At 52.6% G+C, this 121,866-nt stretch overlaps 3 protein-coding genes, 1 non-coding gene and 1 pseudogene across 5 annotated transcripts; all 5 read right to left on the bottom strand.

Annotated features, from left to right (window-relative positions):
* Positions 1 to 34,557: 34,557 nt before the first annotated feature.
* On the bottom strand, positions 34,558 to 38,443 carry LOC136137938 (keratin, type I cytoskeletal 14). Its single transcript, XM_065896342.1, has 8 exons — positions 38,273 to 38,443; positions 36,926 to 37,008; positions 36,173 to 36,329; positions 35,857 to 36,018; positions 35,648 to 35,773; positions 35,327 to 35,547; positions 35,188 to 35,234; positions 34,558 to 34,655 (listed from the first exon to the last, which is right to left on the bottom strand). The coding sequence occupies exons 1-8, from the start codon at positions 38,441 to 38,443 to the stop codon at positions 34,558 to 34,560; spliced, it is 1,065 nt and encodes a 354-aa protein (XP_065752414.1).
* Positions 38,444 to 66,520: 28,077 nt separating this feature from the next.
* LOC136138258 (keratin, type I cytoskeletal 16-like) lies at positions 66,521 to 69,057 on the bottom strand (annotated as a pseudogene).
* A 6,874-nt stretch (positions 69,058 to 75,931) lies between these two features.
* On the bottom strand, positions 75,932 to 80,977 carry LOC136137936 (keratin, type I cytoskeletal 17-like). Of its 2 annotated transcripts, XM_065896341.1 has the most exons (9): positions 80,811 to 80,977; positions 80,498 to 80,723; positions 79,357 to 79,439; positions 78,820 to 78,976; positions 78,041 to 78,202; positions 77,288 to 77,413; positions 76,965 to 77,185; positions 76,849 to 76,874; positions 75,932 to 76,026 (listed from the first exon to the last, which is right to left on the bottom strand). In XM_065896341.1, the coding sequence occupies exons 1-9, from the start codon at positions 80,975 to 80,977 to the stop codon at positions 75,932 to 75,934; spliced, it is 1,263 nt and encodes a 420-aa protein (XP_065752413.1). The 2 variants fall into 2 exon arrangements, with proteins under 2 accessions (XP_065752413.1, XP_065752412.1); XM_065896340.1 differs by having other exon boundaries at positions 80,498 to 80,977.
* Positions 80,978 to 83,123: 2,146 nt separating this feature from the next.
* Positions 83,124 to 90,376, bottom strand: LOC136138359 (keratin, type I cytoskeletal 42-like). The gene is given in 11 exon segments (XM_065897005.1): positions 83,124 to 83,221; positions 83,345 to 83,394; positions 84,435 to 84,637; positions 84,843 to 84,968; positions 85,529 to 85,690; positions 86,838 to 86,890; positions 86,893 to 86,993; positions 87,117 to 87,199; positions 89,990 to 90,099; positions 90,102 to 90,179; positions 90,182 to 90,376. Coding segments are annotated over 11 exon segments (1,248 nt in total). The 5' UTR covers positions 90,366 to 90,376.
* A 9,223-nt stretch (positions 90,377 to 99,599) lies between these two features.
* Positions 99,600 to 99,701, bottom strand: LOC136139557 (U6 spliceosomal RNA). The gene has a single exon (XR_010657080.1). It is a non-coding gene; the product is annotated as a U6 spliceosomal RNA (small nuclear RNA).
* Between the last annotated feature and the right edge of the window lie 22,165 nt (positions 99,702 to 121,866).

The raw sequence follows: 121,866 nt of genomic DNA, 5'->3' as shown, positions 1-121,866 counted from the left end.
CAGTGGGTCATACAAACAAGATTCAAAGTTCAGCCTTGAAGAGGAGATGGGCTCATGTACGTAAACAGAAGTCATAAGCTGGAGGACAGAAAGGAAAAGGATGCAAGGCTTCATGAACTTGCCTGTCATGTAAATTGGTAACCCTTCCCTAAGCAACATCCCCTTCCTAAGGACCATCAACACAAGGTGCTCAGCTATCAACACGTTCTCACTCGCTCCTCCATTCAGCAAAAGTGTATCCAGTCCTATCCCCTATTTGCCAGGCAAGATGCTAGATGCTGGGATACAGAAGTAAATACAAGCCTTTCCTGCCTCTAAGAAGCTGACAGTCTGGCAGGGGATTATAGAGACATTTCGTTTTGATTAAATGTGGTAGATCGAATACCCACATTCATTTTTGCACCTTCCTAAAACCCTGTTAAGCTGACAGTAAAGGACTATTTTAAAAGAATAAAAGAAGAGACAACAGAAGATGATAAATGGCCACAAAAAATTTTAAAGCTCGAAAATGGTAACTAAAAGCAGACAAGAGGAAGCTGAGACCTAGGGCTCGGGAGCATAGGGAAGGGACAGAGGAGGGGAGGGCAGGAAATTCACAGAAGCAAGAAGATTCTCAACACAAAACCCAGAAGCTCGGGAATTGGGGTACCAGGGACCCTGAAAGGAGAAGTAGAAGATGGGACTGTGAAAAGGGCTAGCTAGAAGTTTCTATAAACAGCACCAAGTTAACTGGAAAGAATAGATGTACACGGATATGTATAACTGAATCACTCTGCTGTACACCTGAAACTAACACAACATTGTTAATCAACTATACTCCAATATAAAATTAAAATTAAAAAATAAAGTAGGAGTTGGGAAATTATGACCCATGGGCAAAAAAAAAAAAACCCCAAAACCCAGCACCAATTTCCCCTCCCAGCCCAACCAAGGGCAACAAGGAGAAGATGGGAGATTCACTCTTCCCCATTAGACTGGAAAATTACAAAGTTTGATAACGTCAAGTGCTGGGGAAGATGTGGGCAAATGAACTCCCACAGACACATTAGTGGGAGGCAGGTTGCAGCCACCACTTTGAAGGGCGATTTGTCTGTGTCTTTCTTTAAAAAATCCCACACACCTTGCAAGCCCCAGTTCCACTCTTCTGCATTTACTCCAAAGAACCCTTGTTCATATATTCAGGGAGGCATATAAAAAGATACTCTCTGAAGCATCGTTTGTAATAAAGGAAAGACGGAAACAACAACAGGTAGGGAGACAGTTGAGTAAACTATGTAACATTCACATGGCGGGAGAAGAATTAAACAGAATGAGTCGTGTACAATATTTAGTCACGTGAAGAATCTTAAAGAACCAGCTGCTGGGTAAAATAAAAGCAGCGGGAGAGCAATACATATAATTAATGCTGACATACACTTAAAAGATGATATTTCTACAAGTATATATGAATATGCACGTAAGCACATAAATAAGGAAGGAAACACACCAGACTGACAACAGAGATTTCCCTGGAGAGAAGCTGATTGAAGGATAGTAGTCAGGGGAACCCAGGCTTGTCTCTGCTATTCTAATTTTTTTTTTTTTTTTTTTTTTTTTTTTTTTTGCGGTACGCGGGCCCCTCACTGTTGTGGCCTCTGCCGTTGCGGAGCACAGGCTCCGGACGCACAGGCTCAGCGGCCATGGCTCACGGGCCCAGCCGCTCCGCGACATGTGGGATCTTCCCGGACCAGGGCACGAACCCATGTCCCCTGCACCGGCTGGCGGACTCTCAACCACTGCGCCACCAGAGAAGTCCTGCTATTCTAATTTTTACAACAAGAATGTATTTACGTATTACTAGTTAATTAAAAATGATGAATTGCTAATTAAAAATAATTTCTTAGGAAACACTATATGATGGACATTTAGAACTGGCCATATTTAATCCAGTAAATCCCTCTTCCCCTCCCTGTACCCACAACACAGACCTCTCTGTCCCCACTCATACACTCTGACATTCTAATCTTGGGTTAGGAAAGGAGAGAGGAAGTTTTGGAAAGAGGAGCAGTAGATGTGGGGAGAAAAGAGCCCCCTGCAAAAGGTTTCTAGGCTCCTGCCCCTACCCCTGGGTCCTTTGCTCTGATTTCCCTCTTTATGAAGCAAGAAGGTGAGAAGGGAAAAGAAGAAAAGGCGACGGAACTTTTCTTTCCTTTTTTCTTTTTTCTTTTTGGCCACACCACGTGGCATGCAGCATCTTAGTTCCCCGACCAGGGATCGAACCCACGCCCCCTGCAGTGGAAGCACGGGAAGTCCCATGACAGAACATTTCAAGAGGGACTTGGAAAGAGTCTGGGTGCAGGAGGGCTCCTTCAGCTCGGATGACTTGGACCCGGGGGTGGGGGGGGGCGAGGTCCCTTCTGTTCTGGTTCCCCAAGGATTGGAAGCCTTAGGAATACCCGGTGTCATCCTCTGGCAGGGACCTGGGGGTTCTCACAACGGGCAGCCAGCCTCCCCACGTAGTGCACGTGGACAGGTGGGCTGGAGCTGGAGTGACCCCGGCCTGAACCTGCAACCAGCAGCCACCTTGAGAGCACATGGGAGACATTTGTGAGGGGGTTTCTAGGGGTGCTGGAGGGAGTAGCCACTCTATGGGCCACCATTCTGAAGCTGTTGAGTCAGGCTTCCCTGGTGGCACAGTGCTTAAGAATCGGCCTGCCAATGCAGGGGAGACGGGTTCGAGCCCTGGTCTGGGAAGATCCCACATGCTGCGGAGCAACTAAGCCCGTGCGCCACAGCTACTGAGCCTGCGCTCTAGAGCCCGCGAGCCACAACTACTAAGCCCACGTGCCGCATCTACTGAAGCCCATGTGCCCTAGAGCCCATGCTCTGCAACAAAAGAAGCCACTGCCATGAGAAGCCCATGCACTGCAACAAAGAGTAGCCCTTGCTCGCCGCAACTAGAGAAAGCCCGCACTCAGCAATGAAGACCAAACACAGCAAAAAAAATCATAAACAAAAAATAAAAATAAATTTATTTTAAAAAAAATATATATATATAACTATTGAACCAGTAGGCATGTGGACCTCATACAAATCAGTATAATTGGGTGTGTGGGTGCTGGGAATTCCCACGCAGCAGCGGGCAGGCGGGGAGGGGGGCAAAGGGAGGGAGCCCTCATTTCTGCCTGGGAGCTAGATGTTTCACAGAGGCACCACCCTTGAGCAAGAGGCTGAAGGACCTGTTGGTGTTTATCAGGCAGAAGGTCCTGGGAGAGTGGGATCGCTGGGGCCAACTCGGGAGCCATTGGACATTCAGTTCAGTTGGGGGCATGTGGGGGAGGGGCGAAGCCAGGGGAGAAATCACAGGGGCTGTAACTCTCAGCCAAAGGGTTGATTTATCCTGAAGACAGTGGAAAGTCATTTCAACCAGGGATGTGATGTGGTCAATTTCATAGTTTAGAAATTGCCGTGGGTTCCACGTGTTGAATGGGTTGGTAGGATGAGCGAGGCATGGCCAGGGGTGGGGAGACCAGGTTAGGTCTGTTGAGATAGAACCCGTTGGGGTTAAAGAGGGCCTGGACTTAGTCCCAGGATTGATGATGTAAAGGATGGAGACAAGAAATGGCTGGTCGTGCTGTGGATCAGCTTGCTCAGGCCAGGTGGGTGGTGTCACGGGGACCGAGGCTCTGTGGCAGCTCAAGTGACCCAGTGCGGCTGTCACTTCCCACAAGTGGGAACCCAGGGAAGGTGGAACACAGCAGGCTGACCCAGGATGACCCCAGGTGTTCCTCTTAGAGTCCCCAGGGGAGGAAAAACCAGCCTGACAGGAAAGGGACCAAGCATGGGGGAGGGGAGGGAGCGCTGAGTCCTGGGGAACTGCCCCAGGTCCAGACCAGTGGGGGAGGGAGAGGGTCAGCCTCCCCCAAAGTGCCACATTCCACGCCCCAGGGAGACAGGACTGGCCTCTCCCTGCCCCGCCCCTCCCACAGGGCTGAGTGTACGTGACCAGCTCCTCTCCATACAGGCAGGGCCCTGGCCGGCCACTTAGTCAGGGGTACCTCTCTGCCTCTGCACTGATTCTGGGCTACTTGGGCCCCATTCAGAGTCCTGCGCCAAACCTTGGCCCGTACCACGTGAGCTGGGGCATGGGGAGGGCCAGACACAGGACAGAGAGAAAGAAAAATGTCCCGTGTCTGCCCTGATTTCCTAGAGCCCACCGTGGTCCCCTGAGTGGACTTCTGCTAACTTCCCTCCCACCAGCATCCTCAAGGGAACCGGCGCTTCCTCCCTCAGGGGCAGAGGCTCTAGCATGTGGGATCCTTTCCATTTCAAAACTGATCTGATCCTGTGAGCCCTACAGGGCCCTTGTTGACCTCCCCACAGCAGGGTTCCTGTCCGGGAACTGAAACTGTCTTCCTCAAAATCAGGTGTGGCTCCTGGACTCAAGCTATCTCAGCATTTTCACCAAACACCTGTTGTGCACCAGAGGCGGACCCTAGGCCGTGAGGGCCACATCCCTGCCCTCCAGGAGGGAAGCAGGCCCTTCCTCTGACCTGGAGCATCCTCCCTTCTCACCTGCCTCCTTTACTTGGATGCCAGTAACTCAAGTCCCTCTTTCAGCGCTCAGCTTGGGCATCACCTCCTCTGGGACGTCCGCCTGATCCACTCAGGCTGGGCCAGTGTTTCCCAGCCTCCCCGGCCACAGCCCCCGGATTCGCCCCCTCAAACGCCCTGACTCTGTCTCCCCAGCTAGACAGAGCTTCCCCTCTGCATCTAGCCCCAGGCCAACACCTGCACTAGTAAATGCTTAATAATTATTTGCTGGAAAAGATGAAAAAAATGGGAGAAGACCTTTTTCGTTTTCATTTGACCAATAATTACAGATCACCCTCTACGTGCCACTCACTTTCTAGACTCTGGGCTTCTAGAACAAAACAGTCAAAATCTCCCTGCCCTCCTGAGCTTTCATGCTGGGCTTCTGCCAGCTTTCACACTGGCAGACAGTGTGATTCTAGGAGTGAGGGGCACACGGGGAGAAGCAAAGAAGGGAAGGAGTGAAGGGCGTTGGGGGGCATGGAAGAGAGGCCCCTGAGGAGGTAGCACATGGACAGAGACCTGAGAGAGGCAAAGGAGCCTCCAGATCCCTGGGGACCGGGCTGAGGGCACAGCAGAGGCAGACTCCCTGAGGAAGAATGCCCGGAGCTGAGAGGCATGTACCAGGGGCGGGTGTGCAGGAGGGGAGACTGGGAGGAGGCCAGGCACACAGGTCAGCAGTCTTACTAGGGAGCTGGGCTTTATTCTGAGAGTAAAGGGACCTTGATCCGAGGAGCCCTGGGATCCCTGTGGCCGCTCTCCAGATCACAGACCAGGAGCTAAGGGAGGAAGCTGGAGATCTGATAAGAGACTCTGACAAAAGTCCAGGCAGGAGAAGCTGGGGGCTGGATTCAAGGAGATGTGAGAGGTTGGTGAGAAGTGTCCTGACGCGGGGTGCATCCTGACGTAGAGCCTACGGGTGGAGCTGATGGAGTCACGAGGAGCGCGAGGGAAGGAGAGGAACCTAGGATGGCTCCTAGCTTGGGGCCGGAGCCTGGCATCTGCACTGCAGTCAGAGGACTGGTCTGGACCCATGGCTTACCCGATTCCGCCCCCCACCCTGAGAAGGTCAGTGGTCCCACCCCCCCAGGGTCATCCCTGGATCTGCTATGGATGAAGTCCAGAACTAGGTTCTAATTGGGTTCTACTCACTAAGCACGCCCTGTGCCCACGTCTGCCAGCGCTGATGCCCACTGAGGGAGGGGGAAAGACAAAGGCTGTGTCCACATAGGCCCTGCCCACACGGAGCCCACAGTCAGGGCCAGGAGTAGGGAGGTGACTTCTGACCAGAAGCTGCGGTTTTCAAAATCTCAACAGAGCAACAGTGAACATGTATCACCTCTATAATCTGGGATGGAAGGTGTTTACATATTTTCAATTCTGACTTGCCCTAGGCGTCAGTGGCCTCAGTCTGGCAAGTGCACCCCAGCAGACTGGAAGAGGGGTGATCAGGTTGGCCAAGCTCCGGGGGAAAAAGAGCTACTTCCCCAGGGAGGAGGGCAGATGGAAGGGTGTGTGTTGGGGGGCGGGGGCGGGCGGGTACATTCTTGAGGGCAGCTGGAATTCAGAGCCCTCTGGAGACAGAATGCTGAATCTTGACCCTCCTGGCCCTTCCTGGCTCCTCTCAGCTCTTCCTGGCCTCTCCTGGCTCCAGCTGGCTGCAGGATAAACATTCATTAAGTAGAAACCGCAAAGAATCCCAGAACAAGGCGGGCTACCGGAAGCTGGGAACAAAGGAGGGCCCCAGGTCTGGGGTGTGCTGGGGGAGAAGCCCTTTGCCCAGAGAAGGAACGACTGAAGCCCCATCTTCTGCCAGGGGCCTTGAAGCCAACGGGCATTTTGGTCAGCCAACAGTCGATTGGGAAGGAAAATGAGCCCCGCCCCAGACAAACACACACACCATTAATGGAGGACAAAACCTCATTGGCTCCCTTGGGTACTTCACTGCTATTCCAGACAGGACCTATGGGATGCCAGCCCCAGCTCTCACCGGTGCCTGGGGCACCCAAGCACCAGGCCTGAGGCCTTCCAGGCGCCACCAGGGAAGCTCGGGGAATCAGCTCTGGAGCCACAGGGCCAGGAATCCCTCCAGCCACCCCGGCCTGAACCCCAGCCCTGTCCAGTGGAATGTGCTGGGGTTGAGGTGGGGGGCGGGGACTTCCTTTGCAGGCCTGGTCTGGGATTAGGGCAGCGGCCTGAGGAGACCAGAACATGCAGCGAAGACATCAATCCTAGCTCAGTAAACACACAGAGAGGTCCCCGGCAGGCGGAAACCCAACCAGCACCTTCAGGCAGAGATCCGTATCCGGGCTTTCAGAAGGAAGGGTTTGAGCCAGGGAGGGGGAGGGGAGGCTCCGGGAACCCGGAATTTGCCATTCCTGCCAGGCCCACTTTACCTTGTCCTCACCGGCATCTTGACCACTAAGAAATACAGTAAACCCCAACTACCATATGACCCAGCAATCCCACTACTGGGCATATACCCTGAGAAAACCATAATTCAAAAAGAGTCATGAACCAAAATGTTCATTGCAGCACTATTTACAATAGCCAGGACATGGAAACAACCTAAGTGTCCATCATCGGATGAATGGATAAAGAAGATGTGGCACATATATACAATGGAATATTACTCAGCCATAAAAAGAAACGAAATTGAGCTATTTGTAATGAGGTGGATGGACCTAGAGTCTGTCATACAGAGTGAAGTAAGTCAGAAAGAGAAAGAAAAATACCGTATGCTAACATATATATATGGAATTTAAGGGAAAAAAATGTCATGAAGAAACTAGGGGTAAGACAGGAATAAAGACACAGACTTACTAGAGAATGGACTTGAGGATATGGGGAGCGGGAAGGGTAAGCTGTGACAAAGTGAGAGAGTGGCATGGACATATATACACTACAAAACGTAAGGTAGATAGCTAGTGGGAAGCAGCCACATAGCACAGGGAGATCAGCTCGGTGCTTTGTGACCGCCTGGAGGGGTGGCATAGGGAGGGTGGGAGGGAGGGAGACGCAAGAGGGAAGAGATATGGGAACATATGTGTATGTATAACTGATTCACTTTGTTATGAAGCAGAAACTGACACACCATTGTAAAGCAATTCTACTCCAATAAAGATGTAAAAAAAAAGAAAAGAAAAGAAATACGGTAAACCGCTGCACGCCAAGCAAGAGGACTCAGATGAAACTCCTACACCTGTAGGACAGGAGGGCAGAGACCTCCTCACCCTGAGGTGTTCAAGTCTGGCCTGACCACACACTCACACACACACACACTCACACTCATACACACTCACTCACTCTCACACAGGTGTGCACACACTCACACACCTGTACGTATGCACACGCTCGCACACTCTCCACACTCAACTGTGTGCTCACACACTCACACACTTACACTCACATGCTCACTGTCACATACATACACGCTCATTCACTCACACACGTGCACACACCCTCCACACTCATATAGTCACGCACTCACATGCTCACACACACACACACTTACACACCCACATTCCTCCATCCAAAGCAGCTCTGCTCTCACTGGTGTCGCACAGCCAGCTTCCTGTAAGGTTGTGCTTGAGCAGGGGATGGTCCCTCTTCTAAAGCTCAACGACTGGCACTTTCAACCAACTCCATCAGTTTGTAGGTCAGGAGACAGAGACAGGAGAGAGACTTGGCCTCCCTGAGGTCACACAGCTGGTTTCCCGCAGCCAAACTGAGACCAGCAGGCGGGTGCCCTGGGACCAAGCTGTCTGCCCCCAGGGGAAGAGCTGAGCTCACAGAGGAGAAAGGAGTAAACACTGCAGGCTCCTGACAAGAGCAGGTGACAGGCCAGGGGCAGAGGAGGGACACGTACAGAGGACTGCGGGAGCTCAGGGAAGGAGAGCTGCCCTGTGAGGCCTGGGGTGAGCAGGGAGGCACCCCTGGAGGAGGCAGAGTGAGCAGAGCCCAGGATGAGCAGAGTGAGGACACCAAGGTGGCAGATGGGTAGAAAGTTCCAGAAAGGGTGCTGTAAAAACAGCCCAAACGACACGGGTTCAAGCCCTAGTCTGGGAGGATCCCACGTGCCGCGGGGCAACTAGGCCCGTGAGCCACAACTACTGAGCCTGTGCGTCTGGAGCCTGTGCTCCGCAACAGGAGAGGCCACGATAGTGAGAGGCCCGCGCACCTCAATGAAGAGTGGCCCCCGCTTGCCATAGCTAGAGAAAGCCCTCGCACAGAAACGAAGACCCAACACAGCAAAAATAAATAAATAAATAAACTCCTACCCCCAACATCTTAAAAAAAAAAACGGCCCAAATGTATTGAGTCCTTACTACATGCCTGGCTCTGTTCAAGTATGTAGCAAACACTGACTTGTTTAAATCATAAAAGCTCCCCTGTGCTGTAGATACTGTTGCAAACAGCAATATCCCCATTTTACCAACTAGGAAACTGAGGGCCCATGCAGGGATGGTGGACATGTCACATCCAATCCTCCTATTGGTGTTACAAGCTATCAGCTATTGAAGGCTCTCCCTGTGCCAGGCACTGTTCGTTACGTATGATTTTTATTTATCTCACACAAACCCTCTCAGGTTGGTGCTGTTAGCCCCATTTCAGAGATGAGGAAACTGAGGTTCTGAGCCGTTAAGTAACTGGCCTTGGATGACACGGCCTTAAAATAAATAGTGGATCCATGAATCAAACCCAAGCCACATTTTATAGGGGAGGAAACTGAAGCTCAGGGCGGTGAAGCAATTGGACCAGGCTAATGAGTAGACTTTCACTACAGAATTTGTGGGAACAACCAAGGGGAAACATTGGCAAGCTATATTGTGAACCCACGGCCAATAGCCTTAAGACATTTAGAGTTCCTACAAATAACCAAGTAAGAGATCAACAACCCAGGAGGGAAAAAGAGCCAAGCATGTGAGCAAAGAGTTTCCAGAATACAAATACATATATAATATATCTCAGGATATACAAATTGCATTTAGATATATGAAAATGTTCAACCTCACTCACAATAAGATAAATGCAAATTTAGACTATCATGATTTCTCATTTTTTACATGTCAGATTGGTAAAGATGAAAAGGTAACTTACTATTTGTTGGGCATATGGGGAACTGAAAAATCCACTCATTGTTGATAGCAGGAAAATCAGTATAAAATCTATGAACGGTGATTTCCAACTTCCATCAAAACTTTAAATATTGATTTAAAATTTTGACCCATCAACTTCTCTTACAGGTATTTATCTTTTGGGTGTATTTTTGCAAACATGCAAAATGACATGATGTACTAGGATGTTCATTGCAGTGTTATTTATAATAGCAAAAGGTGGAAACATCTAAATATCCATTATATGATACCTCTATACAATACAGTACCGTGTAACCATCAAAAAGAATGAGGCAGCTGTATATGGGATGATAGGAAAGATTTTCCAAATACTTAGATGAAAAATAAGATTGCAGAGCAAAGAATATCATTTGCTACCCTTTGTATGTGTGCTCCAGGGAAGAACTTGAACACACATATATTTGCATATGCACCAGGATAGCTCTAGAAAAATACACAAGGAAGTGATGGCAAGGAATGCTTTCTGGGAGGGGAGCTAGGAGATTGGATTCAAAGGATGCAGGAAGACTAACATTTTGTTGTCTATCCTTCGTACTTTTTTTTTTTTTTTTTGCGGTACACTGGCATCTCACTGTTGTGGCCTCTCCCGTTGCGGAGCACAGGCTCCGGACGCGCAGGCTCAGTGGCCACGGCTCACGGACTCAGCCGCTCCACGGCATGTGGGATCTTCCCAGACCGGGACACGAACCCGTGTCCCTGCATCGGCAGGCGGACTCTCAACCACTGCGCCACCAGGGAAGCCCTATCCTTCCTACTTTTAAATTTTGTACTATATTGTGCATGTAGTACCTCTTCCAAAAACTGCATATAAAATACATTTGTGGAAAAAAACCAAACTTGGGCTTTCAGACCTGCCAAGAAATTTGGATGGCCTGGGACCCCAAGCCTGGGCCCAGTAGGGCCTCAAGACTTCAGCCCCTCTGGATCTCGGTGGCTGCAGGTGGCCTCCCTGACCTGTGTCCAGAGCCATGCCCAGAAAGCATCATTCACTGCCTCACTCACTTGTCTGCCACGCGTGTGCTCTGAGCCAGGCCCTGCACCAGGTGCAGGATACAGTGAGAGATGAAAGAGACCCAGGCCCAGCCCCTGGCCAGCTCCCTGTATAGCGGGCAAGGCGGAGGCGGAGCAAAGGAAGATACGTACAAATAACTACGGGGCAGAGGCCAAGCACTTTAGTGCAGCTGTTAAGATTAATGAGTGACTGTGTAGTAGGCCAGTAGGCCAGACAAGCTGGCCTTTGAAACGAGCCACACCTCAGTTTATGAACTGGTCCAGTTGTTTCACAGCCCCGAACTTCCGTTTCCTCCCCTATAAAATGTGGCCTGGGTTTGATTCATGGATCCACTGTTTATTTTAAGGCCGTGTCATCCAAGGCCAGTTACTTAACATCTCACAACCCCAGTTTCCTCATCTCTGAAATGGGGTTAACAGCACCAACCTCAGAGGGTTTGTGTGAGATAAATAAAAATCATACATAACGAACAGTGCCTGGCATAGGGAGAGCCTTCAACAGCCGATAGCTTGTAACACCAATAGGAGGATAGGATGTGACATGTCCACCATCCCTGCGTGGACGGCCGCTCAGCAGGTGCTGATTTTTGTCAGTGAATGCAGGGCATTCAGCAGCTGGGAGCAGTTCAGTGTGGCTGCGGAGTAAAGTTGGAGGCGTGGAGGCTGGGGAAGGCCACGGAGGGGAGCAAAGTCCAGACCCACACTTCCGCGGGGGAGAGAGTGGTACTGATTCTAAAGCCGTCAGCTGCGGGGGTCACATGGGTGGGAGGGGAGCAGGCTAAATGGAGAACAGTCACTGAGGGACAATCACAAAGGCCAAACTGGCCATGACTGGTACCTCAATAAAGCAGGGGAATGAAAGCTAAACAGCGATGCTAACCGGTACCCACAGGGCCCGCCCCAGCCCCACCATCCCTCTGGGGCAATGTTTGCCTCCTCTTCTCAGAGGCCACCTATTTGGATTCGGAAATGGAGCAGGCACTGGCCTTTCAGCTTTTCCAGGCCTATCCCCCCAAACCACACCTTCCTGCAACCAGACATCAGGTGCCGGCAGGAGCTGCTTATGTCCTCACGCTCCTGCCTCTGCTCCACTATCCCCTCCACCTGCAGTGTCCTTGCCCTCAGCCATCAGAGCTCAAACCCTACCCCTTCTCCAGTGCCCGATGTGATAGGCAGATAGTGACCCTCCAGAGATGTACAAATCCTAATCTCTGGGACCCGTGACTATGTATCTCACATGGCAAAAAGGGAGTCTACGAATGTGATTAAGTTAAAGACCCTGAGATGGAGACATTATCCTGGATCATCTAAATGGGCTCAGTGCAATCACAAGGGTTCTTATAAGAGGGAAGCAAGATGGTTAAAATCAGAGACAGGAGATGTGACCACAGAAACAGAGGTTGGAGCAACGCACATTGAAGAAGGAAGGGGCCACAAGCCGAGGAACACAGGTGGCCTCTAAAAGCTGGAAAAGGCAAGGAAACAGATTCTCCCCTAAAACCTCCAGAAGGAACACGGTTCTGCTGACACCTTGATTTTAGCCCATAAGACCCATTTCAGACTTCGGACCGTTAGAACTATAAGATACTAAGATTGTGTTGTTTTAAGACACTAAGTTTGAGGTAACTTTTTTGAGCAGAAATGGGAAACCAATACACCACTTCCTCCTTCAAGCCTCTGCGACCCTGGCACCCTGTCCACCCCAACTCCTTCCCTCCTCTAGCCCATCTGGTGCTTTATCTGACCCTCTCCTTCGGCTATCCTCTCCCCACCTGGTGAGAGTTAGTTGGCTCTTATCTCCTCTACTAGACGGTGAGCTCCTTGAGGGCAAGGTCTGGCTATTTAGGTTTGTGTCCCCACCACCCTGATAATTCTTCTGCATCCTTCCAGATGTATTCTCCACCCTTCTCGGCCCTACTCCGTGCGCTGACAGCTAATCTCTGGCTGCCCCGTTGGATCAGCCAATGGGGGGCAGCTGCAGGAGATGGACAGGAGGGAAGAAAGACGCTGGGCCTATACTCCCGCCCCCCCTCCCCAGGGCAGCTGCTTCTGCAGAGCAGCCCTCCTGGCCTCAGCCCCCACCAGCTCCCATCAGCTCCCATCACACTGCTCCCTCCTCCACTGTCCCTTCAGTTCCCATGCTCCCCACCCCCGCCCCGCCCCAGTTGCTACCCCATCCCTGCTCCTGTCCAGACCTCCAAAAATAGTTCTTTCTCTAAAGTCCTTTCAGCTGACCCCGAGAGTCATTGTATCCTGCGGGCACCCTGACACATGCAGGTGTGGCAGTCAGCTGCAATGGGCCTGCTGCCCATGTAGACACCGCCTCTGTCTGTTCTGTCTTAGATGGTGACTCCACCAGGGCTGGGAGAGGCCCACGGAGCATTCTTCTCCACCCCCAGCCATGCAGGCAGGAAGAAAAGCCTTAGCAAGGGGGGAGAGCAGGAGGGAGTGGGCAGCAGGTGGGGCAAAGCAGCCTGGCCCTCACCCCCATCAGGTTCTCTGGACCCCACTGCCCACACCTTGACGGATCCCAGCCACATCCCTGCTCCTGGGGCACGTGGGCAGGGCAGGAGCTGGTGGGGTAGGGCTGGCGCGGTGCCACGCCATCGCCTCCTTCTGCAGGGCTGCCTTGGTGCCTGGTGCCACCAGGCCTGGCCAGCTGCCGTACTCCTTCCCCTTCACTCCCCAGGGTCTGGGCTGCTAAGTGACTCACCCCAAATCCCTCACACCCTGCCCTGTCCCTGACCCCTCTAGCCCTGGCCCCTGTCAGCCCCATCTCCACACTGGTTCCAACAGCCTGAGCAATGCTGCCCCACGCTCTGCACCCCCAGAATCCAGGGAAGCTCGCCCCTGCCTCACAGAGAAACAGCAGGCCTCGGACGTCCCAGCCCAGACCCGGCGCCCCCCCCCCCCATTTCCAACACTAGCTACCCTAGACCAGGCACCCGGACGTTAACGCATTACATCCATTCTGTACAACTTTCCAAGGGAGATCACCACCACCCGTTTTACAGATGACACTGAGGCACAGAGAGGTAAGTGACTTGCTGAAAGCCACAGGGGCAAGTGGCAGTGGAGCGGACTCCAAAGCCCTCTGCCTCCAGCCACGGCAGCTTTCCCGTTTACCCTGAGCCAAACTCAGGGAAGTCAACAGTATGGAGGAAAGGGCGCTGGATGTCGAGTCCAAAGCACTGGATGGAGTCTGGGCTCTGAGAGAAGAGGGAATTGCAAGGCGGATCAGAGGCTGGCATCTGGGCCACGGAAGGAGGCGGTGGTGTCCGCCCGCGAGCCAGCCACGGCTTCAGAAAGAGCAGGACGCGGGCCACCGGGCTGGCTTTACAAGCTCCCCGGCCGCGTGCTTCTGCAGAGCAGCCCTTTTGTCCTCAGCGTGCTGAGCTCATTACGCCTGTGCAGCGGGCGCCCAGGACCAGGCCAACTCGGTGCAACAGCGCCCCCTGGAGGCCTCATGGGGACTCGCCTCCCCTTTCTGCATCTCTGTGCTCAATTCTGACAAGAGAGAAAGGGTCAGAGAGGTCTGTCTGGGCAAGGGCAGGCAGGCCCTACACGCTAGTCTACTCCCTGGCCTCTCTATGGAGAGCAAACGGGCCCTGAGCTGAGAGTGGTACAAAAGAAAGAGCCCCAGAAGGGCTGGAAGTCCAAAGGCCCAGATTCTAGCTGTGGGACCCTGGGCATGTGTCTTTCCCTCTCTGGGCAACAGAGGAGTGGAGGAGGCCGTCTAAGGAAACGTACCTCCCCTCCCAATTCTAAATTTGTAGTTTGTCTGACATTTAGTTGCCTCCAGCGCAAAATGGCCACAAGGGGCCGCTGCAGCCACAGCTGTGAAAGAAGCTGGAGCTCATAGAAACTGGCCACACCTTCCCAGCTGAACTACCTGGCCGCGCCACGCCCCGCCACGACCTCGAGGGCAGTCAGCCCAGCCTCCCTCCTCCCAGTACCATCCCTGCTGGAATCATAATGTAACCCAAATGTTTACAACCTTCCCAGAATAGGACAGTCCCCTCAATTCATAGTTCTATTGGGGGTGGAGCTTAGTGGGACCATTAGGAGATGCAGCTACAGAAAGCTGGGCAAGCTAGGAGCATATATCCAGTGAGACCTAGAAACACCCCTAAATCCCTTGCAAGGGGCTAAGACAAGATGCCAAAAGGAAATCCAGTCATCCATGGAATCCCGTGTACGTGGGCTCAAATCCAGGAGGGTAGGGAGTCCCCAACTAGTTGGTGGTCCTTAGTCAAGTCAATGACCCTCTCTGAACTTTGATTTCTTCCCAAAACCACCTGGTAGGAGGAAACCCTCTGGAGGTGGGGTCAGTATTTGAACTGAGGGACCCACCCCCAAGTTCCCCCCATCCCCATCAGTTGCCCTGCACAGATAGGAAATGTGGCCATGGGCAAGGGGCTCGTAGCAGCCTCAGAGCAACCCTTGAGACCACTCTAGAGATGTGACATTAGAAGATTCCTCAGCCTAACCCTCCTACACTGCTGTAGGGAATGTAAATTGGCGCAGCCACTAGGTAGAACTGTATGGAAATTCCTCAAAAAACTAAAACTAGAGTTGCCGTGTGATCCAGCAATTCCACTCCTGGGCGTATATCCAGACAAAACTCTAATTTGAAAAGATACACACATCCCTATGTTCATAACAGCACTGTCACACTGCCGCTGTTCTTTCCTCAGTTACACTTCAACACGTGTCCAACAAGCATAGACCTCAGCCCCTCCACAGAGGAGAAGGGGTTGGTTTAGAAGTCAGCGCAGCTTGGGTTCTCACCTATCTGAACCCCTGTCGTCGGAGAATTGATGGGAAGTCTTCTCTGCCACTTTGGAGCCATGCCAAACCTGGTCACTTATATGTTAAGTGACCTTGGACGAGTTGGTGAACCTCTGAGACTCAGGATCTAGAGACAGCAAGACCTTCCTCAAATCGTGGTTGTGAGAATTCATGAAACAGCGTATCTAACCTGCCTGGGACAGTGCTGGGACCTAGCTGAAACTCGACCAATGGGCGTCATTTACTTTGTGTTTTTTTATTAGTAGTGGTAGTTGTAATATGGTTCTTGTAGCACACGTTGCAAGAGAGAAGGTCCCCAGCTCAGGGGCTTAATGTACGTGATGGTGAAAACAACGCGTGACGAACTGACACAGACATCCGTTGGGACAAGGACAAGGCTCTGCCTTGATAGTTGCTGGGAGGAGAGATATGCTGGGAGGCGGTGGTGGAGGCAAGGAATCCTTCTACCATTCCCCACGCTCCGCTTCTACACACTGAGGTAGAGCCACAACTCTGTTTTCCCTTGTCCCATGTGCCCTGGAGCTGGAGTTTCTCAGAAACTCTGAGATGACCTGTGTCCATCTTCAGTGGGGGCCCCTTCTAGAAATTCTCTGACCAGCTGAGGAAGGTGGGTTGGGGGACCCCACTCACCCCATCAGCATCCTTCAGAGAGCACCAGCTCTTCAGCAAATTGTTGAGGGAATTCTGGGTACTGTTACTTCCTCTTGGAAACACACAAAGCACTTTAAGAAAACAAAGTCTTTAAAAAGTCCTGCAAATACAGAAAACTGTTTGACTTGTTTACTTCCATGTTTCCCACTGGATTTGATCTCAAGAGTTTTGGTTGGGGGGTTGTGTTTTATATTTATTGGCACCCCTGGGAAAATACATTGGAAAATTGAGAGCCTCAAAGAATCTAGGAAGGGGCTTCTGTTAGGAACTATTAAAAAGAGGATGGTTTGAGCAAGCCCACCCCAACACACATACATACTTTTTGCACCTCAAACAATACTATTTGCAGTGGATTTTGAATTTTGTTTCCTTTGTATTTATCTGAGGTATCTGCCAGGGCTGACAGAAGTTCCCTTGGAAAATCCCAGCATGTCATGTTGAAGAGAACAGAGAGAAGGGACTTGGTTTTGTTCATGTTTGGGCCTGAGAGAAAGAAGATGGTGTGGCCCTGAGGTTGAGGGGGTAGCAACAAGACAGATGGATATAAGACCTCAGGGGCAGAGAAAATTCAGAGGGATTATGAGTGATGGATTTCCCTGGCTCAGGAAGTCCGTGGAGACCACCCACCCCAGTGCCCTCATCCCTTCAGTGTCAATCCATTTGTTCCACACACTGAAGATCTCTAGTGGGGAAACTGAGGTCCAGAGACAAGAAATAGCTGAGACAGGGACTCATTATTCATTTGTGGCTACTTGCTTCCTAAGAAGAGAATTTCCAAAGCTTTTCTGCTCGTGAGAGGTGTTCATCTCTGTACTCAGGTGCCCAGGGATTATTTTAGATGGCATGAGATGATGAGGGTGGGCTTGAGAGCCAGACCAACCCAGATCCTTAGTCAGCCGAGTTATGTCAACTGTCTGAGCCTCAGTTTCCCATCTGTGAAGTTGGGTGGTTGTGGGCGATCAAGCAGATGACTTACGTAAAGGCCTGCCACGGGGCCAGCATAAAAGAGGTACAACTGCAATCATGATGAGGACATGCAGATGGGGTGGAGGCGGAGGACAAAAACGACAAGGAGACTTATAGTTACCAATGGAGCAAAACTGTGGAGAGAGGAAGGGACCCAACTCAAGCACAGTTGTAAGCTGGGGGGCAGGGTCCTCACCAGTGGTAAGTGTCATGGGCGCACACAGGGAGCTATTGAAGCCAAAGCTGTGGATACAACTCAGCCGTGGTGTTTACTCAGAGAAAGCAGGTGCTGGGAGTTTGATAAATGATGCTTCCCAACTCTAGTGCAGCTTCCGACCAGATTGGAGACCATGTGTCTTCTTGCCAGACTCATTCTCTACTAGGAGGATTGCATCCGGACCAAAGATGGTGGCACTTCTTGGCCAATAGGGCTTTGTCCCCCACACAGGGCTGGGAAAAGGTGAGTGTAGAGAGGGCGCGGGCTTACCTGGGGCCCTCGGGATCCAGTTCAGTCTCCTCCCCTTCACCGAACAAGCCCTCCCCTTGTCCCACCCCCGGCCCCCACCAACGCACCCTGCCCTCTCACCAGCCCCAGGAAGCGGGTTCCAGTTCCTCCATTAGGCCACACTCAGTGTCACCTCCAGGCCTTGACAGTTGCCCCTGCCCAGAACACTGGCCTCCCTGCAATACACACACGCACATAAACACCACACCCGCATCAATTTTCACCAGGATGAATCCAACCAGTCCTTCAGGTCTCGGCCCAGCCCTGGCTCCATGGAATGTTCCCTGATTCCCAAGACTGGGTTAGGACTCCTGCTGTGTGCCCCAGAGCCCCCGGGCTTCCCAGAGTGGAGCTCAGCACCCTAGGTTGTGCCGCTGTTACTCGTTGGTCTCCCCCCGTAAGACTCCGGGGCAGAGCCCGTGTCTGCCGGGTCCCTGTCGTAGCCCCGGTAACCAGCAGCGTGCACAGAGCAGGCCCCGGATAAGTGCGTGTTGTGAATGAAGGCGTCAATGACTTGGTAAAGGTAGACAGGGGCTCCACTGGGGACGCCCCAAAAGCAGGAGGCTCGGAGAAGCCAGCTTTCTCCCCACCCCTACCCCACCTTTGGATCTCAAACTTGACTCTTTCTTACAGGTTTTGTATTTTCTTGACTCACTTTCCTGAGGTTTCCCTCTCCCTTGACGAAAGTACTTCTGATAATGGCCCACGTGTCTCAGTCATGCTGAAGGGAGCAGATGAGAGGGATCACAGTTGGCTGGGCCGGGCCTGAGTTAAGGTGAGAATGGCGAGTCCCTGGGACTGAGGGTGCTGGTGGCAGCAAAGCTGGATCGAGAGTCTCCAGGACTAGAGACTCCCCAAAGTTCAGGAAGATCAAAGCCACCTGAAGATGTATGAATGTCAGAACCAGACAGTGTTGGGGCAGAGGAGTTCTTAGGGACCATCTGGTCCAAATCCCTCATCCTTCCTCAGTGTCATTCATTCATTCATTCCTTCAACAAGCTCAGACAAAGTGCCTTCATGGGGGAAACTGAGGCCAGACATCGCAGAGCTTGCCTAATTATTTGCACAATTGTCTCAAAACAGCTCTTCTCTGCTCTTCAGAAGCCCATCTCTGACCTTAGAAAGTGCTAGAATAAACCATAATGGAAAAGAATATGAAAAAGAATATATATATGTGTCACTGCATCACTTTGCTCTACAGCAGAAATTAACATTATATATCAACTATACTTCAATAAAATACATTTTTTTTAAAAGTGCTAGAAATTGTTAGAGACCACATAGGCAGTACTAGGATGGCAGTATCGAGCCAGGACAACCTTGGTGTGTGTGACTTGGGCAACTTACTTCCTTCTCCGAGCCCTGGTTTCCTCATCTATAAATGGAAACAACAATAGCTAACTCTCACAGGTGTTGTGAGAAATAATGACATGTTACAGAACATCCCTGTCCCACACCTGTCATAGGGAGCGTCCCCTGCCGCCATGGCCAGGTCAGGGGGCCTGTGTGCTTTCCCAGCCCCCGTTCCCTCCCATCGCTGACTGCACACACAGCACATCGTCTGGCAATGACCAGGCTGCTTATCTGCCTCCAGCACTAGACTGCAAGCCCCATGGGGAAACAGACCTCATCTGTTTTGTTCACAGTTTTATTGATTTCCACCCCCTGACCCAGAAAAGGCACCAATAAGTATTCATCGAATGAATCAACAGATGAATGAATGATCTGAAGAAGCGATTAAAATAGAGACTCCAGCTAGAGATGTTCATAGAAGCACAGTCCCCACACCCACCTTTCCTCACCATCTTTTAACCCCACACCGTACTGACGCTGCTGGGTTTTACTTGTTGCTGATGCTGGTGGCTTGTCCCCTTGAACTTTATTTTCGGTTTCACAGGAACCCGCTCCGATAGTCCCAGTGGTTCTCAGTCTAGTGAGAGTTACAGAGAAGGGAACTGATTATCTTCCTGTTTGGGCCTGAGACAGAGAGAGAGCCTCAGGGCCCCGAGGCCAAGAGGGCCAGCAGCAGCCTCGACATGTAGCAGAGACTCGAAGGGGAGGGAAACGCAGGGAGATCAAGGCACTCGGGGCTTATGAGTGTTGGAGTAACAGATGCTGGAGCCAAGAGGATTCTTGGAGACCATCCAGCTGTTGCCCTCATTCCTCCACTCTCGGCTCAGTTACCCGTACCTCTCATTGGCCAGCACTGAGCCAGGGCCTTAGGCGGGGAATCTGAGGTCTTGGGAAAGAATCCGCGTGTGGGAAGTCACCCATCTTCTTCCTTTTTTTTTTAAATAAATTTATTTATTTATTTTTGGCTGAGATGGGTCTTTGTTGCTGTGTGTGGACGTTCTCTAGTTGCAGAGAGCGGGGGACTTCTCCAAGTCGCCAAACCACAGCATCAGTTGAAATCATAATCTTGCCAAGTCTTTTATGTAAAATTTAGACCATCGACCAGGCAAGGGGGGCACCCACAGACCTGGGAGAGAAATATATGAGTCAATTTAATTGACTTATAGTACCCCCAAGCTCCAAATTATCCTCACACTCCCCCCTACCATCCTTTATGGTCTCCAGAATTATAAATCAGACCCCCAAGGGAAGAGGTCCATTATAAAGCGAAAGCTGAGAGAAAAAGGCTTACTCGCCAAGAGAATTTCAAGATGTTACTAATCTGTATCAGCAGAAATGTGAATACCGGGTTTGGGAATGGACCCTAATTTTTGATCAGGCTAAGTTCATCAATATAGAGGCATTAACCAGAGATTCACAATTCAGCTACTAGTTGGACTGTCTAGGAGTGGGTCTAAAATGTTCGTTCAGTTGGGTGGCAGAAACTGAACTCGGCAGTGGCCTATACAAAATAAACTTGAGTTTCCATAAAATCCTTGTTGCAAAGAAGGAAGGAATAATAATAAAGGAAGAGGAATAAAGAAGAAGAAATGCAACCAGCCAGGGAAACAGAAATGTTGGGGTGGAGTTATCATGTAGAACCCATTCAACCAATTCCCAAACTATGAGAGCCCAGAAGACACTGTCTAGACTCTGGCAATTAAGAAATACCTAGACAAGAGGGAACACAGTGTAGCAGTTGTTTGGGAAGTGATCAGAGTCATCAACCCTGAATTTTTTCTGCTACCAGAAAAACATGGTAGCCGTTGTTCTTTGGGGTTGTGGATGGGAGATGCTACATTTGAGTTAGCCTCCCTGATTTCTATAGAAATGGGGTCCCAGGTGGCAGAGGACAAGTAGGGACCCTTCAATGCTGGAGGGCTGGAATAGTAAGCAGAATGATAAGACCTGTAGGTATCTATATGATGATTAGTTCATCATGGATCTCTATGACCAAAAGACGAGGGCAGACCACCAAAATCCTGCTTCAGTGAACATTCAGTTTAAAGTAACAGAAACAATCTCACTTTCTTAACAGAAAGGAATTTAATACAGAGCATTGGCTGCTTACAAAATCATTAGAAGGCTGGAGGAGCAGACTCTAGATTGAGCCTCTAGGAAGGGCTCCCAGATTAACACCACAGAACCACCCCCCAAAGGAACTCCTGGTCTGCCACAATAAGTGGCCCTAGGACCATACAGTAACTGGTAGATCTATTCCAACAAAAAACACTTCCTTCTTCCAGATCTCTTTCCGCTCAACTCACGTCCCACAGAAGTGCATCTGATTGGAAAAACCCAAATTACACCTAGATCTGTAACTGTAAGGGAGTTTAGAAAAAGTAGGGTTAAAGATTATCTGCCTCTAGAGAATAGGAAAGTCCACTAGAAGGATGTGGGAGCTGATATGAGCAAGTCAGTCTGTCATATCTGCCATAGTTTCCTGCCCCACCCCCCAAAAAGAAAACTTGAGGCCAGGAAGAGGCCTGTCTTAAGCCTTGTGATAGAGAATGACAGACTCTTATCCAGTTCCAAGACCAGAATCAGCTCCTAGACCCGGAGGACTTTGAATAAAGGGAAGTCCAGGTACCCCTGAGGAAGGGCCCTGCAATAACATCACAAGCAAGTACTGTACATCTACCTCCTAACCTTCCACATAGGAGCCTGTGGGCATTTACAAGAGTAGCTGTGTACTGGGGGAAGGAAACTCTCCAGACCTTTGGGGATTATCGGACTCTGGCTCCAAACTAACTGTAATCTCTGAACGTGCAGAACAACACTGTGGTTCACCAGTCAGACTGAAACCTTATGTGGGGGTAGGTTATATCTGTCATTTCGATCACTCTTCTTTCCCAGGTAAATCCAAAAACTACATTTCCCAGCTTCCTTTGTCACTAAGATAAGCCAGGTGATTTAGGTTCTACCAATCAGGTGCACCGTGTGAGACTTAGAAGGGAGGTATGTGAAGTATGGGCTCCACTTGGGGCATCTAGTTTGCTGGCATGGATGGCAGAGACAGTATTGTCCTGAAGCCCAAGCTGTTGATTCAGAAGGCTGCATCCTGACTTGAAGACTTCCTAGTCTTGGCAGAGGCAGCAGCCCCCTTGGCAGACCCATTCTGCTGTGTCATTTTGGGCGATGTTAGAAATTCAGCCTAGGTCCTATTTCTCTAACCCTCCTAATGATTCTTCGATTTATCTAGAGCAGCTATAAATCCCTTACTTGTTAACATAGCCAGAGTAGCTTCTGTTGGTTGCGGCTGAGAATCTGACCATTATTACAGAGGATCATATGGCAAATGGAGTTTTGACCTAAGTCTGCCTCTCCTGAGCCCAATAGTACCCTGGACCCAGCCTGTGTTTTTTTTTCCCAGTCTCTGAAATGGAATAGAAGAAGACAGTAAATGGCTCCCTGATCCACAGAGTAAGGATTATTGTGGTGAGAAGCATCAACAACGCTACATCTCTGAGGGGATGAGAGAGATTAGTGCCATACGAAAGGTCTGATAAACTGAGGGTTGATGACTCTGATCACTTCCCAATTAACTTGTCGTTTTGTCTGTGCAGAATATGGGCAGATGTTAGGGAAGGATTACTGTACAACTTATTACATGTCTATTCTAGTAGCAATCATTGATCCACATTGGATCACAATAATCCTAGGCACCTGATATGGAAACCTCTTTTTTCTCTATCCCAATAAGCAAAGAATACCAGAATATGTTTGCTTTCACCTACAGAGAAAGCAGTACATCTTTTCCAGCATTTGCAGAGGATCAGACTTGGGGGTTATGCAAACAGAAGCCATTGCCCAAATCACACTAAATGATTGCTCCAGGAAGACACCACTGCTGGCCACAGACATTGCAGCTCGAACCATTGATGTTGGGCACTGCATATCCCTGGCAGAACCACCGCCACTGTAGCCTTAATAAACTCCCTGTCTCTGCCCCAGCCCTGTTCCTGCCATATTAGATTCCACTCAATGCTTCCTTCACGTACAAATCGAAGTCTTGTGTAGGAGCACCTGATTGGCAGAGCTGTGCCACGTGGCCATGCCCTAGCAGCAAGGGAAGTTGGGCAAACCGGTTCTTGGGGAGTCTCAGACTCAAGATGGAGCCTTCCCCGAACAGAGATAGAGAGAAGATAGGAGAGGAAGAGAGCTGGTAGCAGGAAGAGAACCAGAGAAGACTGTCACCAGTTGCACACTAAGGGCAAAGCGCTAGAGAAAGGATCACAAACTCTCGCGCTCAGGCATCTTGCTAGAGCCATCTTGGACCCAGAGACACCATACAGCTTCCATCTCCATAAATCCCAGGATCTTGGGTTTTCCTGAGCTTCCGTGTTTGCTTAATGTCCTAAGTTTACCCTTACATAATCCCTCCCCCAATGATTCAGAGAGTCTGTGGCAAATTATATTTTCCAAAGATAAATATATCTCATTCCACATCCTGTCCTTCAATGTGACATTGCCACTCCTCCATCTTGAGATGGGGTCTCTGTTTTCTATTTCTGCCAAGCAAATTACTGCAAATGTAGCAGCCTCAAAGAGGACCCGTTTATTAGCTCGCAGTTCTGCAAGTGTGACCGGATTCTCTTTGCAGGGTATCACAAGGCTGAAACCAAGGTGTTGGCCAGGTCGAGTTCTCATCTGGAGACTCTGGGAGAAAATCTACTTCCAAACTCTTTCTCGTCCTTGGAAAAACTCAGTTCTTTGCAGCTGAAGGGCTGAGGTCCCCATTTCCTTGGTGGCTCTCAGCCCTTAGAGGCCAGCCACATTCCTTGCCTTATGCCCCCTTCCATCTTCAAGCCGGCAATGGAATACTGAAATCTTTTCATGCTTCAAATCTCTGACTTCCTCTTCTGTAACCAACCAGAGAAAGCTATCTGCTTTTAAAGAGCTTACGTGATTACGTCAGGCCCACCGGATAACCTCCCTATCTTAAGGCCAACACAGTAGAGACCTTAATTAATTCTCCAAAATCCCTTCACGGCAACACCTAAGCTGTCTTTGATTGGATAACTGGGATTATCTTAGAACTCTGCCTACTGCAAGGTCTATGCTTCCTCGCCTTGAACCTAGGCAAGCCTGTGAGTACAGCAGAAGTGACACTACCTGACTTCCAAATCTAGGCAATGAAGAAAAACAGCTTCTTCCTGGTTCTTTCTTGCTTAGAACATATGTCTTGGGAGCCCTGAGCCAGCATCTAAGAAGTCTGGCTACCCTGAGGCTGCCCTGCTGGAGGGATCACACTGAGAGTCTTCATACAGAGATGCCAAGGAGCCCCTGCAGGGCCAGCCCCCAGGTTTGAGTGTTTCCAGCCCAGGGGCCAAACATGTGAGCAAACAAGGCTTCAGGTGACTCCAGCCCCCAGCCTGTGAGCCACGGTGACACCAAGCAGGGCGGAAGTGGGCTGTTCCCACCAAGCCCCCAAATCAACATTGTTCTTTTAAGCCTCTAAGCTTTGGGGAGTTTTGATACACAACTGTAGCATCTGGAACACAGGCTGAGGGCTCTGTCTGAATCTGTCTCTAGTCAGAATCCTTGGAGAACATTGTCAGGTGCTGTCTTGTGAGAACGTTCCTCGCTTTGCCTTGGAGCACTTTATTTGTGCCTATATGTTTCACCATCTGTGAAATCTTCCAAAGCAAAGCCCACATCATTTTTGTCTTGTTTCCCTCTGTAGGTAAGAGACCTTACACACTTCTGTTCATTATCCAGACTTGCACTGAGCCAGCTGGCCGGAGGATGAGAGTCATGTGATCCTTTCACCCCTAACCAGTATGCAGCCAAGCCCCTGATGTAGAGCTATACAGCTGACTCGGAGCTGACCACAGATGCTTAAAGGAAAACAGAACTGCCCAGTCCAAACTGTCAACTGGAAAAGCACAAGGTAAATAAATGGTTGTGATTTTAAGCCACTAAATTGTGGGTTGCTTTGTTACAAACAAAAGTTAACTGATAGAAAAGCTAACCAACACTCTTAGAGTGGATTCGCTTGATTTTCCCTTCACCTCCTTTCTGCCCCACCTCAATCCCAAAGAACAAATGGGTCAAAGTCCAAGTTTGATTTGCAGTAAGAAAGCTTCATTGGGAAGTCGAGATAAGACAGGGAGTGGGTCACCCCCAGACCAGACAGAGGGAGAGAGGTCTCCCCAACCCTCTCAGAGGAGGGAGCCAATGGGCAGCCAGAAGAAAGACATGCCCAGTGAGCCCAGTTCCAAATGGGCCTGGAGGCTTGTTGCTAGCTATTCCCAATGTCACAATGCAATGAGCAGGCTGTGTCCGGGGTCTGCCTGTCTGGGGGATGCTCAGCTGAGGCGGGGCTGGGAAAGTTTACAGGGGCTCTAGTATCGCAGCTGGTAGCCTGTGGAGAGACAGAAGGGAGGTGAGAGTGAAAAGAGAGGACTTAGAGCAAGAGACAGAAAGACTCGGAGGAAGATGGGCAACTGGGAACAAGGAGGCTAGAGCTCAAAGAGCTGGAGAATCCTGAGATGGGAGGACCCTTGGGTCCTAGTGGCCCCCATCCAATTCCTGAAGATCTCCTGCAGCAGCTGGCAGGTGCTCTCCCATATCTGAGGATGGAGGCTCATGAGACAGCCCCCTCCTCCATGGAACAGTCTTTGTTAGTAAATCGCTTGCATGTTGAGGCAAAGATGGCCTCAGCCTCTGCCCATGGATGCACATCCGTGGCCCTGCAGTGCCACCCGACACACAAAACCACACCAGACTCTCTAGAGAAGAGCAGCTCCCAGGCACCTCAAGGCTTCTCTGAGCCAAACATTCCCAATCATGTTACCCAGCCTTTCGCTACAACTTCATAGTAAATTTTTATTTTGCAAGATTCAACATGCAAAAGGGAAACTTTCTCTGACCTAGAGACCACTTCACCTGTGTGACTCTTTCTTGCATTTAGACTTTATTTTTAATATATGCTCCTTTTGGCAGTTTTATCATATAACTGGCTTGTCCAAGCCAACCACTGACTACAACCCCTGAGCCTCTTTTCTACCTGAACCGTGGCTGACCCAGGTGCCCCCATCCTCATGACGATTAAAAGTACTGGCTATGGGGACTTCCCTGGTGGCGCAGTGGTTAAGAATCCGCCTGCCAACGTAGGGAACATAGGTTCGATCCCTGGTCCTGGAAGATCCCACATGCCACGGAGCAACTAAGCCCGTGTGCCACAACTACTGCAGCCCGCGCACCTACAGCCCATGCTCTGCAACAAGAGAAGCCACCATAAAGAGAAGCCCGCGCACCGCAACAAAGAGCAGCCCCTGCTCGCCACAACTAGAGAAAGCCCGCACACAGCAATGAAGACCCAATGCAGCCAAAAACTAATAAATACAATAAATAAAAATTAAAACAAACAAAAAAAAAGTACTGGCTATGGAGCTGATCTCTCATTTATGAGTTGTATGACCTCAAGTAAGTTACTTATCTTCTCTGAACCTCTTTTTCCTTATCTCTTAAATGGGGATAATAACAATACCCACCTCGTAGGGTGTGGGGAGAAATAGACTAGATAATACACCATTTCCAACTCATCTCCTATGCTTTTGAGACTTAAGCCATATGTGTCCTAGCCTTACCTAAGGCTCTGTCAAAAATAATGATCGGGCTTCCCTGGTGGTGCAGTGGTTGAGAGTCCGCCTGCCGATGCAGGGGACATGGGTTCGTGGCCCGGTCCGGGAAGATCCCACATGCCACCGAGCGGCTGGGCCCGTGAGCCATGGCCGCTGAGCCTGCACATCCAGAGCCTGGGCTGTGCAACCGGAGAGACCACAACAGTGAGAGGCCCGTGTACTGCAAAAAAAAAAAAAAAAAAAAGGATAGGAGAATAGGCCCAGACAGGGCATCGGGCTTCCCAACATCACATAGTGAATTGGTGTCAGACTCAGGACCGGGTTGCCCCATTGCTATGCTCCCTCCACGCTGCCTCTGCATTCCCCACCTAGGCCAGGCCAAGAGTTGTTTCTGATAAAAGTTAAAGTTTCCATGGAATCTAAAATATAACACAAATGAACCTATCTATGAAACAGAAACAGACGTGGAAAACAGACTCGTGGTCGCCAAGGGGGAGGGGGTTGGGGGAGGGATGGACTGGGAGGTTGGGGTGAGCAGATGTCAGCTGTTATATAGAGAATGGATAAACAACAGGTCCTATTGTATAGCACAGAGAACTATATATCCTATGATAAACCATAATGGAAAAGAATATTTTTAAAAAGGAATGTACTGGGCTTCCCTGGTGGCGCAGTGGTTGAGAGTCCGCCTGCCGATGCAGGGGACACGGGTTCGTGCCCCAGTCCGGGAAGATCCCACATGCCGCGGGATGGCTGGGCCCGTGAGCCATGGCCGCTGAGCCTGTGCGTCCGGAGCCTGTGCTCCGCAACGGGAGAGGCCACAGCAGTGAGAGGCCTGCGTACCGCAAAAAATTAAATAAATAAAAAGAATGTACATATGTATGTATAACTAAATCACTTTGCTTTATGGCAGTAATTAACACAACGCTGTAAAGAGGTATACTTCAATTTAAAAAAATAAAATTTTTAAGTTAAAGTTTCCAAGGGATGGATTCTCCAGCTACTGTCTAAGCTTAGAGTCCAGCATCTTGCCTTCTGGAGGGAGATAAAGCATGTGAGTGAGTGTGTGAGCGTGTGTGTACACGTGTGAGAGAGAGAGAGAGATGGGGAGACAGAGATCCGAGTTTCCCGGGCTTACCTGGTTCTTGAGATCCCAGATGGGGTCATAATAACAAGAGTAATCCTTTTGGACGGGCCCCTGCCTGTTGTACCAGTCCCAGATCTTACTCTAAAGGTCGGCATTGGCCTCCTCTAGTGTCTGCACCTTATCCAAGTAGGGGGCCAGCCGGCTATTAGGTTCCTGCGTGGCGGTCTTCTCATCAGCGAGCAAGAGGCCCCCATCTCCGCTTTCAGCACCACCGCCAAAGCCACTCTCCACAGCCCCTGGAACCTCCACCAAAGCCTCCACCAAAACTCCCAACACTGAAACCACGCCCAGATCCTCTGCCATAACTGGAGCCAGAACTGCTGTCACCTCCCCTTCCACAGGCCCCGGAGCTCCCCACACCATAGCTACTGGTAGAGCTGAATCGGCCCCCTCCTCCACCAGCCCCAGAGGAGCTGAAGCGGCTAAAGGAGGACCTCGTGCCTCCCCGACCCGGCTCCAGCAGGACGATGAGAACTTTCTGCAACCCACGGCACTGCCCGCAGCTTGTGGATGAAAGCAGTTGTAGGAGTGCCGCCAGCTCTGGAGCCAGGATGCAGAGCAGTCCCCGAAGCTGCTTACTTATACCCTCCGTGATGGTGGCACGCCTGGGTGTGCCCACTATCTGCTCCATTCTCCTCCAGACAGACTCCAAAGGAGGTCTGAGATCCAGGAGGTGGCCGGACTGCCCCAAGCCGCCCCAGGCTCAGCATCGTTTGCTAACTGCCCGGAGGCGGCCCAGCCTCTCTCCGTTGGGTGGGGTAATGTGACGATATTAGGCTGTCAGGGGCACCATAAATCAGCTCCGCCACCAAGAGGGTGACCTAGATCCTAGAGTTTGGTCTCTGCTGGCCCGACGGCAGATCTGAGACTTAGCCCCTCTGGGATAGAAACTCCCAGGAACAGAGTCACCGCCCCCATTGAGGATCAATACGGTCCACACCCCTCCCCGCTCCCACTTGGTGCCCATTGTGAGTGAGCTGGGACCAGGCTACCACGGAGTTGTTACAGAGGACGGGGGAGCTGCCTGTGTGGGTAGAAAGCCCGGCCCCTGGCCTCATGGAGCCCCAATCTGATGGGGAGCCCAGTCCTTGCTCTCAGAGTCTCCAGTCTGATGGAAGAGACGAGTGACATGGCAGAAAGGCTGAGACAGTTACAAAGCAGCGTGCCCCCCAATACTTGAAAACAGCAAGCAGAGTTCACACGAAGGAATTGGGAGAGAGTAGACTGAATAAAAGCACTGCTAACGCTAGCTGACCTTGCAGCAGGAAGGCAAGTGGCTCAGCAGGGCCCAGCAATGGGTACGGAACTGACCTTTCCCATACTGAGCCCTGGGAAAGATACTGAGATGTGTGACTTATCCTGCCCTCCTGGAATTTACAAGCCACTGTCCCTGGCAGAAAGTCAGAGCATATTCCGGTGGACAAGGCAGGAAGAGAGCGGGCTCTGACGCCAGGCTACCTGAGCTCAGTCCCAGCTCAAAGCTCACTAGCTGTTTGACTTTGGTAAGTTACTTGACTACTCTGTGCTTTTGCTCCCTCTGCTATAAAAGGATGATATTAGTAGTCAGCCCATCTCCTAGTAAGAGACGCATGAGAAGCCCCCGAAAAATGTTAGACTGGCTTCTGCTCATTCAGCCTCCCGAGTCCCTCTCCACTCTGCCCTCACCCAGACCTTTGCCACCAGCTCCTGGCTGTTCTCCCTGCTTCTTTCAGGCCTTCTAACTCCTTCTCCACGCAAGAAGCGGAGTAGACTTTCCTATCTGACCGTCACTGACTTCCCTTCACCCCCGAGACAGGGTCCACATTCCTGGCATTCAAGGCCCATCCCGATCTTTCATTCCAGCCCCATCTCCCACAATTCTCCAGACCCCCTAACTAAACCATACAATGCTCCCACACACCCTGTGTACCTCAGAGAACGTGCACACCTGCAGCTCCCTCCAGTTCCTCTTGGGACTCCCCTGGTGGCGCAGTGGTTGGGAACCTGCCTGCCAATGCAAGGGACACGGGTTCGACCCCTGGTCCGGGAAGATCCCGCATGCCGCGGAGCAAGCCCGTGAGCCACAGCTACTGAAGCCCGCGTGCCTAGAGCCCGTGCTCCGCAACAAGGGCAGTGCTGTCCGTAGGAGAATGGGATACACATAATGAGGGTGTGGCCCGGTCAGGAAGATCAGAGAGTGTCGCCATGAGAAAGAGACCCTTGAGTGAAGGGTGAGTACGAGTGAGCCAGTAGAAGAGCATCCTGGGCCGTGCAGCGGGTGGGGGGGCGGTGAGACAGAGCATGTGCAAATGTCCTGAGGTGAGGAGAAGCAATACGGCCACAGAACAGAAGGCCAATATGGCCAAAGGGCAGTGAGTTGTCAAGCAAAGGATTCTGGTGGTGAAAAACTGTTCTGACCTCACCAGGTTGCTGTGATGCTCAAAAGAGCTAATATTGTAAATCTGTGGGTGTGGGTTTGGTACACAGCAAGTCGTTTTCCTGACTGTCAATGGCAGTGTCTGCCCCCAACTTCCCCTTGGACTATGTGGACAACTTCAGCTCTCAGCCCTCTCGTTAATAAGTCCATCCTCCTAGTCTGTTGAGCTCCCATTCACCTGTGCTGAGCGGCGCTGAGGAGAAAGGCACACAAAGGTTGGAGGATCATGGTTTCTTCCGTCAAAGACCCTCCAGGCCTCCAGGTAAGACTCCTGTTGCTTTGCCTGTCCTGTCGTATTTAATCTTCAGAGTCATGTTATGAGGTAGCTACTAATTTTGCAATCGTTTTACAAGTGAGCAAACTGAGGCTCAGAGAGGGTAAGTATCTTGGCCACAGTCACAGAGCTAAACAAGGAAGTGGAGCAGGTTTGCCCTGCAGCGAGTGGGAGCTAAGATGGGCACAAGGCCCGGGGCTCCCTCTCTCCACCACCAGCCTCCTCACTTTGTCTCTTTCCTTGCTCAGTCTGTCTCAATCCATCCTTAGGTTTCTCCACACCTAGAAGAATGAAATTCAATAAATACATATGAATGAATGAATGAGCCTCACTACCTTTTCCTAGCCCAAAGCCTTCACTCTTGTGTTTCTCTGATTCTGTTTCTGTCTCTTTTTCTCTGACTCCCCTCTCTCTCTTTCTCTCTCTCTGTCTATATGCATGTCTATTTCTTTCCATCTCTCTGTGTCTCTTTTCACCCTCTCTCCCATGCCGTCATCCCAAAGTTCATCAGAAAAAGGAAGAAAACTTTCTTTCCCAGGCATTCCCTACAGCTGCTAGTACTGCACTGGGAACCCCATCAGGAAAGTGCTGGCCTGGCAAAGGGCAGCCCTCGGAGCTGGTGCCTGTCTTGTGTCTGCCTGAGTCCAGGCATTGCCCTGGAAGTCCCTAGCGCCCCCTTGTCCCCTTTATGGCAGCATCCGATCTCAGTGAGGATCCCATCAGGACGTCGGGACCGCCATCCTCCTGGGCTTCAGGCCTCCTTGGGGCTGCCTCGTCCAACACCAGCCCATGGGACTAGCTGGCTACATTACCCAAACCAGATCACCTGCTGCTGTGAGGACGTGCCCTTCACCTGATCAGATAACCATATAGGGAGATAGACCACCTGTTGCCTGTACCGGCCCCTGGACATGTTTGAGGTCTTTTCACGATAAAAAGGAGCTCCCCCCGCAAACTAAAGGAGACCCAGAATATCAAAATGCGCACTGTCCCATGAAACAAAAACCTTGGAGTCAGCTAGGAGAAATTCATCTTGGTCCTGTTGTGCTCCCAGCTTCATCCCGAGAGACTACAGAACAGGAATGAGCACTAGGCCTGACCAGGAAGCGGGGCTGGGTTTAGCCACTCTCCGTCTGTGTGACCTGGAGCCGGCTCCAAAGAGGAGAAGGTTGGAGGAGCGATCTCTGCAGCCTTTCAGCACTGCCCTTCTGTGCTGTGTTCTGAGGGCGGAGAGAGGGTCATCCTTCCTAATTGCTTTGGGGGAAGTGGAGCCAGAGGGGCCCCGTGACCGGCCCCAGGACTCTGAGGGGAAGTGGAGCCAGAGGGGCCCCGTGACCGGCCCCAGGACTCTGAGGGACAGCTCCTGCTGCCTGCAGTAGACTGAGCTATGAAGTCACTCTCCTAGTTTCCTATCATCTAGATCTAGGGTGACGAGGGGGTAGGCGGCCTTGCCTTCGTCAGAGGGAATGGCCCAGGTCTTTAGCTGGGTGGGTACTTGTGGAGCCAGGGCCTGTGGACGAGAGCGCTGGTCAGCAGCTGGACGTAAAGTGTTGGCTTCACTCTCCCTAGCGGGGTATGGTGGTGAGCCAGTGGGCTCTGTGTGGGACTCTGAGACACTTGCCTGTCTGCTCCTTCCCTCTAGGGCCCAGCATACAGGGTGGGACCACCTCAAAGCCCACTGCTTGACTTCCTTCCCTCCCACTTCCGAGCCTGCCTCCTGCCAGGCGGCCCCCAGCTACACCTTCACCATCAAGCAGCTACCCACAAGGAGAGGAAGCTCAGCCCACCACAGTCAGGCCTAAGAAATCTCACATTTCTATATTCTCTAAAGCAGAGCTCCTTTGGGGGTGGAAACTTTAATCTGGCACCACCTCCAAGGCAGAGTCATGTCTGGGGATTCTTAATGCAGTCCTCATCGGTGACTAAGGATATGTTTTGCTCTCTCTATGCGGCCTCCCAAATGTGGACCACTCCCCAGACTCCATGCCACTTGAGCTCATTGCCCAGCTGAGAACGCTGGTCCCCAGGGTCCAGCATCCCTAGGGATATCACGCAGCCCCTCCCCACCAGGGTCCTATCACTTTTAGGGCCATAAAACCATCCCTTCCCAGTCTCCGAGGAAGGTCTTTCAAACCTCCCGCCTCCCCGAACTGTCCCCTCATTCCTCCAAAACTCTGTCACTCACCTCCAGAATGGCTCACCCTCACCCAGAGATCACCCCAGATAAACCCTTTTTAGAGCCAAAACTCAGGTAAAGAGACATCCCAGATATGACTTCATTCCTTTTCCTAATAACTCACACTCTTACACTTCCATTTATGGAGCACGAGCTGTGTGCCAACTACAATGCTAGACCCATTCCTACATGAGATCATTTAATCCTCCATGGCCTCGTGCAGGGAGGGTTGTCGTTGCCTGTTTTGCAAAAAAGGATCTTGCGCAGATCCTTCCTGGCTAGTCAGGGTAGGAGCCGTGACTCCAACTCAGGATGTCTGATTCCAGCCCAGACTTTTGGTCCCCTTGCCTTCAAAGACTAAGTCTTTTCTTTAACCCTAGTCCCACCCTTGACTCCCCCTCAAAGCTTCATTCACGTGGCCAAATGAATGAGCTGTAGAAAGTGACACAATTACTAGTCAACTCTTTCCTAGCTTGGGGCGGTGAGCCCTCCCCACCTCACTCAGGTGGATGTCCTCCCCTTCCTTCTCTTTTTCCAACCCCCGAAAGAGAGGAAAAGACACTCCCCACCAGAGGAGCCTCGTACAGCCCTGGCTCTAGATGTGCATTCACTCCCTGGATTCCCATATAACTCCGAGAAGCAGAGTTCACCATGCTTCCTGAATAAATGGGGAAACAGAGACTCTCCAAGGTCATGGAGCTGATTCAGAACAGAGCCAGGCAGGGCAGGAAAAAAGACACAGTCAGCTCGATGTTTTGTGATGACCTAGAGGGGTGGGATAGGAAGTGTGGGAGGGAGGCTCAAGAGGGAGGGGATATGGGGATATATGTATACGTATAGCTGATTCACTTTGTTGTACAGCAGAAACTAACACAACCTTGTAAAGCAATTATACTCCAATAAAGATATTTTTAAAATGTAAAAGAAGAACAAAGCCAGGGTTGGAAACCAGTCAGTCTGTTCCCAAGCCTCTAAGAAAAGCTCTCATTATGGACGAGAGCCACCATGGACAAGAGGTAGCTCACACAGTATCACTCACACAGCCGTGCCCTGAGCCCGCACTGTCCCAGGCACCGTGGTAGAGGCCTGACATGCAAATCCTCACAAAAAGCTCCCGGGGTAGGTACTGTCATTGTGCCCACCTTACAGATGTGGAAACTGAGGCTTGGCAATGCTGATCAACTTACTCTATGTCAACTAAGAGCAGGCAGGATTCAGACCCAGCTGTGAAGGCGAGGGCAGGTGGAATGGAGGGAGACAAAACTCTCAGTAAAACATGAGTTCTGACTGGGTTCATGGACCTCAACTGATGAGCTCTAGGGAACCCGTGAATCTCATGAATTATATGCAAATGTGTGTATGCTTATTGGGCATGGGATGAGATCTACAGTTTTCAATATATACTCAAAGGAATCCCTAAAGACCAAAGTGTTAAGAAATCCCTCACCTAGCACAGCGCCTGGCTTACAAAAGTCACTCAATAATACCTGTTGAATGAATAAGTAAATGTATCAGTGAGTAGATGAATGCATGTTCCTCCATGCCCCAGGAGACACCACAAATGACCTGGTACACACATGTATCTTCTGCGATGGCGAAAGCAATCTTGGGACCCGAGCCTGATCTGCCCCCAGGTCCTTTCTCCCAGTCCTGGGTGCCATAGCCAGGTGCTATGAGAGCTCCAAAGAGATGCTTCCTCCGCTTTCTCCCCACCACCCCTCCTGACAATGACCAGGCAGAGGCAAGATTTGTGCAACTCAGATAATGAAGCTTTATTGATTGCTGGGAGGAGCAAGGGTGAAACAGGGCTCAGGTGTGAAGTGCTTGCGGGGACAGGACAGGGGATTCACCCAGTGAAATCTGTGTCCACATGGGGAGCTTTCTAGGCCTGAACAGCGCAGAGCAGCTTTAGTTCTTGGTGCGAACGGTCTGCTCGTGGGAGGACACCACCTTGCCATCGTGCACATCCAAGACTTTGGTGCGAATCTGACGACTGGAGGAGGTCACTGGGGAAGAGGGGAGAGAGGGCGTTATCAGCGGCGGATAGGCAATGGAGAAATCAGGAGCGCGAGGGCACTTAAACAAACTGTCTCCCTGCTGCCCTCTCCCCTGATTACCGCTTCACCCGCTGCTCTCGCCCCGGCACGGATATCATCAGCACATTTCTTTCAGACTAGAGCTCCCTGAGGTCAGGGGCAGAGTCTGTGTCTTCAGACTGGAGCTTCCTAATAACTCAGCCCAAAATGGTTCCATCCAGATCTGCCCAAATGGACTGGTCTTGGTGGGAAGACCCATGTGGGGCTCTGTCCCTGATGCTGACCGCCAGAACTATGGGATCTGCCACAAATAGGGGGCCACCAACTCCTCGCCATAAGGAGGGTTTAGAAAATGGCTTCTTCTACCCACAGAGGTGCATAAGGGATACTGGGTGAGAAAACCCTAGCTCAACCCCTCCAGAAGCCCCCATCTAACATCCTAGACATGCTGGGAGACAGGGGGTGGTCTTGAGTCCAGGCTTGATGAGGAGGAAATTCTTACCATCTCTGGATGACTGAGAGCCAGAGGAGAACTGGGAGGAGGAGAAGCTGTGAAGACAGAAAAGGGGCAAAATAATCAGACACACAGGGGGCAGTGAGTGAACAGGGCGGGGCGGGACTGGGAGGGGGCCCCTACTCACTGGGCATCCTCGCCCTCCAGCAGGCGGCGATAGGTGGCGATCTCCTGCTCCAGCCGCGTCTTCACGTCCAGCAGCATCCTGTACTCCTGGCTCTGCTGTTCCATCTCGCAGCGCAGCTGGGCCAGCTGCTCCTCCACGTTGCAGATCAGCCCCTGGATCTGGGACAGCTGCAGGCAGTAGCGGTTTTTGGTTTCCTCCAGGGTGTTCTCCAGGGATGATTTCTGTGAGGGAAGGAGAGAAGATCAGGAATCCATGAGGGCGGTCATTCTCTCCCTCCAGTGCCCTGGGCACGCCGCCCCCCAGGCCTGGCAGCGCCCCTACCATGCTGAGATGGGACTGCAGCTCGATCTCCAGGTTCTGCATGGTGCGCCGGAGCTCTGAGATCTCGCTCTTGCTGCTCTGCACCATCTCGCTGCTGCTGGCCACCTCGCGGTTCAGTTCCTCTGTCTGCAGAAAAGAAAACATCGTTGGCACTGGAAGTTCCACGGAGGCAGGCGTCCTGGGTCCCTTCCACTCCGAATGCCACCCACCTTGCTGAAGAACCAGTCTTCGGCATCCTTGCGGTTCTTCTCCGCCATCTTCTCGTACTGTTCGCGCATCTCGTTCAGGATGCGGCTCAGGTCCACGCCGGGGACGGCATCCATCTCCACGTTGATATCCCCGCCCACCTGGCCTCGCAGGATAGTCATTTCCTGCACAAGCAAAGAACGGTCCACAGTCAGGGGCCTCACTATGGCAACCGATTAGGGCTCCCTAGTCAGAGGTGTTCCAGGTCTGAACATTCCTCTCCACCATCTCTTCCCTCCCAGCTAACCCTCTAAGCTGGCTTTTCCATTTGGTTCTCACCTCCTCGTGGTTCTTCCGGAGGTAGGCCAGCTCCTCCTTCAGGCTCTCGATCTGCATCTCCAGGTCGGCTCTGGCCAGGGTCAGCTCGTCCAGCACCCTGCGGAGGCCGTTGATGTCGGCCTCCACGCTCAAGCGCAAGTTCAGCTCCGTCTCGTACCTGGAATGACCCAGGGAAAAAGGAATGAGACACCCTCCCTGGTCACACTGAAGGCTCTGTTCTCTTCCCCCTGCAGCTTCTGCCCATAGTCGGCATCCTGTGGGCGGTTTAGTGAGCCAGTCTTGAAGATGGCATGGATGGACACAGAGCCCATTATTCCTCAGATCTGAGATTCTGGGGAGGGGGACAGTGCCAAGAATAAGACGGTTGATCGTGCTATAGAATTCACGGAGGGGCGATGCTTCTGGCTTCAGCCAGGCAGTAGCACACAAGGCCTCCAGATATGACTACCTCCTGCACTTCAGGGGCAGGTGGGGAAGTGGGGACTGCCCCTCCCTAAAGCAGTGGCCCCCTAATCTGGCTGTGGGTCAGGATCACCCAGGTAGCCTATTAAAGATAACTGAATGAAAAAATAATAATAATAACTGAATCCAAACCCCAAAGGTGGGGCCCAAGAGTCTTGTATTTTTACAAACACCCCAAGGGGTTTTCAACACAGCCATTGTGGCACATTCCAGCTCTGTTCAGGGAACACTTCTCCAAAAATGCCCAACCCAGGGGAGACTGGATGCTCTGAAACACCGCTGCAAACTCACTTGGTGCGGAAGTCGTCAGCGGCCAGGCGGGCGTTGTCAATCTGCAGTACGATGTTAGCATTGTCCACAGTGGCCGCAAGGATCTGCAGGTGGAAAGGGCACAGGTCATTGGTCCAGTGGACAGCACTAGCCAGACCTCACTGCAGCCTGCATCAGGACTTTGCTTTCATGCTTCTGCCTGAGTCCCTGCCACTCCCCACAAGCCTTTGCCACGGCAGCCTAAAGGATAACTCACAGTGGTCCAGATTTGACCCAGGACTTGGCTACTCGTGGTCAGCAGAATGGGTAGAAAGAGCCCCGACCTTAGATAAAAAGCCCTTCAGTTCTGATCCTGTATCTACCACGGAGTTGCTGCAAAGCCTGAGATGAGTCTCAGGCCCTCGAGTGCCCTACCCACAGAGGAGGGCAGTGACCGGACTCTCCAGACCCCCTTCCGGATTTGAATTCTGCTCTCACTGCACAAGTCAGCCCTGCCAGTCCTCTGTAGGCGCGTACACTCCTTTTCAAGTCTTCAGAGCACAGGACCTCAAAGTGGGGCTTTCCCAAAAGTTGAGATCCAGCTGGCACAGGGGATTCGAAAAGAAGAAGCAAAAGGAAAGCAAAAAAAGGTAGAACCCTGGAGTGGCTAGAGTTCCCTCCCTCATCATCTGATTTCCCTAATCCACTCAAAGCATCAGAGCCAGACACCAAGGGAAGCAGGGTCAGCAGATTCCTGGGGTGACATGGGAGCAAGGAACGGGGGCTGGAGTCAGATAACACAAGCCCCCCAGGCCCTCTCCTACGCAGGGCACGTAAAGTGGGCCACCAGCGATTGTCTCTGTGGGTTTTCCATGCCCTCCTGGCTGTGGGGAGGGGCCGCCCCTCCCCGTGCCAGGGCGCATGGGCAGCAGCCGCCACAGCCCAGACTAATGAGCTAATGAGTGACTTGGATGTTTAGCCTGGAGCAGTTAGAGCCTCGCTCCTCCGCTGTGCTGGAGAATGGGTTGCTGCCTCCTGTACTGGCAGGTGGGGCACTAGGGCTTTAGCCTTGGCTCGACTATTAATTTGCTGTGTGACCTTGGGCAGACAGCCCAAAGCTTCAGCTTCTTCCTCTGTAAAATGTAAGGGTAGGAATCCCTGGTCTCTTGTGGTCTGAGAATCTGGAGCTCAGAGAGGCACGAACGAGATAGGGGAAGGGAGACCATCTCCTCATAGACCAGCTCTGTTGGAGGCATCTAGAGCCAAAAGAAGGGATCTGGAGCTGGAAGCTCTTCTGCTTAAGGATCCCAAGCAACCAGTGGCCTGAGCCAGCCGTTGCTCCTAAATGAGCTGGCTGGAACGGTACCTCCCGCTGCCTGGTCCACGCACCTTGTTCCTCAGGTCCTCGATGGTCCTGAAGTAGGCGCTGTAGTCCCTGATCTCAGTGGGCCGTTGCTTCTGGTACCAGTCGCGGATCTTCACCTCCAGGTCAGTGTTGGCCTCCTCCAGGGCACGTACCTTTTCCAGGTAGGAGGCCAGGCGGTCGTTGAGGTTCTGCATGGTCACCTTCTCACTGGCCACCAGGAGCCCATCACCACCGCCAAAGCCGCCACCCAAGCCACCACCTGAGCCACCACCGAAGCCACCACCGTAGCCGGCACCAGCGCCAGTGCCGTATCCTCCACCAAAGCAACTACCCATGGCCCCACCGAAGCTGCTGCTGCTGCTGTAGTTGCCTCCATAGCCGGCCCCCAGCCCGCAGGCACCCCCGGAGGAGTAGCGGGTGGAGGACAGGCCCCCGTAGTTGCTGGGGGCCCGGAAGGAGCCTCCGGCCCTGACGGAAGACCCGCAGCTGGAGCCACCGCCGATGACATAGGAGCTCTTCATGGAGCTGGAAGAGGTGCCCTGGCGACTAGTCATGGTGTCAAGGAGGGAAGTGAGCGAGCGAGTGAGTCGGCAGAGAGAAGAGAAAGGTGCTTGGGTGAGCTAGGAAAGGATGCAAGGCTTTATACTCCTGGGTGAGGGCGGGCCTGGCATTTTCCATTCCCCTTGGCTTTCATCACCCAGGGGACAGTGCCAACTCCCAGTCAGATCCCTCCTCTCCTCCGCCCCATCATGTCTGTCATATTTTACTGGAAACTCATTGTTCGGGGTGTTTCGGGTTTCTTGTCCCACCAGGTGTGAGTCACAGGAGGAGGTATGGGCCTACAGGCTACACTTTCCCTTTGGGCCCTGGGAACACAGCCCTCTGCATGCTGGGCTCAGCCAGGTGGTGGGAGAGGGTCTCTGCACCATAAACCTAGTGACTTGTTAGTCCCCATTAACTAGGTGGGTCTCTGACATCCACCTAGAGGAAGCCCAGCACTCCATGTTCCAGGAGGAACACCAGCATGGCAAGGTCACACGGGGCACAGAGACGCCCCCTCAGCATTACCACCCATAAAAGAAACAAGGTTTTGGGGCCCTCCCAACTCTGACCTGCTGGACTGTACCACGGGGCCTGTCACATCCCCGATGCCCAGCCGGTAGTCAGGTGGCTCAGGCTTCTATCCCGACACCCCCAGTGAAGGAAAATCCAGGCAGCTCTCCCCAGCCCTAGGCACAGACCCTAAGATCCTCCACACATCTGTGGATGGGCCCGTGGCATTGGCTGCTCAGTCCGGCCAAGGGCAGGTGGTGTCACAGGAGACGCTGGGAAAGGGCATGGAGTCAGACTGAGCCCTGACTCTGCTCTTTACTCCTGTGTGACCCAGGCCCTGACCCTCCTTGGAGTCTCAGTTCGCTCATCTGTGAAGTGGGAGTACTGCAGAGTCAGCACTGAGAATTCAACGTGGCAATGGATGTGAAAGGGTTTTGTAAGCTGAGCGTGGCACAAAGTCTGGGTAGCACTGTTGTAGCCCAGTCTGGGCCCCAGAGCGGGGTGAAGCAACACTACTGGAACGGGACTGGAGGGGGCCTTTTTGCTTCCAGCCCCAGGTGTTTTCTCAGGCCCCCAGGGCAGCCCCTCATGGGAGGGTCTGGCTCAGGCACACTCGTTTGAGCCCCTCGTGGAGCCGACTCAAAGGATGTTTGGGGTTTGTTTGTTTGTCTTTGGTGACGGGAGGAGTGCAGGCACCTGAAAGTGAACTCAAGGGTCCCGGACTACTGAGGCCCCGAGGGTCAGGGGACACGTCCAGGGGTCCATCAAGTTCTGCCTCGGAGGTTTGTATATGGGGACCTCAGCTATGCCGAGTCTCCCAGACAACCTCCAAAGGCACCCCCTTCGGCCTCACCCCGCCCTCCTGCCGCCCCTCAGCCCCACGGACCCCGGCAGGCATGTTGGGAGGAATGTGGTCGTGTCTGGGGCTGCCTGACGCGTCCCATCTCCCCAGACAGGTCCTAACAGCTCCTGCTGGAGGTTCCAACACTCCTCCTAGGATCAATGGCTCCCTGAAGGGAAGCGGTGCCTCCCTCTCCCCCCACCCTAACCCAAAGCAGAGGTCAGGGAGCTGCCCTCCCCGCCCCCTGCCACTAGGGCTCAGAAGACAATGCTGAGACAGACACTCGAGGCTGTGGGCTCCACAAAACTGCCATGCTGAGGACGCTCAAGTACGTGAGTATGTGAGTAAGCGAGTGACCACGCCTGACAGGGACCCGTAATCTCCTTCCAGAGGAGATTCCCGCATCCCCGGCCCAGCCCTACATCTTCCTCAGTGAGAGGCAGCAGGGATTTGGGCTGAAGGAGGAAGCCTTTGTTAGGAGATGTTGCAGTCAGCTGTGGGGTAGAGCACGGGTGGGGTGCTCTCCAGAGAAGAATGCAGCATCCAGAGGGAGCCGGGGGGACACCAGTGGGTGCAGAGCCCAACACCCACTTCCTCTGTGCCACCTACCACCCTCTCTCCACCACAGGGAACCACGGATAGAATCCCTGGAGCACGGGACAGAGGAAAAGCTCTTCTTCCCTCTCACTTGATTCAGTGGAACCCAAAAGAGCCTCCCTCCTTGCCCCTCTCCAAGGGGAATCCAAAAGACAAACAGGGTAGGGAACCCATGACATATAAATTCACACACACCATCTAGGAAGAGACCTTTGCCCCCTCCCTACCTCCATGGACCCTGGAATCCCAGCATGGGAATCAAGTCTGATCTCCTCCCTCACCCAGGACTAGACCCTGAAGAGAGGCAGCTTTCGGGGGGCAGCTGTGGTTAATGTGATGGAAGGTTGTCTGTTGGAGCTGGAGTACCCACCCCACCTCCCACCTCTGGAGTCCCAGGCAGACTTTGTGTGGCATGTCAGGAGCCTGGGGCAGTGCGTCAGGTTGGTGAGTCTCCCAGCACCAGCCTGTGGTAGGGCGGACCAGTGCCAATCCAAACTGGTAAAGGGGCAGGGCGAGGCAGCCCCCACAGAGCTCACACTGTGTGCTGAGGGCCACACAGGGGATGGGATCCTAAGGAAGGAGGGGACCTAGGGACAGCCCAGTCTGAGGAGGGAGGCACAGGCCCTACTCTCAGAGCCCGGTCTAACGGAGGAGACTGTCTCTTTGGAAGCCCCCAGCCTGAAAGGAAAGAGAGGCTACACATCAGAATTACTGAAGATATGAACAAACATAAGGAAAGTGCAATTCGTGTGTATTCATTTCCTGGGGCTGCAGAAGTAAATTGTCACAAACCTGGTGGTTAAAAACAACTGAAAATCGTCTCTCACCGTCCTGGAGGTGTGAAGTCTAAAATTAAGGTGCCATACTCCCTATGGATGTGCTGGGAGAGAATCCTTCCTTGCCTCTGCCAACTTCTGGCGGCTCCACGCATTCCTTGGTTTGTGGCAACAAAACTCCAATCTCTGCCTCTGTCTTCACGTGGACAGCACGTGTGTCTCTGTGTCTCCATGTGTCCTTCTCTATCTAAGGACACTCATTGGATTTAGCGCCCACCCTAATCCAGTATGATCTTCTCTCAATTCTTACATCTGCAAAGCCCCTATTTCCAAATCGGTTCACCTTCTGAGGTTCCAGGTGCACATGAATTTGAGCGGGACACTATTCAACCCACTACACCATGTAACAGACCCGGAACCATCCGTGTTGCAGAGGCAGTGGTGAAAATTTGTCGGAAGGATGGTTGTGATGAGATGTTGGCAGGGCCAGTCCAGAAGGCTTCTGGGAGCAGCTCTAACTCAACATGTAAGGGGGCCAGGGAGGGAGCAGCAGGGAAGCACAGAATTCTCAGGTCTCTGATCCACACTCCCCATCACCCAGTTTCTCTGACTCCTTCGCAAATAGACACCGGCTCGGGGAAAGGGCTCTTTTTTTTTTAACTTTTTATTTTGAAATCATTTTAAACTTTCAGAAAAAGTTGCAAAATTTGTACAGAGTCTGTGTGTACCCTTCACCCAGCTTCCCCTAATACGAACAGATCACATAAACGTTATACAACGATCAAAACCAACACATTAACATTGACCCAATACTGTTAATTAACGACAGACTTGAATTTCACCAGCTTTTCCACCAATGATCCTTTTCTGTTGCAGGATCCAATCCAGGATTCCACTCACTTGTTGTCGTATCTCCTGCAGTCTGTGACAGTCCCTCGTCGTCGTTCCTTGTCTTTTAAGACCTTGACACTTTTGAAGCGTACTGGTCGGTTATCTTGAAAATACCCCTCGGTTTGGGTTTTTCTGATATTTTCTCAACATCAGATTGAGGTGACGCATTTTGGCGAGAAAAACACAGAAGTGTCCTTGTGGTCTTCTCAGTGCATCATCTCAGGCATCCGTGTGTTGATGTGTCTTAGGGTTGGTGACGTTAAACTTGTTCATTGGCTAAGGTGGGGTTTACTAGGTTTCTCCACTGTGATATTATTTTTCTTGCTGAAACTACTAAATACTTTGAGGAAGATACTTTGAGACTATGCAACCTATCCTGTTTCTCTTTAAACTTGCACCCACTGGTTTTTGCATCCATCAGTGGAGGGAAGGAGCTCTTGATGCCCACTGGCTCTAGAGCCTCATTTATCCATACTTGAGGGACTGTGGCTTTTAGGAGAGATTGGGGGAGTGGTCCAGGCCCAAGAAAGAACCCTTTCTTCCTCTCTTGTCCAGCCCCAAAGACAGTCTGGGCCCCCTCAAACCATCTCTGTGCCCTAAGGTATTCCCAGGCCTCTTCTCTTAAGAGATACCAAGTGTTTCTCTAACCACTGATGTCTAGAGTCTTTTCTTAGCTCCCCACCAGCCATGGGGGAAAGGAAGGGAGAGTCAAGGTCCTCCCCATGTCACAGGTAGGAAGTCTGAGGTCCAGAAAGGTTCACAGTCAAGTAACCAGTTGGAGCCCTCCTTGCGATTCTCAGACCACCTTCCCCTCCAGGGTCTGCCCAGGGCTGGGCTTCTCATCTCCTCCTGACAGAGTTCTGTGTCCCCTGCCCTTCCTTCCTCATCTCTCCACACTCTCCCCTGCCCAGGCCCCTTCACTTTGTCCATCCCTCTCCCCAGGTCCCAGCCACCTCTGTACAGGAAGGGTTAAGTCTCCTAGAGCTGAGGGCTGTCACTTCTAAGAATGACAGTCTGGGACCTGAACTGACCTGGACCTGAGTGTCTGTCGCCAGAAATGCAGGGCTAGCATGGGGGCCAGGAGCAGGCTGGCAGGTAGGATTGCAGGCCCAGGAGGCAATCAGGAGCCTGGAACACCTGGGTGCCCTGTCCCCTAGAAAGCTCTACCACCCGCTGGTTTCCCGGGTCAGACTGCCCGTCTGGGCCAAGCATCCTGTGAGAACCTGCGCTGACCCAACAGGCTGATTCAAGTGTTTCCGTGTCCCTGGGCCCGTCTGAGCCTGCCAGCTGCTAGAGCTGGTAGAACAGAGACTGACCATCCCACGTTTTAGATGCAGAAGTTTCAGAGGTTGAGGAAATTCTCAAGTGTCCACAGCAAGGAAGCTTCTCAGCCAGGATTCAATCCCAGCTCGCCTGGGCTGTAAGCCTCACTTTTCAAAGACAGGTCCCCTCCTGCCAGAGGGTCCCCAAAAGTCTGAGCCAGAAAGGGCTTCAGGGGTCATCTAGACAAGTCTCTTAACTTTCCAGATGGGGAAACCGAGGTCCAGAGAGGGGAAAGGTCATGTTCAAAGTCACACAACAGAACCTGCTTTGAAAGTGCCAAGTGTTTAACGATTGTTAGCCAGCAATCTGAGCTAGGCAGGGTGAGAATGTATAGGGTGAAAAGAGCTGTGCCTGAACCCCAGAATCACGTTCGGTTTGTTGAGAACATCAACGGTTAGGTAACCAAAGGCCAGCAACAGATGGATTCACTAACCCTCTATTAGCTCCCTGTTCAAGAAAAATAAGACTTAAGTTCTCCAGCCAATAACCCGTGATGCCCAGCGCAAACTGAGCTCCACCCCAGCAGCCCAGTTCTCTCACTAACCCCTACATCCCCACTCATCTCCCAGCTTCTGCCTGAATTTCCTCTTCTGTCTTCTCTTTCTGCTCAACTCTCACGCTCTTTGAGGCCAAGCCTCAGTTCAACAGACAGATTTAAGATATGATTTCTGTAGACTGTGTGGCATAAAGTAGATGCTCAGTGAAAGACAGACAGAAGAGAAAGAGAGAGGGGCAAGGAAGGGAGGAAGGGAGGAAAGGGAAGATGGTAAGGAAATGTGGAAGGATGGATGGATGGATGGATGGATGGATGGATGGATTGGCAGGTGAGTGGGCAGATGGATGGATGGATGGAAGGATAATGGATGGATAAATAGAAAAATGGAAGGAGGATGGATGGTGGTTGGGTTGATGGGTGGGCTGGGGGGTGAAGGATGGATGGAACACAGAGAAAGGGAAGTCATCCCACCCATCCCAGGGTGGGCAAGCATCCTAGAGGAGTTCTTAACTTAGCTGAACCTTGATGATGAATAGATGCCAAGCAAGCTAAGGAAGTGAGGAAGGACATCCCATTTGCTCAGGGAAGCACCTGAGCAAAGACACATAGGCGTGAGACATGGGTCTGTTGGAGAATGCAAGCACTTAAGCATTGCCGGAGCACACTGCTGAAGGCTGGATCTCCCTGATGGAACTGAAAGCAGAGGCTGGGGGACAAAGGCCGTGCTAAGGAGCTCAGACTTTATCCTGACAACCCTGGGGGCACTGAAGGGTCCTAAGAAGGGCAATGACACTGTCAGGTGTGTTTACAAGCGCTACTCTGGCGTCCGTGTGGAACACACTTTGGGAGAGGGGGGAGCAAAGGAAAAAGGGGGAAGGAAGATGCCGCTTGCCCTTATCCAGATAAGGGATGGGTTTGGCGGACTTCTCTCCCAAGGAGTCAGATCACCTGGATTTCCCCTTTTTCAGCGCTCCCAGTACTTCTATGATCTGTGCACCCCCCATTATAATTTACTACAGTGCCTTCGGGGGCTAGCCACAAAGTGTCTCTCTCATGTAGTGGGTGTTCAGTGTGTTAATTTACTGTAATTACTCTGGTCTGACAGGGGAGACACAGCCCTTATGCTCGGGGGCATCCAGTCTAAAGCAAGAGGGCAAATGAGCCTAGAGCCTTCTCTGCTCCGTAGGCTGAGGGGAGCCCAGAACTGAGGAGCCGCCGGGGAGTTGGGTAGCACATGGAAGCCTTCTTGGAAAGGTTTGACTCAGGTTTGAAAGAAGGAAGATCCCTGCATGGGTGGAGTGGGAGGCAGCATTCCCAGACAGGGGCGTGGCTGTGAGAACACCAGCGCCAGCAACTTCAGCATCCGGGAATCACAAGAGCTGTGTCAGGAGCCTTGAGCAACAGGCCCTGGGAGAGGGGACGGGAGACCCCGCAAGAATGGCAAGGCTTTCCAGCCTGAAGGGTAGAAAGAAAGGAGCAGTTTCCACCAGTCAGAGGTGGGGGACCAGGTTCAAGGCCATGCAGCTCACCCCTCCCCCCAGGCTGAGACAGGGAGGAGTCACACTTGGGGCTCTAGCCTGGGCTCCCCCACTGACCAGCTGTGTGATTTTGGACAAGTCGCTGCAGCCCTCTGAGCCTGTTTCCTATCAAATGGGCAAAATAATAGTTCCTCCCTTGCAGGATTATTGAGAGGAGTAGACAATTCATGGCTAGTAGCCAGCATGGTGCTTGGCACAGAAGAAATTTTTAGCTAAAAACTTACTTTAAATGAAGCCCTAGAGGTCAAGGGCGGGCAGGGGGTGAGCACAAATGGAAAACAGGTATCACAATTCAAGCAAAGAACAAAGGGGAGTCCAGGAGAGCGCTGGGGCATCAGAGCGACAGGAGGAGGGAGGCCTCCAGAGAGCTGCTGAGGCCAGCAGGCCACGGTGATGAGCTGGTGAGTCTGCGAGGGCCTGGCCAGGGCGGAGTCTCTGGAAACTGGTAGATGCGGAAGCCCTGCCAGGGAAGAGTCAGCAGGACGGCTTGGGTGTGAGGGGAAAAGGCAGGGACCCACATTCTGAGGTTGGAGGTCCAGCACCGTCCCCCCGCACCGCCACCCCCGGGGAGTGAGGGAGGTGGGGAAGCAGCAGCTCAGGGATTCCAGTGAGGCCCCGAGACCAGGGAAGTGCCACCAGTCACTCGGCATTACCTGGTTCTCCAAGCAGCCCTGGCTGTCGATGGAACGGGGGCAACATCTGTCCTCAGACACATACACATACCCATTTCTATGTCACTCACTTCCAAAAGAGGGGACTGGGCAGCTTATGAGAAAAGACACATGTACAGCACAGCAAAAGAAACCATAAACAAAACAAAAAGACACAGGCTGGGAGAAAACATTTGCAAACGACGCAGCTGACAAGGAGTTAATTTCCCAAATATACAGATAGCTCATACAGCTCAATATCAAAAACCAGACAACCCCATCAACACATGGGCATCATCCAAAAGGCTACAAATAGCTAATGCTAGAGAGGGTGTGGAAGGGAACCCTCCTACACTGTTGGTGGGAATGAAAATTGATGCAGCCACTATGGAAAACAGTATGGAGGCTCCTTAAAAAACTAAAAATAGAGTTACCCATATGATCCAGCAATCCCACTCCTGGGCATATATCTGGAAAAAGTGAAAACTCTATTTTGAAAGGATACATGCACCCCAGTGTTCATAGCAGCAGTATTTACAATAGCCAAGACATGATAGCAACCTAAGTGTCCATCAGCAGATGAATGGATAAAGAAGATGTGGTATACATACAATTGAATATTACTCAGCCATAAAAAGAATGAAGTAAATGCCATTTGCAGCAACATAGATGGACCTAGAGATTATCATACTAAGTGAAGTAAGTCAGGCAGAGAAAGACAAATATCATATGATATCACTTATATGTGGGAATCTAAAATATGATACAAATGAACTTATGTACAAAACAGAAACAGACTCACAAACATAGAAAACAAACTTATGGTTACCAAAGGGAAAAGAGGAAGGGGAGGGATAAATTAGGAGTATGAGATTAACAGATATACACTACTATATATAAAATAGATAAGCAACAAGGATTTCCTGTACAGCACAGGGAACTATATTCAATATCTTGTAATATCCTATAATGGAAAAGAAGCTGAAAAAGAATATATGTGTATGTATATATATATATATATATATATATATATACATGTATAACTGAATCTACTTTGCTGTATACCTAAATATTGTAAATCAACTATAGTTCAATTTTAAAAAAGAAAAAAATTTATAACATAAAACTTACCTCATGTATAATAAAACTAAAAGTATCCATTAAAGTAAAACAAATCAAGAATTAGACAATAGAGTATATTGATGAACATGTTTTGGTTGCAAAAGACAGAAACCCAAATTGAATTAGTTTCAAAAAGAGGCAATTCACTGATTCATCATTCTCTCTCTCTCTCCCTTTGCAATGTGCGCGCGCGCGCACACACACACACACACACACACACACACACACACACACACAAAAGGCTGGAACCATGGCTGAAGGCAGTCCTAAACCCATCCTTCAGCCTCTTGGCTAGAGAGGATCAACTCGAATTTGAAAAAAACCCAGGGAAGGCCACCTGCATGGCCTGATGTGGCCAGTAGCCAGAATCCTATATGACCAACCCAGCAGGCATACTTGCCCCACAGCCCCAAGGCCCAACCAAGGAGTAAAGGTCTAGTATCAGAAAAAGTGAGGGGCACAGATTTGGCCCCAACCTCTATGATCTAAGCAGCCACCCCAATTTGTGTCTACTGCAAAAGGGAGGTGGGGGCTTCCCTGGTAACGCAGTGGTTGAGAGTCCGCCTGCCGATGCGGGGGACGCGGGTTCGTGACCCGGTCCGGGAAGATCCCACATGCCACTGAGCGGCTGGGCCCGTGAGTCATGGCCACTGAGCTTGCGCGTCCGGGGCCTGTGCTCCGCAACGGGAGAGGCCACAGCAGTGAGAGGCCCGCGTACCGCAAAAAAAAAAAAAAAAAAAAAGGGAGGTGGTTGTAACTATAGGGAAGAGGCTGGTAGACCTGACCTCTAGCTCTGGGTTTCCCGGCAGCCAAGACAAAAAAGGAAACATGACGAAATATAAAACTCTCACTAACTAAAAAGGAGGCACATCTGACTGTCAAGAGAGATAAATATCTTCTAAGGTCTGAGGTCTGAGAAGAATCTGTCTTCATAGACTCTGAAGGACACTTAGAGCTTTCATTTCCTGAGCCCTGGGCTAGGCACTACCACCGATATTATCACTTAATCCTAAGCCTCTTGGGGAAGGTTACAGTATCCATGTTATAGACTTAGAGAGGTAAAGGCAAGGAAGCTCCCTGGGCCTCAGTCCCCAAGTGCTGAACCCCTTCCAGCTGCCACTGAACGTGCAGCTGTCCCAAAGCTGCCAGGATGCTCCATAAAGCAAACCCCTGGCAGCGTCACAGGGGTTACCACCAAGTTCTGGTCACTTCTCCTAGGCACTTACTTTTGCCTGAGGACCTTCTCTGGCCACAAGAGCCCATTCTGCCAATGTACAGGACAGGCCAGAGTGCTGGGGGGGTTAATGCCACTCCCCCTGCCTGAGACTGATGGAATGGGAGGATAAATACCCCAGCTCCCTCGTCCTTTGGAAAGAACACTGAGGTGGGAGTTCCCTGGTGGGATTAAGCTCCAGTTGTCCACAGTGTCCACTTGCTTGATAACACAGCCCTTAGCTTCCTTTCCCTCCCTGTCTCACTTCCCCCTTCCTAACGGTGTTTCATGAGACATCACCCAAAACACTTCTTGCACTTGAAATTTTTGTCTAAGGATCTGCTTCTAAAACCCAAACTGAGGCACCTGAGCTTTTGGGTTTTAACTATATATGCCAGTGGTATGCTGGTAAATGTTCACCCACCAGATATCCAGGGAGAGGGGAAATATATACATTACACACAAATAATATATAATTTTATAATATATTGTACATATATTACATAGACTAATATATAATTTTACAATATATGTATTATATAATAATACAGAATATGTTACAAATTATAATAAATATGTAATTTAATAATGTATAACTATATATTACACATAATATATTATATAGTTATATATCATATATTCTAATGTATCATTATTTATTATTATATTAATTGCATATTATATTAATATATTCATTATATTATATAATTTTATATTATAAATATGTAATAGTCATAAATAATATATAATATAAATTTATAATTAGTATATGTATAAATGATATAATTATATTTACAATTATATTGATAACTTTTATAAATATAAATATATAATCTATAAATTTTATTAATATAAGGGATGCCTAGCAGCAATTTACAAATAATAAGGCGTACTCTTTAATTGTAGGTCCATAGAGTCAAATGATTCCCATAGGATGCTTTCACTGATTTTGCCAAACTCTTGCAATCTCTGGTTGCCGCTGATAATAAAGTGTTGTTCTGACACGAATGCTGGTTAAAGTTTGTGTTTACGTCAAGGGATAAGATAAAACTGAAACCACAAAGGCCTAGGCCCTAACTTCAGTCATTTACCAATGATGTGAGTAACTCTTTGCTAAGTCAAATATCAGATTCCAAATACTGAAAGGATATTTTTTTGTAATTTTTGCTATTCAGAGGGCAATGGCTACAGACATGACACACTTTTCAGATTAATCTGCATTTTTTTAACATTTTTCTTCTTGAAATGTTAAAGCCTAGACTTTCTGAAGTCTGGACAATCACTAAAACACAACAAATCAAGCCCCAATTTGTAGCGATGGGCCATTTCCATGGTGTTAATGCCCCACTGCCTTACCTAGAGGAAGAGGAGGGGGAGGGGAGGCAGCGGCCAAGACCGGGCTGCCCAGGGGTGCTTGGCCTGGGGGGCGGGGGAGGGGGGCGGGGGGGGGGCGGGCTGCGGAACCACGCTGCACACACCAGCGACACCTCTAGGAGAAAGACAAAGAGTGCCCTTCCCCACGTAGTAGCTCTAAATCAACACCTCCTTTAAGGCCAGGGCTGCTCCTGATTGATCACCATAGGCCCCACCCTGAGCCCAGCACACCTGGCTCAGAACAGCCTCTAAGTGGACACGGGCTGAGTCACTGGACTCCTGCAGGAACTCGCCTTCTCTGGAAACCTGAACAAGTCAAACGAGACCAGTGGTCTGCTCATCTGGAAGATCTACCCTGAAGTGGGATGGGTCGGGGGGACACCGTTCTAACACCTCACCTACCAGTCACGTGCCCTTCAGCAAGTGGCTCAGCCTCCTTGAGCCTCTATTTCCCCACCTGCAAAATGGGACGAGTGTGGTACGGGGAGATAGCAAGGAGTCCTGGCAGAGAGCGGGCAGGGAGGAGGCGTTCACTTCATCTCAGCCTGAACACGCAGGACACAGAGCCTGCCCCAGCCTTTCTGCAAGAACCAAAGGAGGCAGCAACAGGTCGGGCTGCTTTGAAAACTGTCCGAGAGAGAGGGAAGAAGCAAGCAAACATTTATTGGGGGCCTACTGTGTGCTTTGTCCACATTTTATCTCCTTTCATTCTTTCATGAACCCCTTCAGGTAGATGCCAACATCCTAAATTTACAGAAGAGGAAACTGAGACTTGGAGAGATGAAGAGATCGGCTCAAGGTCACGCTCCAAGTTCAACCCATGTGGTCCTCTTGCCTCCTTCCACTATTCCACGCTACCTTCTGCAAGGGACTACGATCTGACTTTAAGCTTGTTTTGTTTTTTTCTTTTTGGTTGTCACTTTTGATTTGTATAGCCATATTATTATCTAAATACAAAGTGAATTTTAAAATCTATTATATGGTGTCACATGCCACAACATGGATGAACCTGGAGGACATCACACTAAGCGAAATAAGCCAGACACAGGACGGAAAAATACTGTGTGATTCCACTCCTAGGAAGTACCTATAGTAGCCAGAATCATAGAAACAGAAAGTAGAAAGCTGGCTACCAAGGGCTGGGAAGAGGGAGGAGAGAATTAGTGTAAGGGTGGGTATAGAGTTTCAATGTTGCAAGACGAAGTTCTAGAGATCCCTTGCACAACAATGTGAATATATTTCACACTACTGAACTCTACACTTAAACTTTAAGATGGTTTTAATAATCTATCATACAGCTACATGCACCCCTATGTTCATAGCAGCACTATTCACAATAACACAGACTTGGAAACAACCTAAACCTCCATCGACAGGTGAATGGATAAAGAATATGTGGTACGTATACACGATGGAATACAACCCAGCCATAAAAAAGAATGAAATAATGCCATTTGCAGCAACATGGATGGACCTAGAGATTATCATACTAAGTGAAGTAATTCAGAAAGAGAAAGACAAATACCATATGATATCACTTGTGTGTGGAATCTAAAATATGACACGAATGAACCTATCTATGAAACAGACTCACAAATATAGAGAACAGACTTGCTGTTGCCAAGGTGGAGGGGGTGAGGGAGAGGGATGGATTGGGAGTTTGGGATTAACAGAGGCAAACTGTTATATATAGAATGGATAAACAACAAGGTCCTACTATATAGCACAGGGAAATATATCCAATATCCTGTGATAAACCATAATGGGAAAGAATATGAAAAAGAATGCTTATATATGTGTATAAATGAATCACTTTGCTGTACAGCAGAAATCAACCTAAAATTGTAAATCGACTATACTTCAATAAAGTAACAAAAAAACTCTCATATAGCAATATAAAATTGACAGTCCAACAGGGAGGGGGAAGGGTAAGCTGGGACGAAGTGAGAGAGTGGCATGGACATATATACACTACCAAATGTAAAATAGCTAGCTAGTGGGAAGCAGATGCATAGCACAGGGAGGTCAGCTCGGTGCTTTGCGACCACCTAGAGGGGTGGGATAGGGAGGGTGGGAGGGAGACGCAAGAGGGAGGAGATATGGGAACATATGTATAGGTATAGCTGATTCACTTTGTTATAAAGCAGAAACTAACACAGCATTATAAAGCAATTATACTCCAATAAAGATGTCAAAAAAAATACACAATGATTTAAACCTTAAAAAAAAAAATGACAGTCCAGGATATTAGTGTGTGCAATCTGTTTTTAACTAGGAATTTGACGTGGTATTCAACAAATTAAATAAACTGATTCTTTGGTTTTTATTTTTTTTTGTTTATTTTCTTTGTTCATAGACATACATACACAATTTTATGTATATATATAAAAGTGTGTGCACTTTTTTTCCTTTCCTGTTTTCTTATATCTCCTCTTCTCTTCTACTCTCCCCCTCCACCACATCAGTCTCCCACCCTACCACCAAGGTAATCCATGCTAATCACAGCATATGTTCCCATTTATATTTTTGGCGCTCATAACTGTACACACACACACATGCATTTACATAAATGGGAGACTGGCTTTTATTTATTCACACAAGTGAGATCAACATCCTACAAGTGCTTTTCTACATTTAAGGAATCTCTCTTGCCATCTGACACAGCTCCAACTTACTGATCATGACAGCTGCTGAATATTCCATAGTATGCGTGGAGTACTGTTACTGAACCAAACTTGGGTCCACTTGCCTGCACACAGTAAAGCCAATCTACTGACACCGGGTTCTGGTGAAGGAAAGTACAGCGTCTATTACAGGGCACCAAACAAGGAGTCTGGGACAGCTAATGCTCAAAAAGCCTGAACTCCTCGATGGGTTTCAGCAAAACATTTTTTTTAATTTTTATTTTATATGGGTGTATAGTTGATTAACAATGTTGTGTTAGTTACAGGTGTACAGCAAAGTGATTCAGTTATACATATCCTTGTATCTATTCTTTTTCAAGTTCTTTTCCTATTTAGGTTATTACAGAATATTGAGCAGAGTTCCCTGCGCTATACAGTAGGTTCTTGCTGGTTATCTATATTAAATATAGTAATGTGTGTATGTCAGTCCCAAACTCCCAATTTATCCCTCCCACACCTTTCCCCTTTGGTAACCATAAGTTTGTTTCCTAAGTCTGTGAGTCTGTTTCTGTTTTGTAAATAAGTTCATTTGTATCATTTTTTTTAGATTCCACATACAAGCAGAATATCATATGATATTTGTCTTTCTCTGTCTGACTTACTCTACCTAGTATGATAATCTCCAGGTCTATCCATGTTGCTACAAATTGCTTCCATGTCTTGGCTATTGTAAATAGTATGCAACGAACATTGGGGTACGTGTATCCTTTCAAACCATGGTTTTCTCTGGATATATGTCCAGGAGTGGGATTGCTGGATTATATGGTAGCTCTATTTTTACTTTTTTAAAGAACCTCCATACTTTTCTCCATAGTGACTGTACCCATTTACTTTCCCACCGAAAGTGTAGGAGGGTTCCCTTTTCTCCACACCCTCTCCAACATCTATTGTTTGTAGACTTTTTGATGATGGCCATCAAAAAGACTACAAACAATAAATGTTGGCTGTCATCAGCCAAACATTTTTAAAGGCCAGGTGAGGGAAGGGAGTCCCAGCCTATGATCAGCTCGTGCACAATTCTCTGATTGGTTGATGGTGAGGTAACAGAGTGGTATTACTCTGTTAAAATTATTCAGTCCTTAAGCTCCAGTAGGTCTGGGGGCAACATGCTCATGGTCATCAAGTAGTTAAATTATTCCATTTAGTGGGGGTTTTAGCATCTGTAAAACAACTCAGGAAATGTACATCAGATACTATTATCTAGGTACTTCAGAGAGGAGCTAAAGCAGAGGATATGGGGGAAGGGTCTGTCCCAGGAAGGCCCCATAGGGTCCTGCTTGGTTATGGCACTATCCCCTTTACTATACACTACCAACGGTTGTCACTTGGTTTTCCATTTTCAGCCACTATAAATAATGCAGCAATAAATATCTTTGTACATATGTCCTTTTATACTGGTCTTTTCTTTCTTTTTTTTTTTTTTTTTTTTTTTTTTGCGGTACGCGGGCCTCTCACTGTTGTGGCCTCTCCCGTTGCGGAGCACAGGCTCCGGATGCGCAGGCTCAGCGGCCATGGCTCACCGACCCAGCCACTCCGCGGCATGTGGGATCTTCCCAGATCGGGGCACGAACCCGTGTCCCCTGCATCGGCAGGCAGACTCTCAACCACTGCGCCACCAGAGAAGCCCTGGTCTTTTATTTCTATTAACTTATTCATTTAATAATGAAGCCCCTTAAATATTTGAAAGTCACCTTTGCCATGTACTCACATATAAGGAGGCCAGAAAAGAGCCTAGGAGAATAAAAATCTTGGGGACAGAACAATGGATGAATGTTTTGTTTTTTTATACTTCCATTTATGTTGTCACACTATTCATATGGCAGATAAAAACTGTGTTACTGTATGCAAGTTCACGTGCCCTATGCACAGCGGGGCCAAACAAACCAAGACATCGGATTTTGGAGCAGAGAAATATTTTTGCAGGGTCATACAAGGAGAACGGGTGGCTCGTGCCCAAAAAAATCCCCAAACTCTCTGAAGGGTTTCAGCAAAGCATTTTTAAAGAAAAACTCAGGAAGTATGCATGAGATACTATTATCTGGGTACTTCAGAGAGGAGCTACATTACCACAGAGGATATGGAGGAGGGGTCTGTCCCGGGAAGACTCCACAGGGTCCTGCTTGGTTACAATTGGAAGGAACAAAACATATCTGTTTTAGGTGTAATAATCTTATAATTGTAGGAAAGAAACATTTGGACCCCATCAGTGGGTTAACAGGGAACCGAGTCAGAAATGGACTCTCCTTCCAAATAGCCTTTTATGCTTTAACACCCCTTAATCTGCTCAAAGCCCTTCTGGCGTCCTGGACAGATGGGGAAGCAGGGACACAGAGCTATGTCTGCCCATGGCAGTGACCACACAGCACATCAGAGGAAGGGGCAGCACATCCGAGGGAGGCCTGATAAAGAGCTGCACTTGCTCAGTGCCTCAGCTCTCACAGCCCCGACTACACCCCTCCATAGCTCAAAAAGATACTTGCTTTCTCTTCTGCGGCAACCTTGGAGCAATGTGATGAAAGGCACATGGAATCTAGAGAAGCCTGTCCCCAAGAATCTTCTTTCTGAGAACGTTCCATGGAGACCAGACAGAGCAGAGTCTTCTACACCAAACCCATGGCTCTAATCCACAAATCTTGAGTGTCCCTTACATGCCAGGTGCTGTCTAAGTTTGTTGGGGACAGGCAAAACCAAAAGCTTCATGTGTGTTATGTTTCCGGAAGCCATCAGAAGATTTTAAACTACAAGCTACAGCAATGGGAAGGCAAACGGAAGAAATCACTTATCTCAGATATCAGGAGTGACACAGTGCTTTTAATAGCTCTCAGAAACAATGATCCCAAAGAACGCAAAACCTTTAGGAGCTTACCACTAAGTCACCGACTTCAGCAGATACACTTTATGGGCTATCATTAATTCTCACTTCAGCCATTGTTTAGCACTTTATGCGATTATCTAAAACAATATTTTACCAACTTTGACACATAACTCGAGCATGAAGAATCTGAGGGTGTGTTCAAAATAGACAAGTTACAAGGAACATTCAAGAGCACTCAACCTCCTCATCTCAGGTGCCAGGATCTTAGGAAGCAGGAAAGACCAGCCAAGAGCAGAATGCAGTCTGATCTGACATAGAGCACAGACCTGTGGTTGCCAAGGGGGAGGGGACATGGGGGAGGGATAGATTGGGAGTTTGGGATCAGCGGAAGCAAACTAGTATATATCGGATGGATAAACAATAAGGACTATATAGCACAGGGAACTATGTTCAGTATCCTGTGATAAACCATAATGGAAAAGCAGACAAAAAAGAATATATATATGCATAACTGAATTTCTTTGCTGTACAGCAGAAATTAACACAACATTGTAAATCAACTATACTTCAATAAAATTTTTAAAAATTAAAAATGCAGTCTGATTTGGACTTGAATCTTAGCTTGAGAAATCCAAGCATTTCCAGATGGAAAACCTGCTTCCTTTACTGAAGGCGAAATTTACATTTCTGCTTCGATAATGTCTTTCTTTAAAGGAGGCTCATGGTGAATATAACAAAACAGAAATAGACTCTGAGACATAGGGCACGAACTAGTGGTTACCAGCGTGGAGAGGGAAGGGAGGAGGGGCAAGATAGGGATAGAGGATTAATAGCTATGAACTACTATGTATAAAATAAATAGGCTACAAGGACATATTGTACAGCACAAGGAATATAGCCAATATTTTATAATAACTTTATTTTTATTTATTTTTTTTTTTTGCGGTATGCGGGCCTCTCACTGTTGTGGCCTCTCCCGTTGCGGAGCACAGGCCCCGGACGCGCAGGTTCAGCGGCCATGGCTCACGGGCCCAGCCGCTCCGCGGCATGTGGGATCTTTCCAGACCGGGGCACGAACCTGCGTCCCCTGCATCGGCAGGTGGACTCTCAACCACTGTGCCACCAGGGAAGCCCTATAATAACTTTAAATGGAGTATAAGCTATAAAAATATTTAGCCACCATGTTGTACACCTGAAACTAATATAATGTTGAAAATCCACTATACCTCAATAAAATAATAATATTAATAAAAAATAAAAGGGGCTCAGGTTTTGTTTACACTGGACACAGCAATGAACAGGAGACACATGGTTCCTGCTCTTAGGCCATTTTTCTAACTAGCTGAGAGACCCAAAGAAATTTTTTTTTCCTTGATTAGTTGAAATCTCAGTTTCCCCATCTGTCAAATGGAGGACTTTCTCATGGAGCTTCCCGAGGGCCCACCGATGGCTGGTATTCATTCTGAAGACACAAGCACAAACAGTTTTGTTAAAATCGCTCCCCACACCCAGGTAAAGTGTGTTCTGCACACTCTGTTCTGACATCTCATTACTCAACAACTCATGAGCATGTGCTCACGAGTTTTTAACAACCCAGGCCAGGACTATATGTCTGTGTCAGAGTTCTTCCATAACATCATCTTTAAAAGTGATGAATCAATTCACAAAAGATATTTTTTAAAGATAATACTCAAAGTTGCTGAGCATGTTTTGAAATAGGCACTCCCATTCCCTGATGGAAAAATATGTAAATTGGTACAACTTCTCTTTAAATCAATTTGGCAATACAAATTAAGACCCTTAAAATATTCATTATCTTCTCACCTAGTAATTATACTTCTGGGAATCTAGCCTAAAGAAACACTGCAAAAAATATATGAAAATAAATTGTTATGCAGAAAGATGTTCCATTGTTGCATTACTTTAAATGGTAACCAAAAAAAGTGGAAACAGCATTAAATTGTATTTGGTGAGATTGTAGTTATGTTTGTATATGTATATATATATGAAAGAAACTCACCAAAATGTTATCAGTGAAGAACATGAGTTCCTACATTGAAAGATTCTGCTAAGTGCCTAATCCAACAGATGAAGACACAGCCACAACAAGGCAGAATATGTGATATTTCAGCCACTGGAGAGAAAGAGAAGAACCTAAATCCTGCTGGGGGAAGGGTGGGAATGGGATAGTATGAAGGATCTAGAATCAAAATAGAATTAGACTTCTCAAGTATAATACCGGAAGCCAGGAAACAGTGAAGAAACAATACCTTCAAAATGCTGAGGAAAAATTACTTCCAACCTAGAATTCCATACCCAGCCAAACTATCAGTCAAGAGACTAACAATATTTTCAGAAATGAAAGTTCAAAAACTTTAACCTCTATAAAACTTTTCATAAGAGTATGTGTTTCACTCAAATAAAGGGAGGGAGAGGGAGGAAAAAGAAGACATGGGATCCAGAAAACAAGGGGTGCAATAGAGAAAGAAGAGATGCCCAAGACAATGGTGAAGGGAGATGCCTGGGTAACAGCAGGCCCAGAGAGCACCCAGAACAGACTGGAGCAGGAGGACAGAGGGCTCCAGGAAGGACATCTTCAAGAACATGAAATTGATGGAATAGGCAGTGTTTAACACATTAAGAGGAGATGTATACTTCTGGCAGTGAATTAGTGATAGGTACAAAGAAAACTTATACAAACTGAAAAACAGATATTTATTCTGAGGAAATTTAATATAGTGTAAAACATGATTTGGTTGTGAATAATATTTAAATAGTCATAAAAATGTAAACATTAAACATTTACTAATGAAAAGTTATTGAGAGGGTAGGAAAAAGTGGATAGGGAAAATGCACATAGAGAGCTAAATTCTCTTCCTATACAGCAGTGATTAAAAACTAAACCTGAAAAATGGCTATTCTACCCAAAGCAATCTACAGATTAAATGTGACCCCTATCAAGTTACCAAAGAGAAAAATAACCAAAGTTATTTTTCACATAACTGGAGGAAATAATCCTAAAATTTATATGGAGGCATAAGGGACCCAGAATTTCCAAAGCAATCCTGAGGAAAAAGAACAAAACTGGAGGCATAACCCTCCCAGACTTCAGACAATACTACAAAGCTACAGTAATCAAAACAGCATGCTACTGACACAAAAACAGACATATGGATCAATGGAACAGAATAGAGAGTCCAGAAATAAATCTGCACACCTACAGTCAATTAATCTTCAGCAAAGGAGGGAAGAATATACAATTGGAAAAAGACAGTCTCTTCAGCAACTGGTGTTAGGAAAGTTGGACAGCTGCATTTTAAATCAATGACGTTAGAACACTCCCTCACACCATACACAAAAATAAACTCAAAAAGACTTAAAGACAGGACTTCCCTGGTTGTCCAGTGGTTAAGAATCCACCTTCCAATGCAGGGGACGTGGGCTCAATCCCTGGTCAAGAAACTAAGATCCCACATGCCGCAGGGCAACTAAGCCTGCGCATTGCAACTACTGAGTCCACAGGCCACAACTAGAGAGCCCACATGCCGCAAGTACAGAGTCCACATGCTCTAGAGCCTGTGCACCACAACTACAGAGCCCATGCACTCTGGAGCCCCCACACCACAACTAGAGAGAAGCCCCTGCGCCAAAACAAAGAGCCCGCACATCAAGTGAAAGATCCCGCATGCCGCAACTAACACAGGATGTGGCCAAAAATAAATAAATAATTTTTAAAAAAAGATTTAAATATAAGACGTGACACCATAAAACTCCTAGAAGAGAACATAGGCAAAACATTCTCTGACATAAATCGTAGCAATGTTTTCTTAGGTCACTCTCCCAAGGCAATAGAAATAAAAGCAAAAATAAACAAATGGGACCTAATCAAACTTATAAGATTTTGCACATCAAAGGAAACTATAAACAGAACGAAAAGACAACCTATGGAATGGGAGAAAATATTTGCAAATGATTCGACATACAAGGGTTTAATTTCCAAAATATACATACAGCTCATACAACTCAATAATAAAAAAAAATCAAAAAATTGGCAGGAAACCTACACAGACGTTTCTCCAAAGAAGACATACAGATGGCCAATAGGCACATGAAAAGATGCTCAACATCACTAATTACTAGAGAAATGCAAATCAAAACTACAGTGAAGTATCACCTCACACAGTCAGAATGGCCATCATCAAAAAGTCTACAAATAATAAATGCTGGAGAAGGTGTGGGAAAAAGGGAATCCTGCTACAACGTTGGTGGGAATGTAAATTGGTGCAGCCACTATGGACAACAGTATGAAGGTTCCTTAACAGACTAAAAATAGAGTTACCACATGATCCAACAATCCCACTCCTGGGCATATAGCTAGAAATGATGAAAACTCTAATTCGAAAAGATACATGCACTTCAATGTTCATAGCAGCACTACTTATAATAGTCAAGACATGGAAACAACCAAAGTGTCCATCAACAGACGAATGGATAAAGAACATGTGATATATACATATATATACAATGGAATACTACTCAGCCATTAAAAAAGAATGAAATAATGCCATTTGCAGCAAGATGAACAGACCTCAAAATTATGATACTAAGTGAAGTAGTCAGACAGAGAAAGACAAATATCATATGCTACCACTTATATGTGGAATCTAAAATATGATACAAATGAACTTATTTACAAAACAGGAACAGGCTCACAGACATAGAAAACAAACTTATGGTTACCAAAGGGGAAAGGTGGGGAGGAATAAATTAGTAGTCTGGGATTAGCAGATACAAACTACTATATATAAACTACCTAAACAACCAGGTCCTACTGTATAGCACAGGGAACTATATTAAATATCCTGTAATAAAACATAATGGAAAAGAATATGAAAAAGAGTATATATATATATATATATATATATATATATATATATATATACATACATATATATCTGAATCACTTTGCTGTACACCAGAACCTAACACAACACTGTAAATCAACTATATTTCAATTTAAAAAAAAAAAAACTAAAACTGAAAAACTATCTAGAAATTATAGCATAGCCTGTTATTTAGAAATAAGGAGATCGATTGTTTCAAGATGGCAGAGTAGAAGGACGTGCTCTCACTCCCTCTTGGGAGAGCACCAGAACCACAAATAACTGCTGAACAATCATCGACAGGAAGACACTGGAACTCACCAAAAAAGATACCCCACATCCAAAGACAAAGGAGAAGCCACAGTGAGACGGTAGGAGGGGCGCAATCACAATAAAATCAAATCCCATAACTGCTGGGTGCGTGACTCACAAACTGGAGAACACTTATACCACAGAAGTCCACCCACTGGAGTGAAGGTTCTGAGCCCCACGTCAGGTTTCCCAACCTGGGGGTCAGGCAACGGGAGGAGGAATTCCTAGAGAATCACACTTTAAACTGTAGTGGGATTTGATTGCAAGACTCTGACAGGACTGGGGAAAACAGAGACTCCACTCCTGGAGGAACACACAAAGTAGTGTGCACATCGGGACCCAGCAGAAGGAGCAGTGACCCCATAGGATGCTGAACCAGATCTACCTGCTAGTGTTGGAGGGTCTCCTGCAGAGGTGGGGGCTGGCTGTGTCTCACTGTGAGGACAAGGACACAGGCAGCAGAAGTTCTGGGAAGTACTCCTTGGCATGAGTCCTCCCAGAGCCCGCCATTAGCCCCACCAAAGAGCCCTGGTAGGTTCCAGTGTTGGGTTGCCTCAGGTCAAACAACCAACAGGGAGGGAACCCAGCCCCACCCATCAGCAGACGAGCGGATTAAAGCCCCACCAGAGCAACAGCCAGCTCTACCCACCACCAGTCCCTCCCAACAGGAAACTTGCACAAACCTCTTAGACAGCTTCATCCACCAGAGGGCAGACAGCAGAAGCAAGAGGAACTACAATCCTGCAGCCTGTGGAACAAACACCACATTCGCAGAAAGATAGACAAGATGAAAAGGCAGAGGGCTATGTACCAGATGAAGGAACAAGATAAAACCCCAGAAAAAGAACTAAATGAAATGGAGATAGGCAACCTTCCAGAAAAAGAATTCAGAATAATGATAGTGAAGATGATCCAGGACCTCGGGAAAAGAATGGAGGCAAAGATCGAGAAGATGCAAGAAATGTTTAACAAAGACCTAGAAGAATTAAAGAACAAACAAACAGAGATGAACAATACAATAACTGAAAAGAAAAATACGCTAGAAGAATCAATAGCAGAATGACTGAGGCAGAAGAAAGGATAAGTGACCTGGAAGACAAAATGGTGGAATTCACTGCTGCGGGACAGAATAAAGAAAAAAGAATGAAAAGAAATGAAGACAGCCTAAGATACCTCTGGGACAACACTAAATGCACCAACATTTGCATTAAAGGGGTTCCAGAGGGAGAAGAGAGAGAGAAAGGACCCAAGAAAATATTTGAAGAGATTATAGTCGAAAACTTCCCTAACATGGGAAAGGAAATAGCCACCAAAGTCCAGGAAGCACAGAGAGTCCCAGGCAGGATAAACCCAAGGAGAAACATGCCAAGACACATAGTAATCAAACTGACAAAAATTAAAGACAAAAATTATTGAAAGCAAAAAGGGAAAAATGACAAATAACATACAAGGGAACTCCCATAAGGTTAACAGCTGATTTCTCAGCAGAAACTCTACGAGCCAGAAGGGAGTGGCATGACGTATTTAAAGTGATGAAAGGGAAGAAATTACAACCAAGATTACTCTACCTGGCAAGGATCTCATTCAGATTTGATGGAGAAATCAAAAGCTTTACAGACAAGCAAAAGCTAAGAGAATTCAGCACCACCAAACCAGCTCTACAACAAATGCTAAAGGAACTTCTCTAAGTGGGAAACACAAGAGAAGAAAAGGATGTACAAAAAAAAACCCATAACAATTAAGAAAAAGGTAATAGGAACATACATATCGATAATTACCTTAAATGGGAATGGATTAAATGCTCCAACCAAAAGACACAGGCTTGCTGAATGGATACAAACACAAGATCCATATATATGCTGTCTACGAGAGACCTACTTCAGACGTAGGGACACATACAGACTGGAAGTGAGGGGATGGAAAAAGGTATTCCGTGCAAATGGAAATCAAAAGAAAGCTGGAGTAGCAATACTCATATCAGATAAAACAGACTTTAAAATAAAGAATGTTACAAGAGACAAGGAAGGACACTACATAATGATGAAGGGACCAATCCTAGAAGAACATATAACAATTATAAATATATATGCACCCAACATAAGAGCACCTCAATACATAAGGCAACTGCTAACATCTATAAAAGAGGAAATCCACAGTAACACAGTAATAGTGGGGGACTTTAATATCTCACTTACACCGAGGGACAGATCATCCAAAGAGAAAATTAATAAGGAAACACAAGCTTTAAATGACACAATAGACCAGATAGATTTCATTGATATTTATAGGACATTCCACCCCAAAACAGCAGATTACACTTTCTTCCCAAGTGCACAAGGGACATTCTCCAGGATAGATCACATCTTGGGTCACAAATCAAGCCTCAGTAAATTTAAGAAATTTGAAATCATATCAAGCATTTTTTCTGACCACAATGCTATGAGACTAGAAATCAATTACAAGAGAAGAAACGTAAAAAACACAAACACATGGAGGCTAAACAATACGTTACTAAATAACCAAGAGATCACTGAAGAAATCAAAGAAGTCAAAAAATACCTAGAGACAAATGACAATGAAAATATGATGATCCAAAATCTATGGGATGCAGCAAAAGCAGTTTTAAGAGGGAAGTTTATAGCAATAAAAACCTACCTCAAGAAACAAGAAAAAATCTCAAATAAACAAGCTAACCTTACACCTATAGGAACTAGAGAAAGAAGAACAAACAAAACCCAGAGTTAGCAGAAGGAAAGAAATCATAAAGATCAGAGCAGAAATAAATGAAATAGAAACAAAAGAAACAATAGCAGAGATCAATAAAACTAAAAGCTGGTTCTTTGAGAAGATAAACAAAATTGATAAACCATTAGCCAGACTCATCAAGAAAAAGAGGGAGAGGACTCAAATCAATAAAATAAGAAATGAAAAAGGAGAAGTTACAACAGACACTGCAGAAGTACAAAGCATCCTAAGAGACTACTACAAGCAACTCTGTGCCAATAAAATGGACAACCTGGAAGAAATGGACAAGTTCTTGGAAAGGTATAACCTTCCAAGACTGAACCAGGAAGAAATAGAAAATGTGAACAGACAAATCACAAGTAATGAAATTGAAACTGTGATTAAAAATCTTCCAACAAACAAAAGTCCAGGACCAGATGGCTTCACAGGTGAATTGTATCAAATATTTAGAGAAGAGCTAAAACCTATCCTTCTCAAACTCTTCCAAAGAATTGCGGAGGAAGGAACACGCCCCAACTCATTCTATGAGGCCCCCATCACCCTAATGACCTAAACAGACATTTCTCCAAAGAAGACATACAGATGGCCAAGAAGCACATGAAAAGCTGCCCCACATCACTAATCATTAGAGAAATGCAAATCCAAACTACGATGAGGTATCACCTCACACCAGCTAGAATGGGCCTCATCAGAAAATCTACAAACAACAAATGCTGGAGAGGGTGTGGAGAAAAGGGAACTCTCTTGCACTGTTGGTGGGAATGTAAATGGATACAGCCACTATGGAGAACAGTATGGAAGTTCCTTAAAAAACTAAAAATAGAATTACCATATGACCCAGCAATCCCACTACTGGGCATATACCCTGAGAAAACCATAATTCAAAAAGAGACACATGCACCCCAATGTTCATTGCAGCACTATTTACAATAGCCAGGTCATGGAAGCAACCTAAATGCCCATCGACAGACGAATGGATAAAGAAGATGTGGTACATATATACAATGGAATATTACTCAGCCATAAAAAGGAACGAAATTGGTCATTTGTAGAGACGTGGATGAATCTAGAGACTGTCATACAGAGTCACGTAAGTCAGAAAGAGAAAAACAAATATCGTATATTAACGCATGTATGTGGAACCTAGAAAAATGGTACTGATGAACTGGTTTGCAGGGCAGAAATTGAGACACAGATGTAAAGAACAAACGTATGGACACCAAGGGGGGAAAGTGGTGGGGGTGAGGGATGATGAATTGGGAGATTGAGATTGACATACATACACTAATATGTATAAAATGGATAACTAACAAGAACCTGCTATATAAAAAATAAAATAAAATTCAAAAAAAAGAAAAAAGAAAGAAGGAGACAAATGATAAAAGTAAGAACTAAGACTTGAAAGTGGGAGGTAAGTATGGAGGTGTGCGACACCTGGGGATGTCAGCCTGGGAATGGCTCTTTTTCATAAAAATCTAATTATGTTCTACAGACATAACTTTGATTTTTTTGTTTTGTTTTCTTATGTTTTGTTTTGTTTTGGCCACGCTGCATGGCTTATGGGATCTTAGTTCCCCAACCAGGGATTGAACCCAGGTCCCGGCAGTGAAAGCACCGAGTCCTAACCACTGGACTGCCAGGGAATTCCCATAACTTTGATTTTTTAATCAAAATTTTAAAATATAGAAGGCATCCACCGCCAAGTGAGAAGTGCGGTACACCTCAATAGCCAAGTAGGGTGGATTCATGCGGTGCAGGGCAGTGGGTGGGGAGAAGCACCACGGTGGGTTGAGACGGGAAGGCCAAGCATCCCAGGGGAGAGGGAACAACACAGGTGGTTGAACGGAGGGGTCCTGACGGCCTCCTTATTCTTGATCTGTACCACATTCTCGTTAGAAAGGTCATTAGGTAGAAGTGAGGGTGGGGGAGATGGACAGCAAGGGACTCCAATTAGTAGGCTGGGCCCAGTTCTAGGGAGTGAAGAAACAAGTCTGATGGCGGCGGTGGTTGTGGGGATGAAGAGGAAGCAGGGGTGACAGATATTTCTAGGGGACTCGCTGGCACACGATTCACTGGCTGAGGGGAACGAGGAAGAGGAGGGAGTTGATGGGAGTGATGGGGGGGAGCAGGTTGGAAGAAGAAAGATTCAGTCCTAACCGTGGATACCACCCCCAAGGCAGCAGGCTCTCCCTCCACCATCCAACACTAAAATCACGTGTGCAAAGGTGAGGCTCCAAGGGGTAGAGTGAGGAGCTCAAGCTTGGGAGTCTTGGGTTAAAATACCTAAAAAGATAGAGCCGTATAAAAGAAAGGCATGGACTTTGCAGCTGGACAGACCTGAGCCACGGTTGTGCCACTTCGTGTCTGTGTGATATTAAGCACCAGGATAAGCCTCACCACAGCCCCCTCACAGAGTCGCCAGGTGAGTCGGAGGAAAGAGCTGCTGTAAAACGCCTCACACAGCATCTGTCAACACGAGCGAGCTCCCTCCCATCCTATGTCCCAACTCCCACTCCCCCGAGAGCATGCAGGTCTTCAGGGAAGACCCTACAAGCTCTTCTGAGCCTGGCTTTTTCCAGCATCCCTCAGGCTGTGAGGTCCCAGAAGATTCCTGGGAGGCACCTCCAATTCCCCTCCCATCAGCTCAGGAACGGAGACCACACAGGATTGTTGCATCAACCAGAAAGTCAGCTTTATTAACCCACCACCAGCAGAGAGGGAGGGGAGACAGCTGGGGCGAACAGGGGCTGGACCCAGGCCTTCAGGTGGTGAGGCCAGCGGGTGGGCAAAGGCGGCTCCAGGACCCTCAGGAGGCTTACCTTCGCAGGAAACATAGTTCTGGCCGGATGGGTGCTGGGAGGAGGGGCTGTAGGGGAGAAAAGGTAGAGCGGTTAGGTGTGTTGGGAGAGCAGGGGTGGGGCTGAAGGGTCTGTGGGGCAGGACAAGGGGGGTCCCCACTCACTGGGTGTCCTCACCCTCCAGCAGGGGGCGGTAGGTGGCGATCTCCTGCTCCAGCCGCGTCTTCACGTCCAGAAGGATCTGGTACTCGTGCTTCTGCTGTTCCATCTCGCAGCGCAGGGGGGCCAGCTGCTCCTCCACGCTGCAGATGAGCCCCTGGATCTGGGACAGCTGCAGGCAGTAGCGGTTTTTGGTCTCCTCCAGGCTCTTCTCCAGGGATGCTTTCTGTGAATGGGAGAGAGCAAAAGAGAGAGTCAACGGAGGGGGGGTCACTGCTGTCCCCCCAGGTCTCTGGGCATGTTTCCTGAGAGGTGCATGGATTTTTGACCCCAGCTGGGCTACTTATGGGCTAGACAACATGGAGAAAATTTATTCCGCCATTTGTTCTGGGCCTTCATCTCTCCATCTATATAATGGGTACACTGACCCATCCAACCCACTCCTGGGAAGAGAGATGGAACCGTACCGCGGCGATGCTCCATTACAGGGGGTGGTGCCATTACTGGCGACTTGGAGGCTCCGGCTGGGCCTGATCCTTCTTACCCTGCAGAGCTGGGACTGCAGTTTGACTTCCAGGCCCTGGAGCACCCTTTGGAGCTCATTCAATTCATCATGGCTGTTCTGCATCAGCTCGCTGTTAGAGGCCACTTCTTTGTTCAGCTCCTCTTTCTTTTTTTTTTGCGGTACGCAGGCCTCTCACCACTGTGGCCTCTCCCGCTGCGGAGCACAGGCTCCAGACGCGCAGGCCCAGCAGCCATGGCTCATGGGCCCAGCCACTCCGCGGCACGTGAGATCTTCCCGGACCGGGGCACGAACCCGTGTCCCCCGCATCAGCACTGCGCCACCAGGGAAGCCCCTCAGCTCCTCTTTCTGAGATAGGAAAGAACAGAAGGTGTGGGGCACCCCAGAGGCACCCAGGCTGGGAAGTCCTGCAGCAGGACCGAGGACCCATATCACCTTGCTCAGGAACCAGGCCTCGGCATCTCTGCGGTTCTTGTCTGCTCTCTATTCATACTGGTCGCACATGTCATTCAGGATGTGGTTCAGGTCCACACTGGGGGCAGCATCCACCTCCACACTGACGTCCCCGCTGGTCTGACTCCACAGGGTAAACATCTCCTAGGAAGAGATGGGGGGAGGTGGTCAGCTCAGCTGCCCCCTTCCCTGGCCCCAGGTGCATCTGCAAGCCCACTGGATCAGCCTCCCACTGCCAGCAGCAGCCTTACCTCCTGGTGGTTCTTCTTCAGGTAGGCCAGCTCCTCCTTCAGGCCCTTGATCTGCATCTCCAGGTCAGTCCTTACCAGGGTCAGCTCGTCCAGCACCCTGCGCGGGCCATTGATGTCGGCCTCCAGGCCCTGGCACAGGGCCAGCTCGTTCTCATACATGGCAAGACAAAGGCCGGGGCCTTCTGAGGCTCAAGACCTGCTGGTCCTCCCGTCTGGACAACCCCACTGCTCACCCCCTGCCCTCTACTCTCTGTCCTCAGCCCACCACCGTGTCGCTCACTTGGTCTTAAAGTCATCGGCTGCTAGCCTGGCGTTGTCAGTCTGCAGAAGGGGCTGTGTATTCTCTATTGTGGCCTCGAATATCTGCAGAGGGGGTGAAGGACACGTCTGGTTAGCCAAGGCCCTGCTGCTCAGGGGTGAATAGCAAAGAGGGGGGAAAGGGGCCTCACCATACTTGGGGTTATCTGGCGGGCAGGTCAGTCTTTACTCTCCCCCAGGCAGCCTAGGGTGCCTTCTCCACCCAGCTTAGCATGTGCAGGGGATGCATCCACATATCCGCCACCCCATCCTGGGCCCCATCTTACTTCGGAGAGAAGCTGATCCAAAGAATGCTTGCAGGGAGTAAGAGATTCAGGGTACCAGGTCCAGTTCAGATACCCTGATGCTAAAAAGGGACCCTCTGCCACCAGTTCTGAGTAGTCCATGGCCACTCCTCAAAAGCGGGCCTCAGTCTCCCTGTTTGTAAAATGAAGATACTAGCAAGCGTTTTTCTAGGGTCCACTGCAGCCATGACCTCTATCAACACTCCACCACCAGAGTCGCGCACCTGGCCATACCACCTTGTTCCGCAGGTCCTCGATGGTCTTGAAGTAGGGGCTGTAGTTGCAGGTGGGTCTGGGCCTCTGATTCTGGTACCAGTCGCAGATCTTCACCTCCAGCTCCATGTCGGCCTCCTCCAGGGCGCGCACCAGGCGGTCATTGAGGTTCTGCATGGTGAGCTTCTCGTTGCCAGAGAGGAGGCCACCATTGCCACCACTGAGGCAGACGCCAAGACCACCACCATATCCTCCAACGAAGATGCTACCCAGGGCCCCACCAAAGCTGCTGCGGCTGCTGTAGTTGCCTCCATAGCCGCCCCCAGCCCGCAGACACCCCCGGAGGAGTAGCGGGAGGAGGACAGGCCCCCGTAGGTGCTGGGGGCCCGGCAGGAACCTCCCGCCAGGACGGAAGACCCGCAGCTGGAGCCACTGCCGATACCACAGGAGCCCTGATGGAGCTGGAGGAGGTGAACTGGTGCCTGCAGGTGGTCATGGTGAGAAGAGAGAAGAGAAAGGTGCTCGGGGAAGCTGGGAGGATCCTGAGGCATCCTCAAACCCCAGGAATGTTTATATGCACGTGAGGAAGGAGGGCCCCTCCCAGCTGCTGACTCCGGGCACCGCTCCGGATTTCATCACTCCAGATTCCATCCAACTCCCCACTCCAGATTATTCAGCCCGGGGTCAACTCACTTCACTGTGTGCCTCTCTGAGTTCCCACCCAGTTTTTGGGGATGTGGAGCTGAGAGAAAGCATACCAACTCAAGTTGGTGTGACTCATGCTAGGCAACGGGAATCTATCTGGAGTTAGTTCCTGGAGCCTGAGGAGCCAGCGGTGCCCTGACACAGGCGAATTTGTGGTGACTGCATCCCTGGGCAGTGAGTCAGCCCATGGAAGGACTCCCTGCCCGACGGTGACAGCCTTGGATGAATGGCCTCAGCGATGCTGTCCAGGGGCTGTCTCGTGATGCAGCTGTGGGGACCCTACATGGCTGGCTGTGGACAGGAGAGCTGGGTTCATGGTCCTGCTCTGCTCTGCTCCCTGTGTGACCTGTGCCCCCCACCCGCCACCTACCTTCTCTGGGCCTCTGTTTGCCCTCAGTAAGCCTGAACTGGGCAATCTCAGAGTCCTTTCCAGTTCTAAAAATTCTATGAGTCTTATCCCAGTTTCAGAGGCTGGCTTTGAGCCCCCAGGACCTCCAGAAGTGGTGTGTACCATGAAACGAGCAGATAGCAGCTTGAATCCCTGCTCTGCCCCGTACAAGCTGCATGGCATAGGTAGTCCTTTAGTCTATTAGCCTCTGGACCTCAGTTTTCTCATCTGTAAAAGGGGAGGGCACACCACCAGCCACAAAGGAACATGCATGATGGACCCTGCTGGCCCCTTCCCAATGGCCAGCCCTGACCCCCAGCCTCCCCTTCCTTCCTTTCCAGCCCAGCTACCCCTCACCCACCTCTCCTCGCCCACCTCTATGCTCTGGCACCTCCCTCCCACATGCCTGCCCTCTCCTCTTCTCTCCCACACTCCCACCCTTTGAGCAGCTCCCCCGCCGGGCGCATTGCTTCACCTAATCACAGGCACCCACCGTAAACTGTGGTGGGAGGGAATCCCCATCCTGCTGCTGGTACTTCCTGTGACCCCGAACCCCGCCACAAGACTCCAAGACCCCACACTGTATCCCGGGCTTAGATCCCAACCGTTTTCTCTGGAGAGTCCACAGCTTCCAGGCTGGATTTGGCAACTTTATTCGTTCAGTCGAGGAGACGGGGGAAGGTGGCTCTCTGGTCACCTGCCACGCTCAGGTATTTACACATGCCACACAGTTCGGTGAGGGGCCTTATTCCTGCCACCAGTTCACAGATGAGGAGGCTGGAAGGGTAAGTGGGCTTACCAAGACCCCAGTCAGTGAGGAGCTGGGGCTTGAACCCCTGTCTGTCTGCTCGCCCAGCCCAAGTCCTTTCCACCATCCTGAACCACTCTCTTTTTGCCCCTCCAACATACATCACTGTCTTGAATCAACCCTGCGAGGTGAGGAGGAGAGAGGGAGAACCAGAGAGAGGGTGATTTGCCCAAAGGCACTGCGTTTAAGCTGCAGAGCCGGGACTTGACCCCAGAGATGGGCTGTCTTCAACTCTCCCGCAATGCCTGGCAAGCATCGTCAGCCTCCCCGAGATGCCTGGAATGAGCTCTGCCCATGGTGGGCATGATATTGGCCTGAGGGCTGAAGGCGGGACTGGGGGGTCTGGACCCCAACAAGGAGGCCTCCTTGGGGTGCCCTGGGGGGTGACCGACAGAGCTGGCCACCGTCCTTGCTCTGCAGTGCCTCTGTGGAGGTGAGAGGAGGCGGAAGAGGGCTTGCCTCAGCCTGAGTCCTGCTGGACCATACCACCTTGAACCTTGGGGCAGGAAATTCTGTCTCAGCATAACCAGGGCTTTGTTTCTGCCACATCACGTCCCTCATCTGGAGGCACAGGGCCCAGAGAGATGAGCAGAGCTGGTACCCAGCCTATGGCTTCAGGGCCAGGCCTGGGAGAGAGAACTTGCTATTCCTTCCCCTAACCCCAAAAATAGGCAAAAGGGACCCTGGCATCTTAGACAAAACCCCCACCATCCCAGGCTTCAGGATGGGCCTGGAGTTCAGGTCCAATCACAGATTCATCACCTTCGGAACTGGAAATGGCCTTCAAGGTCAGCAAAGACCACCAAGCCCCAACCAGAGAGCACAAAAGACTTGTTCCATGTTAAACAGGACAGAAGCAGAGGAGCAGATGGACCTCCCTGGAGGTCCAGTGGTTAAGACTCCGTGCTTCCAATGCAGGGGGTGCATGTTCAATCCCTGGTTGGGGAATTAAGATTTCACATGTTGCATGGTGTAGCCAAAAAAATTTTTTTTAATAAAAAGAAGGAGCAGAGACTAGACCCAGGTCCAGCACCCTGACCGAAGTCCATACTGACTCTCCCGGTAGTCTCTGGGAGCTCCTTCTTCTCTGCACCACCCCCCAACCCTCCACCTCCCTTCTCACCAGATCGTCGCCCCTGCCCCCATTCCTGGAGGAGTCGGGGGTGGGATTACACACAGGCCCAGCCCTAGAGGTCGGGGATCTGCAAGGGCTGAGAAGCTGCCAGAAGTTGCCAACCAACCCATCAGATCACTCAATCAACACCACAGACCAAGCACCCACCATGTGTCCAGCATTTGGGGTGTGGCAGGGAGGAGAGAGGTGCTGACGTGGTCTCTGACCTTGGAACTTATCATTTGACCCTGGGGAGAAAACTAAGGCCGGAAAGACAGCACAGTGCAGCAGGAAACCTGGGATGCTCGGCCCGCAGGATGCAGCTGGCATTTCCTCCGTGCCAGTGAGGCACACCTGCCCCAAGGTTGCCAAGAGCCAGAATCACCAGGCCTGGTCAGCACAGAGCACAGACTCCCACCAACCCTTCCAGGCAGTGGGTTGCTTCCTCCACCCAGGCCTCCTTCCTCTCTCCTTGGCCCAGCTCCATCCCAGGTATCATCATCACATACCTGAATTGGCCAGGAAATATTATTGGCCAATGCCACACCTCAACTTGCAGTGATTCCCAAATCTGACTGAACACGAGAATCCCCATACAGATTCCCGGGCCCTGCTCTGACCCACTTAGTCAGCATTGCCCAGAACAAGCCTGATGGTGGGGAGGTTTTACAAGCTCCCAGGGGATTCTGGTGTCCAGCCAGGCTGGGGACCAAGAGGCAGCTGTGGGAGGGAAGGGAGGGGAAGGAGACTCCAGGGAGCCTAAGGGGAGAGGGGAGGTCGCTGCAAAGTCCCCAACCACTGATGGCAGCCACAGTTACAGGCTTCAGGGCAGGATGAAGAAAGAAAGGAGCCAGATGAGCCAGGACAGAGCAGGCTGGAGTCGGGCCAGCAGGGGCCAGATACTAGGCAAGTCGTTCCTCCCCTCTGAGCCTCAGTTTCCTTCTCTGGGAAATGGGTATGGCAGCACCACTTCACAGGCACAGAGAGGTGAAATAAATAAAGCAGCTGTCACGGACTGGTGGCTGTCACTGCATTTATCTTCAGGTATTTATAAAGCACCTACTATGTGCCGCACACTGTGTAGACACTCGGATGCAAAGAACGAGACAGAGAGGCCCTCAGGGCAGAATGTCTGGAGGAGGTAGAGACGTCCCCAACACTGAGTGTTCAGGCCATAATGGGGGGTAGGGGGCCTGCAGGGAGGGGACAGGCTCTCTGGGAGTGAACAAATGGCCCCCAGGCAGGCTCCGGCCCCGTGCCTGGTCCCAGGATCTAGGTGAGTCTGTGAGTGCCTTACCCACCTTAGGCGGTCCTCCGCCACAGTGTTGGATCTCCCCCTTCCAAGGCAGGGCCTCTCACAGCCCCTCACAATGGTCTGCACAACCAGGGCCCCTCAGGGGAGCCTGTGGCTGGGTTAAGCTGGGTGACAGTCTGGACTCTACCTGGGGGCTGAACTGTCCTGGCTCTGGTCCCTCTGTTCCCCTCAGTCCCCCAGAGCCTGGGTGGCACAGGAGAACACACTACATAAGGGCTGAGGGAGGATCGTCAGGCATTGCCATTGTGCCCGGCTTACCACTCCTAGACTGGGGTCCCTCAGGGTCCCTCCGAACCAGGGCCTGGGTCTCTTGCTTCCCCCGGGCCCAGTGCAGACCCAGGCACAGAGCGACGCACTGCCGTGGACAGTGTTACTGCCATGTCATTTCTCTGCAGAAAGCACCGTCAGGTCACCCTTCCAGAGCGTGGGCGAGGCGGAGGAAGAGTCACAGGGGCTGACTACCCGTGGCCGGCCCGAGCCTGGGCATCAGGTGTGTGTCCATCGTATGAGTGTGGGTGAGATGGCACCCAGGGGAGGTATAGACCGGCTCACTGAAACATCTGGTACAGCAGGTGGGTGGGTGTGGAGGAATGTGAGTCCCTTGGAGAGTCCCACAGCTGGGTCCCCCAGTCCAGCCGCAGGCACACGGCCCAGCAGCCTGGGTCAGCGTGGTGTGTCTGGACAAAGCCATACCATCCCCAAGGGGACCACAGGCCCTCCACCCCCAGGCACTCCTCCGTGCGGCCCCCACCTGCCCAGGCCTGGGCTGAGCAATCCTGGAAAGGGCGGGGCTTTCCCTCTCTGGGCCCAGCACTCTGCCCTGTGGACCTCCAGCCCCGGCACCGCAGCCACTGCTCTCCTGGTGCAGCTCCCAGGACACCTGGCTGCTCCCCCATTGTGGCCTCCTGACCACCCACCCACTCGCTTTGTGGGCAGGGGCTTCTTCCCCTGCAGAAGGGTGAAGTCCGGGGCTGCCTCTCCCAGCCCCACACTCTGACCCCTCCTCACTCACCCCATCAGTAAAAGTGCACCCCCAGAGTCTGCGGGGAGAGAGGGCCCTGCCTAAGAGCCTGGGGTTGGGCAGGGGGTGGGGCTCTGGCCGCTTTCCCAGCGTAGCTGCCTCCCCTCCCACGCCCTACTCCACCCCTGACATGCCAGGCTCCATACAGGGGCTGAGTCACTGCTCCTCAGAGCCTCAGGGTCCCCATCCACATAATGGGGCACCTCTTCCCGGACCCTCCCCTCTTCCTGGGACTGTCATTCAGGTAAATGAGATCACCCCCAGACAGACCATCCTCAGCCAGGGCTGGTTCTCCCGGTTGTGGCTGGATGTACGGTGGGGGCCTGGTGGGTACGGTGCCTCCCTCCCTCCTGCCCTCCATCCCCACCCTGATTGCTTCCCAGGCAGCTGAGAGATGCCAGCCCCTGCAGGAGCGGCGCCCACGCTCCCAGCCTGCTTTGATTCTGACATTTGCCTCTGCAGACACGGGCCCTGGACTGCAGCCTGTCGTCCCTGCCATGGAAAGGAATTCACTGTCTTCCCCGTCCCTGGGATCGGGGCCGGAAGGGCCGTTAGCTGCGGCTCATCTCACCCTTCCTTTACTGTGGCTTCTGAGATCCAGAGAGGGCCTGTGACCTGCCCAAAGTCCTCACACCCCACCGCCCACGTCATAGACAGTGCTCATGCCACTGCCCCACCTGCTTCTCCCGGGCCTCCGCTGGTCCCAAGCCTCCACCACGCTGGGCCTCTGGGGGCTCTGGCTGCTTCTGTCCCCTCCCTGCCCCAGCCGCGCCCTCAGTCTCCAGGCACCAGGCGAGAGCACGTGTTTGGAGGGGGCCTGTCAGTGAACCCGGGTGAGGGCATCCCTCCTCCCGTTAACACCTTCCACCCACCCCCACTTCTTGAAGAAAACCAGGAAATCAGACCCGCCTGGCCCAGTGGTTTCCAGATTTACTCAAGACTTCCGGGGCTCCTCTCCTGCTGGCTTAGCGCCTGGCCATGGAGTGACAGGGGCCAGGCTGGAGGGTGTTGGAGCGGCTGGGGCAGGACAGCCCCTCCCCCTTCCCCAGGAGGCAGCTTCCCACCTCCCTGACCTCCAAGCTGCTGGAACCAAGAGGGGACGAACTGCCAGGGAGGGCATTGCTGCCCCCTGGCACGACCTCCCCTGAACGCCCCATCCTGAGCTCACCATTTGAAGACATATCCCTGGGAGAGGCCCCACCCTCTCTCCCACACCTGCCTTCTCTGGAAGCACAGGTCTCAGCTCACATTCCTGGGGTTGAGGCCATGGGAGCATCTGGACCCACAAACCCCTCCTAGGGGTTTCCTGAGACTCACACAGGAGCCTGGGCCCTAATCACCCAGCCTGCCTCCCCGCCTTCCGTCCTCCATCACCCCCTTCAGGAGGATCCTGATTTCTGCCCTGGCCTGCCTCCCTGCCCCCTCCCCACCTTGTCCCCTCTTAGAGGAGGACACAGCCCCCAGGACTGTGCGGGTCACAGCAACCGAGCGGATGCTTTAGCCCTGCGTCTCTGGTTCCTGAGACCTTCTTGTCCATTTATGGATGAGAAAATGAGGCTCAGTGAGGGGAAGGCACTGCCCAAGGTCATGGACCCAATTACAGGCCAAGAAGAGGACACCTAAGACACCCGCCCCTGACACGCTGACCTCAACCTGGGTCTGGCACTGCCTGGACAACCCTCCCAGGGATCACCAGCCCTTGGGAGATAAAAAGCAACCCCCACCCCTTGAGTTCTGCCCAGACCTAGTCTTCACCCTGCTCTAAGATGACCCCTGACCTCCAAGTCAACAACAGTGGGTGTCCACGGACTCCTCCCCCTGCCCCCATTCGCCCCCCCCCCACCGGTTCCTCCCTTCCGCGCTAGGGCCACGTCAGTGGCCACAACCAGAGAGCATTCCATGTCTCAGTCAATGAGATTTATTGGTCAGGGAGGGGGATGGGAAAGGGACTGAAGCTGGGTGCTGGGGCTGCGGAGCCAATGGGAGGCCCCAGAGGGGCTGGCAGGGGGAGCAGAGTCCTCACTGGTTGGTCTGTTGGACCTGCTCGCGGGAGGAGATGACCCTGCCATCCTGGACTTCTTCCACAATGGTGCGCACCTGGCGGGTGGTCACAGCTGCAGGAGACAGACACTCAGGGTGGGCGGGGCCCAAGAGGTCCTGGCTCAGCCCCCAGCCCCCTGAGTGGAGCCGGCTTTCTCCCCCATGGCCACTTGGTGTCCACGCCTCTGCTGGCCCCTCAACATCACATCCGCACAGGTGTCCCCCTGACCTTGCCACTCCCTCCCTCTCACCCTGTTCCTTGCTGGTGCCCCTGGGTGAATCCTGCCTCCCAAATAGATGGTTTGATTCTGACCCACATGTCCTTCTGCAAGAGGAAGACTGCACAGACTGGATGCTACATGAACTGGGGTCTGTCTCCATTTCTCTGCAGTCTCAAGGGCATGGATTATCCTCCCTTCAGAAGCGGATCTCCAAGACAAGACCCTGGTCCACACCCTTAGACTGGATGCCCCGGGGCTGGGATTTTTTCTTCCCCATCAGACTGGGATCTGGAGGACAAGGACCAAGTCCCTTTCTGCTATCAGACAAGAGACTCCAGAACAACACTGCTTTTGCTCATCTGTAGGGCCCCAAGAGCAAACATCGTGAGACCATGTCCCTACCTCCCCATCAGATGAGCGTCTCCAGAGCTGGGACCATGTCTCCCACCTCGGACTAGGATCTCCAAGGTAAGGGCCATTTCCCTGCCTCTCCCCCATTGGATCAGATAGTGTCCCGCTCACTTGATTAGGACCCTGAGCCCTACCGGGTCCCTTCCCCCACCCCTGTCAAGGATCAGCCATCATTTCCTGGAGCTCCTGGACACCCTCCCCCAGCAACCTACAGGTGGGTCGCCTGCCCCGTGCAGCCCCACCCTCAGCTACCAAGATGCTTACGTTCTCTGGACTTGTGCTGAGTCAGCCTGCAAAAAAAAAGAGAGAGAAGATTAGATGTGGGTCTCAGCCTCACCTCTGCCCCAGGCCCCCAGCCCTGGCCCCGGGTCCCCTCTCACTGGGCATCCTCGCCCTCCAGCAGGCGGCGGTAGGTGGCGATCTCCTGCTCCAGCCGCGTCTTCACGTCCAGCAGGATCTTGTACTCCTGGCTCTGCTGTCCCATCTCGCAGCGCAGCTGGGCCAGTTGCTCCTCCACGCTGCAGACCAGTCCCTGGATCTGGGACAGCTGCAGGCAGTAGCGGTTCTCTGTCTCCGCCAGGCTGTTCTCCAGAGATGCTTTCTGCAGGAGAGCGGGAGGGGCAGGGGTCAGAAGGGTTCTCAGTGCCCCCTCCAGGGACCTGGGCACCTCCCCCACACCCCCCAGGCCTGGCAGCGCCCCTACCATGCTGAGATGGGACTGCAGCTCGATCTCCAGGTTCTGCATGGTGCGCCGGAGCTCTGAGATCTCGCTCTTGCTGCTCTGCACCATCTCGCTGCTGCTGGCCACCTCGCGGTTCAGTTCCTCTGTCTGCAAACAGGACACAGGACAGGGCGGCATGAGCCCAGCTTCCCTTCTCCAAGTCAGGTGACCCCTGTGGCCTCCATATGCTCAGCCCAGGGCCCACTCTGTGCCCAGACAGGCACCTGGGCTCTCCCCCACTCCCCCGAATACCCCCTCACCATGGCCACCTTCCTGACCTCCCCTGGGCCTCTCAGGCCTCCTCCCAAACCTGACTGTGGGAGCAGTGCCTTCCCACCAGCTTCCCACTTCCCAAAAACCAGAAGCCTTTGAAAGGATGTTAAGTTTTATCTTTAATTCCTGCAAATGTAAAGCACAAGAATAGGAAACTTGAGAACCAGTCAGGACAGTAGCCAGGCCCCTGGTGCTAGTTCCTGACTTCTTGAGGGACAGATGCAAGCTCCTGGGGTCTTGACCCTCTGGCTTTATTCCTGAGGGGGGCTCCCTACCCACCACCAGATCCCAGCTTCAGCCAAGCTCCAGGCCTGTGGATGCAACAGGCGACCCTGACCCCCGGTGTCGGTGTGGCTCACCGGGGATAAGGAACCCAAGATGCCAGGCGCTGGGCTTACTGCGGGGACTCAAGCCTTGCACCCCGTCCCCTGGGGAAGGCCTCTGGCGTGCGGCAGCCCCCACCTTGCTGAAGAACCAGTCTTCGGCATCCTTGCGGTTCTTGTCCGCCATCTTCTCGTACTGTTCGCGCATCTCATTCAGGATGCGGCTCAGGTCCACGCCGGGGGCGGCGTCCATCTCCACGCTGATCTCACCACCCACCTGGCCTCGCAGGACTTTCATCTCCTGTGGAGGAGGGGATGGTGGGTGTGGGCATGCATCCTGATCTCTCACTCCCAACCCTTCCCACGCAAGTTCTCCAGACCCCTCCCAAGGACACCTCCTTTGTTCTGCCTGCCCTCTACTCTCTGACCCTCTGAATGATTTTTATTCACCTGCTCTATGTGGGCTTTGCCTCCACCATCAGGCTAGGGGTTCCCTGAGGACAGATTCTGTGTTTCCCCCATGAGACTGAGGGCTCTCTGAAGATAAAATCTAATTCTTAAGCCTGAGCCCCCAAAACATCCCGTCTAATTTCCAAACTTCTACCTAGGGGCCAGATTCGAGGGTTTGAGCTGGGACAAGGGGACAGCCTCCTCAATTATCTCCTGTCCTGCTGAGGGAAGGCAGGAGGGGCAGAAGAGGCCTCTGCGGGCCCCTGGGAGGCTCCCCAGATGCAGGGAAGCAAGGTAGTACGTGGAGGAGGCTGCCCTGCATGGGGATCAGGGCTCTGCAGACAGAGCAGCGCTGTAAGGCGACCAGCCTGGACACCTGTGCTCTTCCCACAGTCTCAACCTGGCACAGCCCCAGAGCCCTGCCACCCACTCAGCATCCTCTTTGACCTACTGCCCTGGCTGCCTCACCTCCTCGTGGTTCTTCCGGAGGTAGACCAGCTCCTCCTTGAGGTTCTCGATCTGCATCTCCAGGTCGGCTTTGGCCAGGGTCAGCTCATCCAGCACCCTGCGCAAGCCATTGATGTCGGTCTCCACGCTCACGCGCAGGGCCTGCTCCGTCTCGAACCTGCGAAGGGAACCAGAGACTTCGTCAAGATGCTTGGACTGGCAGGTGCAGGTTCTGGCCAGCACCCTGCCTCCAAACGATGAGGGGGTGGAGTAGAAGCCCATGGCAGCCCTGGGAGCCTGGGACCACGCAGGGCAAGGCCCCACCCCCACCCTGCTTCCTGGCTTCTCTCCCCTCTTCCTCCCGCCTCCCTTCTCGCTCTTCCATCACCTGACTACAGCATCTGCTGCGTTTGCTGCATCCTGGGCTAAGAGGTGCAGGACTCTTAGCAGGGACTCCCCCACCCCCAGCTCCTGGACCTTGCCACCAGCAACTGAGGAGTCCTGGGGTAGGAAGGGGTGCCCCCAGTTCCTCCCCAGCACCCTCTGGCCAGAGCTCACTTGGTACGGAAGTCATCAGCAGCCAGACGAGTGTTGTCGATCTGCAGCAGGACATTGGCATTGTCTGTGGTGGCCATGAGGATCTGGGAAGATGGGAGAGTAATCAGGTCACTGGGTGGGAGTAGCTCAGCACAGACCAGGGTTCTGAGGCGGGTCTCTCTGTCTGGGGGCCAGGATGCGGCTGCCTCCTCCAGGAAGGCTCCCTTCCCACCCAGCCTTTCCCCTTTACTGCATTACAGTTGGTAAGAGAGGCGGGGCCAGCCTGATTCTGATGGCTGAAACCTTGCCCCCCTCCCACATGCCAGGGTCTGCCTTAAACCAGAGTGGACAGCCATCCGGGAGTGCCAGGCTGGAAATGCAGGAGAGCAAGAAAAGAATGGGAGGATGCCCCGGGGCAGAAGCTGTTCCCAAGTCCTGGAAAGAGGACAGATATGGGAAACCTCATTTTACAGCTGGGGATATAGTGTCCCTGAGAGGCTCCCCCAAAAAGGAAGACTAAAGGAATCCTCACCAAAGAGCAGTTCCAAATCAGAAGTCATGACCCCTGCTAAGTCCTGATCCCGGGCTCCAGCAGGCAGCCCCGGCCCCGCCCCAGGTTTGCTGAGCCCCAGTCTTGAGGACGCAGCAGGAGAGATGGGGAAGCCAGACAAGTCCCCAAATAAGGCACACGAGTGGCCTCCTGAGGTCCCGCCCCCTCTCTCTCACCTCCTCCTCCTAGCAGGTGCCAGCAGGAGCTCACCCAGACCCCTGACCCCACCGTAGCCCTAAATCCCCCTCTTGTTCCAAGGAAAGAGGTGCCTGAGTATCCAGCGACCCCAGGGACCCAGCCCTCCACAGGCATCCATTCATCTTATCCTACAATCACACAAGGTGGCAAAAAGCTCCATGATGGGAAACTGAGGCTCAAAGGAGCTCCACAAGGCCTGCTTGTCCCTAGCCCAGGCCGCTGCCCCAAAAAAGAGACCATAGGCCACAAGGTGGCCCCAAATGGGCTCCCAGAAGCCAAGCCGGATCCAAGCTGTCCTTAGTTCCCCAAGACCCTGTGGCAGTCCCCAGGCTGAACTCCAGGCCTTGGTCAAGGGCAGGAGGTAGGGGAGGAAAAGCTGTGCCCCGCCAGGTCCCCTCCCACCGTAGCCCCTACCTGGTTCCTCAGGTCCTCGATGATCTTGAAGTAGGAGCTGTAGTCGGAAGTCGGCCCTGGGGTCTGCTTCAGGTACCAGTCGCGGATCTTCACCTCCAGGTCAGTGTTGGCCTCCTCCAGGGCGTGCACCTTCTCCAGGTAGGAGGCCAGGCGGTCGTTGAGGTTCTGCATGGTGGCCTTCTCGCTGCCCCCCAGCATCCCATCACCACCTCCAAAGCCACCGCCACCAGTGCCAACGCTGCCGCCGCGGCCGCCGAAGCCGCAGCCGTAGCCACCGCTGCCATAGCCGCCGCTGCCGTAGTCGCCGTCGCCGTAGCCGCCTCCAGAGCCGAAGCTGTAGCAGCCAGAGTAGCTGCCGCCCCCAAGGGCATTGCCCAGGCTGCCAGACAGCTGGCCGGAGGTGAGGGATGAGCTGCCCCCCAGGCCAGAGGAGCCCCTGACGGAGTTGGAGGAGAAGAACTGCCGGTTGCTGGTGGTCATGGTGGCAGCAGCGGGTAGCAGGCAGACACAGAGAGAGAGGGCTCGAGAGGAGAGAGGCCCAAGGCGTGTGTTGCTGCCGGGGCTCGCCCGCCTCCTTTATAGGCCCCAACAAATGGGCGTAACGATTACAACAAGTTCGCTCCTCTGTTCCCATTCCCCTGGGCTGTCATCACCGCTGGCTGCCCGCCAGCTCCCAGGTGGCTGTGGGTCCCCTTCCCTCCCACCGTCGGGCCTTTGCATCATTTCTCCGAACCCCCGTGCTGGGCGTCTGCTTGTGTGTATGTGCGTGTCCCTGGTCTCAGGCCTGTCACCTGTAATTCAGGCAGGCCCTTCAGCTACGCTTTCCCATGACCTAATACGGACAAGAGGAATAAGCAGGACGTGACCGTCACTGAGCCCTCCCAGGCAGCTGCCCCCGGCCACACACCACACCACACACCACGCCACACACGATCCTGGCCCTGGGCGAGGTGCAGGGGAGACAGCGAGGACCGGTACCCCATCCTGCCTTGGAACCTAGACCCAAACCTACCAGCCTCACCACACAGTAGCTCGGTCAGGTCTCAGATTACCACCCCATTTACAGATAAGGAAACTGGGGCTTGTAGAGGCAAAGTGTCCCACCGCCCCACCTAACTCAGAACTGGCTGGCAGGGCTTCTTCCTTCATCGCACCCTGCCACAGCACCTATATGCCTCCCCAGGGGCCTGTGACACACTGGCCCCCTTCTGCAGAGCCCTGACACCAAGGAAGCACTGCAGGGGCCGTGGTTCCCTCTGTCCAGTTTTCTGACCCTGTCCCCATCCCTGGAACCCCCTGGAGACCCAGCATCCTTTTCTGACCTTTCCCCATCTCTCTCTCTCACAAGTTGGAAGTCCTGGGCTGGAGTGGGCAAAGGGGAGCTTAGCTGCAGGCTGGGGAAGTGGCAGGCTGAGAGGGGGCATCGTGGTAAAGGCAAGAGGAAGAAGGGTGAGGGGCACGCCCCTTCCACCTTCCTCACCCCTCCTATTCCCCAAGAGGCCTCAGGCAGGGGGCATATACCTTTGGGTCCCAGCCAGCTGGAAAACTAAAGGACACTGCCCAAGAAGAGGGTCTTCCTGAGACCCCGGCCCTGGCCAGTCCCCTCCCCTACTCCCCCCCCCCCTCCCCCTACTCCCCCCTCCCCTCCCCTCCCCTGCAGTCTCCCCCAGGGGCCCCACCCAATCCCCTGACCTGGCCCCTCAGGATGGGCCAGGTGCCCGCCCCACAGCCCCACCCTGCCCTGCCCACCACCCTCAGTTCCAGGGTCCCAGCAGGCCCAGTGGGCGGAATGTGCTCATGTCTCAGACTGCCAATGGCTTCCACTTCCCAGACAGGCCCAGACAGCCCCCGCCAGTAGCCGAGAGAGATTCCCCAAGAGCCCAGCAGCTGCTAAGCCACCGAAGCAAGGAGGACGCCCCCCCACCCATGCTCACATGCAGAGGGGTCACCCCACCCCACACACCCACAAGCCCAACAGAGCCAGTCTGGTTTCCTGGACTGGCCGTGCCACTGCCATCCCTTGCACGCTTCAGCACCCTGGACCACCTCTCCAGAAAGCCCCCTGCCCAGCCCCTCTCCCTCCGATCTTGACCTCGTACCGCCCCAGGCTGAGACAGGGAGCTGTCTATAACAGGTGTGGCTCCCCAGAAAGTCTATGGGGCCCTCCCAGGGACCAGCCACAGGCAATGGGGACCCAGGGGCTGATTCTCAGGAACTTTCCCAACCTGATGGGCTGTCCCATCCCTCAGCCCTCAAGCCTCCCGTCTCCCTCCTTTGAGCCCCAGGCCCGGATGGGGTGGGCAAAACAGGTTGGCAGGGGACAAGCAGCCCCAAACCCTCAGCAGACTCTCCTTGTCCCCCCATCCCTCAGCCCACACTGCCCAAGCCAATGACCAGACCAAACCACAGGAGGCATTGAACTTCAAGCAAAGCTTTAATTGCAGTCACTGGGGCAAACTCAGGAGGTCCCCTTGGTGAGGGGCTGTGGGAAGCAGATAAAGAAAGGCAACCGCTCTTGGGCGGTGGCCCAGACGGGCACTTGGGGCACGGCAGTAGTGTGTTGGGAGCTGCAGGCAATGGCTGCCCCTTGATCCTGGAGGCTGGGCTGTCGCAGGTAGACGGGGCCTCAGTGGGGGGAGCGATGGACCTGCTCACGGGAGGGGACCACCTTGCCGTCCTGGACTTCCTCTATAATGGTACGCACCTGGCAGGTGGTCACCACGGCTACGGGCAGAGGAGGAGGGAGGCACAGGGAACCTCAGGCTGGAGGCCCTCCCCAAGCCTCCCACAAAGAAGGGTCCTCAGCCTCTCCCCACCTGCCCTGGGCAGGACGGGGCAGGCTCTTACCTTCCCGGGTGGGCTGAGAGACCAGGGACCAGGAGTACTGGGTGGCCAGGCTGCAGGGAAAGGGGGACCTGTCAGCCCAGTGGTGTTGGTTGGGAGCCCAGCTCCCAGGGAGGAGGAGCAGCTGGGGAAGCCCCGGCGGAGGGGAGACAGGTCCCAGCAAATCGGACAGAAATCACAGCAGGGAGTATACAGCAAAGAATGGCAACCACGGGGTCAAAGGGCACAGGCCCAGTGGGCAGAAGTGAGGAAAGGGGATACCCCAACGGAAGGCCCAGAGGCACTTTGCGGCCAACCAGGAATTTACAAGGAGAAGCTGAGCAAGTGGTTTCTCCATATCCTGAAGGGCCCAACAAATAAACTTAATTAAAGCAGGAGAGACTGTGGCTAGACTATAGGTAGACTTAGCCATCGTCATAGAGCAAAAAGCTGGAATGTGTAACTAAGTGTGGAGACCCCAGAACATCCTCGGCCCCTTTACAGACTAAGCGTGGAGACTCCAGAACATCCTCGGCCCCTTTACACTAGGGCCCCATCACCCACCCAACTCCAAACCAGATCGCCACCCATCCCAGACAATGGGATCACTAACCACGCGATCACTGGAAACAGAAAGCCAGGACCATTATCAACCACTTCATGTGCCAACGCAAACGTTCACTGAGTCCCGCCTGCAAGCCACGCTCGCCCCCCGTTCAGGCATCCAGTCCTGCTGTTTTTAGCTATAACACATCCTCTTGGTGCAACACCTCCCCTTCCCTGCCCTTCGCCCGCCTTATGGCAGGTCTTCTCTAGCCTAACGACCTTGCTCCAGCCTCCTGACTGGTCTCCCTGACCCCACCCTCGCCCCTAGGATGCATTTCTCCCTCTGCAGCCAGAGTGAATGTTCTAAGATGTCTTGATGACCATACTTCTCTCTGCGCAAAAGCCCCCGTGGCTCCCCACTGCCTACTCCATCAAGTGGGACCCCAGCCAGTGTTCTCAGCTTCACCTCCTGCGAACCTCCACACCTCCTCCTGCCTCGGCGGGTGCTGGCCCTCCCTGGGTGAAGCCACCCAGACCACCGAGCAGGTGCAGGGCGCCCTCCACTCGCTGGGCGTCCTGGCCCTCCAGCAGGCGGCGGTAGGTGGCGATCTCCTGCTCCAGCCGCGTCTTGTACTCCTGGTTCTGCCGCTCCATCTCGCAGCAGAGCTCGCTCAGCTGGGCCTCGATGCTGCTGCTAAGCCCCTGCAGCTGGGCCAGCTGGGCCCCGTAGCGCGCCTCGGTCTCTGCCAGGCTGCCCTCCAGCGATGCTTTCTGTGGGTCAAGGTGGAGGTGGCTGGGGAGACCGAGCCCCCAGAAGGGGGCCCCACGCGTGTGGGTTTGTGGGTGGGGCAGTAAGTGGGGCAGAGTGTACAGTGGCAGGCGGGGCAGGCAGTCTCTGGTTCTCCGAGTGGGGGTCCAGGAGGCGGGGCCCACTCGGAGTGACGGGTACAGGACAGGGAGGGGACAGAGGCCCTACCACGCTGAGCTGGGACTGCAGCTCGATCTCCAGGTTCTGCACGGTGCGGCGTGGCTCCGTGATCTCTGCCCAGCTGCTCGGCAGGGCCTCGGTGTTGGTGGCCACCTCGCAGTTCAGCTCCTCCGTCTGGAAGGCAGGACGGGCCCTAGGGGCTTGCGGAGGCTTGCAGAGGTGGGGCAGGGGCCTGACCTCCTAGACCTGCCGCTCCCCGGCCTCTGCAGGGCCCCAAGCCCACCTGCACATCCTGGAACTTGTAGCATTCACCTTGCTCTGTGGTCGTTTGTTTCCTTACTGGACTGCAGGTACCACTCTAGGGCAGGCCCTGGGTTTTACTCTTTTTGTGCCTGTCACTGTCCGGGCACTGCAGCTGCTCAGTGCATGCTTACTGGGGGCATGAGAGTCTGCATCCAAACACACACCTACCTACGAATGCCCGGGCTGGGAGAACCCTAGTGGGATCAGGAGACCTGGATCTGCTCCCCAGGCCACAGTGAAGGGTTGTGTGAGCGTAAGGCCTCTCTGAGCCTCACGACGTCCCCCTGAACGTGAGGGGTTGGTCCCCTGGTTTCCAAAGGTCCTTCCAGCTGGGAATCCACAGCCTGTGGGTCTGTAAGTTTTCCGACATGTGCTCAGCACACGGCGTGTGCACGCACACGTGTGCACACCTGCTCACGCAGGCCACCCACCTTGCTGAGGAACCAGTCCTCGGCGTCCTTGCGGTTCTTCTCCGTGATCTTCTCGTAGTGGTCGTGCATCTCATTCAGGATGCGGCCCAGGTCCACAGCGGGGGCGGCGTCCATCTCCACGTTGATCTCACCACCCACCTGGCCTCGCAGGGCATTCACTTCCTGGGCAGACAGCTAAGCAGGAGCTCACTCAGGGCCATCCTGGGAAGAGTCCCTGGAGCTGCATTCTCTGTCTGGGGGAGATGGGTGCAGAGGACAGACAGACACAGACAGGCCAACAGCTCGTCACCCTGAAGGTGGAGGTGGATGTCATCACGTCTCAAACATGCAGGGCTGTGGATATCAACAATCTCCCCCAACACACACTCGCGGGGTGGACTTTGCCCAGTCCCGGTGTGTGCTGGGCCAGGAGAGATGGCAACTCCCAGTCATGGTGGGGGATGAGCCAGGACAACCTCACTCCAGCCCTGACCACTCGCCTCACCCCCCGTCACCAACCACACAGCACGGGCATGGGGAAAGCAGCCCCCTGTCGGTACTGGGGGAGTCAGACCTCACTAGGAAAGGTAAATCTGCTGGGGGATGCAATCCCTATAACCAGCCTCAAAGCCAAGTAGAGACATTTTCTGGACTCCTGCTACTCGGGCATTAGGCTCCCTCAGCTCAGGCCAGCCCAGAAGTCGGATGGGAAGGAAGCCACAAGGTTCACTAGTCCCCCTGCAGGGTCTTGGATCCCTATCCCTGGGTTGAGCCTTGGGGTCCCTGGGAGATGGGAGAAGTGGCAGAGTGCTATAGTCAGGCTTGGGTGTGGATATGGCTCAGGCAGACCTGAGGGAAGACCCACCCCTGTACAGCCTTGGACAAATTCCTTAACCTCTCTGAGCCTCGGTTTCTTCACTCGTAAAGAGAAGAACCTGCTCCTTTCTCCCAGTGAGGCTGTCGGTACCAGCTGAGATATTTGCTGTGAAACACTCATAATGGGCTGGGCAGGTGTTTGTGTTGTTATGACTATCACTATCACAACTAACTATAATAATTAGCCTGTGTGCTCTTAGACTGATTCAACCACTAGATAGTTAACAGCCACCACACGGTAGGCAGTGCCTCGAGGGACAGAGAAGTATCTCTGGGGGGAAAGCGCCCTCCAGGCCTCAACCAGGGCCCAATGAGAGTCTCCCAGGGTCAGAGCCAGGAACCCACCAGAGATGGGAACTGGATGGAGAGCGTGGCCCTGGCCCAGGAAGATTTGGGGGCCCCGGCCTTGCTTGTTCTCAGGCAAGTTTCTCCTGCATTCCCGAGCTGGCCTCACCTCGTCACGGTTCTTCCGGAGGTAGGCCAGCTCCTGCTTGAGGTTCTCAATCTCATCTCCAGGTCGGCTCTGGCCAGGGTCAGCTCGTCCAGCACCCTGCGCAAGCCGTTGATGTTGGCCTCCATGCTCGTGCGCAGGTTCAGCTCCATCTCATACCTTAGCGGTGGAGCGGGGGAGGCAGGGAAGCCTGAGCCATGGAGTGCCATTAGGACACCCTCGTACACACAGAGAGCCAGACCCCCACCAGCCCCCTGAGCTGTCCCCAAGGCCCAGACTCACTTGGTGTGGAAGTCATCGGCTGCCAGGCGGGCGTTATCCATCTGCAGCACCAAGTTGGCATTGTCGATGGTGGCCGCCAGGATCTGAGGGACACAGTGGGCTTGGGGAGCAAGCGCCCTGGGCAGCCACAGGAAGACCTTGCAACACCCCTCCTGCAGCCTTTTGGAAAGCGGGCCAGAGTGAGGGAGATGAGGGTCCCTGTGGTCTCCTCCTCTGAGCACCCTGCTGGGGGGCTCACAAGGGGTGGGGGCATGATACCCAGGCACAGGTAACCATGGTGCCAGGAAAGAGACCCATATGCACCCCTCTCCCACCATGAGGGTCACTGCCCAAGCTGCCTGGACCTCACTCCATCTTTCCCCAATTAAATTCACCTCTAGGGCTTCCCTGGTGGCTCAGTGGTTAAGAATCCGCCTGCCAATGCAAGGGACACGGTTTTGAGCCCTGGTCCAGGAAGATCCCACGTGCCACGGAGCAACTAAGCCCGTGAGCCACAACTACTGAGCTTGCGCTCTAGAGCCTGCAAGACACAACTACTGAGCCCACGTGCCACAATTACTGAAGCCCATGCGCCTAGAGCCTGTGCTCCGCAACAAGAGAAGCCACCACAATGAGAAGCCCGCGCACCGCAAAAGAGTAGCCCCAGCTCACCGCAACTAGAGAACGCTGGCGCACAGCAACGAAGACCCAACACAGCCCCCAAAATAAATAAATAATAAATTAATTAATTTAATTAAATTAAATTAATTCACCTCTAGGTTCAGTTGCCACCTCCTCCAGGAAGCCCTCTTTGATTCCCCGTCTGGATCTTTCTTCCCCATCATACCTCCCCTCGGCCCATCTCTCTTACACAGTACTTCTCCCAAGTGCAACATTTTTCTGTGACTTTTTTGTGTGTTTTTTTCTCTCCTCCACAGGACTCTGAGCTCCAGAGGAACAAGGCCCTGTCTCATGTCTGTCTCCTTCAGTTTGGAATCCCCAGCCCTGAGTACAGTGCCTGGCCGAGAGTCAGCCCCCAGGAAACATTAGTTTAATTAAACGATTAATTAAATAATTGATAATATTATGGCTGGCCCCACGTCAAACCTAGGGCAAGGTTTTCTTTTCCCACAGGGTCATCTGGGAGGTTTAATAGACAGCAGGAAAGGGAGAGGCTCTGGAAGGAGCAGAGGGTTGGTTATTATTACTGCTGCTGTCATTATTGTTGGGAGAAATACCTAAGAGAGGCTCTAGTCAAAGGCCATGGGGCTGGGGGGAGGGGGAGGCCCCTCCACACTGCCCAGAGGAAGCAGAGAGGAGGTCGCGGTGGAGGCGGCAGATGAGCTGAGTAGAATCTGGAGTTTTTTAAGGTTGAGGGCTGAAGTATAAAGCTGTAAGAGGGGGCAGCCCCAGTAAACTCATCCTGGGCCTCAGAACCCGCTCGTGGCCCTAAGTTCTGAAAAGGCACCCTGAGTCAGGCTCCGTTTCCAGACTGAACCCAAGAGCCAGTCTGACTGAACCCGCCCCAGGGCCTCACTAGGCCCGTCGGCAACCTGCAGACTAGGCCCCCATCCGCCTCCCTGCTCAGGAGGCTGATTGGGTCCAGCGAGGGGGCAGTGGTAAAAAACCGCCGAGGAGCAGTGACTCGGAGGCCTGGTGCGCAGTGCACTGGGGGATGGCGGTGAGGAGCTGGCTGACCCCGAAGCTCAGGAACACTGACTCACCAGGGCTCCCCTGAGTTCCCTGCTGCCCAGATCAAGCCCAGTATCTGATCTGGCACTCCCAGTAGCTCTGCTTCCAGTGGGCAATTGCAGGAGTTCCCTTCCGGGCCTGGGTCCCGGGCAGGAGCAGGCAAAGCCCCTTGCAGGGCAGCAGGCCTGCTTCTCCACCAGGAAACTGAGTGGGCTGACCCCGGGCCAGCCAGCCCCAAGTCCGGCTCTCCCCGAGCCCAGCTTTTGCACCTCTTTGACCTCTCTCCTGCCTCTGGAGGCTGCACCTCTGTAGGTCCCTCCAGGGGCAAGGTTGCGCAGAAGACCCAGGTGCCGTGTTTACAGAATGCCAAGGTCACGTTCACAGAGATCATAGTGTGTGTGTGTGTGTGTATGTGTGTGTGTGTGTGTGTGTGTGTGTTGCCTCCTCCATCAGACTAAGAGAAATATCTCCCCTTGGAAGCTTCCAGTCTGAGTGGGAAGACACAGCTCCTTTCCTCAGGGACCACCCCGCCAATCTGCATCTGCAAGCAGAGACAGCCTCCGCTCTTGGGGACCCCCAGAGTGACCATCATGGAAGGAGTGAGGAGGACCAACAATGAAAGTAGCTGTGAGAACATGTCAGACTCAGTGAAATCAGCCCAATGAACAGAGCATAGACTGAACCTCAAAGTGCAGAAGGGACCCCCAGATCCAAGGATAAAAGGCAAGTGCCGTGCATCCAGGAGGATTGCCTGGAGGAGGTGAGGCAGGCGGCGGGTGGGGCAAACTCAAAGCGGAATGGGATAGTGAGAAGGAGACATTGAGCCTCATCTCCCAGCAGCCGCACCAAACTCGTTCCCACACCTATGCCTTTGTCCACACTGATCTCTATACCTGGAATGCCATCTGCTGCCCTCAATCAAGGTTCTGAAGCCTTGCCTGCCCACTCCTCTATCACTCACCCCAAATACCCTCCCCCAGAAAGGAGGAACTCCAAACAGCCTCCCAACGTGGGATGTCCTCCAGGCCTGGGACCAGTGACTGGTAGAGGGCTGGGTTCCAGAGCAAGTGAGAGAGTGAGTGAATGAATGAATGGGTGAGGGATGGAGACCTAGGCTGGAGGAGAAATGTTAGCAAAGGTCCAAAGTTGGGATGGTATGAGTTAGAAGCAGGTACTAAGGACAGAGGGCAGGGAGCACCCACCTTGCTCCACAGGTCCTCGATGGTCTTGACGTAGCGGTTGTAGTCGAGGGCGGGCCTGGAGCCCTGCTTCTTGTACCAGTCGTGGATCTTCACCTCCAGGTCGGCATTAGCTCCTCCAGAGCACGCACCTTGCCCAGGTAGGAGGCCAGGCGGTCGCTGAGGTTCTGCATGGTCTCCTTCTCGCTGCCCCCAGCAGGGCGTCTGCCACCCCAAAGCTGGAGCCAAAGCCCCCACCCAGGCTGCAGGAGCAGCCCCTGCCATAGCTGCCCCCCGTGCCCACAGAGAAGCGGGATGAGGACACAGACATGTTGCCAGAGCTGCTGGCTCCCAGGAGGCTGGGGGGCCGGCAGGCACCCCCAACACGGATGGAAGACATCGAGAGAAACCCCCACCACCGGGCACACACAGGCCCTTGACGGAGCCGGGAGTGGAAAGCCGGTGGATGCTGGTGGTGGGGGCGACCATGGTGTCCACAGGTCAGGCGCAGGGTCTGGTTTGCACAGAGGCCCCAGGTAGCCCTTTACAGCCCTTTATAGCCAGGCTAAAGGGCAGCTGGGCCCCTGGCTCTTTAAGTCAGAGCCAAAAGCCCAGCCTCTGTACCAGACGCCCAGGGCTCAAGCTGGACACACCGAGGTTATCCCGAGCCTGGCCTGAGCACAATGGCTTCTTAGCAGCCCATTGTCTGTTAGAAACAAAGGTGGTATTGGAGCCGCAACCCCGGGGTAGGGTGATTCTCCACTCTCAGCCACAACTAGGTGGCTGAGCTCGTTCTTGGGGGGAGTCCGAAAAGGGCCTGGAACAAGGCTCCACAGGCCCAGAGCCTGGGGCTGGTCTGGCCCCCCACCCAGCATTCTTGGGTCCCAGGGAGAGGGTGGAGAGATGCGGGGGACACCCTCCCCTACCGCGTACAATGTGGCCCTGAGGGAGCCCCCCAGGTCTCTTGGGATTATTCCAAGTCTGTGGGAGGAGACGTAGCCCCTGGCCTGGGGGCTGCCCTATCTGAGGGGAATAGTCACAGCCACTGACCTGAGGGCGCTTTGGATCCAAACCTTTCAGGAAGTCAGTTCAAGAGCCTCAGTTGCCTCGTTTGCAAAATGGGGGTAATTCCTGCCTCCCAGGGTCTTTGAGGGAATCTGGAGAGATGGCTGACATCAGTCAAGCTGGGGCTGAGGGGGAGAAGGAAGCAGAGGGTTAGGGTGACCACTCCTCCTCACACACACACACACACACACACACACACACCCCGCAGTATCTGAGGGAAGACACTCCCAAGGGGCCCTCAGAGGAGACGCTGAGCACAGGAGAAGCAGGACCTGTACAGCGGGTACCCCTCCACGGAGACGTGCCCTGGGGAAGTGTGGCCTCTGCAAGGACAAAGCACAATCCCACACCCTGGCAGCTGGCACCCGCCCACGCCCAGCCAGGAGATTACCAGCCTTAATTGCTTCCCTGCTAATGATTTATGTGCTGCCAGTACCCCAGCGTCTGCACCTGGCCTGTCTGAATGGGGAGCTTCCAGGGACCGGGAGGCCTTCGGGCCAGGCAGGGGCGGAGGGAGACTCGTGGGTGGCCTGGGCTCTCGGCCCACACACGGGGAAGGAAAGTGAGTGCCCGCACACGCAAGGGTGTCTCCTTGCTTGGAGAGCGGGGGCTCCACGAGCTACTGTGAGAGAGGGGACAACCTGACTGACTTCGTCCTGCTCCCACCCCGCCTGTAAAGTCTGGGGGTTCTCAGGGTTCCTGGGGGCACGGAGGGGGCTCAAGGTCAAGGCTAGGGAGCGAGGTCAGAACACCGGGGCTCTTCCATGAGGCCAGACACCAGGGAGGACTTCCTCCTACTCCGGGACAGTCTTGGGGAAGGGAACCAAGAGAACCTGGGGTCACCTGAATGGGTCAGAGGCCAGCCTTGCACCACCCACTCACCTTCACAGGGAATGACCTTCCCCCTTCCCACTGGAGCCACTCTCCCAGGAAGCCCCCTCCCCCAGAAGCTGACTGATCTCCTCCCTCCAGACAGGCCTCACTCAGTTCAGAGAAGTGAATTTGGAGCAGAGCCAGGGGCCTGGGGAGGGGGCCAGGCCACAGGGCACCACTCACCCTCTGCCTCTCTCAGAGCCTGCATCCCAGCCCGCACCCCACCTCCAAAGCCCTCAGACCTTAGTCTTGAGGCCCAGTTTGAAGGGGCAGAGAGTTTACTAACCTTTCTTTCTCCCTCCAAAATCACCAAGGTCCCACCATCCCCCCATCACTTCCATTTGCCACCCCCCGATGTCAGGCTGTGTGTCAAGGTCTGGGCCTCGGTAGCTCCACACCACTGATCCCCCAGACCCTTTGCCTCCAGCCTTTGGAGACTCTGCCACCTCTGAAGCCCCTCCAGCACCTCGGCCCAGAGAGGCCTCACCTGCTGCTGAAGGGCAGGCCTGGCTCAACCCCTCTCCCCAGGTGAAAGGACAGGGTCAGAGCCGGGAAGGCCTCCCTGGCCCTCTGGAAAGTGTGGCCACCCTTGGCGGGCCTAAGAAGAGCCCGGACACTCCTCCCTCACCGCTCAGAACAGCCCTGGCCAGATCCTGCCAACGACGCCCCGCGGAAACCGAGGCCCACGGTGCCGGAGCGGCAGGGCAGCCGGGCGCTAGCAGCCGAGCCCGGCCCCCCAGCAGCGCCCACTCCCCCTGCCAGGGGAGGAAGGCCTGGCAGGAGCCGGTCGGAGGGCTATGCCAAGGTCCTCTCGGCTGTGAACTCTCCTGCCCGGGCCTGTCCTCCACCCCCGGCAGCCAGAGGGGCAGCGCCAGGCCCACAGCCCTCACGGTTGTCAGCAGCTCGGCCCACAGGAGGAGGAGAGGAAAAGGAGGCGATCCAGCCCCACAGCCTGCCGGGGGTCCAGCACGGGGGGCAGGGGACAGGAGGAGGAGGCCCCAGGGAGACGGCTGGGACAACTCCCAGCATCCCCCAGTGAGTGTCTCCAGCCAGCCCCAGCCTTGCCCAACCCCACAGGCCCTGGATCTCCTCGCTAGAGGCTGCTGGACGGCCGGCGTGCTCTCGGGTTGACTAGGACAGACCCTGTCTCAGATTTGAGCAGGACTATAGGGTGTGGGGGGAGAGTCCCCAGGACCGTACCCACCCTACGAGGTTGATGGAAGGCGCAAGGTGCAGGGTGGCCTGGGGGCCCCCGAATACACTTGATGTTCGATAGATGCGTATCGATGTTGACAAAGGTCTCGCCACATCGGCCCAGTCGACCTTGGCTCCTACACAGGCCCCCCGAGCATTAACTGTCACCTTCCTAGGACAGTGCCCACCACCACCCAGAACCCAGGGCACGGCAGGTATGCAGCAGGTGCTCTGTAAGTGTTCGCTGCGTCCTTAGGAGCAGGGAGCCTGGGCCATGACTGGGGCGGAGACAGGGGCCCAGGAAGGGAGTACATGGCTACCTCTACCCTCCCCCCAAGGGAAAGGGTCCCTATCAGGTGAGGTCAGGAAAGTGAGAGGCCCAGGATGTGGGGGTGGGCTCCCAGCTGGGACCTTGGTTTGGCTGGTGAGGAGAGGACCCCAAACCCTTCAGGGGCCCCAAAGACTGGACCCCACCCCCAGACCCTGCCACTAGGGCCTGTCAGCTCCTTTCCTCACAGACACATAGTCCCTCTCACCTGCAGGCACCTTGCCTGGGATAGGTCATCAAGGAGCTCACGGGTGCTCCTCCCTTTACCTCAGCCCTGAAGACTCCTCACCCCTTGCCAAAGGCACCCTCACCCCGCCACACCTGCCCTCAGGTGGAATCCTCTTCCTCTATTCTGTTTCCTCAGCCTCTGTCCTGAGGCCCCAGGGCCGCCCCGCCCAGATCCACCCACTAATGATTTACGGCTGACTCCGAAGAAGGCCCCACCCTCCGCCTGGGGGCGGGGCGGGGTGGGGCGGGGCTTGCGGGAGGCGTGGAGCGGTCCTGGCTGCCGCCTCCCAGGAGGCACGATTAAGAGTCAGAGGCGGGACGTCCTGCAGTGCCCCCTGAACTGCGGGGGTCCCCAGCTGCTCCCTTCCCCACACAAGCACACGCAGCCACCTCCCAGTAGCTGGCTTCCGGGAAACATGGGCCTGGGGTGGACCCAAGACGGGATTCGGCCGCCCGGGGAAAGCCCGCCCCCCTGGACAGAGCCACATCAGCTGTCCAGGGCCCCGCCCCAGAAAGGGCCCGGAGGTCCCAGGGCCGCCATGGGACCCAGGACTGGAGGAGAGGGCGAGGGAGGGCCTAGAACCAGCAGGAACGGGTGGGGAGGAGGTCTGGGAAGGGGAGCCCAGGCCTTCCAGCGAGGGAGGGAACCCTTGCTTCTTCCCAAGGCTAGAAGACTCCAGCTTAACAGGACCCTCTGCCCCTCCCTCCCTTCCCCCTTCCTTGGCCTCAGGGAGTTATGGGGGAGGAAGAGAGGGCAGGTGGGCCCCCTTTCGGACCTGGGGCTCACCCCCTCCCCTTTGCCCTGCAGGCTGATGGGGCACTGAGGGCCTGGGGGAACCGAGTCAGAAACCCCAGCCTCCCAGGCCCCTGGGCCCTGCCCCACCTGCCCACTCTGCTGTTCGCCCTCCATGCCCTGCGAGGCTGGTTGCTCTCCGTTAATTCACCCTCATTTGTCCCTGTTCTTCGATGCTCTTGAGTGATTTCCTCCAGGGGCATGTGTGGCCCGGGCTCCCCGAGAGAGAGGCTTTGTCTCTCGCCTCAGACTGGAGGCTTCCTCGGATAGAAGCTGTATCTCCCCACTCAGACTGGGAGCTCGCTGGGGGTGGAGGCCGTGTCTCCGCCGTGTGAGCCTGGGGATGCTCTGAGCATGGCCTGCCTCCTTCCTTCACCTGACAGTGCCGGCAGGAAGGGGCGCTCTTGGCTTTTTGACAGCCCAGCCCACCACAGGATGGGATCATCTTGTCCCCAACCAACAGGGGAGCACGCCTGTGCAGAGGCCCGGGCTCCACGGAATACTCCACCCCACCCCCGGCCCCCCACCTGCTCCCCCCCATTAAACCCGGCCTCATCCCTGAAGCTGCCCCAACCTGGCAGTTTCACAGCCCCCTTGTCCCTGCCTCTGCCTCAGAAGCCGGGCCCTGGGCCTTGTTAGTTAACATTTCAGGTGTGATACACTTTCTCCAGCAAGGTTTTGTGGGGGAGGAACCACAGGCCCTGATCTTCACAACCCCATCGTGAAGCATGTTATCTGTGATCACGACTCCGCACCTCATGTAAAGAGCTCAGAAGGCCAAGTGCAAGAGCCTGGGTCCACGTGGACCCTGCCATGGACAAGTCATATCCCTTCTCTTAGCCGCATCTGGAAAATGAGGCTACTCGGCTTCCATGACAAACTCTTTGTGAGGCTTACGTGAGATAGCTTGTCACAGCAGCTGGCCCCAGTCCTTGTGCACACTAGAGATTCGGGGGAAGGATCAATGACTCCAATGCTGGCTAGGTGAAGGCCCCCGGGGCTGAGAGGTAACCCTTCCCTCCCCGTGCTAGGCAGACTCAGGTCCTTATCCCCTAATATGGCAAAAGGGACTTTGCAGGTGTGACTAAATCGAGGGATTTGCAATGGGGAGATTATTCTGGATTATCTGGTTGAGCCCAATATGACCACAGGGGTCCTTAAACGAGGGAGGCAACAGGGTCAGAGTCAGAGAAGGAGATGTGGCAACAGAAGCAGAGGTCAGAGTGATGCAGCCATGAGCCAGGGAAGCAGACTCTAGAAACAGGAAAAGACAAGGAACAATTCTCCCCTAGAGCCTCCAGAAGGGGCTCAGCCCTGCTGACACTTTGACTTTAGCCTCCTAAGACGCATTTTAGACCCTGGACTTCCAGAACTGTAACATAATAAGTGTGTGTTGCTTTAAGGCCCTAAAGTTGTCATTTGTTCCAAGGTTAATAGGAAATTAATACACTCCCACAGCCCATTCTAGCACCAGTGAGTGCTAGCCACTCTCACTTGTGTTAGAATTATTTGGATCTCCTTCCCTTCTAGAAAGACAATCCTTTACAGCCAAAAGATGGCTTTCTGTTTATCTCCGGACCCACTCTAAGGTCTAACTCGGTGCTTTGTGCACAGGAAGTGCCCAATCAATGAGGGCTGGATAAATGCAGGCAGTAAGAGCCCAATGCTGGGCTTTGCTCAGCACCCATTCATCGCATTCATGGTGTGGCTGTCACGGGGCTGGGTGCCCAAGAACTCAGCACTGAGTCAGCGAGTCCTGCCCTCAATGAGTGCAGGCAGGTGAGCGAGAGACAGACAGGTGCACAGTCCATCCAAGCACCGTGTTACTGTGTGGTGATGAAAGTGTGTGTGTACAAGCACCTGGGAGGAGCGGGAAAGAGCGACTCATTCAGACCAGGCTGCTGAGGGCAGTTTCATAGGGAGGGACCAGAAAGCTGGGTTTCGAAGCCAGGGCAGGGCTTTGCCAGGCAGAGAAGACGAGGTGAGAATTCATCCAGGCAGAAGTGGGGACGTGCCCAGTGTGTTTGGGGGCCATCAGGAGACTTGCAGCTGGATCACAATTTCAGGGGGAGCAAAAGGAAAGCAGATCTCGAAGGAAACCCATGTGTTCAGCTACTATTAATTGAGCACCTACTGTGTACTGGGCACTGCCCTAGCCTCTGGGGATATGGCGATGAACACAAAAGAAACCATTTTTGCTTTTATGGAGCAGATATTCTAGGGGGTAAGATGGACAGTAATCAATCCAGAGAATGAGACATTCTTCACGGAAACATGAAAGGGAATGTGAGTGCTTCTGGGGCAGGGCAGGAAGGCCTCTTCTAAGTGACATTTAAGGGGAAAACTGAATTAAGGAAGGAGCGAGCAGGTACAGGGAAGGGCATTCCAGGCCAAAGTAGGAGCTAGTGCAAAGGCCTTGGAGCTGAACCAAGACACTCCTTTTCAGGGAACTAGAAGAAGGACCAGTATAGCTGGGGTGGGGTGAGCAAAGGAGAAAGTGGGGCTACATAAGCTCAGAAAGGGGCAGGGCAACGTTGCAGAGTAGTGGTTCTAAGCCCTGATGCACAGAGCTGGGCCCGGGTGGTGCTAATGAGAGCCAAGGCTGAGAACCATGCTCCAGAGCCCGGGAGACCAGGGGAAGGCACGTACATCCACGTCAAGAAGTTTTTGTTTGTTTGACTGCAGACTTCCCAGAGCCCTTAACAAGCTAATGTGCATTGTGACTGTACAAGGAGAAGACAGAGCGCTAAGCGTTTCTCAAACTTAATCACCCACAGACCCACTTTCAGGGGGTGCATGTGGAGCTACGGTTCCTTGGAACCCATTTTGGGACTCTAATGGCCAATTCATAGTGCATATTAGTGGGAGAAATGGCTAGAATGAAAGTTGGAAAGAGAGACCTCCATGAAAAGTTCGGCCTTTATTCTATAGCAATAGTCATCCAAGCATTGCTGTACTGTTTTGTTTTTAGTTTGTCTGTTTAGAGATTTTAATTATACAAAGGGAGATGACTGATCTCTTCAATGTCTCAGTTCCCCAGTTAATAATATCTCTTGGAGAGCCACCTCACCCTCTTTTTTTTTTTTTAATTTATTTAATGTATTTAAATGATTTTTTATTTTTGGCTGCGTTGGGTCTTCGTTGCCGCGCGGGCATTCTCTAGTTGTGGTGAGCGGAGGCTACTCTTCGTTGCGGTGCATGGGCTTCTCCTTGCAGTGGCTTCTCTTGTTGCAGAGCACAGACTCTAGGCACGCGGGCTTCAGTAGTTGTGGCACATGGGCTCAGTAGTTGTGGCTCGCGGGCTCTAGAGCGCAGACTCAGTAGTTGTGGCGCACGGGCTTAGTTGCTCCGCGCCATGTGGGATCTTCCCGGATCAGGGCTCAAACCTGTGTCCCCTGCATTGCCAGGCGGATTCTTAACCACTGCGCCACCAGGGAAGTCTCTCACTCTCTTTAATTTAATCCATCGTGACCGTGAGCTGTAATTCACTCACTCCTGTCCCCCGCAAAACAGTGTCCAGCTTTTTTTGCTTTTTACAAACAATGGTGTAATAAACCTCCCTGAACATCAGCCTGGTGAACTTTTACAAATATATCCTTAGGGGAAATTTTAGCCGTGGGATTCCTGGGTGAAAGGGTAGATCCATTTTCTCTTTTGATAGCTCTTGCCAAATTTTCATTCAGAGTGAATTGAAATTATATCTTTGCTTTAAAATACTCTAATCTCCCCCACAAAAGATGGTGGAGGGGAGAGAAGAAACAAGAATGGCCCCATGTGGACGGACATAGAGAACAGACTGGTGGTTGCCAAGAGGGAGGGGGTTGGGGGAGGGGTGGAGTGGGAGTGTGGGGTTAGCAGATGTCAGCTATTATATACAGAATGGATAAACACCAAGGTCCTACTGTAGAGCGCACGGAACTATGTCCAATATCCTGTGATGAACCATGATGGAAAAGAATATTTAAAAAGGAAGATATATGTGTATAACTGAATCACTTCACTGCACAGCAGAAAGTAACACAACATTGTAAACCAACTATACTTCGATTTAAAAAATATTGAGGGGCTTCCCTGGTGGCGCAGTGGTTGAGAATCCGCCTGCCAATGCAGGGGACACGGGTTCGAGCCCTGGTCTGGGAAGATCCTACATGCCGCGGAGCGGCTGGGCCCATGAGCCACGGCCGCTGAGCCTGCGCGTCTGGAGCCTGTGCTCCGCAACGGGAGAGGCCGCGACAGTGAGAGGCCCGCGCACCGCGATGAAGAGTGGCCCCCGCTCACCGCAACTAGAGAAAGCCCTCGCACAGAAACGAAGACTCAACACAGCTAAAAATTAATTAATTAATTAATTTAAAATATATATATAGATATTGAAAAGAGGAAAAAAGGAATGTTGACAATTATTGAAACTGAGTGATGGGCATATGGGAGTTTGTTCTGCCATTCTCTCTACTTTTGTGTATATTTGAAATTGCCACAGTTTTAAAAAAAGGTCACGGGCAGCCCCAGGGCCCTGTACCAGTCATGGATCTTCACCTCTAAGTTTTCCTGAAAAGTTCTACAAATTTTCGTTCCCACCCACTATGAATGAGAATAACTCCTCCCTCCACCCACCCACACCCATCAGCACTGGGTCTCACCAAGCTTTGAAGTTTGTTGTTGTTTTCCAAGTTCTGTCTTTTTGATCGTTGAAAAAGGCCTCTCTATTGCTTCAGTTTCCATTTCTTTATTCATGAGTAAGACTGACTATCCTTCCCTAAATTTTTAGTCCCTTCTTGTTTGGTTGGTTTTTTTTTTTTTTTTTTTTTGGTTGGTTTTTTTAATTTAATTTTTATTTTATATTGGAGTAGAGTTGATTTACAATGTTGTGTTAGTTTCAGGTGTACAGCAAAGTGATTCGGTTATACATAAACATATATCCATTCTTTTTCAGATTCTTCTCCCATATAGGTGTTATAGAATATTGAGTAGAGGTCCCTGTGCTTACTACTTACAGTAGTAAGTCCTTGTTGGTTATCTACTTTATATATAGAAGTGTGTATCTGTTAACCCCATACTCTAGTTTGTCCCTCCCCTCTACATTTCCCCTTTGGTAACCATAAGTGTGTTTTGAAACTCTGTTTCTGTTTTCTAAATAAGTTCATTTGTATCATTTTTTTAATATGGAATGTTTCAGAATTTGGGTGTCACCCTTGCCCAGGGGCCATGCTAATCTTCTATTGTTCCAGTTTTAGTACATGTGCTGCCAAAGCCAGCACCCTTCTTGTTTTTTATGAACCAGCTGTTCCTAGTCTACACCATTTTTTTTTTTTTTTTTCCTGTGGGATCTTGTCCCTCCTGATGTGTGTGAGCTTTTGGTCATCGTGAGAAGAAGGCCTTTCCCACATGGGCTGCAATGTCTTTTCCCAGCTGACCATTGGTCTTCCAACTTTGTTTACAGTGTTTTTTTCCCCAAACAAAACGATTTCCCTTAGGTCACATTTGCTAATTTTTTCTTTTATGCCTCTGGGCATAAAAGAAGCGCTCACTTTGGTGGCCATGTGAAAGCCGGAAGGGGGCCAAGGGCCAGCCCCGGGGCTAAAGGGATGGTCTGGGAGAGAGATGATGAGGGCAAGGATGGGACACAGTGGCCGACAGGGAGATGGGCCTAAGCGGGGGAGGCGTCAGGATGACTCTGCATTTTCGGGGTTGAGCAGGTGGGCAGGTAATATGCCACTGACTGGGTCCGAGAAGCCAGAGAGAAAAGCAGGGTTCAGAGGAAGAAATCAATTCACTGACCTCAAAGCACGTACCACCCTGTGTGGTCACACCTATTTCCTGTCTCGTCCTCCACTCAGGCAGGAACCCTGCCTCCTTTCTGTCCCCAGGAACAGACATAGCAAATGGTGCTTGATAACTGCAGAAATGCATGAATACGTGAATGATCTGAGTTCCAGGTGCCTCTGCCTGGGTGGAGATGCCAGGGTGTGGAAGGAGGCACTCACAGCTGAAGGGACTTTCTCCTCCATAATCCCCCCCCCCCCCACCACCAAGGGATTGCTGGGGCTGCCACCTCGTCTGAGCCAGCTGGACTTGGCTGGGTCCACCAACCGGCCACGTGGAAGCCTGTCACGCTTTGTGGCAGAAGACAAAGGGCTGCATTCGGTCCTGAAAACTCTAGCATCCACGGGCTTGGTGGTTGTGGCAGCTGGGAAAGCCTTCTGGGCACCAGGCGAGGAAGTCCTCCACCTAGTGGCCAGCGAGGGAAGCGGGGAGACTCCCGAGGCAGAGCCCTGGGACTAGTTCCCTGGGGAACGTTCTAGAAAAGCTGGCTGGCCTCGAGGAAGGCTTCCAGGGCAGGTTAGGAGAGCCAGTCGCGTTTCTGGGTTGATTCCAAGGGCGCCACCTGGAGACAGCGGGTGCAAACACTGACCGGACAGCATCTGACCAGGGAGCAGAGGAAAGGGAGAAGGAGGACACTGGTGGGGCTCCCACCTCACGTGGTCGTCTCTTCTCACCCTTCTGCTCCGTAGCCCCCAAGGGGGAAGCCAGAATGCTTCCATCAGGACTGCAGGCCCGGGCGCTTTCCAAGAATGATCTAATCCTAGTTAAACCCCGGGCTCAAGACCGCGCCAACTGGAGCCTCAAATCTGTAGCGGGAGCGCCCTCTGCTGGCCTCCCTGGGTCGCGCGCCTCTGCCAAGCAGTCCCGGGAGGTGGCACCTGCGACTAGCGTAGGGACAACGGGACTCAAGACATCTTCCACCTGCGCTTCACACCGGCGCCTTCTTCAGGGGCCTGGTTCCTCCTCACTGTCTTCAGCTCCTCCCCCTGTAGTCCCGTGACCCCCGTAGCACCAGGGGCCCCGGCTGGGCCATTGCGTGCATTCCAGGCCAATGGACATGAAATTCCTTGTTGAAGCTGGCCTGTGCATTGCATTATGCCTCTCCTCCCCTCGTTCTCCATCTCCAAAAAACCTTTCCCTGCCTCTGGCACAAAGCCCTCCTCCCGCAACCCCGTGCTTAGACCTTTCTATTAAATGGCTCACCCCAAAGGTACTTCTTACCGAGACTCCCCCAGCCCTGAGTGGGAGAGTCCCCGAGGACCCCCTTCATGTGGACCACCCCCTTCCTGCCTCCAGCTCCCTGGGGGCAGCAGCTGCTGTGGGCTGGCTCCTGCTGGAGCGCCCCACACAGAGTATGGCACCTGCTCCCTTCACAATAGATGGATCACGTCTGCGTGCAAAGCTCTGTGAGTGCCTGGTGTGCGCATGTGTCTGGGCGTGCCTTGCGCGTGCGTGCACAGCGAGTACGTGCACCTCTGTGGGGTCTGCAGAGTGACCTGGGTGGGGCTCCTACCCCGGGTGGTGGCGGCGCGGAGAGGGAGGAAGCCAGCGTCCCGTGCCCCCAGGAGGCAGCACTGAGCCGCCCTGGCCTCGCCGGCAGCTTAACAGGCAGAAAGAGCCCTGTGTCTCACCCACGGGGCCTGGAGAGAAGTGCTTCAGATATGCAAAGAGAGCAAGGTTATAACAGCCCAAAATCCCCATTGCGGGTCGTGGTGCGATGGGAGAGGGTGCTGTCAACGTTTCTAAAATCGGGTGGTGGGTTCACAGGTGTTTGTTGTCTTAATTCTTAAATCCTACCCATATTTTGTAGATATTATTTTGAATTCATTTGGTGGTACTTTTTTTCTTTCTAGTGAAGATTGACCTCAGCTCTCTCTAGAACAGGGAAAGACCCCTTGCCCCTCTGAGTCAACTTCTGGGGCAAACATGAGCCTGGCAGCTCCTAGGGTCTCCCCAGACTCCTGGAGGGTTCCCTGGGGTTGACCTCCACCCTGGGGAAGGGGAGACGGAGCTTCTCCCACGGCCCTGGGTCCCCTGCCACCACCCTCCAGGATTAGCCACACCTTTACACTCAGCTTACACGCACATTTGCACGCCCATGGTCACATGCTCACAGACTGACATATTCACACACTCACGCATTTACACACATTCACACTCTCCCACTCATACAACTTCATACCACACACTCACACGCATTCGTAGACTCTTACGCTCTCAGGCACATTCACATACACACTCAGGCTCCCACCTTCACACACTCGCCCACAGCTTTCACATAGTCACACTCACACTCCTAGACTCACACGTTCGTGATCACAGATGCACACGGACTCATAGATCCATACACACTCGCACAGGGTATATACACATTCACAGACACCCACACTCACAATCAGCTCTCACACACATTCACGCTCACAGACTTGCACACCCACCTGTATCCACACCCTCACACGTGCGTACAGACGTGCACAGCCTCACACTGATTCACACTCACAGGCTCACGCTCACGCTTTTACACACTCGTGGGCACTTTCACACTTGTGCACACTCCTCACACAGCCTCTCACGGCTCGTCCTTTACCCACCCACTCACACAAAGCAGCCATTGCCATGCGCACTGGCCCATTAGCCTTGAGTCCTCCCCGTGGGGGGGGGGGAGCTTCTACCCACCTTGCTCTCAGAGAGATTTCTGGAATCTGCCCAGGAGGCCCCAATCCCAAGGTAGAGGGGTGTTTTTCCTCGGACTGGAGGCAGCAGAACCAGGGCCAGGATCACGTGACAGCCCTTTACAAGTCTGCAGGCCTCAGAGGAATTCCCCACGCTGCCTGCACCCATTCACTAGTTCATTCTCTCACTCCCCGACCTCCTGGAGACGTGGCAGGGGACACACATGACAGTGGGCCCTGGTCTTAGGGGGCTCTGTCCCCGGGGGAGGCACCAGACGTCACAAGCTGGTTGAGCAGGTGGGGCCATGGGAGCACCTAAGAGGGACCCCCCGATGCAGCCCAAGAGGCAGGACAGCTGGGGCAGGGGTCTGAGCAGGGACCTGTATACATAAGGGTCACAGGTAGACACTAGCCTTCCTGGCAGGAGACTGGCATGTGCAAAAGCCGGGAGGCCCCAGGGCCTGGCACCCTCAGGGAAGTGAGACGCCTCGGATGGGGGGGTGTTGGCTGGGGAGGCTGAAATGGGAGCTGGGCCTGGAGAGGCGGGCAGGGGCCCGCAGTGGAAGGCCCTGTATGCTCTGCTAAGGAGCACGGCCTCTCTCTTGAAGGCCACAGGGTTCCCTGATCAACCATGAAGGACAGGCGAGGACAAAGCCTCTCTGCAGAGGCCAACAGTGTGTCCAGAAGCTCTGGGAATGGCAGGTGCCCTCAGCCCCTATCCCAGGAGGAGAGTTAGCCCAGAAACCCCATCCACTGGTTCAGGGAACACCCCACAGGTGAGCCGCGTGCTTTCCTAACTCATCAGAACACGACCCCCGTGAGTGACAGACTCTGTCTGTGCAGAGGGTCAGAAACAAACGTGCAAACCAAAACCCTGGGAATCTTCAGGGAAAGTGGCCAGCTTCTCCCAAGCAGCCTGGCCCAGCTGAGCCACTGGCTCTAGCCCAGCAAGGAGTGAGGGGGTGTGGGGATGCCCCACGGGAGGGAGCAGGGGCTGGGGAGGCCAGCAGAGCAGAGCTGGGGACAGCATGGGGGAGGCACAGGGTCCCGGCTCCCCAGCCAGCACCCATTCCTGTATGAGGGAGGGTGGAGCTGCTCCAGCCTACACGTTCCAGCTGCTGCTGCACCCTTCCAGCCTGTTCTCACCTGTTCCCACGGTTTCCCAGCCTGCCCCAGGCCCAGTTCTCAGTGCTAACTCCCAGAATCCTTCAGGGTTCAGAATCCAGCTAGAGAGACCCTGGTCTGCATGTCCAGAAATCCACCTCCACTGGGACAACTGCCTCCCCCCAACACAAACATGTACACACACACACAGACACACATGCACACACACACTGAACCATCCTTAGCCCAAGGACACCAGGACACAGCGCTGGCTTTCAGGGGCTGAGGCACTTCCTTACTTGCACCTTAGTGGTACAAACAGCACCACTCCCAGGGCAAAGTGCTGCTCTAGAGAGTCCGCAGGAACAGGGTCACGCAGAACGCCAGCTCTAGGGCTCAGCCGTCGGAAGCCGGGGAGGGGGGAGCCTGAGGGGTGCTCAGTGATGGGCTAGATGGGGTAGGGGCTGTGCCCACCTGCTCCCCCCTCCCCTGGCCCAGGCCCCCTGGTCTCCTGGCACTCAGCCTGCTGCCTCTCCAAGTGACATGCTGAGTTGACATTTCAGCTTGTCCCCTGCCCCTCCTCCGACAGCCCCGGTGTCACCCTTCCCGACCTTCCGTGCAGGACAGTATTCCCACGCCCACTCTGGGCACAGGGCCAGGGCCCGTTGGTTGCCACCAAGGCCTGGGAAGTAGTTTCTGCAGCCCAAGCAGCCCTGGGCCTGCCCAGGAAACAGCCCGGCCCTGCCTGCTGCGGGGACATGACGGAGGCGACCAGCCCAGGCCCCACGGGCTGAACTCAGAACTGCTGAGGCCGTAGAACTGGGTGACTCGGGAAGGCGAGTGGCGCCTGGCAGCCATTCGCTGGAGTGAATGAAATGCTAGCTCTACCAGCAGCCCTCAGCGGAAGTGGGGAACCGTGGACAGGGTCCCCAGATCCCAGATTTGAGGTTACCTCCCCTACCCCCAGGCAGGGGCCTGGCCTGACCCACAGAGGCTGATGGGGAAACCGCAGAGCTGGGGTGGAGGGTCCCCCGTGGGGAAGGGGTGGTGGCCCAGCACAGCCCATCTCAGGTCTCAGTCTCAAGGTCACAGTCCGCCCACCAAGAGCCCAGGGGCCTCACGTTCCCCCCGACCCCAGCCTGCACCCCACCCAGCAGGTATGTAGGGGGGATCTGTCCTCTTTTGACAGGAGAGGAAACTGAGGCCCAGAGAGAGGAGGTGGATTGTGGGCAACAAAGGAGAGGTGGGGACTGGCCTTGACCAACCCCTGCGTGGATCCCTAGCAGGCCCCTGCCCTGCAGAGAGCCCGGCGGGCATGCGGAAGAAGCAGGGAGGGGCAAGCTGTAGGCAGCCCCCAGAGCTGGAGCCCCCGTGGACACAGGGCCCCCCTCAGAGCCTCCGCCCCAGCACCGCACCTGGCACCCAGGGTTCCAAGCCGCTGAGGACAAAGGCCTCCCTGAGAGACTGGGCGCTACAAACAGGATGAGCCCCCTGCTGCTTCCTAGCCTTGCAGGGGCCCTCGTCACCCCCCAGCTGTCGGGACACCCTTCGCCCTTCCACCAGCATTGCTGAGCCATGAGCGAGACCAAGGCCCAAACCGCAGATGGGCGGCATAAGCCTCAGCCTCCAGGTCTCCAAGCGCAGAGGCAAAAGGGGGGCCTGAGGAGGGGGTGAGCAGTGGGCACCCCAATGCCCGGGCCATGGTGGGGGGCTGTGGCTCCAGCAGGATCCCCCCCACCCAGCAGATATGTGCAAGGCAAGCACACACCCCGGTCCAGGTGGCTGCCAGGTGGGGTCCCTACGAGGCCAAGGCCACGGTGCTGAGCTGCCTCTGGGGCAGGTAGGGGCCTGGGCGGGTCCCAGGACTCCTAGCTTGGCCAAGCCCAGACGCACCCAGCTTGTGAGGAATGTGGACACCGCCCGGGCTGGCCCTGGGAAAGCTGCCACCCCCGTGGCTCCTGCCCGGCCCTGACTCAGCCTGGGTGGGCCGTGGGTGTAGAAGATGCAGCCTCAGCAGGACCCACCCTCCCCTCTGGCCCGCCGGGGACTGAAGCAGGGTACAGGGCCTGACAGAGGGGCCGAGAACTGGAATGGCACACACTGGGTCTCAGGGCTTGGGAGACAGCCGGGACAGAGATCTGACTTGCCCTTCCCTGCACTGCCCAGGACATGCCTGCATCAGATTCCCCCAAACATCAGAGAGCAAGGCATTCTAAACACAGTGGTCTGGCCCCTAGGACCCGAGCCCTCTAGCACGGGCATCTCACGTCCCTGAGTCTCAGTTTCCTCATCCATAAAGGGGGGCCAGTGATGGTTCCTCCCCACAGAGCCAGGCAGAGGTGGTGGGAGAAGTTTCTGCTTAACCGGCAAGCATTGGACCAGCAGTTTCAATTGATCACAGCTCTGACCAGGCCTGGTAACTTGGGGGAGGGCCCATCAGCTCTGGGGTGGTACCCCCAACCCAGGGAGGAGAAGCAGAAAGACCCTCAGGTTCCATCACTCCCTAAGTGGCAGAGGCATTCACCAGGGAGGCCCGGTGAGCCCTGTGCCCCACAGCTGAGTGACTCCATCTGTCCTCTGTCTCTGTCGCCCATATGGATGTTCCCGAACTCCCCAGGACAGAGGCTGGGCCTCCCCACTCAGACCCGGGGCTCCCAAGGTCTGGGGCCATGTTCCTCCCTGATGGGGGCTCCCCAGGGACAGAGACCCCATCTGCCTGTATCGCCCCACAATCCCAAGCCCTGGGCCACAGAAACCAAAGGCCAGTGAAGGTCAGAAAAACTGTCCTTCCCCTCTCCAGCGCCATCCCAGCTTCCCCAGGCCCTGACCCCCTCTGCTCACCCACCCAAGCAGCCCCAAACATGGGGCTGGACCGGCCTCCCAGTGCCCCTGCCCCAACCTGGGGGCTGGTGAATGTCCCATCCCTCCCCTGCTGCCCCCCAGCCAGAACAGAAGGACCCTCTCATCCCCTCCCTCCCTGAGCCCTTCCCACAGCCCAACTGGCCCAGGAGGGCTCTCTTGCTTAGATCCACACTTCTCCCTGTGATGTACCTGGCCCGTCTCTGCCTTCCACGCACTACCACGTCTGAAGGGCTGAGGTTGGGGCCACACCACCCAAGGCCGCTGGGACAACAGCCCTGGCTCCCCTGAGCTTGAGAAGGGAGGGAAGGGTCTCTAGGCCCAGAGACCCTGCTGCCCCCTCCCCCCACCCTGCCTGCCTCCCCCCTCCCCCAGCCAGGCTTCTCCCCGACCAGGCACAAAGGCGCAGTTTCGGGTGTGACCTTGGCAGGGCAACGAGTCTGTATTGTTGGGTGTTGTGCCTCCATTACCAAGGAGAGAGGCTGGGGCTGGCTCCCTGCCATGTTTGGGCCCCAGGCTGAATGCATGGGTGGGGAGGGAAGGCAGAGGATTTGGGGTGTGAGCTCAGTGCCCGCTCCCAGGGCCTGCGGGCAGGGAGGGCCACCTGGGATTCGAAGCCACCTGGGCCGATTCAGACTTGCTCCCACCCTACCTTTCTGCCAGCTCTGGGAGGCACCAGGCCAGGTGGAACCGGGCGAGGGAAGGGCTGGTTCCCCTGCTGCTCAGATGGGGGCAGGGAGCCCCACACAGCAGGCACTGCCATGTCCCAACCCCCAGGACTGACTTTGCACCACCCAGGACTCAGGCCACCTGGGAGAGGGTCCCAGGACTCCAGGTCAAGTCACCACCCCTCTTTGACCTCAGTTTCCCCATCTGTAAAGTGTCAGGAGCTGGCCTGGGCAGTCCCTGAGAAGCCTCCCTAGTTCTGTTTGCCCACCATTAGCTGGGCCGGCTTGAGCCAGAAGGTGGAGGGGATCGTGGCCGGCTGGATTTCTGCAGGCCGCTGCCCATCCTGGGGCTGGCACACCTGAGTGCCAACAGGTGGCTGAGGGCAGGAGCCCAGGGCTGTGGCCAGGAATGGTGTCAGAGGGGAGGGGGCCTCCCTGTCCCCTCGCCCGACGGCTAGGGCTACCCTTTCTGCCTCTCCCAGCAGTGACCAGGCAACAGCTGAAAGAACCTTGGCCTGACCTCCGGTGACGCCTCACCAGCTCCCAGCCCCTCAGACAAAAAGCAGCTTCAATCGTTAGAACATGCGTTGAGGCCTGACTGTGTGTCTGACTCTGTGCTCAAGGCTGGGAGGCCGGACCGAGGCCCCATCCCAGCACCAGGGACACAGCCATGGTGCAGGAGGCCACAGGCATCATGGAGCAGCCCATGGGGACAGAGCAGGGCAGGCTTGGGGGGAGGGGGAGGGGGTGCTGAGGCAGAGGAAGGAGGGGAAGGGGCTTAGGGATGCGGACAGTCAGCCGCGCCGCAAAGAACACGATGAGCGTGGGCCTTTGGGGGTGGGAGGGTGGAGGTGAGGCCAAGACATCAGCAGGCAGTCGGAGAGCTGGTCTCCAAAGGCCTTGTGACCAGGCTGAGACACTGAGAATGGGGGTCATCGCAGGGGGAGGGGAAGGACCTGGCCCCAGGAGGTAGGGACCCACCTCCCCACGAGCAGACGCCATCTCTGGGCCCTGACCGAGGCTCCAGACACCCCGCGGAAATCCCGAAACCTAGGTGTTTGCTTTGGATAAACACATGAGCTAAGGCCCATCTAATCCACACCTGCCCTCCAAAGCCTTAAGTTGGCAAAACAGAGAGAAAAGAGGCTCGTTTGCGCAAGTGCGCCAGCTGCTGGACCACTGGGCTGCTGGAGGTGGGGCAACCACGGGGCTGACGTGGCTGGAAGCAGAGGGTCCTGGGCAGGGACGGCCCCAGGCTGGAAGGGGAGCCAGCGACTACACTCAGATGCCCGCGGGGCTAGGCCCCCAGGTGTGGACAGTGCAGGGGGCTGGGCCCCCAGGGAATGGAGACCCCCGGGAGCAGCCGTCCCCGTTTCCTGCTGGCACAGAGGATCCCAAAGAGGCCAGATCTCTGCCTGCCTGCTCAGGAAGCTGGAACTCAGGATTTGATGGCGAGGTCTCTGATCTTTTAAATGTAGACACTGATTCCAAAATAACACCGCGGGCAGGTCAAACAGAGCATGCGTCTGAGAGAGCCTCAGAGCTCTGGGGGCCTGAGGGACAGTGGATCAAAATGGCCCCCCGACAAAGGAGTCAGCTGAGACCCATAGAAGGAGGACCAGGCCTGCAGACAGCTAGGACCAAGTCGGGCCAAAGCCAAGGCCCCTGACTCTCCCATGCTCCCCTGGCACCTCCACCCACCTCCCAGAGGAACCCTGGGAAAGCAGCGCACACCTCTCCACCCCTCACCTGCCCCCCGCCGTGCAGACCCACCCAGCTGAGGGGCAAGGGCCGTGTGGCCCCTCACTAGCCATCCCCCCTCCCCAGCAGGCCTTTGACCCCGCACTTCCGGCTCCCGAGGTCTCCCACGCTCCTCAGACCCCACAGCTGCAGAATTGCTCTCCCACTCTACGGAAAAGGGAAACCGAGGCCAGAGAGGCCAGATCATTGCCCGAAGTTCCTCTATGACAAGCTCCAGACAGTGGGGAGGGGGATCTGTGTCTGCTTGCAGGTCCCTGTAACTCAGGCACCACCGGGAGGCCCCAACTTGCAGGGCAGGGTGAGCAGGGGTGAGTCAGATGCAGGGCCGGGCAGGTTCAGAGCAGCCTAAGCACAGAGCCAAGTGCAGAGAAGCCAGGCCTCAGCCTCCCCTGCCGGAGACTGAAGTGGGGGCTAAGCAGGGGCCCAGGCACCCTTAGGGTCAGGGGTGAATGCAGAACGCAAGAGCAGGCGCTGACCCCGGCTAGGGAGAGCAGCGATGAGAGACCAGGGTGCTGAGGACCCAGAATGTCAGTGGTTCCCCACACCGGGGCCCCTCTCTCTCCTCTGGTGCTTTCTGCCATCCCATCCCTTAGCCCACTTCTAACCCTGGGCCACAGCCCGGTGTTTTAAGGCTGGCCTTTGCGGGGCGGTGGGGGGGAGTAAGGAGAAATACCCCTATACACATGTTGTCTGGTGCCCCAGGGCCTCGTGGGCCAGCCCAGGGGTCTTGAGGAGCCACATTCATGCTGGGATGTTCAGCGCCTGCTCGGTGCCGGGTCCCAGGCCAGGAGACACAGAGGAACAGGCTTGGGCCTGATGTCAGAGTGTCCCAGCCCAGGGGGAGAAGAGGGCAAGAGAAAACTAAAATCCCATGGAGCGGCTAGGGCCTTGTGAGCTGTGAAGGGCAGGCAGGGGGAGAGAAGCGCTCCTAGCAGCTCATATGCACAGGATTCATCTCGGCATTCAATCTGGTCTTTTTTCAACTTTGTATACAGAAAAATGTACGTACGGAGCAGTAGTTCATAAAGTGATCCCTCCATGTGCTATTATCACACATTAAAATTACCTGTTAAGATACGAAAATGCAAATGGATCTTAACAAAAATTTTCCTTTTTTAAGGACGTGAAAAGCAAAGTGGGAGGATTTAGAATGCTACAATTTAGTTCCTAAAATACAGACATATTTTGAATATAAATGATCTGAGGGACAGACATAGTGTCGGTGCTTGGTCCAGAAAGTGAATTTTTATAATTCATATTATCGCCATACTTCTTACATAGTAAATACAAATTAAATGTTGAATAAATCAGAAGGAAGAAAGAAAGGAAGGAAGGAAGGAAGAAAGGAAGCCGAAAGAAAAAAAGAAAAATGCATGTGTAATCCCTGTGCAGCCTGGTGAATTTTCACAAAGTGAAACCAGCACCCGTATAACCAACACCCAGATCACAGTGACTTGAGCATCTCCCAGAGCCCCCCCACCCCCACCCCGCGCTCCCTTCCAGGTACTAACCACCCCCCAGGGGAACCATTACATCTAACAGCAGAGACTCATAGGACCTGCTTTCGTGCTTTATATAATTGGACTCATAACACAAGCTCCTTTTATGTCTTCTTGCTGAACATGACATCTGCAAGGTTCTCTCACTGCTGGAGAGAATCCTGTCGTGTGAACAGATGTGTAGGATGGTGACAGGGACGTGGGAAAGGACATTCCAGGCGGGGGAACTTGGGGGATGAAGGCAGGGAGGTGAGAAACAGCCCAGCCCCCAACCTTGCTCCCACAGCAAGTATCTGGAGCTTGGAGGACCTCGCCGGTGCCCCTCCTAACCCAGAGAGGGTCACTGCTTAACACCAGACCAGCTCCCGGGATGGGCATCAGCCAGGAGCCAGGCTCCAAAACTCCCGGCTCTGTGTCCTGTCCACCGCCTCCCTAATCCAGTCTGCTCCCCTCCCCCACCACCATGTAATCTGCAAGAAGAGGAAAGGCACCAGATATGCTCACTGTATGCAAATAATATGCAAATGAACTAGACTCCCTGGGTCAGCTTGGACAGTGAGCGACCAGAGCAAGGGGACAGCCAGACCTTCAAACTCCAAGGGGATACACCACCCCCAGCACTGTCTCAGTCCTCCCACTAGTTCCTAGCATACATAGCCCTCACCCCCAAACCTTCACCCCGAAGCTCCAGTCTCCTGCTCTTCCCTTCACCTACTGGTTCAACTTTGAGTCACAAGGGGGCTGCAGGATGGAGGCCTTGAGGTGGGCTCAGCCCCTGCCTTCCAGGAGCTCACAGTCTATCTAGGAAGTGGACACAGACACAGCCACCACTCCCCAGTAAATAGCCAGGCTCAGGACAGCGCTTCTCAGCCTTGAAATTACCTGGGGACTTGGGAACTCAGTAGTTCTGGGTGTGGCCCGAGACTCTGCATTTCTGGCCAGCTCCCAGGGGATATTGATGTTCCTGGTCCCAGGCCACTCTGCAAGCACCCAGGAGTACAGAGGTGTGTGCACAGTGCCCCTAGGAATACGAAGGGGGCTGGGAGAAAAGCAGGTAGAAGAGCGGTTAGGAGCCAGCAGGCCAGGATCAAATCTCAGCCCTGTCCTGATTTGCAGTGGGCACGTGTCTCCCCAACCCAGAGCTCGGGGTCCTGAGCTGAAAGATGCCCATGGATAACAACTGCCCCCACCTCACCAGGTTCCTGAGGCTTCAGTGAAACAGGACTTGTCAAGGGCCTCCGTGAAGCCTGGCACATTGCAAGTGCTTGATAATTGGGAGACATTAAAAAAAAAAAAAATCCAAGGTTGACTAGGAAAGGGCATGGGGAAGATTTTGGGGTGAAGGAAATGTTCTCTATCTTGATTGGGGTGGTGGTCCTTTGGGTACACGCATTTGTCAAAACTTATGAACTCTGGGACCTCCCTGGTGGTCCAGTGTTTAAGAATCCCTCTTGCAATGCAGGGAACGATGGTTTGATCCCTGGTCCGGGAACTAAGATCTCACATGCCGCAGGGCAACTAAATCCTCGCACCACAACTAGGGAGAAGCCCACACACTGAAACGAAGATGCCGCGTGCTGCAACTAAGACCCTACGCAGCCAAAAAATAAATAAATAAATAAACTCATGGACTCTGCACTTAAAATGGGTGAATACTTCAATACCTCAATTAAAGTCGAATTCTTACAAAGAGAGCAATGAGATTGGGACTTGCAAGGTGAAAAGGACAGGGGTTTCATTAGAAAGAGAGAACTGCCCAGGTGGAGGCATGGAGGTGGGAAAATGCAGCCACAGGAAGAAGGGGAGGAGACAGGTCTCCCTCACTGAGCACTTCTGTGAGGGGTGGAGGAGAGCCAAGGCCAAAACTGGGAGGAGAGCGTCCTGACCCCCTCCAAGGGCTGCTGGAGACCAGGGTCCATGGAGCCCCCGCTGAGTGTTTCTGGGTGGCTGACATCAGCGACCCCTCATTGAGCACCTACTATACGCCAGGCACTGGTTTGGGACTTCACCTAGATCAGGGCTCACCTGATCCCTTCCCAAGAACTAAAACTAGTTATTACATATTTAAGTCATTTTTTTTTTAAGTAAAAGAACAACATTTCGTGACACGAGGAGAAAATTGTACAAAATTCAAATTTCGACGTCCAATAGTAAAGATGTATTGGAATACGGCCACGCCCATTTGTCCATGGGCTTTTTCACACTCCAAGGACAGAGTTGAGTAGTTGTGACAGAGACCAAATGCCAGCAAAACCTAAAATATTTACCATCTGGCCCTTTACAAAAAAGTTTGCCTCTTACGCCTACAAAGTAGAGGTTAAGACCGCACTGTACGAATGAAGAAGAACGAGGGTGCTACGCAGCCTTCCTCCGTTGCTGAGGCTCGGACCTGCCCCCAACTCCAGGCAGGGCTGACCCCGCCTCCCTAGCCCTGCTGGCAAACCCGACCCACCTCCTCCGAGCACCCGGCAGGGCAGCAGCGCCCCCTGCCGGCGGTCGGAGGTTGGACGGCGCGCGCCGAGCCCCGACTCTTGGCGTCTGCCGCTACCTGGTGGCCTTCTTCGGAAGTGCAGCCAGGGGCCCAGGCAGACGCAGTCCGAGGGGAGGCGGGGCCCGTGCAGATAGATGTAGCAATGACGGAGGCCAACCGGCAAACTATTCAGGCAGAGATTGAAGCCTTCAAGCTAGTGTCCACTGAAAACGTTTCACCTCGTTCCTGCTTATTTGATGGGTGAGAGTACATGTGACAGTGCCTAGCGGGATGCCTAGATGCTTAAAAACGTCAGGTGTTGACTGTGACTCTCAGTCTCCACTTCCCGCGGGGGTGGGGGGAGCAAGAGCTGCGGCCAGAAGATGATTGGAAGGGACTTGAAAGATCTTGAACTGACCCAAGACCCCCAACCATGCACTGGGCTTTGCGTGCTTCTTTCATTCTTTCTTACCTTCATTCATTATTCATTCATTCTTCCAAGAAAACTTTCTTGAGCACCAAACGAGGCAATGCCCTGATAACAAGACAGTTTCCTTGCCACGTGCATCTGACAGTCCAGTGGGAAAGGCTATATTACCCGATAATTTCAGTAAGGCATGTGGAGCCATATTTAGGGGGAGCGGAGAAGCCTAAACCAGCAGGGCAGCACACAAGACTTTGGGGAAGGCTTGAAGTGGCCCGAAGATGGGTGAGTGCATGTGCAAAGGCCCAGAGGTGAGTGTGCCCAGCGGGTTGCTGAAAGAAGGCCTGAGAGGCAGGAACACAGAGAGCAGCCGGGCAAGGACGCAAGACGAGGCTGGAGGGAGAAGCGGACTGTGCCAGGCAGAGCCTCCAATGCTGGGTGGATGCACCAGGGTCAACGGGCAGCCCCTGCAAGGTCTGGGAAGAGGCAGGGCACTTCTGTTCCTCAGGCTCACCCGTTCCATGACTGGGCAGTTCTGATCGCTAAAGTCATTCATTCTAGGGTGAAGCAGCCAGCTGTAAGCTCCCCCTGCCCACAGGCTCCTGTCCTGCTCAGGACATGCACAGGTGGAGTGGCCTCCCTGCCCCCAGGACAGCCTCTCACCCCCTCACAGCCTCACTGGCTGTTCCCTGACAGAGGCAGCCTCACAGGGCAGGTGGGAAAGAGCTCTGGAACCAGGCTCCAGGTGCAAATCCCAGCTCATCCCCTTAATGGCTGTGTAACCCTGGGCCTCTTACCTAACCTCTCTGAACCTCGATTCTCTCCTCTGTGAAAGAGGCATAACACTGCTCACCTCAGAGTGGGTGCACTTGCGAGGGGTGGAGGTAGGAAGTGCTCCCCGCCCTCGGTGTGCCCCCAGGGCCCTGGGCTGACCTGTGACGTGGGTCTTAGGTGTCGGTCATCAGTGAGCGCTCCTCGTTTGCCACTTCACCCCCAGTACAGTGCTTGCCACCTGGTGGGTGCTCAATAATTTTAGCTGGATGAATGGATAAATGAGTGAATGAATGATCACTGTGCTGATTACATGCAAACCCACAATTGCCACTCGGGACACGGGACAGCACAATTACGAACGGTGACACAGCTCCCCAGCTGAACCAGCAGTACCCTCGCCCCTATCACATCCCTGGTGAAGGTGCAGAGGCCCAAAGCTCGGAAGACAAACCCAGTCAGTTAAGAAGTGGAGGAAACTCAAGACTGAGCCCTGCGTGCTAGCGGCGCCCTCCGTTGGACAGACCCATCATTGCGCGCCGCGGGAGGGGGTGGGGGACACGCAGTCCTTACCCCCGCCCCGCCCCCTCCTCCCCTCTATCCCCGCGAACCCCTGGGGATAGCCCCGCCCCTTCCTCACACACCCCGTCGCCCAGGGAAGCCCCAGAGTGTACCTGACCCTCCGCAGACATCTTTGTCCTTCCTCTCGCCTCTCTCCTGCGCCCTCGGCAAGCTGATTTCAGGCATTCCTAAATCCCCGCCATCCCGCCCCCGCTCTCTCAGTTGGTCTCAATTGTCAAATGTTGGAGCGGAAAAGGACTTTAATAATAATAGTAAATTATTAAAGTCCCTCCCTGCTCCAACATCGCCCCTCTTCTGGGCCATACAGAATCCCAGAAAGGGGGAGAATGTTGTGACCGTCAGGTCATTAGTGCAACCATCATTTGGCCTTCGGGAAAATCGGGGCAGGGGGACTGGGAGAGAACAGGAAGAGGAGACTTCGTGGGCATTTGCCGCGAGCTGGACTTTGTGATCGGCCCTCTCCTGGTACAAAGACACTTGCCCGAGGCCGCAGTGCAGAACCAGGACCCAAACCTGCCACTCCCTCCCTGCCTGGTGCTCCTTCCATCCTACCGGGATCTCTCTTGGAAAAGAGACCTTGGAAGAGGGCGGTACAGGAAACACACGCACACACTCACTATAGGCCTTCAACTGGTGTGCCCACCCCAGACCTAACGCCCCCAGCCCTAGAGAGAGGACTCTCTTCCACACACCTCGAGGGAACCGAGTAACCTTTCAGGGCTTTGGATGCTGGGAAGGTAGTAGGAACAAGGGCGGCGGGGGGGCGGGGGGGGCGGGGCGGGGCGGGAACCGGCGGGAACCTCACCTGTTCTGAAGCCCGGTCTATGCTGCCATCTTGTGGCGTTAGCAGGAAGTGCGCCTGTTCCGCCGCTCTGCGTCCTTCCTGTAATGTTCCAAATTAACACTTGGGTTGAGCGAAACTGAGCAGTGTGCTCTGGCTCCCACGGACATAGAAAGGAACAAGGCACAGCCTTGAAAAGCCCGTTCCTTTCCAGTTCATTTAAAGCTTACAGTCTGGCCGGGCGGCCTCCAAGTGACATGGTCCAAAACTCAACTCAGAGCCAGATACCAAAATAGAAGGTTTGCAAAAGGTTCCAAAGGATGGAGAGGCATCAGAAAAGTTATGTTGAAGCTGGGCCTTAAAGGGCAGGTAGAACTGGGGGCAAGCGAAGATGAAAGAAGACACTCCAGGTGAAGGGACCAGCCTGAGCAAAGGTACAGAGGCAGGAAAACATCGGTTCTAAGGAATGCAGTTTGTCCCAAGACTAGGTCAGGTGTAAGGCGTTGAGGGCGAGATCATTTGGGAGCCTAACGGGCAAAGCTGAGTTTGTACTTAAATCCTCATGCGGTGAGGAACCAGCAAAAGTCTCTGAGCAGGGGCACAGCTCTGTCAGGGATCTCTCCAGGAAAAAAAGCATCGTAGCTGCAGAGGAGGGGAGTGAACAGGGCAAACAGGAGAGAAGTTTGGGGCAGCTGAGAAGCTGCTGGGCAAAGAGAACAGATGAAGAACACGCATCGCTGATGGTGGTACTACTGAGAGTGTTGACAAGCCAGGGCCACCAGGAGAGACGAGGACTTCAGCTTGAGTTGCTCTCCGTGAAGACGTCCTTCACGCAACTAGAAGTAATAAATTAATAAAAGTGCAAGCAGTAACACTCGCTCACATGTGTACAGACTACATAGTAAAGAAAGCACTTTAACTCATGCATGCCTTTGACTAGTATTTATTGAGCCCCTACTATGCACCAGGCCCTGTGCTAAATGGTTTGGGATCCATCAGTAAATGGTGGTTGATTCCAGTAGGGGAGACAGACATTAACAGCCCTAATAAATACGTAAAGTACATGGTGTTCTAGAAGGTGCTATGGGAAAAAAGCCGTAATGCAGGGAAAGGAGTATGGGAGGACTGGGTGGAGAGCTGCAGTTTAAAACAAGGGGTGGGGGGGGGGAGGGGGGTCCAAGAGGGGGGGGATGTGTTTATGCATATGGCTGATTCCCTTCCTTGTGCGGCAGAAATTAACACAACATTGTAAAGCAATTATACTCCAATTTTTAAAAAGTAAAATTTAATTTTAAAAAATATAAATAAATAAAACAGGGTGGTCAAGAAAGGAGACAGTTAAGCAAAACCTCGAGAGGAAGGGTAGCAGGGAATCTTAAAAAAAAAAACAAACACAAATGAACTTCTTTCCAAAACAGAAAGAGACTCACAGACATAGAAAACAAATTTATGGTTACCAAAGGGGAAGGGGGTGTGGGGGAGGGATAAATGAGGAGGTTAGGATTAACATGTACACGTCACTATATATAAAATAGATAAGCAACAAGGACCTACTGTACAGCACAGGGAACTCTACTCAATATTTTGTAATAGTCTATAAGGGAAGAGAATCTGAAGAAGAATTTATTTATTTGTTTACCTACGTACTTTACTTATTTATTTATATTTATAGATAACTGAATCACTGTGCTGTACACCTGAATCTAGCATGATATTATAAATCAGCTATACTTCAATTTTTAAATTTTTTTTAGTTTACTTTCACCTCAGAGGCCTATGTTCCCACCGCCTTCCCTTTTTTCTATTAAGATGGTATTTAAAGCCTGAATTCTAAGCCACCTTGGAATTACTCATTTTTTTTCCTGGGTACCTCTCCCGTATGCATGAGGTATACATGTTAATAAACCTGTTTGTTTTTCTCTTATTAATCTGTCTTTTATTACGGGAGTCTCAGCCAAGAACTTAGAAGGGTGGAGGGAAAATTATGTTTTCTTCCCCTAGAACACATTGGGAAAGAAAGCCACGTGAATATCCGGGGGGAAGCTTCCAGATACCAAAGTGGGAGCATTTCTGGCATGTTCTAGGCCCAGCAAGGGAGCTGGTGTGGCTGGAGTTGGGGGTGGAGTGTGGAGTAGCTGAGATGGGCTGGGAGAGGTGATAAGGATTGATACGGGGGCCCTGTAGAACATGTGAAGACCGGCTTTTTCTTTTGAGCAGATGGCAGTCATGTGATTTCCATTTTAAGGAGCTTCCTCAGGCTGCCGTGTGGGGACCAGCTCCAGGGAGCTGGGGTGAAAGTTGGGGGGCTGTTGCAACAATCCAAGGCATAGATGATGGTGGTTCAGTCTGGGGCAGGAACCAAGGAGTGTTGAGCAGTGATCAGGCTCCGATATATTGTGCAGAGAGAGCTCAAGGTTGCCTAACCATTGGATGTGGGGTGGGAGAGAAGAGTCAGGATGCTGTCTCCATGGGGAAGGAGCTGCCATCAGCGGAGACGGGGCCACTGTGAATGGGGCAGCTTGGGCGGGGAGGGGAGATTAGGAGCTCAGACTATGGCTTAGTAAGTTTGGGGTGTTTATTAAACAACACAAGGCGGATATCAAGTGAATTAACTTCATTCCGCCCCCTTGGTAACCGTGTGTGTGTGCGTTTGCGTGTGCGTGTTTTATCGTGGAAAGTACACGTAACATAAAATTTACCATTTTAATCATTTTTAAGTATATCATTCAGTGGCATGAAGTCGATTCACATTGTTGGACAACCGTCATCCAACATCATCTTCCTTATCACAATCCATCTCCAGAAACTTCTCGTCATCCCAGACTGAAACTCCGTACCCATTAAACAATAGCTCCCCATTCTCCCTTCCCCCAAGCCCCGGCAACCATCATTCTATTTCTACAAATTTGCCTATCCTGGTACTTCCTCTGGGTGGAATCATCCGATATTTGTCCTTTTGTATCTGGCTTTCTTCATTTAGCAGTGTCTTCAAGGTTCATCCGTGTTGTAGCATGTGTCAAAATTTCATTCCTTATTAAGGCTGAATAATATTCCATTGTGTAGGAATTCGTCTTGTTTATCCATTCATCCATCAGTGAACATTTGAGGGTTTTTCACCTTTTGGCTACTGTGAATAGCGCTGCTATGAACATGGGTGTACCTCTGCTCACGTCTCTGCTTTCAATTCTTCTGGGTTTATACACAGAAGTGGAATTGTGGTTCATACGTCGATTCCATGTTTAGTTTTTCTGAGGAGCTGCTATGCGGTTTCCCAACCCTGTGTGTTTTTTCCCCACTTTTACCCAGGAGGGCTTGAGAATCAGACAGGGAAAGGAACTTACAGGAGGTAGCAGAGCCCTGAGCCAAAGATGCTTGCCCCAGAGATGTTTCTGGTTCTCCTGGCCACTATGATTCGGAAACCCCTGCTAGAGACAGACCTGGAAACAGAAACTTGTGGGAGCTGAGTTGAACCGAGGTGCAAACTTAGAAGCCATCTTCATAGAGCTGGTGGGGAACGAGTTTGCCAGTTTGCTGCAGAAGAGAGGAATGTGAGACCCAAGATAGCAGGAAGCAAGAGTTTGGGACCCGGCAGGAGTCCAGAGAAGGAAGGGGAGCTAGCAGAGAAAGCAAAGGGAGAGCTGCCTGTCAATACAGTCCCAGGCCAGGCCATCCAATCACAGCTTGCTAGCAGCTGTGTGACCTTGGGCTGGTTACTTACCCTTTCTTTTTTAGTTATTTATTTATTTATTTATTTATTTATTTATAAGTAGGTAAGTCCCTACTTATCCTTTCTGAGTCTCTGTCTCCCCATCTATAAAATGGTGATGATAAAAGTTCTTGCCTCAGGACTTCCCTGGTGGCGCAGTGGTTAAGAGTCTGCCTGCCAATGCAGGGGACTATGGGTTCAAGCTCTAGTCCGGGAAGATCCCACATGCCGCGGAGCAACTAAGCCTGTGCGCCACAACTACTGAGCCTGCACTCTAGAGCCCGTGAGCCACAACTACTGAGCCCGCATGCCACAAATACTGAAGCCCGCGTGCCTAGAGCCCATGATCTGAAACAAGAGAAGCCACCGCAATGAGAAGACCACGCACCACAACGAAGAGTAGCCCCAGCTCGCCTCAACTAGAGAAAGCCCGCACGCAACAATGAAGACCCAATGTGGCCAAAATTTAATTAATTAATTTTTTTAAAAAAGTCCTTGCCTCATCGGGTTGACGTGACAACTAAACATGATGAACTAGGATTTGTAAAGCGCTTGGCAGAGAGCTGAGCGTCACAGAGCCCAGGGAGGAAAGAGTCAGAGAAGTGGCTGGGAGAGAAGGGAAAGGCCCTCCTTCACATGGGCTGCTGGAGGGAATGTGAACCAGTTTGTCTCTGGAGGGCAGTTTAGCAGACACCTTAAAGATATGCTTTTCTGTTGACCCAGAAAATCCACTTAGAGGAATTATCCTCAGAATTCCTGAAAGGCGTGCAAGTTGAATTGCCCACAAGGATGTTCATCCAGTGCTGTTGATGAAAACAAAGGATTGGAGATGATTTAGATGTCCAAGAAAAGGAAACTGGTTACCTTATTTATGCTACATTCAGATAAATAAAAACTTCATAGCCGTTCAAAATGTGGTTGTAGGGCTTTCCTGGTGGCGCAGTGGTTGAGAGTCCGCCTGCCGACGCAGGGGACACGGGTTCGTGCCCCGGTCCGGGAAGATCCCACGTGCCGCGGAGCGGCTGGGCCCGTGAGCCATGGCCGCTGAGCCTGCGCGTCCGGAGCCTGTGCTCCGCAACGGGAGAGGCCACGACAGTGAGAGGCCCGCGTACGGCAAAAAAAAAAAAAAAAAGACCAGGAGGGGTCTGCACAGCGAAGACTTTTGAGCTAAGTTAGGGGAGGTGGTGTAAATGCCCTCTGTTGAGGGTCACTGGGTAAAACTTACATCGTTCACTCATGTTTTAAGTACGAATGGATTCTTTGGGGAAGATCTGAAGCCATGCCGAAGGCTGTGTACAGCATAGCAAGGCACAAGGCAGAAGGACACTGAAAGCAGTGGGCAGATTCATAAACATCCATGTGAACAGACGGAAACACGCCAAAATGGGTCCTGGTCATCCCTAGGTGGTAACTGACTTAACAGGTGTTTTTTGGGGGGTCACTTTTCTACTTTTTAAATTTTTATGCAATAAGAACGTATTATTTTACAATTTGTGGAGATATCATCGTTCTTTTGAAAATAAAATAAAGCATAGAGATGCTGAAAGAACTGAAGGAAGTGGGTTCACTCAAGGGCCATGCCAGGCCGCCCTGCCCTGGGCGGGGGTTCTGTGCCTCCCCCGCCCTGGGAATAGAAGCCAGCAGTGATTTGGGGGTATCTGTTGGGGGGCACGGCCAGGCACAGACAGTCCTCCAGGGCGGGGGTACCCTCACAGTTAAGGGCGCAGGCTCAGGGCTTGAATGCAGCCCCGCAACTTACTAGCTATGATCTTGCGAAAATAATCCCAGCTCCCTCAATTCAGTGTCCTCGTCTGTAAAAGAGAAGAGCCATTCCCACCTGGTGGGGCATTGGGAGGCTTGATCAAGACAGTAAATATAAAGTGCTTAATGCCAAGCCCATCACTTGGAAGCAGATAGTAAATAATATTTCTACAACAGGCCATGGCCTCTCTATAAGGTAACCAAAGTGTCACAGTTTCCCCCATGCAGAAGCCCAGGCCAGTCTTGAAGCAAAAGCCCAAACCTCACTCTGTCCCCAAAAGAAAATCCTCTCCTCAAAAGCACCAGTGAGCAACTGGGATTTTACGAAGGATTCGGCAGGAGCAGTGAGGATGGGGCAGGTGGGACACCACGGTGCACACATCCAGGTTCTCCCAGACCCTCCCTCTCCACCTGGCCCCACAGACTGCATGGCCCCCAGCCTCACTGGCCATGCCTACCCCTCCCTTGGAGTCTCCCCGGGGGTCTCATCCTTCACCCAGCATCTTAGCTCCACCAGTCTCCTCCACCTGCCAACTAAGGCC

The sequence above is a fragment of the Phocoena phocoena genome, chromosome 19 (assembly GCF_963924675.1).
Source record: "Phocoena phocoena chromosome 19, mPhoPho1.1, whole genome shotgun sequence".
Taxonomy (NCBI): Eukaryota; Metazoa; Chordata; class Mammalia; order Artiodactyla; family Phocoenidae; genus Phocoena; species Phocoena phocoena.
The sequence above is the reverse complement of the archived record's forward strand: the minus strand, read 5'-3'. Positions and strand labels throughout refer to the sequence as shown.

What these genes read in the sequence shown, in the direction of transcription:
- LOC136137938 (XM_065896342.1), bottom strand. Translation starts at nt 38,443, where the DNA reads ATGCAGAACCTCAACGACCGCCTGGCCTCCTACCTGGAAAAGGTACGT. An exon ending in GCTGACGACTTCCGCACCAA is followed by an intron (nt 36,330 to 36,925) that starts GTGAGTTTGCAG and finishes GGGTCATTCCAG; the next exon opens with GTACGAGACGGAGCTGAACT. An exon ending in TCCGGAAGAACCACGAGGAG is followed by an intron (nt 36,019 to 36,172) that starts GTGAGAACCAAA and finishes TTGCTTGTGCAG; the next exon opens with GAAATGACTATCCTGCGAGG.
- LOC136137936 (XM_065896340.1), bottom strand. Translation starts at nt 80,977, where the DNA reads ATGACCACCAGCAACCGGCAGTTCTTCTCCTCCAACTCCGTCAGGGGC. An exon ending in TCGAGGACCTGAGGAACCAG is followed by an intron (nt 79,440 to 80,497) that starts GTAGGGGCTACG and finishes CCATCTTCCCAG; the next exon opens with ATCCTCATGGCCACCACAGA. An exon ending in CTGGAGGGCGAGGATGCCCA is followed by an intron (nt 76,875 to 76,964) that starts GTGAGAGGGGAC and finishes TTTTTTTTGCAG; the next exon opens with GCTGACTCAGCACAAGTCCA.